Source organism: Lissotriton vulgaris, chromosome 12, assembly GCF_964263255.1.
Source record: "Lissotriton vulgaris chromosome 12, aLisVul1.2, whole genome shotgun sequence".
Classification (NCBI taxonomy): Eukaryota; Metazoa; Chordata; class Amphibia; order Caudata; family Salamandridae; genus Lissotriton; species Lissotriton vulgaris.
Window position 1 is genome coordinate 82,876,663 of NC_141700.1, and position 144,179 is coordinate 83,020,841.

General features: G+C 45.7%; 3 protein-coding genes across 3 annotated transcripts; 1 reads left to right on the forward strand and 2 right to left on the reverse strand.

Annotated features, from left to right (window-relative positions):
- Window positions 1-1,054: 1,054 nt before the first annotated feature.
- On the reverse strand, window positions 1,055-16,235 carry LOC147673393 (la-related protein 6-like). Its single transcript, XM_086947253.1, has 4 exons — window positions 16,106-16,235; window positions 9,106-9,295; window positions 6,704-6,914; window positions 1,055-3,105 (listed from the first exon to the last, which is right to left on the reverse strand). Exons 2-4 carry the CDS (start codon window positions 9,285-9,287, stop codon window positions 2,035-2,037), a joined length of 1,464 nt encoding a protein of 487 aa, XP_086803379.1. The 5' UTR covers window positions 9,288-9,295; window positions 16,106-16,235; the 3' UTR covers window positions 1,055-2,034.
- A 10,279-nt stretch (window positions 16,236-26,514) lies between these two features.
- Window positions 26,515-95,088, forward strand: LONP1 (lon peptidase 1, mitochondrial). The gene is made up of 18 exons (XM_086947254.1): window positions 26,515-26,988; window positions 36,754-36,842; window positions 37,789-37,908; window positions 38,553-38,787; window positions 39,308-39,369; window positions 39,866-39,995; window positions 43,014-43,097; window positions 46,550-46,770; window positions 47,911-48,049; window positions 49,676-49,854; window positions 50,631-50,718; window positions 55,231-55,353; window positions 72,959-73,075; window positions 81,896-82,036; window positions 87,318-87,483; window positions 88,996-89,204; window positions 89,487-89,651; window positions 94,668-95,088. The coding sequence occupies exons 1-18, from the start codon at window positions 26,623-26,625 to the stop codon at window positions 94,830-94,832; spliced, it is 2,799 nt and encodes a 932-aa protein (XP_086803380.1). The 5' UTR covers window positions 26,515-26,622; the 3' UTR covers window positions 94,833-95,088.
- A 32,634-nt stretch (window positions 95,089-127,722) lies between these two features.
- Window positions 127,723-139,591, reverse strand: RPL36 (ribosomal protein L36). The gene is made up of 4 exons (XM_086947255.1): window positions 139,457-139,591; window positions 134,719-134,813; window positions 133,912-134,046; window positions 127,723-127,855 (listed from the first exon to the last, which is right to left on the reverse strand). The coding sequence occupies exons 2-4, from the start codon at window positions 134,809-134,811 to the stop codon at window positions 127,766-127,768; spliced, it is 318 nt and encodes a 105-aa protein (XP_086803381.1). The 5' UTR covers window positions 134,812-134,813; window positions 139,457-139,591; the 3' UTR covers window positions 127,723-127,765.
- Between the last annotated feature and the right edge of the window lie 4,588 nt (window positions 139,592-144,179).

Genomic DNA, 144,179 nt, shown 5'->3' on the forward strand with positions numbered 1-144,179 from the left:
AGGTGTGATAGTGCCTTTGGCTCTAGATTGTTGGATGTTGTATTGTTCATTAAACTGCTAATAAAAATTATACTAAAAAAAAAAACTCCTTGAGGCCACTTTCTCAATGTGTCAGTGTCACTGTGAACCTTTAAGGAGAAGGAGTTCATAATTTAGACACACTGAGAACATGACCACAACAGTCTAGTCCTCATGAGTCACAATCCAGTTCCCATCTCAGTAACATAAGTAATCTAGTGGACTCCTGATTTTAGGAAAAAAACTCCTTTACAGCACAGTCACTTTTTTGTGCTTTTTTTTGGAGGGGGGGGTCTTTTTATTGAATGGTTCTACAAAATAAACACAAGCGACGTTATATTGGTCGCATATCAAGTATGAAGACAACAAAACAGACAATCGCAGCTCCCGTCAGGGACCAACTAGATGACTAGTGTACCTAATGTACTGTGACACAGCATTTTCACGGAACAGTAGTTTTGTGTTAATTACATCAATCCACTCTGGCATCCACCAGAGGATCACACAAGCCTCCCTTGTATTCATTCCAACCGCGCCACATTTTGTTCTATTTATTCGCGCAGCCCCTCCCCACATGTACCACTTTCTCTGCCAGCATGCACCAGTCCATGTCTTTCTTCCAATCCTCCAAACTTGGACTCACATCCGCCCTCCACATGCGGGCTATATTTTGCATAGCAACCATTAGTCCCGAGGTGTCCCAAAGCGGTTTCATACGGGTAAGATCGGATTACTCCCACACATTGAGTAGGGATAATTCAGCAGACAATGTCAGAACACCTCCTACCACCTCGCAAAGACAATCACTTGTGTAGTCACTTTCAAGCACTCATCGCCTCTACAAGAGAGGATGTGGTAACAGAGCCTCTTCTGTGCACGAGGAACATCTGGATCTTTTCAGCGTCATGCACAGATGAAAGAAAATAAAACTAGCCTCTTGGAATTCATGCTTTTGGGAGAAATGAAAGAAATCCACATTAAAATGTATCTGAACGATTATACCTTCAACAAATAAATAAGTCACCATCAACATAAATAATTCTCAAACATTTATTTCAAACAGTAAATTTGTCTCCAACCTACATTTTATAATAAATCTCACACTAACTGCATTGAGTACCTTCTGAAACCAATACTCGGATGTCAGTAGGGGTATTAGAAAGGGTCTTGGAAAAGGATCCATTCATGTTATCTGCTGAACTAACTCCAAGATGGCAACATGGAGTATCATATTTGGTCTTAAAAGATCCACTAAGGGATTAGCAGGATTGTTATCTTATCGAGCGTATAAAGGCAAATATACAAACAATTGCATCACAGGACATAGAACCTGATAGACACAGATTAATGTTACATTTGATACCCGACATATGTATTGGATTAGTGAAAGTCAAATCCCTACTCGTCTACTACTAAACCAGATGCACATGATTTCCTTTATAAGTGCTTCAGTGAAATTAGTACCACAATTTGACTGTCACAATTTCCATCAATTGCAAACTTCAAACAATTCCAGTGTGAGTGGAAGAACACAGCCGAAAAAAAGTACTGTGTCAGAGTGTCCATTTATATACAGATTGATTTCTTACTTAAAATGACCCTACGAAGAAGTGCGTATTGCTAGTCCAAACAAGAGTCTTTTGGTCATGGGATCTGTGCTTTAATAAGGTCTGAACATCCTCTTTGATGAATGGCACCCTACAGAAGAGATCTGGCTGCCATCTGTATGGATCCTCAAACAAATAGAAAGCATGCCTGAGCCTTTGGAAATGTACATCCCCATGCCTGCAATCACCTGGTTTAAGGCGGCAAGTTAACCAGGAACCCCCATACACTCTTCTCAATCTTAGAATCCATTACAAGCAAGACCCAATGTGAGCCTCGATCGGACTAGAGGAAAAGTTGCTACAATCTTGCATGGCTCTCCATTGGTCATACACGGACACCTCCCAAACTGTTCCTTGGATGATCTTGATCAGTATTTAAGTGCTATCGGGTGATTACAGAATATAAATTTCAGTGTCGTAGCACTAATTTGCCCCTTCCAATACTGTTGTGGAAACCCTTGGAACCATCTGGTCCAAGTGGTAGACGAATTACTCCAGAGGGGAGAAAGGATGAAGATGTACTTCCTGAAGGCTTGAAGGGCATTTGCTTACTTTCCATGAGCTTGCTATACGCAGCGGCTTTTCGTTGTTTAACCCATGGGCTTCCAGAACTTATCCCACTATCGGAGGAGTAGTCTGTGAACTTCTGCATTTCAGGGCTTGTGCCATGGGTGGAAAATCCTCGATTTACTTGCTCCACAGCCAAGGGAGAAGGGTAGTGGGAATGGGCAAAGAGCTTGCGGGTCAAGAGGGGACTTGAACGGGGGCTGCTGAATGAAACTGGTTTAAATATGGCTGGACTGCAAACAATACCATTAGTGAAGGCTGAAGTGGATAAGCATCTACTAGTGAAAACAGGAGAAGCTGGTGCACTGTCTGACTCCGAAGAACTGTAGAGCGAAAGGTCTTCGACAGCATGCTGCAGTTGGTCAGCAACTCTAGTCTGCTTCTTTGTAGGTTTCTTATCCACAAACCCAGCGTCTTCAAGTTCTTCCTTTTCCTCTCCATTTTTCTTTCGGACACCTCTTTCATTGAGAAGCACAACTTTGATACTGGCACCATTGGTTGAACATTGATTTCCACTTAGTTCTTCATGAGCTTTTATGGCACTTGCAAGGCTTTCATATTCAATTAAAGCACAGCTCTTGATGTTCAGCTCTGGGAATTTTGATAAATATTTTTTCACATAAGAAGGAACCTCTTTCCCAGGTTTCAAGACACGTATAGAAACAATGACACCATAAGGAGAGAATATCTTAGTGACTATTTCTAAAGTATTGTTCTGAACAAGAATGTTAGGAGCATGATCTTGCAGAACAAAATCCCACGCTAGGAGAAGCTTGGTTGGAGCTAACCCGAGAAGAGACTCCGGAACTGGAGACTTTCTTCTGACTTTTGTCCCCTCTTCATTAACCTCCAAATTGTCTGAAAAGTTGAGGGCATAGAGAGTTGTCCTCCAGTCGCGAGTCAGGTATTTGACCTAAAAAAGGAAAACAAATCTGTTTCAGCATTCAATTCATCATCAGATAGAAGGCAAATGCGGAGTCAAGAAATTATTCTAAAAGCGCTTAAACACGGAAATGGTGCGAACCCTGTAAACATAATACTGTATTGTAGATAAAAACCTGAGGAAAGCAATAAGAAGTAAGGCCGGAACGGCTGTACAGGACATTGTGCATTTCCCCAGGAGGCTGGAAGTGTGTGGAGCCAGTTTTGTTACTGGGTGCTGGTTTTGCAGCAGTGCTACATTATTAGCCTCCAATCAAAAAAAAAAAAAAACACAAAAAACACCCCACAAAAAAAAAAGGCAGCAGTCTCCACTCACCATTCACTTTCGTTTCCATCATCCCGGTGTTTTAAAATGTTAATGTTTTAAAAGCTCCCACTACAGAGCCCCTTGTATATTCAGCAATTTTCAGCAACATTAAATGTGTTACGATATTTCTAGTGATTAATGTCCCTGCTGGAGAGAGATCAGAGTTTTGTCTAGTGGCAGCTTTGCCTCATCTAAGGTAGGGCAGAAGGTTAATATGCCTGCCGCAAAGAAGGTGTACTATGCAGAACCCAAAACAGTATTTTATGTACATAGCTCAGTGAGTTCCTGCTTTTGTCACAGATTCTTTTGTTGCTTGCAGTTCATAAATTACAACCCTAATGTAGCACAATAAGCTTGAACGGCCAAAGAGCTGCATGCAAACTGCATGATAAAGGATAGAATGTTAGGTTTTCTCCAGTCTCTCATTATCCCAATGTTGTCAAAAAGGGTTTGTTTGGGTAGAAATCAATTCTTATTAGTTAAGCCAACCCTAAGCACAGAGTTACATTTTGAATCCTGAATTTGTGCTTCTCCAGACCAAGCACTCTTAAAGGCCAACACCCCCTAGTACCTTTTGTCTTATGAAACATTTTCATACACTGATTTACACACATTATTCATTGTCTCTAGGAGTGTGATGTAAAGTTCTGATACCCTACACTGGTATGAGAGGTGCTAAATTAAATAGATGTGAGAGGGGTGGCTATGGAGAGAGGAGGGGCACTGTTGGAAGGTGATAGTGAGGGAATCATTGAAAGCCTCAAAGATTGTCGTATCCTGGTGCACTGTAAGGTCACCATTTACTATGCCTTAAAAGCTAATACTATTGACTATATAATGCCAAATATGTTGTAGAATGCACCATTTTCCCCCCAGATTTTCTTGGTTGGGGAGAACCCCTGTAAACCCCTCTTGTGATTAGGCTCGCTGTGCAACATACAGGGGTTAGTCGGACACTGCCAGGGCTGCTTTGGGTCACCAGTGCGGCTCGATAAGGAGAGTGCATTCCAAAGAATCACAGGGACAACACAAAATATTTAATAGCTTTTCCCTATTGGAAGATACAGAACCAGCCTCCAGTTTACAGACCAACAGAGTTCGACGAGAAACATCGACCTACATGCCAATACCTCTGATTGAACTCGAATAAGACTGACGTGAATTCAAACTGAAACTTATCAAGTAACTAGTTTCATGCTAATCCCTACCAGGTTAACTAGATCAACACCCGGTACAAACCCAAAACCCAGTCATAGGCAGCAACAAAGACTTCTTAACAAGTATAAACTTCAAAACCACAAACACCTCTTGGGTCACTTGACAACGATCACTCACTTCTCCTTTTATACAGTGACATACTCAGAAACATACTACAGTAACTTCTGAGCACCTTCGATTGAGTCTAGATGATATAATAATTATAAGCCCTCTCTCTACGCCATTCCCAGACAGATATGTGCCATAATCGTTGGTTGCCTCAGAGATTACAAATGAACCAATTGTTAGTGGAACTTTAGTCAAACTAGTTTGATTGCTGAAAAGCTCCAACATATGTGCCAATTCAGTATCTCAAGGATAACCACTATGAACTTCTTCTCAGACTGGCCTTCCTCAAGGAGAATTAAGTCCATCCAGCCCTTAGTCACCTCTGCTACTTTTATGCTCGTATACATTTCCAACAGGCAATAAATATCTTTAATGATATCATTATGTGACCCTTTGTAACCACAAAGGCCCAGCTATCCCTAGAGAAAGAAACATTCGGACCAATCCTGCACGTGCAGCAGAAAACAGCATCACTCGTCCACCGTCATTTGTATATAGGCTCAGAAAAAGATACTTTAAGTTTACCTTGCTGATGCCCTGGCTCCCAATATTTATCTAAGGGAATTAACATCATGCACTTTTCACTTTTAGCTGCCCAACCTCCAATCACTGGGAAAATAGTGTAAGAATTCAATGTCAAAATAGACTTAACTTGTGCCCTACTTATCGGAATGGATCGATACATCGAGTGCCCTCAATATGCCTTCAAATCCTTGCACCGGTCTTCCAACCAATAGGTAAATACGATTTTTTCAAAACAAGAAGCATAAAAAACAATCACAAGCGTGTAGCAATATCCCACACCAATAAGAACAGCAATTAACCCTGTTGATTGGGAGTTTGTGATGGATAATATATTCATTATTCGTTGTCCTGGAACCTAGTATCTTTACCTCCAAACAACTTAATCAAGTTTTTGATACCTTTATTTTCATTTAACAAAACAATTACCGTGATTTTAGGTCAAGCGTGGGCAGCGCATGCGCTGCTCTACGAGGCATGCTGTTTTCAGGTTCGGACATGAAGCTCTGCCCACATTTTTCATTTGCTTGTGTCATTGTCCACTGCAAACTGTGGCTGTTCATTCGTCAATAGGCTTGGCAGTCCCTCCTTAATACCGCCTGGTCTCATTTGGTAACCTATCATGTCGACAACCCCTTTTACGCGTGTTGTAACTCAGTAGGCTTTAATTACAGCCTCCGAGCACCATTTTCTAAAATATCTTTATCCTGCCTGCTGCAGCAAGCAGGACATGCTCTCCAATGCATTTTTTTATTTTATTTAAAATTTGTATAGAATGCGCGCTGAACACATTTGCAATTCAATAAGTCTCACATCTGCGAGAGTTTAAGCTATTGGCATTGTAAATGACCATGACTTATGTATCTGTTTAATAAACACATAAATTAAAGGCATGGTCATTTACATAGCCAATAGATCAAACTCTCGTAAATGCGAGACCTATTGCATTGCAAATGCTTGTTTTTGTTTAACTTCAGTTACAACTTCACTGTGAATAAATAGATCAGCATATATTGCTATACTTTGACAGCAGCCATGAAAAGTACATTAAAATAAATTGAAATATCGAGGAGACAGACACCAAACCCAATGAGATCTTTAAGAATAGGAATGCTACAATTCAACAAAAAACTAGAAATAAATCAAAGATTAGAAGCAAAGGAATAGAGTTATTTTCCTGCTGATATACAGCAATAATGTCCACTGCCGGTAGAACTGCTTCCCTCAACCCTACACAGGCACCAACCTTTGAAACACTGTCTTGAATGACAGGCTACTAAAAAAATCAATAATGCTTGACAGATTGATACATAACCTTAACTCTCCTTTCATGTTCTTCGAATTTTTTGGTAGCCGCCTTACATGTTCACTAACCCACACTTATACTTTTTAAGATATCCATTTCATCACTTACCTTCTTAAAGGAAGTTAAAAGCTTGATGCTGACAAATCCCATTTTGTTTTTCTGTACGTGCTTCAGAAGGAAGGCATCTCTCGTTAAATTTTCATCAGAAAGGTAGAACTCCACTTGGGAAACCAACTTTTTAATCAGATTTGAGTCAGGTAACCCACAGTCAATCTCCAAGGAGTCCTCATCAAAGGTTTCGCTGAGGTCACAAAAACTCCTAAAGAATGATAAACAAGAATTAACTGACTGCAGACTCAATGAGGCCTTATAATGACTGTTTAGATAGGGAATTATCGCCAAATATATTCCCAGTGGGAATTAAACATTGATCCAAAAATGTCAATAAAGCGGGTGCATTCTCCGTGTGTTGTCCAAGGTAAGAGGGATCTATTTACAAATTGCTAAAACTTGCAGTAACTAAGGAATCAGTCTGCCTCGGTCAATGAGGCCAAATACCACTGGAACACATCTCATTGTGGTTCCCTTTTGTAATTCCAGGGTGAGAACAGATTAAACTGAATCCTTAGATAACTTTACATGGTTAAGGATTAGTTCAAGTATTTCCAACCCCCCTTTTATTGCCACAATGATTGAACATTGGTATGTAAACAATAAAATATGTCAAGTACTGTGTGTTTTTTAAAAAAAACATTTAAAGGTTCTAAAATTATACCTAGCGATAGATTTTACTTCATGAACTTCCCCCTATAATCTAAATTATGTATCAAAATAAATATTTAAATGTACCTTTTAAGCATGGGTGAATTTTGCGAATCTGGCGTTCGCGAATTTGAGAACTCGCAATCCGCAAAATCCGCGAATTTGCAGATTTTTGTGTTTGCAAGGGTTTCTGCCAGTTTGCGAGGGTTTTGTACCAGTTCGCAATTGCGAACTTACTTGCCGGCTCGCAACGGTCGCGACCATGTTGTTTCTACGTCTGGTTCATTCATCACAGGTTCACAGTACCCTCTGTTTCACCACTGCCACCCTGTTTTACCCATGCCTCCCTCTGGTACATCAATGCCACCCTCTGGTACATCACTGTAGATTATGGGGGGGAAAGCAAGCACACCTGCCCTACTTCAACTGACATGAATTAATTTGGGGTTGATTTATTAATGTGTCACCGTTTTAAAATTCCAGTCTGGCACCTGCTTCCTTATCTGTAATTTGCTTTCTGTTGCAGTGCAATTTTTTTTCCAGGACCTTTGTGGCCTACTTGTAGCTATTCTATGAGCCTGCTGTGAGGGTCAGAGCAGGGTCATAGAATTGTTGCAACTAGCAACTGAACTCTGGAGGGGCCCCAGTCAGGAAGCACTACAGGGAATGGTTACTAATGAGGAGTTTGAACTTTTGCACCTGCTGAGTGCTTTCAGTTTTGCAAAACTCGTTTTTCTGCAGAACAGCAACTGTAATGCCCCAAACAAACTTACTTGTGAAAGTTGATTTCTAATCCAAAAGTGATCCAAAGAAAGTCAAAAGGCCTCAAATCCAAAAAAGGCAAATGTCAACCTGAGGAGTTATTCTGATAAAAATCATCATTTTCAGAAGGTCTATGCTGCTTGCTAGTGGATTTCTTGTGCAGAATTGCAAATTTTGTAATTTTGCGAGTGCGAGATTGTTGCTGCCCCGCACCTACATGTTCGCAATTGCGAACTCTCGCAATGCGTCGCCAAACTCCCGCGGGATCCCGCGCAAGATCCAAATTGGCGCAGCACTTGCAAAATATCGAGAAAAACAACTCGGCAAACGCTGAATGACGGTAAGTGAACGCCGCAATATTGTATCACCAAGAAAAAAAATCCGCAGCGTGCGGATTTTCTGTAAATTCGCGAGAGTTCGCGGATTGCGAATTTACCGAAAATCCGCGAGCGGTTACTAAGAAGCACCAGACAGAGGAAGAAGAAAGGTAGAAAGGATTCAGGTGAGAGAGGCAAGTGTATGACCGATGAATGAGTGCATTGAGTAAGGAGTGGGGGTGAGACTGGTATAGAAGAGCCAACCTCACATTATGGTAGAAAAAAGTAATAAAAGGAAGATCCTTCTGATGAAAGGAAGAGCAAGGTGAGAAAGAGGAGGTATCCGGTTATTAATGGACAGATAGATTGAGAAGAGACGTAAAAAGATGAACCTTTGGACATGTTCAGGATGGTGGCCTGGCCGCACTTTGAAGAACGGTGAGCCAGGGTGATATAGGAGAGAGTATATTGTAATATACGGGAAAGTAGAAAAGCAGATAAGATAATATGGGGATGTAGAATGGGCAGTGTAAAAAGGAGCAAAGGAGTCTGACAATTGTTAGTTCTGGACTGAACCACAGTAGAAAATTACAGGTTGGCATCTTCTGAAAATTATGGACACATGTTGGGTTAATTTTACAGTGATAGATACAGTGAAACATGACCTACCCCTCATAACTGCTGCTGTGACTGTCCTGTGCCAGGTGAAATGAAGGCGGGTTCCTTTCTCCAAAATGGTGGCCCTGATGTGTGTCCGTTCCATAGTAGAGTCTTGCTTGAACTTGAACTGGGGTGCTGCGCACACTCTTGTGGGAGCTCAGCCTTAGAGGCAAGGACGCCACTGAGGACATGATGGCCCCTGAAAACAAGAAGGGAAGGTTACATTGAAGAAAGAGCCTTGTGCAAGTGAAAGCGGTAGGAATACCACGTCGATGAAGCATTGTATGGCCGGTATTAGAAAAAACTGCAATAAAAAGACTAAAATGTATGTGAACACAAAAAACATAAGGAACTTTGGCACGATGTGAAGAGTTTCAGAAGATGGGGTAGGTCGTAGAAGCCCCACAGCCAGAGGAGCCTGGGCGGGTTGGGGTGGGCCCCACAGCCAGAGGAGCCTGAGCGGGTTGGGGTGAGTCGGCCCCACAGCCAGAGGAGCCCGAGCGGGTTGGGGTGAGTCGGCCCCACAGCCAGAGGAGCCCGAGCGGGTTGGGGTGAGTCGGCCCCACAGCCAGAGGAGCCCGAGCGGGTTGGGGTGAGTCGGCCCCACAGCCAGAGGAGCCCGAGCGGGTTGGGGTGGGCCCCACAGCCAGAGGAGCCTGGGCGGGTTGGGGTGAGTCGGCCCCACAGCCAGAGGAGCCTGAGCGGGTTGGGGTGAGTCGGCCCCACAGCCAGAGGAGCCCGAGCGGGTTGGGGTGAGTCGGCCCCACAGCCGGAGCAGCCTGGGTGAAGCAAGGAGTCTGGGTATGGCGCATCAGTGGGCCACAGCACCGGAAGACTAGGTGGAAAGGGTCTTCGTGGGACCCACAGCGCAAAAAGGCTGGGCGGAGTGTATGGCGGGGTCAACAGGACAAGGAGCCCACAGATAAGGCGCCTTGGCAGGAGTGGCTCAGGGCCGCCTCAGCCAGAGGAGCATGGGCGCGGTGGGATCCTAACGAGAGGACTCTGGGCGGGATTGGTCATGTGGTGGATACATATCCAGAGGAGTTTTGGTGGAGTAGTAGTAGTAGTAGTAGTAGTAGTAGTAGTAGTAGTAGATCTTTATTGCTAGATTATCAAAAAACATTGCAAGTAAAACTTTTAAAAAACGATTGCAAAAGAAAACACTATTTATGAAACAATGGATACCGATTACAAATCGAGTGAATAATATATCTATGAGTCTTAAATTTAAAACCTGCAACCAGTCGGATTCATAAAGTTTCTACAAAAAAAGAAAAAAAAAAAAAAAAGAAGTACACGGACAGGGCTGTAAAATCCATAAGGTCTAGAAAAACTGAAAAAGAGCAACTGACTTTAATACACAGTTGGGGCTTATTGCCATAACAGCAAAACACTTATTATTAATAACTGACCCAATTCATTGATTTTATACCAAATAAATTCCATTGTGCAAATAGGCACAAAAAAAGTGCAGTTTCAAGATATCGCTTAAAGCGGAATACCATAAACGCTAAATCATCCACAATATCCTCATTGTGCAAGTAAGCTATAGACATGCATCATTGTTTTCAAAATAACTTCAGCTATAAAATACATTTGAGCGCCACTTGTGTAAAAAAAAATGCAAGATACAGGTTAAGCAGGGTGGTCTATTTTCTAAAGGAAGATTGTCTAAAACAATCATTTCAAAAGATTTACACATATTAAAATGTATACATAATAAAATCCATTGTATAAACAGACTATGATATCCATATTGTGCAGATAATATAAGAAAAGAAAAAAACACATCAGGGATTTCACATTTGATTCTTACTTCTTTAAGGCACCCCCTAGACTGCCGACCCCAACTGTTTTTCAGCAATGGCCAAAAGCTTTATAGATTGGCATAGCAGGGGGAATCAATTGGCTCAAGAAGCATAAGCTCAAAGCCTGACGAGCGAGCTTACCCCGGCTTTAAGAAATAAGGGTTATTAAAAAAATGCTAAATATGTTGAGCAGTATAGGGCAATGACACGCTATGTGCAATAAAGTTTCATGTGACCGCCCACACAAACTAAAATTAGTGCTTGGCCATTGCTCCAATGGGTCAGGTGGGGGCTCAGAGCAGTCTGGGTTAGGGGGGCCCACAGCTAGAGGAGTCTCCATGAGTGGAAAAGGGTGGAGTCAAGAGGGGGTGTCTACAAAATAAGGAGCTTGTGCAGGAGGGATCTGTAGGGTGATGAGCTGAAGCAGGGGGTCCCACAACGCGAGTAATCTGGGTAGAGTCGCAGGGCCGCTATAACACGAGGATCTTGGGCAGTATATGCGAGACAGAGAGTGCATAAAAAAAAAAAAGCATGGGAACTGTGATCCTGAACACAATGGGGGCAGATCCAGTGTCATCTTAAGGATTTTGGGGGCCCTGGGCAAGACAAATTTGGGTTCCCTATACAGAATAAATTTTAATTTTATTATCCATTTCTTGCTAATTCAAGCCTGCATAACGCCAAACAGTACTAGATTATATGTAATCCTTTAACAAGGCAATACAAAAAGCTGAAATACGTCTAGTCCATGAACCTAAAAATCTTTTAAATGATTCAGGGTGGAGAAACAGAGTCCGAGGTAGAGGTAGGAAGATAGGGAGAGTGATGCAAACAGAATAATAGGATAGGCAGAGGTTAGATGGAGAAAAAAATAAAGAGAAAAATCACTTTCCCAGGGGGCACCTAGGAAAGTGAGGGCCCTGGGCAATTGCCCATGCCTTAAAACGTCTTTGGGCAGATCAGCGAGTGCAAAGTCAGGATCAAATACATAACTAATAAGAACAAAATATGTGTTAACTATATTGTAAGACTTTCACTAAAGGGAACAGTATAATTATATATACATATATATATATACATATATACATATACACACACACACACAAAATTAAAAACTTTATTTAAAAGTACATGCACCTTCAATGTAAAACAAAAGCAAGTTAAACTAATCTTCACAGTAGTGGAACCCCCCCTTTCTTTATTTTGAAAATGAGGCAACTCAAGACTGTCATTGACCAAACAGGAATGGTTGTTCTTTGACAAGAAGTATGGGAACTGTTTTGATAAAATTACAAAAGCTTGGGAACATTGTTCCCAATAGTTCCCGCTCACTTCAGCCTCTGGGCACAGCGCAAGGAACCTGGTCTGGGTGGAAGAAGGGCCCACAGGGGTCTTCAACCTTTTCTGTACTGGGAGCTTAATATGTTCAATGAAACGCATTGAGAGCTACTAATATTATTATGGTCAGTGTCTGGGAACGGGAGCCACCGTTGCTGAAATCTGTACACACGGGTGCCTTTTCTGGGTTTGCAAGCGAGGTGATTGCAAAAGCGATTTCTCAATGGTGGTGTTGGGTACTGGGATATGCTTAAATGCCACTGCTCAAAAGTCGCTCGTAAAAGGGTGTAAGCAAGCACTTGTGTTGCTTTCGGGGGCGGGGGGAGGAAAGTGTATGGCACTTCATAAAAGTTAAAGTGTTGTCTCTAAAAAGACTGTTTTATCAGGACACAAAGCCACATTCATGTACAGTACAATTTAAAAGGTGTCTTTGTCTACAGGTTTATATCCACAGACTGCATGCTGTGCAAAAGTCTCCCTGCTATATTCCTAAAACCCTGCATGGAAAAAAAAAAATAGCCTGGATTTAAACTTATTTTTTTCTCCCATATTTATTTTGAATGCCCCATCTCCAGTCCTTCTACACGATTAATTATATATACATACAATTGTTTCCCCTCAACCAAATAAACGAATATCCCAGCTGAAGTGGATCCTCTCTGTACTTTTCTGCATGTGCATGGTTATTCATCGGAATATAAAAAATATATCCCGGCAACCTAACAATAGCTATTCATTTCATCAAGTTTCTCACATCCTCCCCTCTAATGATCACGGCTACGTCCTTAATGTACAACAAAGAAGCTGGAGTAAATGCATGGTGTTTTCTTTGAAAGTAAAAGAATTCCAATAACCAATGGATTGACTGCTAACATCCTCCCAAGTAGTGTGTTATTTGCCGTAAAGCGCTGCAATGCCTTGTCACGGGTAGGAAGTGATATGTATAAATGCTATTTCAATACAGTACAACACAGAAATCTGGGTCGGGAGCAGGCGGACATGGCCAGAGAGTCCAAGTAGCCTGGAGGTGCAGACATGGCCCCCTCAGTGCAAGTAGGGGAGCCTGGACTGGGTGGGTAGGGAGCAGAGCTTAACTTGAGCTGGTGGTTTCCAGTGCTCAGCACTGGCAATTAATTGTCAACACTGCCAGTTATCATAGCTGCCACATGGTGGTGCTGTTTGTGCGATTTAGAGAGAAGTAGAACAACCGTTGTTTTATTAATTTAATATACATAAAAAAAGAACTAATAGCTGCCGCCCAAGCCATTCTTCCAGCTTTGGGGGCCTCGACCAGTCTGAATTGTCACACTTGTAGCAGTGTGAGGATTAGTAGTTGTGCTGGTACTGTCATTGGCAGCGCTGGCAGGAGCAATGGACAGTGCAAGCTGCAGTGGCCTCCTGACGAGAGCCCTGGCACTTATTTATTTACAAATTAAGCACTGGTAGGGAGGGGCCCAAAAGGTGAGGAACCAGAGCAGAGAGGGGCCACAGCTTGAGAAGCCTTGGCAGGAGGGGGCTGGCACCGTCAGACGGCACAGGCAACCTGAGCAGAAGAGTGCCAAAGTGGGCAGACAATGCAGTGCCCAGTCAAAGCCTCATAGGCCAACAGCCCAAGGAGCCTAGCGGGTGAGGCCCCACAAGCCTGCGGAGCCTTCTGAGGGAGGGGCTAGTTTGGCAACAGCACGATGAGTCTGGGGGCTGGGCCTGCATGGACAGAGCACAACGACCACAGGAAAGGTTGAAGAGCACATGGGTTGACAGCTTGAGGGATGCTTTTGCATTGAAACCGATGGCGTGACGCATTTTGGGCACAGAAACATACAGGGAGAGAAACGTATTGAATTTGGAAATACTGAGTGGAGTGTGGCACAGGTCTAGGACCTCTTAGCTTTTGGACACTGAGGGGCAGATTTATGAGGCCGTTGCACCTCTTTGCGCCGCAATTGCGTCACTTTATTTTACGCAACTGCAGTGCAACAATGCGCCCTATTTACAACGTGACGCATCCAGGAGATGCGTCACGTTGTAGAGCACTGCGCCATAAGGAGGCGTTCCTGCGCAGGGGGGGGGGGGGGGCGTTCCTGCGCAGGAACGCCTCCTGAAAGTGGCTGAGTGAAATCTATGAGATTTCACTCCGTCACTTTCAGGCCAATGCTGCGTCAAAACCCTGCGCCTGCTTGAAGCAGGCGTAGGTCTTGACGCAGCATTGTGCACATGGTGCACCCCCGAGCCTTGCTGGAGCTTGCGACGCAACTCCAGCAATGCGCCACATTTCCGGCACAGATGCGTGACGCATCTGTGCCGTTTTTGCACCATGGGTGGCGCACTGTGGCGCACGTTAACTGGCGCATCCCTGGGGATGCGCCAGTTAACATAAATCTGCCCCTAAGTCCCTGATGACAGTTGTCTCAAAAAAAGGGAAAGATATTTATTGCACCCAATATATTCAGACAATGCAGGGATTGCAATTGGTCATGTGTGATAAAGTGCACCCAGCTGCAGACATTATATTCCATATGGTTATAACAGGTAGGTTTTTGTGCTTACCACAACCCGCATGGTCTATTATTTACCAGACTTTCTTCCCTCCAGCAAGTCCCTGTACACTTCACATGCACCCCCTTGGTCTAGGGCTCAAGTTTACTTCGCATTGACATTCAGAAACCGGTTATTTACATTAACTGACGGAAAAGAAGCAAAGGTGCCCCGACCCACTCACCTTTACAAACACCTCGATTTTAAAGACATTGCGCAACAAAGCTAAAAATATGGTAAAAGCTCCTCAAAATACTAAAAAGTGTATTTCATTAATTTACTGGAGTGTTCGCACCTTAGTACCTCAGATTATACAACTGTAGTGAAAGGCAAAGTAATAGTTCTGAAACATGAATTTGGAAACATTCATCCCCCCACCCTACAAGAATGCCATTATGAACTTAGTTGTCACGTGAAGCCAGTCTGTGGATTTGGTTAATAATATACATGCAAATACTGTATAGTTTAGTAAATCACACAGCAGGTTTTGTACAGCGTGTATTCTAATCTCAGATTTAAGGGTGCTCCATATATCATAACATAATACAGAAAGGTGAAGCGAAATACAATTGACGAGGATCACACAGTTTGGTCAAGTAGGGAAACCGGGACTGGCATGAGTGCGGCCGTCATTTACACCCAGGCCTTGCTTTTTGACCTATTGCAAGAGGTTTGCGTGCACTCGTGCAGTAGTTACTTTGAAGAACAGCTGGCAAATTGCTGGCTCGGATTTTGCGCTTTAAATTTACCATACCTTTTCATGAGGTGGGCGAAAACAACGCAAAACACCGAAAATGTAGGAACGGAGCTTGAAAAACAACTGCAAATACAGTCTGCACTGCCCTAACATATCACTTTTTTCCAACAACAAATTCCGAAAGAAATAAAACGCCTTAAGTAACACGTGGGAATAAAGTTTCATACAAAAAAAGTTTTCGAGCCCCGTTTTTGCTTCAATGTTTGAACGAGGCCCGGCGAGGCAGTTTGAACTGAAATGGAGGCCTTGGGTGTTTTGCAGTGTCAAGAAGTCACTTCACTGCTGCTAAATCAACAAGCATTGCCCTTGGGGGCCAGCTCCGTGCACACAATTAAAATAAGTTCCGTTATTACAAATTAAAAGTGTACTCTTGCTTACAGTAGAGCACGGGAACAATGGTGAAAAAACTACTTCATTAATAAATAAAGGAGACTTTTATATGCAATATTTAAAGAACACTTTCCTATTGGATGCCTTCCAATGTCAGGTGATGTTGGGGAGAATTGTTTACCGATTTAAAAACATGAACTTTTTAAGTAGACGGTAAAAGTTGCAACAGACGGCCACTTACTCAGTAAAGTTACATCCCCTGCTGCCCTTCAAACCTTGAAAAACTGACCGGAAGTACACGTTTGAAGCACCAACATTCCCTTTCTATTAAGCGATCACCTCATTTGCATAATTAATTGAGAACAGCTGCAGCAAGCGCGCGCCCAAGCTCTGATCATGGAGAGGTTCACTGAGAAGCCTGTTCCTGCAGACCTCAAACTTTGCAAAAACCTTTAAGTTGACAGCTGGCTACCAACCTCCCTCTTGCGTCAAGGGGGACTTGGAGCCAGGACTGGGGTTTCAGCCGAAATATTTAGCACCATCGGGCGCATATGTACACCGAGGAAGGTTAAACTACAATTCCCGGCATGCGTAACATTGTTTATGGGAAAAAAAACTTTTCACAGCTATGCTGACAACTATGTTGACCCGACCTATAGGCAGAGGTTAAAGGTGCTTCCTGATTAGACAACATCAAAAGAGCCGTTGTAACTGCCTCGGGTCAAGAGAGCTTCTATTTTGCCGGGTTGCATGTGTGTGAAGTTGGGCCAGTCCATTTGTTTCCTATGCATTCTGGGACTTGTGGTCCGTGTTTCACATAGTATAAACAGGTCTACAACGCCCAGAAGGTAATGGACTGGGAGAACTTCACATAACTGGTCCTGTAAATCGAGACAGCTCTCAGTATATTTTCAGTTTAAACCAAAATAAAACTAAAAAGTGTTTTAGCGCCTGCACTCTTGAATATAAAACTCTTACACTTCCCACGGGCACACATGCTGCCTCCAACCATGTACGCTGGGACTTGTGGGCCCATACTTAAAATGAGGAGAGTGAAACTACAAGTCCCAGAAAGCTTCTGGCTGGTCAATGAAAAACCAGGACTGGCTGAAAAACCATGTCTAACATGGATTCATAAGTTGAAAGCCACGTTGGACTGCTTTCTGTGAATACTGGGGAAGCCCGCGTCCCTTGTTCCAGCTCTGACAGGACAGAGCAGTGTTGTTTTATTCAGTTGGCCGCGCGATTTGAGAGAGAGGGTTTTTTCAACCTCCTCCCCAGTTGTGATCAGGATTTCTGAAACGTGATATTTCAAGCATAGAAGTAATAATCGATAGAAGAAGGCAGTCCCCAGCCCCAAATTGGACACGGGGCATTCTTATTTTAAGGAAGTGTAAAACAGACGTGTCACAGTTCTTGTCATGTACTGGAATGAATACCAGCATTTTGAAAAGCATGTTTGCGAAAGTGAAAGGACAGCAGAGACGTATGTAACAAAAATATGTTGCAGCTGAACAGATACAGTTGCCCTGTTGACTTCAACCTACTAGCAATCATTTCTCATTAAACATACCAATGCATTATGGGAAGTGTAGTCTTAGATCACCTCGCTTAGATCTATTAGATTACCAGATGTAAAAGGAAACCAGAGGATTGTAAACTATCGCGGCCTGTCACATGGAGCAATACTTCTAAAATATTTACTTGCCCCCTAGAAAGGCATTGCTTGAGAGGACACATTAATGCTTTACTTGGCTTAGAGGGAGGGAGGCAAGTCACACAAATAACATGTCTGAAATGTCTGGAGAGTCATGCCACACTTTATCCCACTGACGCCACCCAGTGGTAGCGCTGAGAAGCTGCATAGATGAATGTGTCCAAGGGTGTAAGTGTAGTATCTGTGTGGAGTAACCGAACTGGCACAAATTCTTCAGAATCGTGTGGTCACATCACTCCATTTCATCACAGCTCTGGGCTTCTAAGTGACAAATCACTGGAAGAAAGAGTTGCCAGTTTAGTTATTTTGATGCCAACAACTGAAGGCACACAACAGCCAGAATGTTGTAGGTTGTTGTGTGGAAGCTCTAGAAGGTCAGCCTACTTGATGCCTAACAAGTGGCCTCGTGAATCCCCACTTTAGCCACTACAGCGTGACAGAAAGAAAAGGGAGTGAGGAGAGAGCAGAAAGAAAGGTAGGTGTATAGAAAGGGAAGCAAGGGGGGTTGAAAGTAAGGAGGTGTAGAAGAAAGTTAGGAAGGCTCAGAGAAAGTGTAAGATGAGGGAAAGGTGGGAAGAAGGAAAAGATAGTGAAAGGTTGGGTGGAAGAGTGAATGGATGGGTAAATGTTTCAGTGAAATACGATGAATGGAGCAATTAAAATATTGATGAATGGGTGAGTGAAATGATGTATGGAAGGGTGAAAGGATGGATGGGTGGACAGATGGATGGTTGGATGGATGAATAGATGGATGGATGGACTGACAGATGGATAGACAAACAGATGGACGGATGGACGGACAGATGGACAGACAGACGGGCGGATGGATGGGTGGAGGGATGGACGGATAGACAGACAGACGGACGGACGGATGTTTGGATGGATTGATGGATGGATGGATGGATGGATGGACTGAAAGGGTATACAACGTTTACCACGCATTTTTTACCACGCACTACACTTACAGCGCAGGCATTACCACGCATACCATTACAACGCATTGCGCTGGGGGGCGCTCTAGGATAGGGAATAAGTTTAATTTTATATCCAACACCTTCCCTAGTATCCACGGGGACTGGAGTTGGAATATAAAATTATACTTACCACTATCCAGCACCTCAAAGCGCTATGCGTTGTAACGGTATGCGTTGTAAATACCGCGTTGTAATGGTATGTGTGGTAATGGTATGCGTGGTAACGTCATACATCCACTGAAAGACGGACGAAGGGATGCATGGTGGATTAATACATGTGCATATGAAGAAAGTGTGGGTGACTGATGGAACCATAGATTCCATACCATTAAGCCTTATGTACAGTAGTCCATGAAATACTTAGTATTAAATTCTTGACAGGCGTAACATAGATACCCTCTATAGCAGCTGCGAGGCGGACCAGGAGTCTCCACTGGAGATCATGGCCACCTCTGAGTTTGATTAATGTAGGTCATTTCAATCTCTTTATTTTAAATCGAGACCTTTTTTAATTTATAGGTTTGGATGATCTTTGTTACGTCTGATCACAGTTTAATGCTGTATCCAAGTTCCAAATTTACTACCACCTGCTGGAGTACCCTTTAACTGCTGTTAGAGAGGGCAGAGGAGCAAAGGGAGTACTTTAACAATCCACTGGTGTGGTGGCACCCAAGACACTGCCACAACAGTGGTACAATACTACACGCACCATAGCTGACCCCGAACTGTGAGAAAAGGTCTCACACCTAATGTACTGTAGGATCCTGTCCTATAGATAACCATGTAAAGAAATAGGGCTCTCTCCGGCGTATATGAGGAAGTGGTTTGAAATCTGGTTACAGCCATATCCTGCAAGGAAGACTCATTGACGATCCATTCTATAAGGTCTGCATACCTGTCGCCAGCCTTTCCTATGCATGTGTCCCTAGACATGCCATATATTGAGGATGGGGCTTGGACCAGATGACTTGCACTGAAAGCCAGGAGCCTAGCTACCAATGGAACAGTGGCACCAAAGGCCAGAGGACTAAGGAGCGTACTGAAGCATAAGTATTGCTGTAATTTAATACCCAAAGTAGGGCTGCATTACCACCAGGTGTGGGTGTTAAAAGCGTAATTCACTGTTGCATAATTATACAAAAATATAGCAAGATTATGAGGAATTATGCAAGGAGCGTAGCCCAGCCTTTAGCGCTATTTTCTTGGTGCAAAATGTACCCTTCATCCAAAATAGTTCCAAGGACGCATTTAGCGCTAAGAAAATAGCACAAAATACAACAGAACACAAACAGCAGCAGATGCTCACACGTGGTAACTTTGTTGTTCCCGTGCTCCTGCAGTAGGAATTTTTTGTGCCAAATTACCCATAATTACACAAATGGGCATAATTGCATAATTTTCAGTAATTTTGCATCAAAAGAGTAACACAGAATTACTATGTTTACTCTTGCGTAATTCGAATTTCTTCCAGGCAAAATTATAATGTCTTGCACGAGGGCTAGTGACGCCTAAGCTAACCAACTGAGAAGTGGAGGCGCACTGTGCGAGGCTTCTACCCTGCATTTCAATCAGGCTTTTTCAGCCTAATTACAAATGAATAACATTGTATTGATCATACATACAATGATCATTGTATTAAAAAATTATGTTTGCTGACTATCCAATGATAGTGTCTATTGAGATGATTTTGAGTTATGTTTTTGTGCTCAATTTTGTGTGTGGTGGCAACACAAATGTGGAGATAAATGTAAAAGCAGGTTTTGCTCCTACATTTAATATGTTAATTTACTGTTTATGTGTTTTTGGCAATAGCGAAAAAAAGGATGCAGCAATTCCTGGCCAGGCGCAGGGAAAAAAAGACCAGCAGAGTCATGGAGACTGGCTCAGACCTCCAGTAGCCCCTAGCAGCCATTTGGTCGCAATAAGAGGCCATTAAGATGGGGCCTCTGTATCTGGCACTGCCTCAAGTACATGTTCTTCACCACCAGTGGTCTAAGCTGAAACATTCGGCTAGGAATCAAGTCAATGAAGGAGCCATTTGGAGGCCACCCTTGTACTGCACTAGTGGATGATAGCCAGCAAGGCAGGGACCCAGTTAGAGGTGATGGAGGACATGAAAGGCCCCTTGTCACAGGACAGTCCCCAAGACGGCAGGAGACCCAGGTCAAACAGAATTACTTTAGAAGCCATCCCAGAGTCTTTGGATGATCATCCAACTCCTGTAGAAGTCATTTTCACATCATCAAGCTCTTGAAGTCATCAGCAGAGTTTAGAAACTTGAGCCTAATGATCCGCAAATGACTTGAAAATGAGTATCTGATGACTTCACAAGGTGTGACTATTCTTGATGACTTCAGAAGGATTTCAAAATGAGTATCCGATGAATACACAAGGTGTGACTATTCCTGATGACTTCAGGAGGATTTAAGAATGAGTACCTGATTACTTCATATGGTCCTGTTGTTCTTGATGATGTAAGGATGATTTAAAAATAAACATCCATGACTCAACATGTATAAGTTCAAAACATGTTAATGTTGATTCCACTTGATCAATTGGGTGTCCTATGCCAGTGGTGAGGGTACAAGTGCATGAGCCCTGTACCCCTACAGTGTCTAATCCTTTCTTAGACATTGTAAGTGCAGTGCTGCCTTTAAGAGTATATTGTGCTGGGAGCTTGTTATTACGAACTCCACAGCAACATAATGGCTACACGGAAAACGAAGAAGTTTGGTATCTCAGCACATTAAACCCAGACTGATGCCAGTGTGGGATTTAATGAAAAATGCACACAGAGGGCATCTCAGAGATGCCCCCTGAAAACAAATCCACCACTAGTGTCCGGCCTGAGTGACTGCTTTCAGCTGCCACCACCAGACATGTTTCTGGACTCCTGGGTTGAGAGTCTGCTGCTCTCTGGGGCCTGAAACGATACACATCCTGAGAAGAGGTGCCACGTCTCCTCCCCCAGGATGGGCAGGGTTAAAGGGGAAGCGCCAAAGGCATGCCGCCTTTGTGAGCCTCCCCAGACCATTTGCTGCTTTCAGCAACTGGTCCCCACTAGTTCTGCCCCCCACTTTGGGTAGGATAGCTGGCGGGAAAAACAAGTGAGGAAAAGAGGTGTGCCCACCTCTGCCAACTCCACCCCTCAGGTGGGGGAGGTGAGATGTAGCACCCCAGGGAAGAGACCTATTGGTCCCTGCCCTTTACCTACCTGTGAAGCCCCTAAATCTAGTATTTAGGGGGCATCCTGAACCTTGATTCCTCAAATCCAGACAAGAAACAAGAAGAAAAGAAGAAGGACTGAACAGCCATGCAGCCAGCTAACAAGAAGAAGACGCCCACTGACTTGGCCACAGCCCTACCGGACTGTCTCCCCTCGAATCTGCTCCTGCGAAATCCCGTTGTGTCCTGCAGCCAGCATCCTCAAAAACCCCGGAGGACCTGCCTGCTTTCACTTTCAAAGACTGCTTCTCCATGAACACTGGATTTGTTCAACTGCAACCTCTGACAGCAGTCAGAGACCGCAAATCCAGCCCACTCTGCACCCGCTGAACCTGTTCCGAGCTCGAGTGGAAAAACACCACGAGGAGTTCACCCCGGCGATCCTGACCCGAGATCTGGCGGCCCTGACTTGCCTCAAGCCTCCAGCCGACGCCTGCAGCCCAAATCCAGAAGAACCCCCCCTAACCGAGATCAGGAGCTGGTAAGAAGATCCGACCCCAAAAGGCACCCCTGCACCTGATGCCCCGTGTCCTTGTGTGCTAAAACCGACAGTGCCTAACCAACCCTTAACTTCCCGAAAGTCCTTCACCTCCCTGGTTGCAGTGCTTTTGCAAACTGGAGGTTCTTCATGGAAAACAACAGGGCACGCAACGTTGAAACAGCACTCTGCACCAGGCCGCCCTAGTGCCGCAGAGGGTGCACCTCTTGTGCTTTGTTTCCCCATTTGCCCTGACCTAAAACCTAGGAGCTTGGCTCCCATAACCCAGTGGGGTGTTTGCCAGCAGCCACCAACCAGAGACGCCTTACTCCCCATTGGATAACATTGGGCTTCAACACTCTGCACCAGGCCGCCCTAGTTCCGCAGAGGGTGAAACAAAAGTGCATCACTGACCCCGGGGGACCCCTGAGTCTAACCCCAGGAACTTAAATCGCACAGACGATAACTTACCTTGAGGTGAGGTAGTGTGGCTCACTGGTTAGAGGCGGCAGACCCGAGAGCAGAGGACGGCCCGGGACCAGGGTTCGATTCCCGGCGCGGCAGGTTTCTGGACCAGGGTCAGCGGACTCGATAATTCTCTCGCCTCGGTGCCCACTCTGATCAGCGATCACACTCGGCAACTCTGGGCATTAGCTTGCCTCATCCTCACTAACGGCCCCACCTGACCGCCGGGGATGCCTGGTCTCACCCTGGAGATACCCATTAAGGGACCATCTCTCAGGGAAGCCAGGAAGGGTTTCGCAGCGGTCGAAGCGCCTTGGGACCCTACGGGTAAGTAGTGCGCTATATAAATGCCTATACATTTACCTTCGAACCGATAACTTAAAGTTCCTCCATAGGATAACATTGACTGTTTTCCTGAAAAAGGTTCTAAGTATGGGATTTTGAAATCTAAAGATATTCTTTAAAAACTGTGTGAATAGCTAAAACTTATTTACTTACCTGTTTGCAGGAAATGTCCCAGTGCTGAATCTAGGTATCCAGCACTGAGTTCGAGAATTAACGTAAAAAGTAACTTACCTGTAATTTACTGGAAAAGCCTCTTTATTTAAATGTACTGTATTTGCTAAGTGTTTCAACCTACTGCATCCCTTGTAAATCAAACAAAGTACAATTTCTATTGCATTTTCAAACTGTTCTATATTAAGCAACTTATTACTGAAAAGTATTTAATGCTTACCTGTGCCAGGCTTGCTTGGTTCTAAAAATAAAACAACAGTATATATTTTTATACAAAAACAATTGGCCTGGAGTGCAGTCCTTCAGTGTGTGAATTCATTTGCTGACTGGGTGTGTACATCAAATGCTTGACACTGTCCTCTGATACTGCCTCGCTGCTTTACCACTCTATCACAAATAGAGAGTAAGGTTCTATCTAACTTTAACCTCTGCCTACCTGTGGGGTCACCTGGACTCCATACACACTATACCTCATTTTGGTGTAGTATATATAGAGCCAGTTTCTTACACCATGAAGCTACATGGAAGGACAGGGCCCTCAAAACTCTTGTAAAAGCCCCCTGCAATTGACATGAAGTCGTCCTACAGTGATCCACACCCCTACATGTTTCATGAAATCATCCTGGAGTAATCCAAACTCGCTCTAAAGTTGTCATGGAGCCATCCTGGAGTAATTCACAGTCATCCAAAAGTTGTCCTGGAAGCATCCTAGACCTAGAGTAATCCTCAGTCCTTGTGAAGTTGGCATGGAATCATCCTGTAGTAATTAACACTCATCCTGAAGTTGTCAGGTGGTATTCACCGAGTAGTAAAAGATCATCACGCATATTCAATTGAAGTAATCAGGACATCATCCCCGAGTACTTTTAGTGATGACTGGTCATCTCATTTAAATATTTTGCCCTATGGGCATACTTCAGGATGGCCTGGGATGACTTCCCCAGATATTTACAGGAATAACCCTGCTGAAGTCATCAGATGACACCAGAATCACTCCAGGATGATCTTCCTTTTTGACATGGGGAGCTACAGATAGAAATTAAGATGAAATGAAAGACTGCATTGAGAGCGCCTTTGAAAACTGATTGCCAACTGCCAGCTGCGAGTTTAGAGTTTGCAAGTGTTTTGATCTGCATAGAAATAATGTACCACTGGTTACTTTGATAGGGACACAGTGGATATATGCGACATTACTGTGCTGATTTAGCACATCGATTTGGTAAGCTTCATTTTGTTACCGGACAGGCAAAATAACACGAGCACATCCGCCATTTTATGCTTTTCGACCAAGTATTTGTCTTAAGTGTTCATACTTTCAAGGACTACGGATCACTTGGAGAGAGGAATGCGTTTCCTGTCTGTAAAGCTGTAACACATTTCTGTGCAGTGCTGCAGTGTAGTTAAAAGTAATACAAGTAAACCAACTCCTAAGCAATAAGTGTGTGTGTGGGGAGGCGAGGGGGGAGAGCAGGGGTGGTTCTAGGCTCATGGTGGCCATGGACAGGGAGCGTAGGTAAGGGGCCCCGGGAGAGGGAGTCCGTGCGGGGCAGAGCGCGGAGGCCAGTGAAGAGGGGAGGGTGAGGTGTTTGGAAGTGGAACAGAGCCGGAGGCCACCAAATTCCTGCCAGGGGCGCAAATATGTATCCATCCTCAGAGGATTATTATACTAAGGATATATACTGGCGTGGTGGCCCCTGGGGTTTGGTGGCCCTGTGCAGGTGCACAGCTTGCACATGTCTAAGGCCGCCCCTGGGGAGAGGGCCACTCACACTCTTGGGCACCATTGTTACTGCACATACTGCACTAGTGAGACCTCTGCCACGGACGTGTTGGTTAAGTTATACCATGCTTAATTGAACACTAGGATTGGAGTTTGCCGTGGACCAAGACTTTTTTTAAAGCTGGTGAGATGTTGTGCCCTTTAAAGCAATTACTAACTACACAATGTGTATGAAATCAGTTCAATAACTACCTGTGCACAGCGGTCGAAGATTTGGTTTGGGGACTGAAACGGAGTGTTGTAAGGTAACACCAGTGGCGTAACATTAGCCCCCGCAGCCCCTGCAATCTGGGGGCACCCAAGATCCAAGGGGCCCCCTCTGTGACTGCACAAGCGGCAGGCCCCTTGCCTGAGAGTTTTTGAACTAGGTCCCCAACGTGGCAGGCCCTCTCAATGTACTTTGCAAGGTGGCACCCTCAAGTTTTGTTAAGCCACTGGGTAATGCTGCATCAATGCCACATTGATTAAAGTTCAGGCTTCTTATTTATCAAGGTACTGCATGCTTGCACTTGTAGTATTGGTTCATATCAAATGATTATAATTGAGTTGGGCACACTTTTACGCACTTGGACCATTAACTATCTGAGGTTGGCTGTATTTTCTGATAGTTTTCTGCGATTTGATTTGTCTCATGTCTCACGTGATGCCATTTCATACAATGCTTCAGTTATAATAAATGTTATACAATGTCATTTCTTGTGATACCATTACTTTGTTAGATCTCAAAAAAAGCCTACCTCTTTTTAGTTATAGGAAATTGGCCAATTAGTAAGCATTTTTTGAAGTATTAAAATGAGAGGCAGGCAGGTATAAACTAGATTTTAAAAACTTTAACTGTTTCCTTTTTAGGTTGACTCAAACCTAATTCGTAGAACATTGGTCAATTGAAAACTGAGACATGCCAACTCAAAAGGGTGCCATTACTTACTCATGAGTTGGTAAAGATTTAAACTGCAAATTAGAGAAACTGTAACAACAAGCGTCCTGTTGGACGTGTTCTGTTGATGCTCTCACTTCTGTTTACCAGAATTTTCCTTGCCGGTAACACTTGTTCCAAGAAAACGTATTTTTGGGGGATGGTCCTTTAAACTTTAAGTAGCATGACAGTTCCAAGATGGCGGCTATATTTGAGTACAGCTTGTGCGGATCGATACAGTATGTGACAGTAAGTAAACGGCGAGTGCTTATGACGACCCCTGAATTCCAAGCAGCCGTGCAGCCATCTTGAAATGTCACTTTCGTGTTAACTGCAATAGGACCGCAAATAAAGAAGTCAAGATAACGCTGATTCTTCGAGCTTACAATAAGAACTACTACAGTGCCCTTTAATTATGTTCCTAACGTGCGATTTAAACTGTGCATTTTATAACTTCATAAATAACTCAATTCGTTTTCTCAAACACGTGTGTGTGTTCACAATATTAAACGATACATTTTCTTGTTCAGAAGCATGATAACGCACTCTGGTGTTGTGTGCACATTCCTGAAGCGCATCCCTTGACCTCGGCGATGGGTGAAGCTGCTGGAGGTGTCCCCTGCGCGCGCAGGGCGGTTGGCTCAGCAGTGTGCGCCGCCTCCCCGCCGGTGACAGCAGACGCACAGCATGGCCGGGTACCTGCGGCTCTGGAGCTCCTGCAGGGCGAGGGCCAGAGTGGGGCTCCGTGCCCTCGCCGCCTGCCCTGTCCCACCGCCCCTGGCCTCCCCGCGCAGGGCATGGGGGCTGCCCGGAGGCCGGGGGCCCTTCCTGTCCCAGCGGAGGCACCTGCAGACCTCCTGGGCTCACCTCAGCTCCATGGCCGGAGGGGACGGAGGGGCCGAGAGCAGCGGAGGGGAGGAAGGGGGTGAAGCCTACACCGCGCCGGTCATGACTGCCCTCGCCCCGCTCACGATTCCCGAGGTCTTCCCCAATGTGCCGCTCATCGCCGTCAGCAGGAACCCGGTGTTCCCCCGGTTCATCAAGATCATTGAGGTGAGGTGGGGTACGCCAGGCTGGACCACAAGAGGTTTAAAAGATGTGCCAAGAGCTGAGGTGGGGGAGAGCACGTTAGGCTGGATACCAAGGGGCTCTAGATGTGCTGAGGTGGGTGACTTTCAGGGAAGAACTCTTAACTTTTGAGTAGGGATTTGCTAAGGTCAGTGCATTAAATGCACTCACTCAGCTGCACTTCTTTACTTTGAAAAGGAGAATGCCAGCACTTCTCAGAATTGTGAAATAGTTTTGAGTACCGTGCTCCTCACAGCAAACAGGCACTCTAACATTGTGAGTACTTGCACTTTTATAATTCCATCAATGGATTTCAGTCACTGGAAGTTGTGAAACTATATGCATGCGGATATATGGAGGGCTTATGGGGTTAGAAGCTTAGTGCATAGTTCTCAACTTCTTACCTTCCAGGGTGGTCCGAGATTAACATTTAAGATCCTATCAACATTAATTGATGGCATAAAAATATGTTGCAAAGAAATTCCTTTAGCTCAAGCCATCGTGTCACGAACCAGGACTTAAAAAGATAACACAATCATTTTGACTGCATCATTCTTTTGAGGTATAAAGCTTTTAGTTTATCAATCAAAGTATATGGAGTATGCCACAAAGAGAAGGACGATGCTTTGTTATGCCCAATCAATATTGCAATTAACCAATTCGGTTTTGAAAAAATACAAAACAGAATTGGCTTCTTGCAGTATTAATTGGACATGACATAAATCCACAAGTAGGTGAAATCACATTCCATTACTATCTAGATATCTTTTCATGATACGACTCTGCCACTTTTGAGGCATACGTGAAAAAATAACCATCTACTTCGTGTGTAGTTTTGTAGATGTGCAGACATTATCTTAATGCAGACTTGCTATCGTGGGGTGTGAGAAATGTGTCTTTTATTCCTCCCTGTTAAGCTGATTGCATCCTCATTGCGCAGAGACAGGCGTCTACTATTGTTAGTCAAGTGCAGTGAGTGATAACACCTTCATGAATATTTTATGAACCCAACCCAGCTATCCATGAGGCATAGTGTTGATACTGAAAATATGTTGTTATCCTCAGAGCCAGCAAGGCGACTTGTTTGGCATTCTCCATAACAGGTGATATATTGAATACAATTATATTCCTGCACTTAGTCATTGGACATGTTTTGGATTCTTGAACTCAAGAAAGAACCAGATGGAGGTGCTGATGTGTATAAGAAAAAAAGGGCTGGGCTGAGCCTTAAAAGGCCTTACTGTATGTCATTCTAAGATGGCGATCTTGGTATGTGGGCATGATGGACCGCACCTGTACACGTTTCCGTCTAATAATTTTTAGTCCTCAGTTGCATCGCTCCAGAGTGGGCTATGATGTTTAGAAGCTGAAATGTGAGCCTACACCGGAAACTAAAGTATTGACTGATTGTACAAGGAGACATTAAAAAAGTGGCATACAGACAAGGGTAGGGGATGCATTCAGGAAGTGTCAAAGCTTTCGTCTCTGTTCCTCATTTCCCCCAATCTCTGTTCCCCAGCACTGAACGCAATTACACTGTAGTGCCTAACACTCAGGAGGCAAGCGAGTTGTTCCTCAGACACACAATCCAGGATTCCTGCAAGCGAGGAAAGTGGTCACACATGACATTGTAACAAAAGTAAGTCAGGCTCTGATGTAAGGACAGTGAAACGAGCAGGTGCCCAGTAGAGGAGATTCTGGAAAAGCTTTTAATAAACTGTATTGATTCTCTGCTTATGTATGTGGGAACCAACGCCACAAGAAGGATCTTGCACAATTAAAGCTATAGAAACAAGTAATATGAAATAATATACATTCAAACAATAAGATCGATATATATAGTCAGTAACCTTATTTAAACAATACTTTTAACATAGATTAATGTGGTGTCGCGCAAGCTAATCCAAAATGTATACCTTGGCCTGTAGGCCACTATTGAAAGAATGCGAGATTGCTTCATGCAGTTTGTTTTACAAAAAGAAAACATCTTTTTTTCAGTGCAGCATTTACATTGGCGCTGCAGGGATGGCCTGACAGATCTGTGTGCAGCATCTTGCACAATCTCTGCCCACGTAACTCTGGGCTGTGATGCAGAGGCTGGCCGGTTTTAACTGGGTGTTTCTGACTCTTTTCAAGGGCACTGCTCTGGTGTCACCCTGCTTAATCAATTCAAAGTAGGACATTTTATAGCTAGCAGACGTCTTACATTAGTGGTGAGGAAATCAAGGTCATTGTGTGGGCTGGCATGACATATGAGAAAAATATATTACGGGAAACATATTTTGTGACACTGCATGAACAAAACTGACCTTGTTTATTAATAGAACTAGCAGCCCGCCCCGGCGTTGCCCGGGACAGAAGGGGGCTGGGGGCAGCATTGCAGCAGGAGAGGCGCAGCAGAGCGGCCGGGAGCAGCAGAGCGTACTTACAGTGTTTCCTTGCTCCAGTTTTGTTGGTCCTGGCCATTCTGCCCACGCTCGTGTCCGCTGGTTCTCCGTGCTCGTTTTCTTGGTCCTGGCCGCTTCTGCCGACTCTCCTGTCCGCTCCTACTCTGCGCTCCCCTGGGCATGTCAACTCTCCTCTACTCGCTCCGGACCTTGGAGGGTGTCGCTTCCGTTGTTCCTCCGCGCTCGTTTTCTTGGTCCTGGCTGCTTCTGCCGACTCTCCTGTCCGCTCTTACTCTAAGCTCCCCTGGACATGTCGATGCTCCTCTACGCGCTCCGGACCTTGGAGGGTGTTGCTTCCTTTCTCCTGTCCGCTCCTCGCAGGGTGTTGCTTCCGGCTTCCCCGCTCCCCCGTGATGTCAGCAAGCATCAGCACGCACGTCGTTAGCTGGCGCTACTTCTAAGGGACTACTTTCCCTTAAAAAATACGTTTCCCTTCTAACATATATATTTTGTTTTTATATAGCCTATGTCCTTCTGCTTGCCCTGACGTTTTCAAAGATGTATTGGGTGTTTGGATTGGTGGTGTACTTTTCGAGTTTACCTGGCTCAAAGGACACAGTTCTCTCTTTATAATAGTAGTATAGATGAACAAGCAGTTTGAAAACGTTAAAAAACACAAGCTGGCATCGTCAAAATCTTCTTTTTTCAGGGCCTTTTTAGGTCTCGACTATTATATCCCGCAGGGATAAATAGACGCGAGTAATGAAGTTGAAACAAACTCTCTGACCAAGCAGATTCCATGCAGATTTCTCACAATACATGTTAACTCTTGAAGCGTGACGCTTCTCCAGCGCGCGCTTGGCCTCTCACACCACCATCAAAGACTTCTGCTCCCCCTCACTCACACCCCATCCCCATATGCTCCTTTCCTCCCACTCACTGGCTCCCCTCCCCCCCCACCAGGGTCTTGAAGCGCGACGCTTCATCAGCACTTCCCTCCCACTCGCTCACTCCCCTTCTCCCCCGCCCCCCACCCCCATCCGACTTGTTTTTGGGACTCGAACACAGTTTCCTACGCCCAAAGTCGGCAGCTCGCTTCGGCCCTTCTCTGCTCTTCAGGTCCAGTTTGTTTTGGTCGACTCTTCACTTTTGGAGCTCGCACACAGCATTTGCATTTCTAGGTTTTCTGCTAATCCGACTCAGTCAGAGGGCATTTCTAATCTAACGTGGTTCCAGAGCTTTTTTCCATGCATCCCTGCACTTCCCCTTCCCGCTTTGGCTTTCGAGCAGCCTTTGAATGTCTTTGATCAGGGCGGTTTGAGGGCGCCTGCTCCATGCATTGCCCCCAACCCTTGTTTTATTTTGCTCCAGAATGTTTGTTTACCGGATCCTGGATGCCTTTAAATTTAATTATTACGTATGCATTTTTAAAATAGAGCCGGCGGGACTCGAACACTGTTCCCTACGCCCAAAGTCGGCAGCTCGAGCCACATCCCTATACATGTATACTTGCAGCCAATCACAATACGGCCACTATTGACGGCCGATCCTTTCAACTCCTCTTTCCATGTCAATCATGTTGGTATTTATATGACGTCTGAGGTTTAAACAATCGGCCTCGGAGTTATCTACATTGCGTGTTTACTCTCGTACCTGCCTTCAGTTTCTTACACTTCTGACGGGCCTCAGACTGGCGTTTTTCAAAGGTTGACAGAACTAGATCAGTGATGTGCTATTCACTTGGGTTAACTCTTGGGTTCACATGTTAACTCTTGAAGCGTGACGCTTCTCCAGCGCGCGCTTGGCCTCGCACACCACATCAAAGGCTTCTGCTCCCCCTCACTCACACCCCATATGCTCCTTCCCTCCCACACTGCTGGGTCCCCTGCCCCCCCACCAGGCTCTTGAAGCGCGACGCCTCACTAACTAGATTATGTTGTATCCTGAAGAAATGATTGACACTGGCTGACCCTCCCACCCATCTAACTTGGAAAACCAGATATATACGCACTTTCTGTGACTGCTGCCCAAAAGCCAAATCATTTCTCATTGCCGTGTGTCTCTTTAACTCTCTCCTATATTCCGCACCCAGTGCTTTCCCCTCCGGTGCTGGCATCTGAGCTCCCCTTTAAATAAGAGAATCTAATTTCCCTTCCTGTCAGACAGTATCTAGATCTCAATTACATGCAGCCTACCGACTCTCATTAGCTTCTCATCGAACTGCCTCTCTAGAGGGACGTGATGTAAACAATGTTATTTCCGCCTCAAGCTCCCGCGGCCCATTTCCAAAGACTAAAAGCATATTTACAGCCAACATGATAACTTTCCACAATTTCCCACTACTGATCTTAAGCACTCCCAATAGCAGAGGCACAGGCATGCTTTCAAGACTCGTTTTTTATTTGTTTTGGAGCCACTTGTTTTATATTGTCACATGACTATTGCAATTCAGGAAAGTTGACATTTTCCAGCAAAATAACATTTGTGGCATGCTTTGAAGAGGAGCAGGCAGTGACTACTTTCAACGCATTCTAAGACATACAAAACATTATTCTTTACATTTATATGTATGACGATCTAATTAATCTATAGGTGTCCGCAGTCCGCTCCTGCGCAATTAAACCACTGGATATTTTCTCCAATAGAATACCTCCAGATCTGTTTCCCACATAAACATATCTTGTTTTTTTAAGTGTTCAGGCGCCACCCAAAATCCCTGCTCTGCACTGCTGCATCGGTAAATTCAAACCCCCTATACCTGCCAGGTTCTTCTCCTCTTTCACTTCTGCCCACTTTTAATTATTTATTTAGTTGCACCCATTGCTTGTTTAGTAGAGCCAGCTTTAAAAAAAAATGTTTGTGTATGAGCGGCATCCAAGGGCACCTCGCCGCACTGCTGCATCTGCAAATTTAAACCACCCTTCCCTACCAGGTTCTCCTCCCCTCGTGCTTCCCGTGACTACCAATTGTCCCCACAGCTATTAGCACTCCTGCAATACGGCCACACAAGGCAAAACCTTCTTCAAACAAGCATTTACAATGCAATAGGTCTCACATTTACGCAAGTTTAAGCTATTGCCAATGTAAATGACCATGCCTTTTATTTATGTTTTACAAACAAAAACATAAATAAAAGGCATTGTCATTTACAATGCAATAGCTCAAACCCGCATAATTGCGAGACCTACTTCATTGCACCCCTCAAGGCCACAGCACCCCTCAAGGCCACAGCACCCCTCAAGGCCACAGCACCCCTCAACGCCACAGCACCCCTCAACGCCACAGCACCACTCAGCGCCACAGCACCACTCAGCGCAACAGCGTTACTGAAAGCCACAGCATCATTCAGCACTACTCAACGCCACAGCACCACTCAACGCCACAGCACCACTCAACGCCACAGCACCACTCAACGCCACAGCACCACTCAACGCCACAGCACCACTCAACGCCACAGCACCACTCAACGCCACAGCACCACTCAACGCCACAGCACCACTCAGCGCCACAGCACCACTCAGCGCCACTCAGCGCCACAGCACCACTCAGCGCCACAGCACCACTCAGCGCCACAGCACCACTCAGCGCCACAGCACCACTCAGCGCCACTCAGCGCCACAGCACCACTCAGCGCCACGGCACCACTCAGCGCCACGGCACCACTCAGCGCCACGGCACCACTCAGCGCCACGGCACCACTCAGCGCCACGGCACCACTCAGCGCCACGGCACCACTCAGCGCCACGGCACCACTCAACGGCACAGCATCACTCAGCACCAATAAACGCCACAGCCCCACTCGACGCCACAGCCCCACTCGACGCCACAGCCCCACTCGACGCCACAGCCCCACTCGACGCCACAGCCCCACTCGACGCCACAGCCCCACTCGACGCCACAGCCCCACTCGACGCCACAGCCCCACTCGACGCCACAGAATTCCACAGCACCCCTCGACGCCACAGCACCCCTCAACGCCACAGCACCCCTCGACGCCACAGCACCCCTCGACGCCACAGCATCACTCGACGCCACAGCATCACTCGACGCCACAGCATCACTCGACGCCACAGCATCACTCTACGCCACTCAACGCCACAGCAATACTCGGCACCACTGAAGGCCACAGCATCACTCGGCACCACTGAAGGCCACAGCATCACTCGGCACCACTGAAGGCCACAGCATCACTCGGTGCAACCATTCAACAACAACTGGTTCTAATATGTTCTCTCAATGTTTCAAGCTTTATTACAAATGTCACAAAAAGATGTTAATATTTCACTTCTGTTCTTGGATTTTCATCACAATAAAATACACTGAACATAATCTTCCCAAAAATTATTTACAAAAGTTTAAGCTATTGCCATTATAAATTACAATAACTTTTATTTAAGTGTTAGTTATTAAAAAAAAATAAAAGCCATTGTTATTTGTAATATTACTACACCTAAGTCATGTAAATACAAAACATATTGCATTACAAATGCTATATGTCACGTTTGCGAAAGTTAAAACTATTGGCATTGTAAATGACAAAGCTAATAATTTCGCTATTTTCAAAACCAACACATAAATAAAAAATTTGTCATTTACAATACCAATAGCTCAAACTTTCCTAATGCGAGACCTATTGCATTGCAAATGCTTGTTTATTCATTTATTTGTTAATGTGTTTTTAGATTAGACAGTTCTGTGTATAGTTTTATGCTGGTGCTATTGTTGTCACTGGAGTCCTTAGTGTACACATGACCTCTATACCAATGATGAGGTGGTAGTCCGTTTGCATGTAATATATGGATTTAGTTAATTTAGTGCAAAATGATCCTGACTTTGTCAAGCTTGTATGGTGGGAGTTCCTGTGATTTCACGGCTGACAAATGGCCAGTGGACTACTGAATATGTCAGCCAGTCTACTGTAAGCATCAGTTGCCTTTTGTATCTGACTATACTTGGTGCTAGTCCACTGTTTTGGTGTTGGTGTGTGCGTTGGTGTTGGTGTTGTGTATTTATAACTAGGATATTTGAAAGGAGCACTTTCACCTAAAGCCTTCTCAGCCTTTGATGGGTTGGGTGCTTAAGTGCGTAGAATAATAAACTTACTTTAATAAAAGCATTTTCTAAAGATCTGATAAAGGCCATATAGTTGTTGGCCATATAGTTGTTGATATGGGTGCTAAACTCTTTCACAAAGCAAGAACTTGCTTTTTTTGGGAACACTACTAATTTTCAAACCTCTTAAGATCTAAACCAATCTTTTTCTGGTTCTGCAGCTTCCACCTGGAACCCTCTTCCTCCAGATTTAGGATCACTATCAAACATTCTCTCTGTAAAAGTGTAAAGACTCCCCTTTTCAAGACCATCCTTGGTGACTTGGACTTAAATACAAATCTGTGCCATTAGGTACTGGTTGTTTCCAAGGACTACTGTCTGTTAATGTTACAGTCGCAACTATTCTCCTTTCTCACCAAATTCATTGTTGAATCTAAAGTTGTCTACTCTTTTTGTTCCTTTTGTTCCTCCTCACAATATCCATCCTTGCCTCATACCCAGCATTTGTATAGTAGTTTCACCCTTGAACGGGTCAGTGTTTCATTTATACTTCATTGAAGTGGTGTTAATTTAGAACGGTTGTGCTGTACCTTGTTTGTCTTAAAAAAAAATTCTATTACCGGTTGGTGCACAGCACTACATAAAACAATCCTAATAAATAATGCCAGAAGCATGCAGTGTTGAGTATGCCTGGAGTGAAGTGTTGCTTAAAGAAGTTGCTGACTTCTTTGTTTTGAGGCTTTTGGAGAAGTCTTTCCTCTAGAGAAGAACCTATGTGCAGGTGAATTTGGGTCTTGGTATGTGCTGTCCTTGATCAGCAGCAGTTTTTTGTGATACAGGAGATTATTATATTGCAAATAATATTCGGCCTTTTCATTCGGGTAGAGTTAACTTTCAGCCACACAGTAAGTTGATTTCTTGTCCAGAAAATGGGTGCCTGATGCTTCGCCTCCCATGTGTAGCTTTTAAAGAAAGAGAGAGATCATGTGATATTGCTTTTAAAGAAAACACAAAACTACATCTTTCACTCCCTTTGAAATGGGATAAATGTGGATGTTGCTCTGAAAGATCTGACGAATCACAGTGTCACTCTCTTATTTTGGTCAAGCAAATGCTATATTTTTTGTGGTTTAAGACCACAACCTGAATGGTTGCCTCTTTAGACAGCTCTTGGAGTTTTGACACTTTGAATGGGCAGCATGGTACATTCAGGATTAGAAAGAGCAGGGTATTGCTGGCGATTGCATCATGTTTGCTAGCAGTGAATCACTGCTCAAGGATGCGATCTGCTGGCCAATGCCCTTGCTTTCCCCAAGCTTGTGTACGAAGAGTTTTGTCTCCTTCAGTGCTGGACCCAATGAAGATTCACAGACGTGGTTTTAAATGTAATTTCAAACAAACTCCAAATGCTTTCGTCTTAGTTTACAGTTCAGTGCATTCATTAATTTAAAGGGATAGCCAGCTCCCTTGGTGAATGTGTGAATTGATGCTATGGTTGTACATTTTACATCTTGAAAGTTAGGGGTGGAACACACTCATTTTGTGCATTGAATTATATTGTTTACCTTAAATAGTAGGGCCATTATGTTCTTTGGTTGATCCCAGAGCAGAACTATTTAATTATATAATGAGATTGGGGACATGTGGCCTAGTGACTGCAATGTTACTAATATTGCTATCCGGAGAGCTCAGTTCTATTCCGAACTATAACACTTGACGTAGAAAATCAGCTGATGTTGGACATATCGTTTATTTTAAGATAACCATTCTGTACTTATGTTTAAAAAATCTACTATACACTGTATGGTTCAATATAGCCAATTTTGCATGTCACCAGTTCACCGTTCACATCCTGCCTCAACTTCTTTTATCTGGTCGCGGCTGACTGGACACCCCGCCGTGATCCAAAGTTCAGATCCTCTTGTTCGAAATTTTGCCCCTGCAGAATCAAATTTAGATCTTTGTGGCATTTAAAATTAATAATGTAAGATATTAAAAATCCATTGAATGAGATTGGCCCTAAAATAGAGACGCTTAAATGACATTATGCCATCATTGCAATAAAATACAGTGCAAATTATCGACTCAGCTAATTTCCTCCAGATTTGCCCGCTGCAATAACTGTTCAATTTGAAACATGCAACTACTCTTCGAAGCTGTATTGGCGCTATTTAAGTCCCTGAAATGGAAAGACTCACTCAGATGTGTTATGGTCCAAAGTTGCATTATTATTTACTCATGATTTTGGTTTTTTCTGGTTTTGCCTCATTAAAAAAGAGCTTAGTGTTATAAATATTTTGAATTTTTTTAGGTAAAAAATAAGAAGCTGGTTGAGCTGCTGCGACGAAAGGTTCGTCTTGCACAGCCGTATGCTGGCGTTTTCCTCAAGAAGGATGACAAGTAAGTGGTCTTGAAGCTGCACTTTCTTTGAAGGCTTTCAGATGAGCTCCTATTCTTGAAGAGCTTGAGTAGATTCTAAGAGTTATTATGCTCATCCACATCAATGCTTTGCACGGATTATATGTCTGGTTTTCGGTTACACATTACTACTCTTTCCAGGCTTCCAGAGATGTGCAAAAATGTAGTATTCTTTTCATCTAGTTCCATAAAAATTATGTTAAATTACACAAAATGTGATTTACTGCTATCTCAAGTGGAAATTTCAGTCAAATGGAATAAAAAAAACCTATGCAAGTTTCCAGCAGGCCACTGGCTCAAGCATGTAATCTCTCAAGAAAGAGGTTTTATGTGTAAACCAATCTCCCACTGTATGAAATTACACAAAGCACATCAGATTTATGGGTATTCTGCAAAATTCACGTTCCACCAAATTAAAAAAAATTCACCCGTGTGATTAATGTTTTGCCAAATTCACCCATGTGATTAATGTTTTGCCAAGGTCTTCTCCACCTCCCTGTTTTTTTGCTCTACCGTTTCCCCATCAATAAGTTGATTACCGCTTTAGCCCGACCCGTTAACATTCACTGCAAGGTGTAGGGTTGCCGCCTCACTAACTAACTGTTCTTCATTGTTTTGGTACCCGTGAATCTCATCTTGCATACTTTCAAGTATATTGTTCCTCTTTAATGAGCCGATCAATATAATTTGGACATGATGAGGACGTGTGAGGACATTTCATTATTAAAAAATACCTTGTAGGAGGCCCTCATCTTAAGCTTTGGCTCCTTTTGCTGTTTTTTACAGATACACACTACAGAGTTTTGAGGGTTAATCCATAAACATGTTTCCACCAGTGGAGCTTGACCATAAAGATGGTTTAGGCTTTAGGTGTAGCCATAGTCTTGGTGACCCAAGCATTTCAGGTTTTTTTAAATGTATTTTACAGCAATGAATCGGATGTGGTGGAAAACCTGAATGACATCTACCGAACGGGGACATTTGTTCAGATTCACGAGATGCAGGATCTTGGAGACAAGCTTCGCATGATTGTCATGGGACACCGGAGGTAACTTTTGGGTTTGTACTGAAGTTAGAGGGGGTGGTGACCTGAAGAGGAGGAGCTCTAATGGAGCTATGCCACAAGAAATATAAGTTTGTTTTCTGTAGCTGCACTCATGAGCACCTTTTTGGAGCACTGTAAATAGTGTAAAATGTCAAGTTGCAAGTTACTAGCCTGGCATAAAAGTCAACATTTGTCATGCATGAAAGCCAAGTAGCACCCTTACTCGAACTTGAAGAATTACATTTCTGAGCAGCATCTTGACTTCCGCCTCTGATTAAAATGTATGTTTTATTTAATCATACCCCCAGCAAAGAGAGAAGGTACACAAGTGTGTCGAAGCCTTAATTTGGAGCGTGCACGAGGGCCCTCAGTGTGAATATCTTCATTCATCCATAACCCGCTCGCAAGTACTCATTCGGTACAGCTTCTAAGGCTGCATTGTGAGAGGCACGTTGATCATGACAGTTTTCACGAAAGTCCTCATTTGCTAGTTTCCCTTGAATGGATTTGTGTGTGCACACTTCAAGCCCCACGGGCAGCTATATTTAAATTGATTTTGAGATGAGATGAAAGATCCTTTCCTCTAGACCTACTCAGCTGATTCATTAGTCCTCATTAATTAAGAAGGGTTTTTTCTTCTTGGACAGGATAAGTTTCAATAAGGAGCTAGAGGTTGAACCAGAAGAGTCTGAAGATGAGAACAAAAACAAGGTGCGAAGGAAGACCAAGCGATCCAGGAAAGAGCCAGAAAATAACCAAGGAGCCACGGAGCAAGAGGTGGAGTTAGTAGTTGAACCCGCGTCTGACTCCCCTCGGGAAATTCTTATGGTCGAAGTTGAAAATGTGGTACATGAGGATTTTCAGGTCAACGAAGAAGTTAAGGTCAGTTGCAAGAACCAAAACTATCTTTTGAGTTCTTTTCTATGTTTATTTAGAAGTTACACAGTTGAAAAAGTAATACTAGGTACACAAATGTCGTTATCTCTTACTATAAGAATGTGCTGGGGATAGGAGGCATATAAGCGACGATCCAAAAATAGGCAGCCTGTGATTTTCTTGTTCAGAGGTTTTATCGGCACAGGGAAGACGGGCTTAGATATTGGGCCAATGTCTGGCAGGAACAAACATTAACCAGACAAGCTTTTATTTGAATTAGAGGAATCATGCAAAAGGTATGTCTTTGAAATATGTCCAGCTTAGATGAACCGTTCTATCTGCAGTGCACCAAAAACATAATTGTGTCCATAGTTGAGAATCCATAAATTCTTAATGTAGATGAAGCTAAGATGAAGGCACCTAATAGGAAAAAGTGTGGTGTCTGATTAAAGGAAAGCAATAAAATAATCATTGCTAACCAAGCCTTATGAAAATTCCTTACTTTGCTGCTATTGATGCTTCACAGGCACTTACGGCTGAGATTGTCAAGACAATCCGAGACATTATTGCCTTAAACCCTCTGTACAGGTAAGTGTTGTAAACAATTACAGATTTATTTATCAATTTCAGTTTATTGGTCATTATAAGCTTTGTAATGGAGGCTGGTGCCACCCACCCTGAAGCAGGAATTGATCTGTAGATGATAGACAGCTGTGATGTTGTCCGCCCTTTCATATCTTTGAAAGCAAATGTGTGATTGTAAGGCTGGAGAAACCTCCCTCAGCAGAGGGTTGTCTGGTAAGTGTGGGAGCAAGGAGACGAGCATTAGCAGGTTTAGTCATATAGTCATCTTCTTAACTAAAACTAAGCTACAGAATACGGCTGTCATTGTGCCGCAGAATAGTCCTTGTGGCAGAAAATAAGTCTAGCATACCTTGCTTAGCATATTTGGAGTTGGGTTTGAGAAGAGACTGTAAAACCTGGTCCACACAAGTGGGAACTGCCAGCCCTTATCTGCACCTTATTCCTGGGCTTGAGTTTGATTTTCCACTGTGGTCATGCTGCTCATTTTGTTACCTTCCAGGGAGTCTGTGCTGCAAATGATGCAAGCAGGCCAGAGGGTGGTAGATAACCCCATCTATCTGAGTGATATGGGAGCAGCTTTAACTGGTGCAGAGTCCCAAGAGTTACAGGAGGTGCTGGAAGAGACAAATGTAAGTAAGCCAAGCTTGATTTAAATCTGTAGTGTATTTTAAGGTATCAGTGGCTATTACTGGGGAGCTCCCAGCATGTCTCAGCTTGTATTGGTATCTGGTTAGTGTAATTTTATATTGAAAGATGGTGGTAGTGTGTGTTGTTGGTATTTCACAAATCGTATGAGCTATTATATTTGGACCGTGTATGTTATACGGGTGTGTATGCAGTTATCACCCATATACATATAGTACAAAGGAAGGTAGCATACAGATAGTAGTATACAGGTAAAGTTTAGAAATTAATTTACAAACAAAGACTCACAGAAACCTAAATATTAGTTCACAACTCGTATTGATCTGTTGATGTTGATCAAATGTACAGACCAGAAACCATACTATGAAAATTAATTGATCTCCAATATTTACTTGTCCATGTAGAAGCCAAACAGCCACCACTTTTTTCGTCCAGATGGATAGAATCTTCTCAAGACACACTTATTTTGAAGCAGGAGGCCTTTAATAATCAATTAAATTTAGAAATGAACAATATATATCCAATTATTCGTTAGGTCTGTTTTATAGGCAGTAGTGAAGGCGTGCCCATAATAGAGGGATGTCTAGATCCTATTTGGATAGTTGAAAACAATGTTTGTATGAGGCCCATGAAGCAGTCTAGTTGATATCTGGGAGATGTAGTATTTGAGCATTGTAAAAGCTAATATCTCAAAGTAAGTTACAAAAGTCAGGAAGTTACTTTATCTTTTATCATGTATGTAGGTCAGCGATCACATGTCTGTTGTTTGGCTCTGAAATGAAAAAATATGAGACAAATGTATTTACCTAAGATTTTTACATAGTAACATTGGTGTGCTAACCAACTTTGTATAGCTTTTGATTTGTACATTTTAGAAATGTTATTCATATTTTTCCAATAAGATCATGACTCAAGGCTGTAAATCTGAAGAACAGAATGTTGAGGGCACCCAAAGTGCAACTCTTTACCTTCATTTAGCATCTTATTAATGTTGTTGGTTTTGCTTGATGCTCACATATGCGTGCCGATGAAAGATGACTGAATCCGCTGTAGGTAACGCCTGTACAGGGATTTCTGAAGCTGGAGGACGGTGGGAGCGCTTAGGAGAGGCTGCAGGGTTGATTGTGACTGGATTATGGGCATTGCAAATTTTGCTTGTTGTTGACCATGTGATTTTTCACGATTGTCTGGAATGTTTTCTTGGTAGGAACTTTGAAAGGAACTTTTGTGAAAGTTCCATAGTTAAGGCATCACTACAATACTCTTGACAGTTATTAGCCAATATCAAGTGAATATCCGGTTTCTTGCTTGTGGAGTTGACATTATTTTCAACGTTTAATATGTTTTTTACTGTTTACGAGCCAGTCTTTAGTAGTTTTTTTTGGGGGGGGGGGGTAGGAAGCAGAGTTATATTTGTAGGACATTAACTTGCAATACTTGCTGTAAGAGAAAGTATGCCACAGTAAGTCACAATGTGGTTGTCAATGGAAAAATATTTGATTATATAAGACTTTCAAGTGTGTATTTTCATTTCATTAGAAGTGAAGAGGATGACATGGTGAATAGGACACAGGTTAAGATTATCGAAATCTATAATCCAGGAAAATATATATTTTGCCTGAATTTAGGGTTGTCTCTAAAAATCAAATTTGAGGTAGAACTGGTCTAATGTCGTCTATAGTCCACAAGAATTGGTTGACTGCTAAGAAACCCCCATTAACCAGCAGTAATAGTTCTCTGGCCTGTAAGAGCTATATTGTTTATGAGGGAGTCTAATTGTATTTCTAGTGTGAATAGTTTCCCTGGGCATGCGTCCCTATTAGTAAATGGCAATGAAAAAGGTAAAGTGAGACAGAATGGAAAGCATAATTTTTTGGAATGAGGATGTCGAGAGGTAGCAAGGGTGATGTCTGTAGTGCTACAATGTCGATATTCCATACGTTCATGTGCAAAAGACCTTTCCCAAAAGTTTATAAACCACACTGTGGATCTTAGTCTGCTTCATGTTGACAGTCGTGTACATGCTGTAATGCTCTGTGTTTTTGGTGAACGTTTGTTTCCAACATAATCTCACAGACGTGTATGGTCAGGCATATTGGTGAGTGTGTGCATTACACGTACACATGTTTCTGAGGTACACCGCGTGAACGTCTCAAAATAATTTGCAATTGGGGATCTATTGCATGTTTAGGAGGCCTGGATCCTGGCCTCATATTTAGGAGAACCACACATTGTGCAAATTACATTTATTATTGTAAAATGTCTAATAAAATAATATCCTAAACCTCTTTTAATGGATTCTGTTACAAGAGATCCAATGGATCCAGGCTGTTAAGTGTTTAAAGTGTTGGGACAAAAGAGAAATCTTGAACACTGAGTAAACTTTTGGAGAGCAATCTCTTGCATTACCAGAAAGGAAAGCACCGTTGATTTGGGAGAGATGTTTGTGAAAGAGCTGGCCAGAAGAACACTATAGATGGAAATATGGAAATAATTGCCACAAGGCCGCGAGTAACTCCTGGTTTTTCGTAGCCTGGAGGTTAATAGAGATTGAATTATTGAACATGTGGCTTCTGACTTATTTACAGTGTTATGTATTATTATGGTTATAGGTGTATGATTGGTAACATTTAACTGTGGGACTGGATAAGGCCTGATGTTTCAGTTGGAATAAACGTATTGTCCTTCATTTGTGAGAGTCGCTTTCTCCCACGGATGTCTGTTATGTCTCCACAGTATCTGAGGTTTTCCCAGATTGGGCACTTGATTCCTCTTTGACAACTTAAGCCCTCATTGAACCTTTTGTATATTTTTGCCTATTTGTCTGCTCGGCCTTTTTGCTGATGTCACACCATTTAACAGAAGTGTCAGTATTTGTGATTTGCGTTTGGGAAGAAGACTGTTGGGTACTTTCCCACTCTTGATACTTATGTTTCTAGTTGTTTAGTCCAACTTATAACAGTTATGAAAAATTGTAAAAAACAAATTCTTCCATTTGCTAGATTCCAAAACGTCTCTACAAAGCACTCTCCTTGCTGAAGAAGGAATACGAATTGAGTAAACTCCAGCAACGGCTTGGACGTGAGGTGAGGCGTTTGAGAAATTCTTTTGCATCAATAACTGTTCAAGTCTTTGTGAGGAGGATTATGTAGGGAAGGGTTATTTTTTTTTGCAGAATGTAAACAGGAAAAATCATATCAATTAGAGACTTGTCGTTATCACTTCCTTTAGTTACCAGGCGAATTCCTTAATGCAAAAATAATTTTTCTTGTGGGGTAGTTTTCTGATTGGAATCCAGCTTACCCAAAAACGTCTGAAATTTGCAAAAACCTAGAGGTCTTTTCACAGGAGACCACATTCGGAAGTCATGATAAATTCACTTTTCACTCAAATTTCTCCAATCATATGGTTCAGGTTTCCCCTGAATGTTTTGCCAACTTCCATTTAAGGGCCCTGTGGGGTAAAGTATCCGCAGATATTTTCTATTTCATCATCGGGAATTTTAAAAAAATGTGAAATTAATTATGCATAATATTTATTTTTGTAAAATTTGAATAATGTTTTATAACACATTATTAACAATTAAGAACAGTGTTACTCTAGTAACTGTTCTTTTTGTGGAGCCTATGAATTATACAGTCCTGCCAAGTATCACTCATTGGGTGTGACACTAACGCAGTTCAGTGTGGTGGTCCGCATCACCGCACTGAAATGCGTTGTTACGCATATGATGCATTCCACATTGTCTGCTGAAGTGCTGCCTTAAACTGAAGTGTGTGGCAGCTATCAGCACGCCGCCCCTGGCCTGCACACACAGCTCGTGCAGGCTTGGTGCGGCCGCTGTTAAACTACGGGCCGTTGGAAGGCAGCTCACTACTCTGCTACAATGTATCTTAATCCCCGGCGCCACTCTGCCAGTCAGGTTGTAATAAATCTGGCCGTCCGTGGCGCTGCGGGGTGACTTCATGTCCTGCTGTCAACGAGATTTTGAGCTGCTTGAGTTTGCAGGCACACAGGCCAGGCCACAATCATAATCATGGCTCTCTTTAAGCAGCGCTGCTGCTGCTTGCATCAACCCGGCCGGCCGCCTGCACTGTCATGGCCCAGTCATATGGCCGCCGCCTGCTGCAAATCCAACCCCAGCCCACCCGACCGTGGCGCCTGAATTATCAGAAAGTGTTCTGCTTTTGAAGTGAGCTGCAGTATTTGTTTTCTAAAGTTAACACCTGCCATGCTGTTATTTCATTGCTATTAAGTCTGCCTGGCAATTTGGCGGTGGTAGTAGTTAACAAGAGTCGCAGAAGGTGCTTGAGCCGGTCTCCCTTCCTTTGCAGCATCTGCATCCCTCTGTGCTGCTGCTCCTTGACCGCCTTAGTTCTTTCCTGTGGTGACGTCCTGCTCTTCAGAAAGTCGCTTGAAATTAAAGTTACCAGTTTCTCTGGCGGATCCGGTGGCTTCCCGCCTGATTTGTGCTTTTAGAACTTCTCCAATGATATTCGGACTTGGAGGGCTCTCTTGGAAGGTCTCTCTCTTCCGGCCTTGATGCGAAAAGTGTTGGTCCACACAGACGGTAACTCTGGCTCCTGAGAAAATAAAGGTTGTGTGAAGGGATAGTTCTCGGCCTAGAGCTTCTTTCAGGTAACACAGTGGGTGGTCGAGAGACTTATCTGTGGCAGCACTAAAGTGCGATTTCTCCATTTAAACAGGAGTGGGTGTTCCCCCTTGTCGTCTTGCGTATCTTCTAAACAGTAAATATACATCTCACTGGGGTCTTAAACATTTGAATCGAAAGAAAAGAAGCCTCATTGTGCTTTGGGACACATTAATAGTTTAATTTCAACTAAAACAGACACTTTAATAAAAGAGAGAATGTTTTTTCCCATATTTGCTCTGCATCTAGTGCGGTATGTAGGTGCTGCGTGTGTAGAGGTCCATGCAAATCTTTAAAAAGAGCGGGCGGCTGCACACTAGACCACAGCTGCAGAGCGCATCTATTGATTTAAATAACTGCTTAGCGACCCCGGTCGTAAAAATGTGAAGCTACAACAGGGGCAGGATGTTCGAAGAAATACTTTCTTTCAGCAGATATTTGATGTGTTTGGTAACCCGGTGATGGATTTAAGAGTGTAATGGTGGACAGCGATAGAGCAGCTGAAATATTGACTACCGACATATTTATTGCTAATGTGTAGGCAGTGATTTTCCAGGTTCGAGCTTGTTAATGTGCTGCGCAACTGGCTCAACTGAGGGAGCAGCTTATATTATTAGCTTTTGTGTCTGGTGCGAAAATATTTATTGATTTTCCAGTCACGCTTGCAACTTCATAATTTTGTGTTTAAAGTTGAATTGAAAAGTACAGTTCTTGCATTTAGCTGGTCACATCCAACAGTCAATTAAAGGTAGAAGCTGTTGCTTATAATGTTGAGTTCGGAAAACGTTACCATTACCAATACCTTTAAAGTTAACCACAGGCTACATCTGTGTGTGGGGGGAGCCGTTTGGCATGTCTGTTATTTCTGATATTTGTTTCCCTGGTCTTCATTACTTGATGTCACTCATAGTCGTTGAAATGTCACTCATAATTACACTGAAATTTTGAATATGTCACACATAGCAATCTGAAACCTTGGCAGCTATGATTATATGTAATTGATTTTGAAAACACTACGGGCTATTGGTGTTTTAAAGTGCGCTAAAGCTTGCACATTCACCTCTAGCAGTTCTTTATAATCCTTGGCGTATGTGATTTGGATATTATAAGGCACCAATGAGTTCCTCAAGCATGGATAGCCTTCATAAGGTCATGAAGACATATCATGTGATGTGCAATACTCTTGTTGAGGTCACCAGAAGGTAAGATCTTTATAGGGAACGAATAGCGATGGCATATTCGCTTCCCTATCCACCTGGTCAGTGGACAGCATACCACAAGGTGGAAGTGGATTGTATTAACCTCTCTGTAAAAAAAAAAAAAGCATAGGTCTTGCTTCTAATCATGTTGCAGCAGGTAAGTTGCTTAAATCAGGGGTCTAACATTAAAGTCCATTCCTGAGACATGCCTCCTGGGTCCAGATGTGGTTGGAGGATTGCACAGGTGGATGGTGACATGGGTCAAGCCCTGCCACAATTTACGTTGTTGTGGTCGTACTCTTGGTGTACTGTGTATTTGCCTCTCCATAAAATAGTTTGTGCGCAAACAAGAGGCTAATAAATATGGCTAAGAGTGTGAGACACAAAATCCCTCGAAGTTGTAGTGCCCTCCGAAGGGGTTGTGTGAGGGATGGAATAGTGCAGACAAGCAGTAGTGGGAAAACTCACACAAATTGGATCAAGATCCAACGTAGCAAACAGGTGGACTGGATATCATCATGGGTAGTGTCTCTGTAGTTGTTCTTGTGGTATATAGTCTGTGGTATATTTCCTTGCATAAAATTGTGTATGGGTTTGAAAGGTGAAACAAAGTATTTAATTGGAAGGCCTGCAGCAGATGGGAGTTGCATTTAAGAAGGGAAAATGTAATTGGTGAACTCTTTTTTAGGTGGAGGAGAAAATTAAGCAGACCCATCGCAAGTACCTTCTTCAAGAGCAATTGAAGATCATAAAGAAAGAACTTGGTTTGGAGAAGGAGGACAAGGACGCCATTGAGGAGAAGTTCAGGGAGCGTTTAAACTGCTTGGTGGTTCCGAAGCATGTCATGGAGGTCATCGACGAGGAGCTGAATAAACTCGGACTCTTGGACAATCACTCTTCGGAGTTCAGGTATTTGCATGAGAGCCTTGAAAAAGAGAGCGTGTATTTCATTGTGAATTTTTTCTTCATGTCACATTTTCTAACTCCCCTTGTAACATGCATTACTACTACCTCCTACCACGTAGATAATAAGTGCACAATGTTGTCGTCTCAGTAAAAGAGGAAATTAAAAGAATTTTCAAGAGATTGTACCCTGGATGATAAGAAATTAGCGCATGTGCATAGTTACCCTTTTCCACATAAGTATTTTGCTAAACAATTTGGAGTCAAACGTATGCAAATAGATTGAGTAGCAATACATGCTTCTGAAACAACAGTCTACTATATTCAAGCTGTGAAAACTAATGATTTATATATATATTTAAGTATTTAGATATTTTTAATTGGTTACTTTCCCACTTGTCACTTAATCCGTGCCCTAAATCTTCAATAACTTTTTGGAAAGTAAGTGCGGGCACCCTTAAATTGAGAATAAAGCAAGCTTTTAAGTCGTCTATATTGGAAAGGACAGAGGATAACTGCAGTAGCTAAGTTTTTCACTATTCACTGTGCGTGCTATCACAAATTTTATAATGCACATAAGTCGACTAATTTAATTTTTCATATGGCGGCCAACAAATACGTTTGTTTATTCTTTTCACCACTGAGGAATCCAAAAATCGGATAACATATGGACACTACCATTTAATGGTTTCCTATAGAAAGGTCTGTTGGTAACAGAACAGGTAGGCTTGGATACTATATATGGCAGTAGGTGAAAACTCAGGCTTTGATCTGCTGCCATGGAGCTTATGTAGTGCAAACATCTGCTGGTTATCAGATATTCCACCTATTCTCAGTCAGGCAGCGATTTTTCGGGCCTTGCAAAGTATCCAGGCATTGGTGGTTACTGTGCTAATTGTACATTAGGGACTCTGGAAATTTGCAATTAGGTTGTCTCTTCCCCAATCAATGCAAGATCCTCCTAAAGAAAGGTTTTATTTAAATATTGTGAATCAGTGGAAAGAGCTGTTGTCAGGAAGGTAACACCACAGTTGAGACAGCAACAGATATTGCAGATTGTTACCATATTAAGAGGGGGTGGGGTGTTTCAAGATAACTCAACAGTACAAACCAATCATGGTCTTTATGTTTTTTTCTTTTCTTCAGTGTAACTCGGAATTATCTAGATTGGTTAACATCCATTCCATGGGGTAAATACAGCCAGGAGAATCTGGACCTTGCAAGAGCGCAGGAAGTCTTGGAGGAGGACCATTATGGAATGGATGACGTCAAAAAGCGAATTCTGGTAAAAGACCAATCACATTTTTAATTTAATTAAGGTTCCTTTGCAGCTACCTGTTGCCCTTCTCTCCTTTAATATGGACTTCAAGACATCGCTATATGAAAAATGGCTGTCAGTACTATAAAGAAGCTATTGTTCTACATTCACCAGTCCAGTCATACCCAAATACTCCAATATTTTAACCAAGTGACCATGCTGTTCCATGAGAAATCTGGATGTGGCATACGGGTATCAGAGGACTGACCTCTGCGGGGTGAGATTGTCCCTTTGCTGATGAAAATTAAACTCCCTCTTCCACAGCACAGATCTTACACTTAATAAAGACACAGCCTTGTTCATTGTTTTCCTTTGAAATTCTAAGCTGTATTAAAAGACCTCTCTCTTGGGCGAGATAGTACATGAGGAGAAGTCTGGCTGGGCACCTCAGGCTGCGCTAAAATAAAATCACTCTGTTTCAGTTGTCTTTCTCTGTCCATGACCAGAAATCTATTTAATTGTTGGCAACACAGCTTGAAGATCGCTCCTGGATACGGCTAATTCACCATTTTTTTCCCCTTAATGTTGGGGTTCTTTTGCCAATATAAATCCATTTTGGTTTGGAGAGACAGTAAGACCAATATTAAAATGGGAGATGTGCTTTTATCAACTTTAACAAGTCCTGATGCTCAAATACTGAGAAGTGTTAGGCTCTCAGCACCTACTTCAGGAATAGTATAATGCTGCATGTTGTATTTATATCCTTTTAAATTTTACTGTGCAGTGATGTAACTGATTGTGCTAAGTAAAAATGGATCGAATTATCTGCACCCACCCCTAACCAATCTGTCCACTATCCACAAGTGCCGTTACCAACATCCCAAATCACTGTCACATCCTATGCAGACCCCTTATGGCTCTTGCTTAGCAAAACAAGGATGACGTCTCGCTCCTGTGCCCTAAAATTTACAGCTCATTTGAGCTCAATCGCAACATGGAACTCATCTAGAGGTGTAACCACAATACACAGAAGCTTTTATGTAACTATAGTTTAGCTTTGGATCTGTGAACTCTTTTGTGTAACTCTTGATGTCTGTACGATATACTATCATTTTTCCTATGCTTCGGTTTCCAGGACACACGTTTATCCATTTTGCACTGTAATCCTTTTTGCACTGTATCCATTTTGCACTGTTAACAACTGGGCACCACCAAGACTCCTAGCATTTGACCACGATAGGTCATGACAGGTCTCTGTGTTTATGCATCTAATGCAGAGATTTATGTTTAACCAGTAGGTGGACTGATTCAACAACTTATGTACCTGAAGTTGATACAGTGAGTATTATTGAATTGGGTAATAGTAACACTTATTATTTAATATGCTGTGAAGCGCTATTACGAGAGAGAAATCGCTATATCTAAAGTGAATTGTACACATCCTGCTGGTTATTTTCTTAGTAGCTCTATTCTCTGAACCACTATGGGCCTTCTTCCAAAGTTACCTCTTAGCCCAAACACGGACAGTACATTGTGGGCATTCCATTTACTGTGTATAAAAACACATGTGATCTATCATGTTTGGATTTGTTTAGATTTCCTAAAGCTGAACTTTTGTCCATCCCACCATCAAGTTGTTATTCTTTATTTCAGGAATTCATAGCTGTAAGCCAGCTACGGGGGACGACTCAAGGAAAGATCCTTTGTTTTTACGGCCCTCCTGGGGTTGGCAAGACAAGCATTGCCCGCTCAATTGCCAGGGCCTTAAATCGTCAATACTTTCGATTCAGTGTTGGAGGAATGACGGATGTCGCGGAAATCAAAGGGCACAGGTAAGCACCATACCCGCAAGGATGAAGATCGAAAAGGATTATCACCAGCCCATGCATGGTCACAAATATTAATGTTTTAGATCAATCCAATGAAATTGTTTTGGGGATCTATTAAAGCAGTGGATCCTTTTAGTACAAGAGGATGCTCTATGTACGAGAAGATGATCTAGGTTAATATTCTCAGCAGATCACCCTAGGATTGTGAGGGCATATTAGAGTACTAATTTACAGCCACTTCCATTCAAATTTCAAAAGCTAACATTGTGGAGAGGACCATGGTCGGATCTCCAATCTGCCAACCCACCAGCAAATGGCATAAATGACTATCTTCAGTTAGCTTCAATTACTTCTGTAGGAAGAAATTATCATTCTAAATCTATATGCAGGCGAGATATTTGGAATAGATATTTGACACATCTGAATGTCATGACCCCTCTGTCAACTCGTAGGTGTTTTCTTCAAATTTTGATTTAGACTGAACTTTCTGAAATGTTCTTCATTGTTTGTTATGGAATGTTAGTCAACACATTTTATACATATTAAATAAATGTGGCCAAATAAGTGTTACTTGGAGCATATGTACTGAGAAACACAGTTTCTGACTATTATTAGAAACAAACGTGAAGTCCCAACTTTTGTTTTACTTACGCAGAGAGTGAGAGAATGAATGTATGAAAATATGAATGTGTTTAATATAAATAAATTAGAGATGAGTTTTAAGAATATTTGTATAGCTTGAGTAGGTAACTTGTTTTGTAATTTCTTTCCTAAACTAGGAGAACTTATGTTGGTGCAATGCCTGGAAAAATTATTCAGTGTCTAAAGAAAACCAAAACTGAAAACCCTCTAGTTCTTATTGATGAGGTACAAGCTTTATTTAATTTTTTGTTTGTCCCTTTGTTCCTGAGTTAGCGTTAGCAATGTTAGTACTTTTTGCATGCCAGCTTGAAAATTCAAGAAAGAGAGAAAGAATGAAGTGGCTGTCTACAGCAAGGCATCTTGGGTCATCCACTGCACTTTCGAAGTGAAGATGATCATTGCAAGCAAGCTGTTCACCAGAATAGCTTGGGGTGGCTACTCTGAATTTGATCGCAGGAAGTCCCAAGTGCATAGTATTGACACTTCGTACCACTGGCCGGAACAAAGTGGCTTGTAGAGGAAACAAGTAGTCCTGCAGAGGCTTACTAACAACCAACTCTATACACCCATAAAGAGTCTTGTAAGAGCAGAGTGTGGAGTCTGAAGGAAAGGGAAGGACAAGACCCTGTCTCAGAACTCCAGAGTCTGGCAGTAAATTCAGGTGCAAATTTATTCTCCAAGAAAAACCTTGAGAAAGTCCAGTTGCATCCTTTACTTGAATTCCATGTCACTGAGGAGGGGTGTAAAAGAAGGGTAATGTGTTGAAGCTATTGTAACAAGTATAGAAGGGGTAAAGGAACTTGTCTCCTGTTGAAGCATTGCTTGCTCGTTTTCCTTGTGCATTGGTCTTTGTGGCCTATTGGCGTTCATTTTGTAAGCATTACTCATTTGGTGGTTTTGCTTCACTCCCACTCCTTGTCTGTTTTGAAAACTTGACAAGGGAAAGGTTGGAGTTTGTGATGTTCCATCATGGGGCAGCTCAGGGAGGCAGTCTGTACTTTTGGATATAACCGTGCATCAGGATGTCAAAAGGCAGCTGCTTATAACGCAGTGGCATCCGTAAAGGTGTAAAGACTTGCTAAGGCAAAGAGAGGGCAGACCCTGATACTGAGAAGGGGCCAATGGATGATCTAAGCCTGCTTTCTTCTTCCTTCCTTATAATTCCCTTACCATATTCTGCTTCCAATGAAAGCAGCTCCTGCCGCGCACACATATAACACCATTTTCTGACCTAGAAAGGGAAAGGAATAATTGTGTTACTCACCTGCACATTGTTGCAAGACATCTTTGAAGAGTTCCAGCAAGAGATCATTCAGGCAACAACGCTCCTTTATATTCTGACCACATCCCATCTGATAGTACTAGAAACTTAAGAGAAGTTATTTACATTGCAATTGAGCCCATTGGTGCCCACTGAACCACAAAGGAACTTGCCAAGACCCTTTGCTTTAAAGTAGCATCAGTGTTATTGTTTCTAGTATTTGTTATGGGCAAAAAAGATCCCTGGATCTCCAGCAGAAAGGCAAATTAGTGTATTTGTAGGCAACCCATGATAGAAGAGGTTGGAAGAATGGTAGGTCTCCTATTCAAGACCGAAAGATCAATGTGGAAAGAAGTTCTTCTGACCTACTCGGAGTCCTTATTGGGTATTTTTGGTTGGTCTTAATCTGTCTGAGCATTTACATGTATAGTCGGGAGGCACAGTTTGATTAAAATGTTTACTTATCAGGGGCCACATATAGATGCAGGATACATTGATTTGAAGCTTGTAGAAATGGCAGAGTTAAATGGCCTACTTTAACACATGACAGACTCCTTGTAATGGTCTTTTCAACCAAGTTGGTTGTATTTGACTACAAGTGAAATATCAGAAAACCATTGTAGGAACTTTGTGAAGGTCCCAGGGCAGACTGGGGTCACTGGGCTCAAGTTGTGACAAAAGTACCCCTTCACTACCTACTGGTCATCTGTGGCTTAACCTTACCCTTGCACTGAAAACTGAGCACCAAGTGCACCCCTTTAGTACTTTCAGGATAATGGAGTCGAGAAGGCCTAAACTTATTCAGGGAGGTGGTGATGGGTCAAAGACTTAATGAACCATCTAACGTGAATAAATACATCAAGGTCCAGCCAGTGCTTTTACTTAGAATAAAAAGTACTTTACTTCCTCACACACAACACATTACTGTACATAAGATTCAGAAAGACCCTGTGTGCTTGGGAACAGAACCTCTGCAGTTCCTTCTAAGATACAATTCCTGCGAGCATTATACAATCTTCTTCTACAGTCCTCCTCTTTAAAGTTTCTCTTGGGGAACGATGCAGTCCTTCATTGTCTCTCCCACTCCTTGTCCTGAAAATAGGTCAACACCCACTGCTTTCAAGAGTTTAATTCATGTTCAGAGTTGGCAGGTCAAATCATGAAAGTTTCTCCCCTTTTGGTTGTATGCCCCAAAAAGTACAGTAAATTCAGAATCTCTTGAATGCAATGTAGGGCTGGCCTACACGCCCATCAGTGATTGGTGAGCTTATTACTCCAGGTGGCATATTCCGTGCATGGCCCACCGAGCCAGTTTGTCATCTGGTCATACTTACCCGGCCAACATCTTGTGCTGCGCAGTTCTGACGCATGCCAGTCAAGTGAGTGTATGCACTGTATTCACCAGTGATAGACTAGCCATGTTCAAGCTACGCTTTTCACAGTCTGGTGTTCCTGGCTTGCAGTTTCTCCCTCCGGCCCTTAAACAAGCCTTTTATCTAAAACAAAGCTAGGATCCTACCATTGCTACAGGTTGTAGTCTTCACATTACTCTGGATCTTGAACACTGGTCTGTTTGTGACGACTGTTTTTGGTCACCCAGCAGACTTTCCACACAGCACTGAGAAAGGCTCCCAAACGCATGCATTTCAAAAAAGAAACGTAAAGCAAGGATACTTAGGAGTCTCAGAACTTTCTTGTTGTGTACGAGAACCGATACTTCACTGAGAAACGTGGCAGACTGCTTGACCCAATACGTCGCAGAGAAACACGGCACACTGCTTGACCCGATACGTCACAGAGAAACGTGGCACACTGCTTGACCCGATGCGTCTCAGAGAAACTTGGCACACTGCTTGAAAGCTGCAGCCACATTTATATACTAATGTGGCAGACAGTACTTGTGTATTCCAATAGTTAAACAATGTATTGCCTTTTGCTCATTCTACTTTTGTCACAAGGGTGGTGAGTGAACTTGACAGTCTTTAAACTGGAGAAAACCAAAACAAGGGTGCAGAGACCAGGGTTGCTACTCTACAAAACTACCTGTTAACCTGCGTTTAGCCCTTCCAGAGACCTCTGGCCGCTAAAGGGCATGGGAAAACTCCCTAACTTCAAAGGGGGCCTTCTGTCTCTTTTCCAAAATACTACTCCGTCTGACAGCTACAAAGAATTCTTTGGAATGTTTTGTGGATTGCCCTGCTGTTCACATCTGCATCTCCTGGACTCCTCACTCTCTATGAACAGACAAGTCAACGCCGTTTCATCATCTTGCTTCAACATTCTTCGCATGCTCAAAAAAACATTTCGCTGGATCCCCACCGAAACTAGAAAAACGGTCACCCACGCACTGGTCACGAGTCGCCTGGACTACGGAAACACCCTATACGCCGGTACCACCGCAAAACTCCAGAAAAAACTCCAACGCATCCAGAACGCTTCAGCCAGACTCATACTAGACATCCCGCGTAAAGACCACATCTCTGGTCACCTGAAAAACCTCCTCTGGCTCCCCGTCAATAAGAGGATTACTTTCCGCCTCCTAACCCACGCGCACAAAGCACTTTACGAACTTGGACCCGAATGCCTCAACACACGACTTTCCTTCTACACCCCCTCCCGCCAGCTACGATCCTCCAACCAAGCCCTTGCTACTGTACCTCGCATCAACAAAACCACCATGGGAGGTAGATCCTTCTCCTACCTGGCAGCTAAAACCTGGAACTCACTTCCCACTCACCTTCGCCTCACTCAGAACCACCTAGCAGTCAGAAAACAACTTAAAACTTGGATATTCGACAAGTAATTCCCCACCCTTCTTCGAGCGCCTTGAGACCCTCTGGGTATGTAGCGCGCTATATAAATCATTTGACTTGACCTCTACCTTAGGTACCACTTGAACATAGCAAGACAAAATAAATCCCAGTGCTGCTTTGACCTGCTTCTTCTTACACCCATCGTCTGCACACTAAACAGTGCATGTATGGGACTTCAATGTCCCACATGGAGGGTGAAGGACCCAGTTACAGGAGAATATAGGCGCATTTAAAAAAGAACAGGAGAGGCTGGTGGGCCAGAGACAGGTAAAACATTCTTGTCCTACAAAAATCAAATTGCTGCCACCCCTGTCAGTGCACAGGGATGATGAGGACTTACTAAAGTTAGGTGTGCTCCTCTGACCACGGAGACAGCTATAGGTGTAAATGTTTGTCAAAGAGATGCCTCTACTTCACACATTTTAGTCCTGTGTGCTGAGGGACCAAAAAGCAGCACCTAGCTGTTGTGAATTTGGGGCAGGAGTGCATGCCACAAAGAGCCAGGACGTGGACCTTTCTCCACCGCAGTACATCTTTATGAAAAATATATTATTGGTATTACAGTGGTCTCCTGAATTGCTGCCTATGACCTCTCGCACAACAATGTCCTATTTTGCATGTGCTGTAATGTGAATGTTTTATTAAATCTGTTTTGCGTTGTAGGTGGATAAAATAGGGCGCGGCTTTCAAGGCGACCCATCTTCAGCACTTCTTGAACTTTTGGATCCAGAACAGAATGCAAATTTCTTGGATCATTACCTCGATGTTGCTGTTGATTTGTCTAAGGTACTTCTTTTGTAAATCTCTTTAGGCCAAAAAATGACAAGTCTAGGAAGTCTATTCTCAAATTATGATACTTATTAAGGCACTTAATTAAAGGACTCGTGGCTATTCATTGGGGATTTAGAAGTCTGTTGTGCATATGTTGTTTGCTTGGTGGGACCACTGATTTCAATAACTTTTCTACATCACCTTTGTACCATGGGCATAGCGTAAGTAGACTACAGTCTGCTTCAAATCTTTATTTGTGTGTGAAATGCTAAAATATCCGGGTCCTGGCTAATTTCGGTACCCTACTTTCATTCAAGTATGCTCACTAGATAGACAAAAGACAACTATTAGGAAATCATAACCTTGTGTATGACCAAAGGAATTCTTATTGCTTCATAAATCATTGTCTTAACGCTAAGGTATTGTCAGCAGTACATCATTGCTTAATGTTTTAGACCCTGCTAAAGCTAGTAATACTCAAATACTGTTCTCCTTACCCCATCAGTCCCTTTTATGCTATGGGTGGGAGTTTGTATTGTTTGTTCGTTGTGTCGTCTATAATGGAGCCATTTCTTATGATGGCGCCTCTGCTGCAGGCAGCAGAGGCGTCCTTTGTGCTCCATTCTTTTGAATCTGCTTATGATTATCCGACCATGATCTTCACCCTGTTGCCAATGGAACTACCTTCTCTTTGCAGCATGTTGTCTTCCTGACAGTTGCTATCCAGGAGCAAATGCAAATCTGTCTCTTTTTTTGGATGTCAATGGGGATGGCGAACATGGATGCCAATTGTCTGACCAAGGGTACTAATGGCAGTGAGTGACAGGATGTGGATTGTCTGAAAGTGTGATTGGTGCCTCCGGTTCCCTGGATGAATGTTGGTTTGAATTGCGTCTGAGGTGACACTAACTGAAATTCGTGAGTGCTGGTAAGTTGTCTCTATTTGACACGGGTGTGTGTGAGATTGTCAGGTGGAGGACAACTTTCTGTAAGAAGGGTGAAATGGGTTTGTGTCTGTGTGTGCTATCAGCACCAACCTAGTAGATTGCGTTTAACAGCTGCCACCTATCATCTGATCCCACCCATTATGAGGTTTATGTGCTGAATTTTTTTTCTGGTTTTCTACCATTTGTCTAAAAACCCCAAATGGCTTTGAATGTGCCTCCTCTGCGAGGATCAAAGCCTGTCCGCCGTCCCCTTAAATTAGGTTAAGCCAAGCACAATTAACTGTATCAGCGTAGCACAAAACGCAGCACAAAATCTTTGCTACTGTAGACCAACCTGATCGCTTCATTCTTCTAAGAAACCAGATCTACTCCTGTACTTGCCCCAGTATTGGAACTTTCATAGATTCCCATGCTTTGTATCATTCCCCCGTCGTCGGAATGGGAGCCTCGGTAAATAAAAAATACCATAGCAGTAAGTACAAAAGAGAAAACTAGGCCTAGGCCTGATCTCATTTTGTAGCTTGTCCACCTCTTTTTGTACAAGAGACCAAGAATTCTGTAACAACCAATCAACACAGCCTCACCCCTTAGAACCCTCCTGAGAGCCTCAGATTTTTCTACCGCACGTTGCGCTAGGGAGTCTCCACTGAGCTCTTCTCAGATTTTTCTCTTCAACTTGGATTCTTTTTCATTTTCTTCAAATTTACAATGTCTGTCAAGGAGAAGAAGGCATTATTTAGAGCTTGTGCTACTTGTTCTAAAAAGAAACTGTTTGTGGAGGACAAGCATGATGATGTATCTACTGCTTGTACCCGGACCACAAGGCCACAGATTGTAAGATCTGTAGGACTTTCTCGACAAAGACCTTGAGAGACAGGGAGGGCTGCCTATTAACTTGGCTGCAGAAGATGAAATCACGTAAGGAAGTTATTTCATCTGATGAGGACTCTTCATCAGCTGCGTCCTCCAGAAGATCCAGAAAGAAGGGTCATCCCCTTCTACTTCTACTGAGCCACCTGTCAAAGCCTCACAAAAGACCTCTGATAGGTCTGAAAGGGCTAGTCCCATTAAATCTCCTCACCGAGGTGAAAAGGAGAGGCTGGGACAGGCTGCGGAGACAGACACAGCCAAGAAAGTGAAAAAAAGATGTTTCTGTTACTTCTCCACCATCTCAGAAGGAGAAGGAAGGCAAGAAACCTTCTACTGTCCCTCAGGAAGGAAAGCCTAACAAGAAACAATGTCCGTCGACGACGAAATCAGCAAGTACTTCGACGACCGCTTCAAAGAAAGACCCAAGTTCTCGAATAGCTCCGTCGACGGTGGCTTCGTCGACGTTTCAAGTGCCTGTTTCCAGCTCGTCGACGATGGTGTCTGCATTCTCGACGTCGACGATTATGACCGCGAAGGTAGTGTCGACGACGACGTCGACGACGGCAGTTTTAATGGTGATGACGACTAGCTCGCCGACGACACCGTCGACGATCAATCCACCGTCGACGACAAAAACTCTGTCGACGAGATCCATTCCTCCGTCGACTGTCCCGTCGACGATCCAAAAACTCAGCATTTCCATACGAAGGCAACAAATAACCCCTAAGATGATCTCTCCTAGACGGGTAACACCTTTGCCTCCCACTCTGTTATTCGATGAGGAGTCTGACGACAAGGGTGATGATGGTCCTTATGGGGATGCCGACAGCCCATCGGACTTACAAGTAAAGTGTCAGGATACAGATTCTGAGGAATATTACGATACAGGGCGCCAATATGTCCAACAAGGCAGGCCTCCACAGAACTTACGTCAGGATATGGTGGCAATGCCGCATCCTTAATTTCGGATTTGCAGTTAATGTTGCAGGATTATAGGAAGAGGTTTCCATCGCAAACTGCAGTACAACAGGAGCGTCCTCCTTCTCCATCTATTCCTACTACTCCTGCGGTGGCAGTGACACCTGTGGTTTCACGAGTTGCGGAACTAGAACCCAGAGAGAGTTACCAAGCGATTGTGACCGTTCAAGATGACAATGTCTCTTGTGATGAAAATCTTCAGGAAGATCCTCCTCATGATCCAGATAGAGGTTATGATGAGGATGACTTCATGATCCGGATGCACCAGTGCCGGATACTGCTACTTCCCCTCCAGCTGACATTGGAGGTTTCTATTACCTTATGGAGAGGGCGTCTAGGAGATTTGGCCTGCCGATTACTACTGTTCAGACATACTGTTTCCTTTATGACTTTAAGGAACCTTACAGAAAGTCTATTCGGTCAATCCCAATAATAGAGCATGTATGGTCAGAAGGTATTAAGGTCATGCAGAATCCTGCAACAGTCATCCCTGTTCTTCCACGGCTGGAGAAGAAGTATAAAGCGCCAGAGGGCAGTCCAGCTTGCCTAATTGGACAACCAAAACCGGATTCCGTCATTTCCCAAGCGGCGCAAAGCAAGTCTAAAAATCCATCGAGACCACTTACAACAACGCCAGACAAAGAAGGTAGACATCTGGACAATGCACCTTAACACAGCTGAACCCGCCAGGGCACGAAAAGCAGTAGTCGCTATGTCCATAGCACAATCTATCACCTCCGAAGAAGAACGCTCTCCTTCCATCAGAACTTTCCTGGCCTCATCTTTCGATGCCTCTGGAAGTTGATCCTCAAACTGGGATAAATCGCACCACATTTGGCGATCATACCTGCCCAAGATGGCAAGAGCATTAGAAGCTCGAACTAGGAGGCTGGCCATAGTAGAGAATCTTTTGCCCACATTGTCCAGATGCTGGCTGCGGGCAACCTGGTTTCGCCAGGAGGTCCAGAACAAGATCTTAGATTTGCCATACGATGGGGACATGCTTTTCGGAAAGCATGTGGATGAAGCCCTTCAAGGCATCAAAAAGTACACGGACACGGCGAAGTCCTTGGGGTCTTTGAATTACCGTAAAGTTCCATTCAAAGGTGCGAGAGGGAGAGGTTTCTCCTCATGCGGAGGTGGCAACCAACAGCGGTACTCATCATATTCGCAATCCTCCCAATCTTACAAACCCCAATAATCCAATCAACGCCAAGGCCAGTCGGCGTCTTTCTCTCGCCAATCACAGATCGTCAAGGACGGAATAACTCCAAACGACAATAGCGGCCTCACGGCTCTTTCTACTGTTCCTACCCCTCTGACGACATAAGTGGGGGGCAAGATTTCTCATTGTCTAAGCAGTTGGAAGGTTATTACATCAGACCAGTGGGTCCTGAATATCGTTCAGAGTGGCCACACGTTGGAATTTCAACATCTTCCTCCAAGCAGAGCTCCAGGCGCCAACGACTCGAAACATCTAGGACTGCTACGTCTCGAGGCCCACCAGCTTTTCATCAAGGGGGCAATAGAATCTGTACCTCTCTCACAAAGGGGGGAAGGATTTTATTTCAGGTTCTTCCTGGTTCGCAAAACAGAAAAATGGCGCCCCATATTAGATCTACGGGAGCTCTACACCTATCTCATCAAGCTATCCTTCAGGATGGTCACTCTCCAGGATATTCTTCGTCTGCTAAATCCAGGAGACTACATGGCGACTCTGGATTTAGAGGATGCTTATTTCCATGTGCCGATTTATCCGGCTCACAGACAATACATGTGCTTCACAGTAGGCAAGAGCCATTTTCAGTTCAAAGTTCTTCCTTTTGGTCTCCAGTTTGCACCAAGGATATTTACAAAGGTGTTGGCTCTGGTGGCAGCATTCCTCAGGAAACAATCTCTGGAAGTTTTTCCCTATCTGGACGACTGGCTGGTCAAGGCTCCATCTTTCCAGGGAACTTCCAAGGCCATTACGACCTGCATCCAACTGTTCAGCCGCCTGGGCCTTCGGCTCAACAAGGACAAATCTGTTCTTCAACCATCCAGGACAGCAAGGTTTCTGGGATCCATTCTGGACACGAAACGCTGCAAGGCTTACCCAACGGAGGAACGTCAAAACAAATTGATGCTATGGGCTCGCCTCTTGCTTAAGAGGAAATCCCTGTCAGTACGGCTGTACAAGTCCCTGCTCGGATCGATCTCATCCTGCATACCATTGATTCCACATTGCAGGCTGCGAATGCGTCCACTGCAAGAGCAGCTCGACAAGCAATAGTACCAGGCGGAAGGCTCTTTCGATACGGTAACACCAGCAATGAAAAGAGCATGTGGCTGGTGGTTGGTGAAAGACAACATCGCAAAAGGATTAACATTCACGCTTCCTCCGTCTCCCATGGTTCTCACCACGGATGCTTCATTAAAAGGCTGGGGAGCGGTGCTCCAGGAACTGCACATGAGCGGTCACTGGGATCCAGTTCAACGCAAGTGCCGCATTAACCTGTTAGAACTAAAAGCCATTCGATTAGCCTTGCAGGCTTTTCTGCCACGAATTCAGAATTGTTCAGTGGACGGACAACACAACGGCCATGCACTATATTAACAAGCAGGGCGGGACAAGATCCCAGATCCTCTCCAGAGAAGCTCAACTGATTTGGGATTGGGCGATTCTTCACAATATTGCTCTGACAGCAGAACACCTCACAGGTTCGCTCAATATAACAGCGGATGCGCTGAGTCGTCAGAAATCGATAAGTCACGAATGGGAGTTAGACCAAACCATTCTGGAGGAGGTGTTCTCGGTCTGGGGGACCCCGACCATAGACCTGTTTGCAACCTCGGAGAACACCAAATGCCGATTCTATGCAAGCAGGGATCACCATCTGGGGTCCTTGGGGAACGCGCTTTCGATTGCCTTGTTCGACGCATTCTTTTACCCTTTTCCTCCGATACCCCTAATCCCAAGGTTGATCAGGAAAGCCAAGGCGGAGACGTGCAGAATGATCTTGATTGCACCGGCATGGCCCAGACAGTTCTGGTACACAGAACTCCTCCTGCTTTCTCAGGACCATCCAATTCGCCTACAACTGGTTCCTTCTCTGTTGTCTAGGTCTCAGGGTCCAGTACTCCATCCGGACCCGAGCTCACTTCACTTGACAGCGTGGCTCCTCTGTACAGGGGATTCCAGAATCTGAACCTCACAGAGGAGTGTAGGGACATCTTGTCTCAAGCTCGAGCTCCAAGTATGAACAGAACTTATAGGGCAAAATGGAAAAGGTTCTGCTTCTGGTGTCGGAAACATCTTCACCCTTACACTTAAGCTCCGCATCAGATTTTGCCATATATCCTGTCGCTGGCTAAATCTGGGTTGGCTCACTCTTCTGTTAAAGTTCATCTGGCAGCCATCTCGAGGTTCAGACGGACGTCTTCAGGTCCTTCGCTTTGGCCGCTAGGATTGTCAAGCAGTTCTTGAAAGGCCTGTTCCGGATTTTTCCTCCAGTCCGTCCTCCTCCATCAGTCTGGCAACTTAATTTGGTCTTGGCTCAGCTAATGAGAGCACCGTTTGAACCCATTCACAAACGGACCTTAAATTCCTATCTTAGAAGCTAGCTCTTTTGTTGGCATTGACATCGGCCAGACGGATTAGCGAGCTCCAGGCACTGACAATCGTGGAGCCTTTCCTACAATTGAAGCGGGATGTCCTTCCTTTTTTTTTATTTTTTTTTTTTTCTTCTTAATATACCATAATTGGAATCTTGAAGGGAACTGGCCACCTCCTAGCAGTTGGTCATCCTGATCTGGCCCTGAAGTTTCCGACCAATGACAAGGTGATGAAGCTCAGTCCTCCAAGTTGCCACTGCTATCTCAATCGACTCCATTTCGCACCGTAGTTTGCGCCCTGTGCTACTTTGGAGATAGGGGAACCGACAGGGCCCAGGATAAATCATAGGAAAAAAAGACTGATCACCTGTTTTGCCAGGCCACTAGGCCCGCCCAGATTTTAACCAAACTTGTGGGGTTGCATGCCATGTCAGATGAACTTGTAAAAATAATATGTTTTAAACAATTTGAAAAGGTGGGGGGAATTGGATCCTTCCATGCTCTACATATTGAACGTCTTGCTAGGAGGATGACATAATAGATACATTTTGTAGAGGGATCCCTTATGTTATATTCAGAGACCAGTCCGGTAAAAATAGTTCTTGTAGTGATCTCCAACGGCAGTTGAAAAGCATCTTCCAAAAAGTCTTGAATATTGACCCAATAGTTTTTTATCTCCGGGCAGTCTACGAACATGTGAACGTCATCCGCTGCTGGGTATCTACATCTTGGGCAAAAGTGGTCTAAGTTAGAAAATTTTGCTAGTTTTTTAGGTGTTATATATGCCCTGTACATAGTATAGAGGTGGTTTCTTTTTAATGTAGCTGTTTCGACCACTGCCTGCAGGATGGTAAAAGAGTCAGACCACAGAACCTCAATATTTCCATCGTCCAAGTTTAAAACATTGCCCCAGAGTTTTTGTAGTTCTAGTTCTGTGACGTTCTCCGCGTCTAACATAGCTGTGTACCAGTACGAAATTTGTTTTTTCCATTTTACACTCCTAGCTATTAAATCAAATTTAGGATTAGATTAATTGAAGATCCATGATCAGGTGGACCACCATCCGGACAGCTGGTAATATTTGAATCTAGTGAGTGTTCCACCTGTCAAATTGGATAACATCTCCCAGCTTAAAAGCTTAGAGTCTTGCTGAAGGTCATCCCAATGTTCTAACCCAGCCATCCTCAGCGGCCGAGATAGACAATCTTCAAGACAAGCCGGTGTACTGGGTGAGTCCCAGATCGGTGCTTGTGCAGCATGATATGGAATATCAAGCCTTTTTCTAATGTATATCCAATTTCTTAGAGCTGCCCCCAGAGTCTTTAGTCTAACCTTTTTAAAAAACTTTGGGTCCCCGAACTTAAAAAGAAAGAATTCTTGTCCCTGTGGTATGTCTTGCAATAGTGCATTAAACAATATACATAGGGAAGATAAATCGTTTTTTTCAGCCATTAATCTGAAATTTTTAAAATGGAATGCATGGCAATAAACAAAAAGGTCTGGAAAGGCCAACCCTCCTGTTTTTAGGCTTCGCCTGAGTTTTTTCAAAGAAATTCTCGGAGATTTTGAATTCCAAATAAAGGATCCAAATTTCCCTTGTAGTTTTTTAATAGCTGGTGTGTTAGAGGATAAAGGAATGGAATTAAACAGAAACGTTACCTTTGAAAGACTGATCATTTTAATCAAATTTACTCTCCCAAAGATATTTAATGGGAGAGATGATCACCGTTGAAGGAGGGTACAGACATCTTTTGAGACTCTATCAAAGTTTATTTTGGCTATATCTTCAATTTTTTGTGCCAGATGTATCCCCAAGTATCTCATTCTAGTTTTGATCCCTCAGTTGCTAGTTCTTGGTTCCACTCCATAATCTCAGTTTTGTCTTTATTGATGGTATACCATGAGATATCTCCAAACGCCTCGGCTGAATCTATTAATCTAGGAAGTGCTTCCGCTGGATTTGAGGTGAACATAAGCAAGTCATCAGCATATAACTCATATTTTAATTCCAAATTAGAGATGTTAAAAGGCTTAATTACAGGGTCGGATCTGAGCACACAAATAAATGGCTCTATGTACAAATTAAACAACAGAGGCGATAACTGGCAGCCCTGCCTGGTTCCTCGTGCAATGGTTACCCAGTCAGTGAGGGATCCATTGACTAAGATCTTTACGCGTGGGGAACAGTAGAGAGACCTTATAGCTGTTATGAAATTGTTTGGGAGTCCAAAACTTGTCAACGCTTGGCACAGGTATGACCAATCTACTCAGTCGAAAGCCTTGCCGGCATCTACCGCTGCAAGGGTCAGGGGGAGCTTTTATCGATTGCAACATCAATCGCTGCAATTGCTTGGAATGTTAGCTCATTAAGTTGCCTTTCTGGGATGAAGCCCCTCTGATCGTGATGGACAATGGTTTTGATTATTTTGGCCAGTCTCGCTGCTAACACCCCTGCAAATATCTTGTAATCTGAGTTTAATAAAGAAATCGGTCTGTAGGACTCTATTTTTGATGGATCTTTATTTGGCTTTAGTATTAGGGTGACGGTGGCATCTGACCATGAATTTGGGGCCCTCTCTCCACTCGGAAGGATTTTATTAAACAATGCTGTTAAGACCGATACTATTTGCTCCAAAACCAAGCTGTATATCTCCACTGGAAGTCCATCCGGACCCGCTGCCTTTCCTTTAGCCATTTTACTGATCTGAGATCTTACTTCACATTCTCTGATATCAGAGGCAAGATAGATCTTATCACCCTCCGATAGATTAGGGAGCTGTATCTTACCCAACCATTCTTCCACCCTTTGTAAAGAGTGGCTGGTGTTGGCTTTATATAAACTCTGCATAAAAGATTTGGCCTCCTCCTTTATTAAATCCTCATCGTAGGTGATATCTCCTGTGGTTGGGAGAAATAGACTGTTAATCTGGTTTCTGATCTTATCTGCCCGAAATTGCCATGCTAGGAGACGGCCACATTTCTCCCCATATGAAAAATGTTGGAGCTTGCTAGCATCCCATCTTTCTTTTAGGGCTGTATCAAGGCTTGCTTGATATGCTGCCCGCAAGCCATCAAGCTCTTTTTGTAGGCGAGATTTAATGTTTGAGTGGTCGGCTGACACTCTCTGAAGCTCCTGTTCTTTTAATTTTAGCTTCAGGAGACCCTCTTCCTGTTTCCTCCTATTAAGTTTATTTCTTTTGATCATCATGGCACTCAAAGAGCCTCTAATAAAAGCTTTATATGTCTCCCATATCACCTGCTTGCTAGTTGAGCCATTATTGAGCCTAACAAAATCCTCGGTCTGTTTCGCTAAAACTAGCTCAACCTCCTCTTGTGATAACAAGGCCCTATCCAATGTCCATCTCCTCTGTTGTTCCTTCTGCTTAAAATGAACTATAAGCTCAACAGTCGAGTGGTCTGACGATGTGTGCAGTAATATAAGAGATAGACTCCACTGCAGAAAAGAAAAATTAATCTAGAAGAAGTCGTCGATTCTGGAGTGGTGTCCATGTCTTCTACTATAGAAGGAATAATCTCTTTTTGTATCGTTTTTAACTCTCCAAACGTCTAAAAGATTAAAATCCTTCATAATATTCTTAAGCTTCGTCCGTTATTTTTGCGGGGGTGCGAATTTAACCCTGGATGTGCGGTCCATTTTTTCATAAAAAATCTTGTTAAAATCACCCCCTAGTATGACGGGTCCAGCAAAATCCATCATACTGGCTTTTAACTTCATTAGGGCCCTCGGAACATCTTGATTTGGCCCATAGTAGGCTGCACATGTGAAAGGGGTATTACTCCATGATAGTGATGCCACCTGCCACCTCCCGGTCTGATCAGTCTCATACTTTCCCAACCTAATCCCAACATTTGCCCTAATCAATATTGCCACTCCTCTTGTACTTCCACTTTGGTTTGAACAGATGGTATCTTGGACCCACCTACATTTTCCAAACGCTGCCTTACACTCTCTCATCAAGCGGGATGTCCTGATCCTACGGACAAATCCAAAGTTCATCCCGAAGGTTCCGTCTGAATTCCATCTGAATGAACCATTGATTTTGAAGTCTTTTTTTCCCGCGACCTACTACTCCAGCAGAGAGGTCCTTACATTCTTTAGACGTTCAGAGGTGTCTAAAGTTCTATTTGGAGCACACAAAACCTTTTAGGATATCCTCACAACTGTTCGTCTCCTACAGTGCCCCGCGGAAAGGATTTCTGCTATCCAAACACAGCATTTCTCGCTGGATCCCCAGTGCTATTCAGTTCTGCCATCAAGAACCGGGCAAACCGCTCGAAAGAGGAGTCCGTGCACATTCCATAAGTTCAGTGGCATCGTCAGTGGCTCTATTTTCAGGAGTCCCTATCAAGGACATCTGCAGGGCAGCGACGTGGAGCAGTACGCATACCTTCACGAAACACTACTGCCTGGATTCTTCTACGAAGAATGATGCAGCTGTTGGACAGGCAGTCCTGAGGAATCTTTTTCAATGAGAGGTGAGCTTTCCCTACAATCCCTCCTTCCTGTGTTGCACATTTTGTATCACTTTTGATAGTCCTTGCTAATGTAACAAGTATATATAGATTTGGTTTTCCAATGTGAGTATCTATGTGGCAAGGTGGTGATATTCTTATAACAAAATGTGCTATCTGAAAGAAACAGGTTAGTATTAGATTCCTTACCTTAGAATATCCCCAGGCGTCAGTCTGGATCCGGAAACTTTTGCGTAGCAGTACCCCTGCGCGTCGTTAGGCGTCGTCTGCAGGCGTCCCCTGCGGCTCCGCGTCCGTCGGCATCGTGCGCCGTGATGACGTCGCTGGAGTATATAGACGCCGCCTCCGCGCGCTGACGTCAGTTCTTCTTTTTTTCCGCGCCAGTTAGCGCATATCCGAGAAGTGCAGTACTCCGGTCTTTTGACCCAGTTTTTTGATCTTTGATCTTTTTGACTCTTCTTACGGTGCCGGTAGGATGCCCGGTTTTAAGAACTGTGATGACTGTGACCGTACGATGTCGGTCACGGACCATCACCGACTCTGCCTCCGGTGCCTGGGCCCCGACCACGACGTGGACGCCTGCGTCGATTGCCGGGCCTTGACGAATAAAGCTAGACGGGAGCGGTCCCGCAAGCTGCTCGATTTCCGGGTGTCGCCCCGTGTCGAGAGCGGTCCCGGTCCGGCCGGAGGTCGAGGGAGCGGTCGCGGAGCCGTCACGAGCGCTCCGGAAGTCGTCACCATTCCTCTGGTTCCTCAGGTAGGAAGCACAAGAAGTCGGGGCGTCGTCATCGTACCCCCGACTCTCGCACGATGTGGCCGGGGGTTCGGGTGGCCCGGCTCCGCGTGAGTCGCCGACGCGGCCTGCTCCATACCCTGCGGTCCCTGGGCAAGGCGCGTCGCCCGAGGAGATAGAGGCATTCCTCATGGCCATGAGGGCTCTGTCTCCTCCGACGGGTTCTGCGGCGCCTTCGGGCCCTGTGGTCCCGTCCGGGGGCCCTAGCGGTTCGGGTGCTCCGGCCCCGGCGCCGCCGACGGCTCCGGCCCCGGCGCCGCAGGGGCCCTCAGGGTCGACGCCGGCTGGTCAACCGGCCTCTCTGGCGCCGATTCCATCGGGGCAACCCCTGGCGCTGCCCCCACGCGGCGCCGGCTCCGGACGGTGCTCCGGGCGGCGCAGCCCCCATTCCCTCTCCGACTCCGGACGCGGAGTCGAACCGGCGTCGTCCGACGCCGAGTCCGTCGCCGATGGGGCCTGTGAACCCCGAGGAACCGGTCTACATTGTTTATTCCGAATATGGGGAAGATGTAGATTACGGAGAGGAGTGTGAGGGGTCTGAGGACCCTCTGACCCGCGAGTGTCAGTATGACGTGGACTGGACGGGTGACTTGGGTGACGCCAGTGGTCTGGATACCTCCCCCAACCCTGGCTTTGTCTCGCCTCCTACCGTGGCTTCGGAGGAGGGGGCAGCTTACTCAGTGGTGTTGATGAGGGCTGCCAAGGCCCTAAACCTTGTGCTCCCCGTCGCGGCCGTGAGGACTAACATCCTCACTGAGGTCCTCAAACCGCAGTCATGCCCACAGGAGCCACTGCTGCTGTTCAATGAGGCCTTAACTGACGTTCTTTTGGGCACGTGGTCCAGGCCCGCTTCAGGTTCGCCTGTTGATAGGAACGTGGCCAGACGCCACCGTCCGTGTTCGGACGACCCCAAGTTTCTGTCCACCCATCCCACCCCTGAGAGTCTGGTGATCCAGGCCTCCACTTCCCAAACCGCATTCCCGTCGGCCCCGCCCGACAGGGAATCAAAGAGGTACGACCAGTATGGCAAAAAGGTCTTCTCGTCCCTGAGTCTGGGACTGCGGTCTTGCAACACCGCGTGCCTCTTGGGGCCGCTACTCCCACTCTCTGTGGGATAGGGTCGCGGACCTGCTGCCTGAATGCCCGCCGGAGGTACGGGCTAAGCTCGGCAAGGCTATGATTGAAGGCCGGGACGCAGCAAGATACTCCATCAGGTGTGGTCTTGATACGACCGACTCGCTGGGCAGAGCGATGTCCACGACGGTGGCGATTCGTCGCCACGCCTGGCTGAGATCCGCCAACTTCTCGGCAGATGTCCAGAGTGCATTAATGGACATGCCGTTTGATGGCAGTCGCCTGTTTGGCGACAAAGCGGACCACGCGCTGGAGCGCTTTAAGGACTCCAGGGTCACGGCCAAGTCCTTGGGTCTCTCGACCCAGCGCCAGCAAACGGGTTCGTTTCGCTCCTTTCGTGGCCAAGGAAGGGGCGGTCCCACACGTGCTGCCAGCCACGCGCCGCAACAGACTTATCAACGCGGTGGCGGCCGTGGAAACCGCCGTGGTGGCGGTCGGGGACAACAGCGAGATCAGGCCACACCTCCCCCTGCAGCATCTACCTCTAAATCCTCCTAATCCGTGCTTTCAGGCCCATGTGACGCCGGTGGGGGGCAGGGTTCGCCATCACCTCTCCCACTGGCGCACAATAACATCGGACAGGTGGGTGCTGCAGCTCGTCCGAAGGGGCTACTCCCTCCCCTTCGAGACCACTCCTCCAGCCATGCCACCGCAGAACCACCGTGTGTCGGGGGACCACTTGGCACTTCTGAGGGAGGAAGTTACGGTCCTCTTGGCCAAGGGGGCCATCGAGCGCGTTCCTGGGCCAGAAGTAAGACGTGGTTGCTATTCCCACTACTTTCTGATACCCAAGAAGGACAAAGGGGGCCTACGTCCTATCTTGGACCTAAGGAACGTCAACGGCTTCCTCCGGAAGGAGAAGTTCAAGATGTTGACATTAGCTCAGGTCTTGGCTGCTCTAGACCCGCAAGACTGGATGGTAGCGTTGGACTTGCAGGATGCCTATTTTCACATCCCCGTCCCGCCGGCCCACCGGCGTTACCTGCGGTTCACGGTAGGCCAAGAGCACTTTCAGTTTATCGTGCTCCCCTTCGGCCTTACCAGCGCCCCACGGGTGTTCACCAAGGTGATGGCGGTGGTCGCAGCCCATCTGCGCAGATTGGGGGTCTCAGTCTTCCCCTATCTAGACGACTGGTTGTTGAAGGCGGGCTCGCCTCAGACAGTCGTCCACCACCTTCAGATGACGGCAGACCTCCTGCACGAGCTGGGGTTCTCCATCAATGTGCCGAAATCACACCTGTATCCCTCTCAAAAGCTCCTTTTCATCGGAGCGGTTCTCGACTCGGCGCAGTTTCGGGTCTATCCTCCGGAACAGGCTTTGATTCCCATCTTTCAGCCGTTATCCCGGGTTTCGGTCAGGTTGACGCTGCGGCTGATGGCTTCCTGCATCCTTCTGGTGCATCACGCCCGGTGGCGGATGCGGGCTCTGCAGTGGGACCTGAAGTTTCAGTGGGCCCAGCATCAGGGCAACCTGTCCGACCATGTCTTGATCTCAGAGGGCACTGCAAGACAGCTGCAGTGGTGGCTTACAGACCACGATTGGGTCAGAGGCAGATCCCTCTCCATTCCCCAACCGGAGCACGTTGTTGTGACGGATGCGTCCCTCCAGGGCTGGGGAGGCCACGTGGGAGAGGCAGAGATCAGAGGCATCTGGTCTCCGGCGCAGTCCCAGCTCCATATAAACCTGTTGGAGCTCCGGGCGATTCGTTTGGCACTGAAAGCATTCCTCCCCTTTGTCAACGGGAGTGTGGTGCAGGTGTTCACGGACAACACCACCGCCATGTGGTACTGCAACAAGCAGGGCGGGGTGGGGTCGTGGACCCTTTGCCAGGAGGCTCTGCGCCTCTGGCAATGGCTGGAACGTCAGGGCGTGACTCTGACGGTTCAACACCAGGGCGGACGAACTCAGCCGTCGGTGCTCGATGGATCACGAATGGCGTCTGAACTCGGACGTGGCGCAAGGCCTCTTTCGGCAATGGGGAGAGCCTTGGTTAGATCTATTCGCCACAGAAGAGAACGCGCAATGTCATCAGTTCTGCGCGTTGGAGTTTCCAAGACAGCACTCGCACGGCGACGCCTTTCGGCGCGAGTGGAGTTGCGGCCTGTTATATGCCTTTCCGCCTATACCACTTCTGCCCAGAGTGCTGAAGAAGATCAGGCGCGACCGGGCCTAAGTCATCCTTGTGGCTCCGGACTGGGCTCGAAGGTACTGGTATCCCGAGCTACTCAGCATGTCAGTCGGTCCCCCGATCCGCCTGCCCCTTCAGGAGGACCTTCTGTCGCAGCAGCAGGGGACGGTCCTCCGCCCGAACCTGTCCAGCCTCCACCCCCATGCGTGGAGATTGAGCGGCGACAGTTGAGGCCATTTGACTTGCCTCCTGAAGTCTGTGATGTGATTCTGGCTGCCAGGCGTTCCTCCACGAAATCGGTATACGCCTGTCGGTGGAACAAGTTTGTGGCATGGTGCACAGCAAAGGCTGTGGATCCTCTCTCTGCCCCTCTTTCTGAGGTTCTTCTCTTCCTTCTTTCTCTTGCCCAGCAGGGCTCTGCTCTGGGCACTATCAAGGGCTACCTTTCTGCCCTCTCGGCCTTTCTGAGGCTGCCTGATCAACCTTCTTTGTTCAAGTCCCCCATTGTAACAAGATTCTTGAAGGGCATCACACACATGCATCCACCTGTTCCGTTTGTGATGCCTCAGTGGGACTTGAACCTGGTTCTAACCTTCTTGATGTGTGCTCCCTTTGAGCCACTTCATTCCTGTCCTCTCCGTCTCCTGACTTTAAAGACGGCTTTCCTGGTTGCCATCATCTCTGCCAGGAGAGTGAGTGAGCTCCAGGCTCTTTCTGTCAAACCTCCTTTCATGTCCATTCATCCAGACAAGGTGGTTCTGAGAACTAGACCTTCTTTCCTGCCCAAAGTCGTCTCTGCTTTTCACATCGGGCAGTCCATCACCCTCCCTTTCTTCTTCCCGCCTCCGCATCCTTCAAAGGATGAAGAGCGGCTCCATCGTCTGGACCCAAAACGTGCGCTTTCATTTTATATGGATCGCACACGCCAGTTCCGGGTGGATGACCAACTGTTTGTTGGCTACGTGGGTGCGAAGAAGGGACGGGCGGTACATAAACGGACCATCTCTCGGTGGGTCGTTCTGTGCATCAAAGCGTGCTACTCTTTGTCTCGGAAGGAGCCTCCTGTTGGGCTGAGGGCCCATTCCACTCGGGCCACGGCGGCTACTACTGCCCTGGGCCGGGGAGTGCCCTTGCAGGACATTTGCCAGGCGGCTACGTGGGCCTCGCTGTACACCTTTGCGAGGCACTACTGCCTGGACAGTCAAGTCCGGAGGGATGGCTTCTTTGGCCTTTCGGTCCTCCAGGACTTTCTGGTGTAGGATTGTATTGGTTCGCAGACCCACCACCGGGGTTGGTATTGTTGGGGTATCTATTCTAAGGTAAGGAATCTAATACTAACCTGTTTCTTTCAGATGAACAAGTTACTTACCTTCGGTAACGATATATCTGTAAGAAACAGTAGTTAGTATTAGATTCCTTACCGCCCCACCCATCCTCCCCGTTCTGCGAACTGATACCTAGGGTTAAGGACATCCCTTTCAGGGCCCTAGTTTCAAATGGCACCAGTGTTGGTTCTCACATGGCTCTGCGTGTTCTGGCGCGGAAAAGCTGTGTGCAAAGAACTGACGTCAGCGCGCCGAGGCGACGTCTATATACTCCAGCGACGTCATCACGGCGCACGACGCCGACGACTGACGCGGAGCCGCAGGGGACGCCTGCAGGCGACGCCTACCGACGCGCAGGGGTACTGCTACGCAAAAGTTTCCGGATTCAGACTGACGCCTGGGGATATTCTAAGGTAAGGAATCTAATACTAACTACTGTTTCTTACAGATATATCGTTACCGAAGGTAAGTAACTTGTTCTTTAGGGCTTACTGCTAGCTCCTCTGATACAAAGCATGGGAATCTATGAAAGTTCCAACACTGGGGCAAGAAAAAAAAGTTACTTACTTGTAACTTTGGTTCCCCATTATTGGTAACTTTCATAGATTCCCATGTGCCCACCCTCCTCCCCTGGGAAAGCTCGGCCTTTTTACTGAGATAGTGGCTGTTGCACAACGGCTACGAAAATCTGAGGCTCTGAGGCTCTCTCAGGAGGGTTCTAAGGGGTGATGCTGTTCTGTTACAGAGTTTTTGGTCTCTTTTACAAAAAGAGGTGGACAAGCTACAACAAAATGAGATGAGGCCTAGGCCTAGTTTTCTCTTTTGTACTTACTGCTATGGTATTTTCTATTTACCGAGGCTCCCATTCCGACGACGGGGGAATGATACAAAGCATGGGGCTCTATGAAAGTTACCAATACTGGGGAACCAAAATTACAGGTAAGTAACTTGTTTTCTTCTAGCAAGCACAAGCTCAGAGATTTATTTCCAACAGCCTCCGTCTCCTGCGTTTAGACCCAATCTCCTCTTTCCTGCCCAAGCTGGGCATGATTGAAAACAGAAGAACTGATAGCCTGTGCCTAGGAGCTGAAATGCTGGATGTTCCTCTCCTTTGTACAGCCCTATCAATCTTCCCTTCGCTGCTCTTATGTGAACCTGTCTCTTTGTGTCTGTGCTAGCCAATTCTCCCTCCTGGTATCAACCTACACATGTTGATTCACACCGTGCCAGTGACTGCTAAAAGATCCTACATGACTTACATTAATGCAGTCTTTTCTCCACTGAGACTGATGTGCGTTCATGTTAGTCATCTCTGTTTTGAAGGTCTTTCCAACGCCATTGATTTGTTTTCTTCAGGTGCTTTTCATTTGTACTGCGAACATGACGGATACCATCCCGGAGCCTCTGAGGGATAGGATGGAGATGATCAACATATCTGGATACGTAGCGCAAGAGAAGCTGGCCATTGCTGAGGTACCAACAGTTTATTCCTTTTATTTATACTATCCACGCTGGCAGAGATAGGGTACCTGCAACAGAGAACCAAACCATAGCACAAGTTTACTACAACTACCAACACGGCGTAGAACAGAATGTATGTAAACTGCTGCATGCATCTGCTTCATATGCTAAGTTCTGTCAGATTAATCTGAGACAGGTTGCTTGTTCAAAGGTGTCAGGCTAAATTTCTGTGCTCTTCAAGACCACCAAAAATTGGGACAGTCTTTGTGACCTATTCCTTGGACACACAGGACCTGTATACTACTGTGAGCTCCCTTAATTGCTCGTAGCCTTTAAGTTTCCGGGGGTACCACAGGCTAACTCTTGGTTGCTGGTGTGAGGTACACTGACTCAATCTTTTTTTTAAAGATATAAGGCTTTTTAGTGTTGTTTTTAAAAGATACTACTCCATATATAATAAGGTGTATGGCTTTAAGATGACTTCTTCATAACACTGGGAACTCATAATGCGAAGCAAGTCTGGTATGAAAACAGTTAAATGTGGGGAACCTGGTGCCGAGCAGATTGTCTGACCATGGAAGTATAGTCTTCTGAGTGCACAAGCATGTTACTGTCACAGGTGCCCATTTCAAAAGCAGCAGAGGTAGTCACAAGGTCCTTGGCGAGAAGAAAAGGAGACCCTGTGTCTGCACTGCACAGTTCTGCAGCAGTCTGCATAGGCTTCAGGGTATTGGGCAACCTTATTATTCATGAATGCAGTCTCTGTAACTTGTGCTGTTGATGTCTAATTCCAGTGGGAATGTGGATCCAGAGTTCTGTTTTCCAATGTTGCTCTGGCCACCAAGACAACTGCTTGCACTCTGGTGGGACATGTCACATTTGTTTGGCAGGGTGAAGGAGATCATGGCTAGTGGCAGTTTGCTAGTTTGGGCTAACTCATGTTGGCCTCATTCATACTCTGGTTGTAGGATCTTACAACAGTGACTCACTACCAACAAGGGCCTGCCTTAGAGTCATAAATGCACGCCATTCAAGACACCGCTTCTTTGTGTCAGACTTGACAGTGATATGGCGCCTCCTGTCTTGATCCAACTTAGCAGAGCTTTGATACAGCGCCTCCTGTCTTGGTCCAGTTTGGCGGAGCTCTGCATGCTGCTGAGGCATAACTAAATCTGTTCCTCTGGCATGCATGGCAAGTTCTCAGCACTTTAAGCAGTCTACAGCAGCACAGATCTTCTGCTCAGTCTTGCGGGAATTGTCTTTTAGCTTCAGAGGCAAACTGCCAAGGATTTCTGTCTTTGGCCCTCACCTTCCTCTCCAAGCATATTTAGCAATGTGAGCTGCATATGCTTGAGAGTTCGCTTTAAATCTAGGACTGGGGCATTTTACCAAAATTCTACTGTCTGATGACATTCCAAGTTAGTCTCAACTTTTGGGGAAACCAACCGGGTGAAAGTACATTTTCCTTTCAATACCATATATTACTTTTAGTGCCATATATTAGTCACAATTAGTTTCAGGTGAGTGGTCTCTCCCCATTTTTGTCTTGCTTCCTGACAACTCTTCTTCCGCAGCTTAAATCATCGGTTTGATGGATGGGCAGGATGCCCAGGGCATGAATGGCTATGAAGGAAGGTTGGTCTGGCATTTCAAACACAGTTCAGTCCCAGCCGACAAGTCATTTCAAACAGCAGTGACTGGTGTCAGCCATGTTTCTTTTTTTTTGTTGCTGACATTTACTCTATTTTTGTTTAACGCTTGGATTTTTTTAAAGATACAAGACAAGCATCACACAAAAAACATCTCTTTGCAGAGTTAAACAATGGCAGTCTGGTGCCCTCAGAATCATGAAAAATGTTACTGCCCAATAATCAGTACCCAGCAAACTATGTTCCCTACAATTGTTGTCTGTGGTGGTGATAAGTGTGAGAGTTGCTTCTATTGTGATGGCCCTGGAGGAGGAGGAGAAGCTATGTATCACACCAATTAAAATCTGATACCACAGGACTTAAGCACTAATTCCAGTCTGCCACTGGCTCATTCAAGGATCTCATATGTTTTAACTATGGAGAAGCTTACTATAGTTGGGGGCGTGGCTTGGACGCCGATCGGGATGGCGGCGTGAGCTCGCAGCTCCGCGCGGAATCCCGCTAATTCTCCTGTTTTTCGGGACCCTAGGCGACCCGGAGACGACGCTCCTGCCCTCTGAAGTGTAAGGGGACAGCCGGGCGTACTCGGGGAGTCGCTGGGGGACTGCTGGCCCCGAAGAGATCGAGAGAAGAGGCGGCCGAGGTGTAACCCAGGGTGTGAAGAAAATGGCGGCGAGGAGGTCGGACGGTCCCGAACTTCAGCCCTGAGTCCGGTTGTCGCTAAGTAGCAAGGGACCCTGCACCCGGCTGCCCGGCACACTAGGATTGGCGGCGCGATGTCCTGAGACCAGGGGACGCTGACCCGACTCACCCAGAAGATCGGGGGCCCTTGCTGGCCGCCGCCCTAAGACCCATCCTTCCCCCCGCAGGCCAAAGAGGGGGGACGGAACGGAGCTCGTCCGCCTGGCCATTGTTCCTGAGAACGTCGGCGGGTACATAGCACTGCCCGGTGCCCGGTGGCAGGCACGGACCCACGGGTGTACCCGCAGTACGGGTGGCCGGACTTGTGACGCAGCGCCCTGACATGGCGGCGATCGGAGGGCCGATGCCCGGGAGCCGCGAGGGGGATTCGGCGACATCGACTCGGCTGAGTGAGAGTCCCTCCCCGGAGCTTGATCAGGAACAGCGGCTGAACCGGCGTTTGGATGCCATCCTTGAGGCGATTACCTCCACTAAGGAGGCATTGCACAATGACATTGCCCAAGTGGCCACGGGCCTGGGGCTGCTACGCGCGGATCACGCGAAGCTGGCGGATAGGGTCAAGGATCATGACCAACTGTTGCTGGACCTGAAGCCATCGGTGGTGACCGCGGAGCACAGGATCACGGACATTTTGGCCCGACTGGACACACTGGAGCGGAGGATGCCGAAGGCCGCAATAGGCGGAACAACGTGCGGGTCGTAGGCCTGCCGGAACGGATTGAGGGGGAGGATGCGGTGGCCTACATGGAGACCTGGTTCCGCACTGTGGTGGCGCCGGAGGGGCTTACTCCATTTTTCACTCTGGAGCGAGCTCACCGGGTGCCCGCTCGCCCGCCGGGACTTGGCCGCCCCCCCCGACCGATGGTGGTGCGGCTCCTCCACTACAAGGACCGTGATCTCCTCATCCAGCGGGCCAGGATGTCGGGCCCTTATGAGGTGGAGAACAGCAAGGTAACGATCTTTCCGGATTATACGCAGGCGGTCCAGAAGGACAGGGCATCGTTCCTTGCTGTGAAGAAGGAGCTCAGGGAGGAAGGCATCCAGTACTCCTTGCTCTACCCGGCCAAACTGCGGATTATCATGGATGGCACCACGCACTTTTTCCAGTCTCCGAACGAAGTCTGGCAATGGCTTGAGTCGTATAGAGCGGGGACGGACAGATCACACCAAAGCCGGCGAGACCAACCCAAGCAGCCCCAGGTACGGCAGTCACAACGCATCAGATCCCGCAACAGGCGCCAGCGGGAGAAACGGGAGGCTCAAATGGCGGCGGAGAAGAGGGATGCACTTGCAGCGACGGCGGCCATTACAGGGTCGCAACAGAACAGTGAACGGGCCGAAACGGACTCGGGAGGGGAAGGCAGCAGAACAGGAGAGGAACTTTCGGAGGCGGAGAGCCAGAAGGGGCCGATAGTAACCCCACAGACTTCGGATGTTATTTTCTGCGGCTGAGATAGAACTGGGACTAGATCGGGACTTCATGGTAGGGTGATATCCTGTTGACGGGGGGCGGGTTGCCGGGAGGGGGAGCTGTGTGTTTGGAGGGGATGAAGTGCGGGACGCGGGCTCCGCAAGCTGGGGTCGGCGGCGACTCACCCCCCCCTAGGCCCTTAAGGTCGACTGTGGTGGAGACCACAGGGTAAGTGTGTGAGAAGTTGGTTCAAGGTTTGGATGGGGGCGGCCATTGGGTTCGTGTGCTCTGTCCTGGGGAGTGGGGTTTGGGTAATGTTTCAGTTTTGGGACTGTTTGGGGGGGGGCAACTGCATTGGGAGGGCCGTGGATCGTGGTTATTTGATTCGGATTGTACGGAGTTGGAATGGGGACATTACCTAACTTGAAATGCCTAACGTGGAATGTCCGGGGGCTGCGGACTATGGTGAAACGTCACAAAGTACATGCATACCTGGTACGCAGGGGGGTTCAGATTGCTATGCTCCAGGAGACTCATCTCACCAAAAAAGAGTGCGCTGCCTTGCAGAAAAGATGGCGGGGCCAGGTCTTTGGCACCACTTACTCGGCGTATGCCAGGGGGGTATTGATCTGGGTGAGGGCGGGGATACCCTTTCAAGTGCTGAATCAAGTAGTAGATCCGGATGGCAGGTTTGTAGCGGTGGAGGGGAGATTATATGGACGGGATGTGGTTCTCTGTTGTGTTTATGCACCGAACACTGACCAAGGCCGATACTTCGATAGCCTCTCGGGGTCCTTGGCCTCTTTCCTGGCGGGTCCGATAGTGCTAGGGGGGGACTTCAACTCGATTACAGATGTTGCTCTGGATAGGTCCCATCCCCCCCTGGTAGACTCTCCTGTGCGCAGGCTGGCCGCGCACAGGAAGGACTGGCAAGAAAGATGGGGGTTGCTGGATGTCTGGAGGGAGGGGCACAGGGGAACCAGGGATTATTCCTTTTATTCCGCTCTCCATGATCTACATGTCAGGATCGACTCGGTGCTTTGCGGGGGATCCCTAGCCCCATTGATTACCCATGCGGAGTACCTGGCTAGGACTATATCCGATCATAACCCCCTATTGGTGCATATCCAGTGGCAGAGGGAGCGCTCAGTGATACCAACATGGCGGCTTCGCCCGGAGACGCTAGAGGATTCTGTGTTTGCCGATGCGGTCCGGCAGGGCATTGATAGTTATTTCGGTGTGAATGAAGGCACGGCTGCGAGTAGATCTACTGAATGGGATGCAATGAAAGTGGTGGTGAGAGGGGTGTGTTTGGGCAGGTTCTCGAATGCTCGTACGACTGTGCTGAATGACCTAATGAAAGCGGAGGAAACTTTGAGGGACTTGGAGCGCCGCAGGCCAGCTAGGCCAGGCCTACAGGCCCAGTTGTTGGAGGCGAAGGAAGTGGTAGCCGCAGAGACGGAACGGTTGAGATGTTATGACTATAGGCAGTACATTATCAGGGCACACGCGGAGAGGGACAAGGTGGGTACCCTCTTGGCCAGATTAGCTAACCCGGAACTTAGGGGCTGCCCGATTCTCAGCGTTAATAATGCGCAGGGAGAGATGGTGTACTCCCAGGCGGCTGTATTGGACCGCTTCAGGGGATACTATGAGGAACTGTACCGGAGCCAGCTGGGAGTGGGGGTTCAGGACATCGCGGAGTACTTGGGGGAGAGGCCGCTCCCGGTCCTGGACGAGGAGGACGCGAGGGAACTGGGTAGCCCGATCACGCTTACGGAAATTCGGGTGGCCATCAAACATATGGCCCGTAACAAGACGCCCGGGGTGGACGGACTGCCCATCGAGTTCTATCAACACTATGTGGACAACCTGGCGCCCAGGCTGCTGGTGGTGTATACGGAAGCCTTCGAGAAGGGGGCATTGCCTGGGTCCATGCGGGAGGCCTTGATAGTACCGCTCCTCAAGCCTGGCCGGGATGCCGAGGACGTGAGGTCTTATCGCCCGCTGTCCATGCTGACGGTGGACTATAAAATCCTGAGTCGCATCCTAGCCACCAGATTGGCCCCGCATATGACGGGCCTGGTGCACAGGGACCAGGCCGGGTTTATACCCACGAGGAGCACGGCGATGAATATCCGCCGCCTGGTGGGAATAATGGACGCCATCTTGGATGGGGAGGGAGTGCCGGCGGTTCTGTCTGTGGACATCGAGAAGGCCTTCGATAGCTTGGAATGGCCTTTCCTGGATGGGGTGCTGGAGAGATTTGGCATGGGTGACGGGTTTCGAAGGTGGACGAGGGTCTTATATACCTCGGCGACGGCGAGAGTACGATTGGGCGGCCTGGTGTCTGAGGCGTACCCGGTGGGCAGGGGAACACGACAGGGGTGCTCCCTCTCCCCTCTGTTGTTTGCCCTGGCGATGGAACCCTTGGCGGTCCATGCGAGGTCAGGCGACCGATACGCGGGGATAGTGAGTGATGGGCAATGGCATTATATATCGCTCTATGCGGATGACTTGCTCCTGTACCTAGCTGACACCTCGGGGGCATTGGTTGGAGCGATGGATCTGCTGTCTGAGTTCGGCCGGCTGTCGGGCCTTAAGGTCAATCGGGCGAAGACTTGCGTGTTTCCGCTGAGAGCGGGATCGCCAGCCCCTAGCAGTGATTTGGGTTTGGTATGGGAACCCTCTTGCATCACCTACTTGGGCGTCCGCATTTACCACTCGGCCGCGGACCTTTTGGAGGGTAACATTGGCCGCTGTATCCGGGCGCTGCAGGGCAGCTTGACTTTCTGGTCGACCCTCCCGCTGACAGTCCTGGGCAGGATAGCACTGTTGAAAATGGTGGCGCTCCCCCGCTTCCTATATTATTTCCGGACGCTGCCTGTCTGGATACCCCAGGGGGTATTCAAGGAACTGCGGTCAATGATAACTGGCTTTCTATGGGGGCATGGCCGCCGCAGAATAGCCCTGAGCACGCTACTTCGCCCCAAGCTGGAAGGGGGCATGGCCGTGCCCGACCTGGAGCTGTATTATCTAGCGGCGCAGTTGCAGGTCCTCACGCAGAATGTAGCCAGGGTGTTCCGGGGACCGGAGGAGGACCGGGATCGGGGTATACAGCGCCACGTGCTGTCCTACATCATCATGCAGCAGCGGCTCGAGCTACGGGCCCTCACCATGGAAGAGCGGACGCTCCGGCTGTGCTGGCAGAGGAGCCTTCGGAGAGCGAGGGCATCGCGGCCTTATGCCCCGGAGATCTCGATCGGGATGTTGACGGCATTGCCGCACGGAGGAGATTGGTCCCCGTTGTTGGATTGGGAGGAGGCGGGGTTGCAGGTGGTGGGCGACTTGTACGTAGATGGGGCTTTGGCGCCGTTCGAAGTGCTCCGGGACCAGTTCGGACTGCCTGAGGGGGGTTTCCTCCTACATGCGGCAGTTGTGGCTGCCGTACAAAAGCACTGGAAAGAGGGGCTCTTGGAGCCCGCGACGACTATGGCGTGCCAATATGTAGTAATGGCGGCTGGTACATTCAAAGCTGTGACGTGCCTCCATAATAGGATGCTGAACGAAGGGCTGGAACCACTCCACGGGCTCAAAGCTAAATGGGAGGTGAGCGTTGGCCGGCCCATACCGGATACGGCATGGGGCCATATCCTGCGACGCACGTGGAAGGGCACTAGGAACGCGCGCTTTCAGCAGGTCCATTTCTATGTGCTCCATAGGGCCTATTTAACTCCTGAGAAACTACAGCGGTACTTTCGGGTGCCGGATGCCTGTTGCCCCCGGTGTTCGTCCCTAGGGGCGGACATGGACCACTTGTTTTGGGGGTGTCCACAACTGGGGACCTATTGGGCGGAGGTAGGGGAGCTCCTGAATGAAGTGACTGACAGGGAGGTAGAATTCGACATGGCGGCGTGCCTACTGCTCTGGTTCCCGCATACTAAGCACACCAAGGTGACAAGTAAATTCATAGACCTGGGTCTGATATTGGCACAGAGGGAAATATCGTGGCACTGGAAGTCCAGGGGAGGTCCCTCACTGCGTAGATGGAAGAATGAGCTGCTGCGGTGGTCTGACTGTGAGAGTGTGCTCCGGATGAAGCAAGCAGTGAAGTTGGGGAATGAGAAGGCACTGGATGCGGCGCGTGCATGGGAGTTAGTGGTACAGGCTTTGCGTGATTCTTTGGTTGAGGATGAGGAAGGCGAGAACTAAGCCGCTGGACACCGCGGGGCGAACACAGAAGTATGGTCCTACGCACTGTAGTGGACCCATCCAATTCGATAGGGCGAAACACACACCTTAGCAGTTGCCAGGGGAGGGGGGGCTTTGGGGGGGTTGGTTGTAGGGGGTTTGGGGAGGGCCGGAAGCCATTGGGAGGGTTGCTTGTTAGGGCCTTGGATCTACTGGGACGGTGGGCACTGAGTGGAGGGTAGACCGACTGGGTGGAACGGCCAGGTGCGAAGGTCCATATAGCCTAGGGCAGGCCCCCATTGATTCTCACGGAGATGGCTGACGGGAATGTTGTTGTGGGAGGGGGGGTAAAAGCAGATACACAAAACGTCCTTCCAGCCAGGGTCCCAATGGGACGTACACTGTGATGTGTTCCTTTTTGAGCGATGTGATATGCCGCCCGGCCTCCGGGATGCGGGCTGAATGGCTGTGTACGACGGTGAACTATCATTGGATGGGGGTTGCCCACAAGTGTGCTGGCTGTTTAATTGTATCCTGTGGTTTATAACTCTGCAATAAAAATATATTTAAAAAAAAAAAAAAAGCTTACTATAGTTGGATAAGATTGCTTATTCATATAAAATTTAGAATATTGATCTTATTTATTTTTGGGAGAAATTAATTTGATTGTCATATGGTGTACCCGACAATGTCAATCTTGTTGCATCAAACTTTGAAGAGTCACTGGCTAACTATTTGTAGTAGCCATGGACGAATAATATTCATTTTGCAAATTTTTTTAAAATCCCTTTAGATGTTCTTTGATGCCTTTGTTAATAAGTTCCTGTTTGACTTAATGCTTCTCTTTCTTGGTAAAAAGTAATTGCCAATTTCTTGCAGAGGTACTTGGTCCCACAAGCTCGAGTGTTATGTGGTTTGGACGAGGTGAAGACCAAGATTACGTCAGAGGCACTTACTGTTCTTATAAAGCAATACTGTCGTGAGAGTGGAGTCCGCAATCTTCAGAAGCAGGTGGAAAAGGTAATGTAAAGTTTCCGATGTGGCTTAGTTCCTTCCATACGCCAGTTGGCTGCTGAAGGTCTTTTGTGAATTCTACCGCCACATCTACAGTAGCTAAAAAGTACGGTTGAAGATCTTGAGTTTTTTTCAGAATTGAGTTTAAAGGATCGTATGGTCGGCTAGTGCTGTAAATTATTTAGGCACCAGAAATCCAGGCTGAAGGAGACTGAGAAAAAAGGAAATAAGAAGAATATATCAGTATCATGCATGTAAAATTATTAGGAGAAACCAAAAGAAAAGATGATCATGCATAAAGAGTTGTGGAGCGAGAATAAGAGAGGGTTAATTACAGAGCCTTCAGGGAACCAGACAAGTTAAAAACTAATTGTGATATATCAGAGAACCACAAGGTGCAGGAGTGTTGGGGAAGACTGGAAAAATTGTAAGGTGAAGCTTACAACCGTTTCTGCATGGAAGAACAAATTGCGATACTCCTAAACAAGAAGACTCTCACAGCAGTTGAGAACACCCCCAGAGAGAACATTTCCCCTCCACTACCCCTGTCCGGCCCTCACCCTCACCTGACACCACATCTCCGGCACTCCCTACCAACCCCGCATGCCCACCTCCCCACGGCACCCACCGCGCCTCCCCCAGGGAGAACAGGAACCCTCTACCCTCTACCCCCCCCCCCCAACAGCTCTCACCGATACCCGCCACCCACTGCTCAGAGATTACCTAGCACCCCCACACGCCCCTGCCACACACCATCCCTCTCACCACCCCCAGGAATAACAGGACCCGCCTACTTCCCACCCTCCGCTCTCACTCCCACCTGCCGGCACTCACCCCCACCCACCACCTGCCCCCCACACCAACACACTGCGAACAACTTGAGCAACCACCTCCCCACACCCACAGGCAATAAAGCAACGACACCTGAACAAGACCCCCTCACCACATGACATCCCCCCCACCACCCCCAGAGAGAACAGGACCCCCCTTATGCCCTCCGCTGGCTCTCATCCCCAGCGATCCCCTGTCGGCTCTCACCCCCACCCATTACGTGCCCTCCACTCGCTCCAACTAACTCTGAACATCCTGAACACCCATTCCCCCAAACCCACAGAGAATATAGTCCCCACACTCCAACAAGACCCCGCCATCCTGCACTCTCGGCTATGCCCAGACCCCACACGGATAACACAACCAATTCGAGACTACCTATCTCCCTAAGATACTCTCTTCCTAGACCCAAAACGGACAATACAGCCACCACTAAGCTGCCCAACACCCTGAGACTCTCCCCCCCCCCCAGGCCCAACACACCCACACAGATTCAGTCCCGTTACCTCAGTGAATTAGAGACCGGGCAGCGACTCTCCATGCTGGAAACCCAGATAACAATTTTAATCCGAGGCCTTAGTGAAATTCTAGACAACCTTGCAGCGCCCCAGCAACCACATCACACCCACCCCTATACCATCCAGACAAAACTTAGACCGTCCACTGTCCCTCCCCAGAGATGGGTAGCTAACCCCCTCTCCAATCTGACACAGAGACCGAAAAGAACCAGGGACACCATGTCTGAGAGTGATGCGGCGGATCTTGCCTCCTCGTACGACAATCCTATTGGTGTCACCCTCCAATCCAAAATTCAAGTAATCACCGGACTAGGAAGAGACCAAGCTCCTCCAAACTCACCTAGGCCACTGACCACCCGCACTAACATCCCCACGGTCCCCCTGACTAAGAAACCCAAAACAGAGACGACCCCCACTAACTGCATGCTCATAAACTGCAGATCAGCCACCAAACATGCCACTGAACTAGCAGAATCCATCCTCACACACGACATAGACATAGCATTCATCACCGAAACCTGGCTTAATGATTCCTCCCTTCCACTCCTGGACACTCTCATCCCCCCCAGGCTTTACAATCCCCAACAAAGACAGAAAAGACCAAAGAGGAGGAGGCTTAGCAATCATCCATAGAGACAATATTTCTGTGCCGAAAACAGATTCCTCCAACTACAGCACCTTTGAGTGCCTAACTGTCAACATCAACACTTGCAACAAAAAAACACTTACCAGCCACCTTATTTACCACCCTCGAGGCAACTCCACCACTTTCACAGAACACCTGTCTGACCTGATTGCCCACTGCTCACTACGAGACACGAATAACCTTATTCTGGGCGACCTCAACATACACTGGAACGAAGATAACCTGTTAATCCAAACCTGAGTGAATTACTATGCAACAACAACCTCATGCAACACTGCACAGAAACAACTCACAACAAAGGTGCAACCCTAGATACCATCATAGCCAACCGTGACACAGTGACGATAAATCACACCCTTCCCGTTGATTGGTCCGACCGCCACTTAATCCTCTTCTACCTGACACAGCCAACCACTATACAACCCCCCCACCCAAGAACAGCCCAAATGGACCAGAGATCTCTCTCAGATCAACATGACTGACCTGGAGGAAAAAGTCAACTCCCTCCTCACTACCTCCTCGGATGATCTATCCATGACAGAACTCACTGACTACTAAAACACATCCCTGACATCCATTCTAGACCAGATATCCCCCCTGAAACTAAAAAAACCCAGGAACATCCCATCCAGATCTTGGTTCAATCCGGACATCAACATCGAAAGGAGACAACTTAAAGCGATAGAAAGACTCTGGAGAAACAGCCCCTCCGCAAGCCTCCTATAACAACTCAAAGCAGCTTGGAGAAAATACAAAAAACACATCTGTACCGAAAAAAACAACTTCTTCTGGTCCGTCCTGGACAATGCAAAAAATAGGCCAAATGAACAATTCAAAATCATCAAGCAACAAACCACCAAGCCCCCCGTACCCCCCACCCAGGTTTTCAAGGAATTGTGCGAAAACTTCGCCATCGTCTTCGAAGAAAACATCTCCAAGATTGAACACCCGCTAGACACCAGCACCAACCCTGCCTGCGAAAGCCTGTCCCCAGCTCCAATAGAAAGCACATGCCTACACCACACAAATACATGGAAGTCCTTCAATCCCATCACGGAAGCTGAGATTATCAAGCTAATCTCCACCTCCAAACGCGCCTCTCACGTCCTGGACCCTATACCCACTCAATTGACCAAAAAACTCTGCTGCACTCTGGTGCAGAATCATCAACAGCTCCCTGAGATCCGGCATCATACCTGATTGCCTTAAAGTCGTACAAGTAACGCCACTACTAAAAAAAACAGGCCTTGACTTCATGGACCTGAACAACTTCAGACCTGTCTCCAATCTCCCCCTCCTATCCAAAATCCTCAAGAAATGTATCCTTTCACAACTGACTCAACACATGGACAACATCAACCTTCTTGATCCCCACCAAGCGGGATTCAGAAAAGGTTACAGCACGAAGACTGCGATCCTCAATAACACAGATGACATCCACAAGTCACTGGACTCCGATCACGGCTGCCTTCTCATTCTCCTCGACCTATCGGCAGCTTTTGACACAGTAGATCACCAACTTCTCATCAAGGCCCTACAAGAAAGGGTAAGTGCCGATGAGATGGTCCTCCGCTGGTTCACTTCCTTCTTCCAGAACCGCTCGCAAAGGATAAAAATACAAAACTTCACCTCTGACCTCCACCCCGTCAGCAGAGGTGTGCCACAAGGCTCAGTGCTCTAACCACAACTGTTCAACATATACATGGAACCCCTCACCACCATACTCAAAAAGGTGAATATCCCCTTCCACCTATACGCCGATGACACCCAGATCTATCTGGAAACTTCCTCCCCAGACTAAACAACACCCTAAAAGAAATAAAACACTGGCTCACCCTAAATCACCTTAAACTCAACCAAGACAAAACGGAGATCCTCCTCATCTCCAACAAAGAAGAGAACCCACAAATCGCAGAATGGCTTAAGGCTATGGATGCTCTAAACGGCAATCTCACCCTGGCTAACTCCATAAAATACCTAGGAATCACCCTAGACCAGGGGTCTCCTAAGCAGTCCTGGAGGGCCGGATCCATGCCAGATTTTTTGGATATCCCCATTGAGATACATGTAGTAATTTTAAAAATCTGGCATGGATCCGGCCTTCCAGGACCGGTTTGGGGACCCCTGCCCTAGACTCTAAACTAGACATGACCAAACAAATCAAAAACTCTGCAAAGACTGCCTTCCTCAACCTAAAGCTTCTCTACAAAATTAAACCATTCATCCCTACTAAAGACCTCAAACAAGCCACCCAATCACTGGTGCTATCCAGACTCGACTATGGCAACGCAACCTTAACCGGCACCACAAAATCCCACCTGGTCCCCCTCAAAACAACCCTCAACGCAGCAGCTAGAATGGTCACTGGAATTAGAAAATACGACCACATTTCTCCAGCACTTAAAGAACTAAAATGGCTTCCAGTCGAACAGCGAGCTAGCTTCAGAACGGCCTGCCTCACGCACAAAGCCCTTCACACTGGAAAACCGAATTACCTGGCTGCCAAACTCAAGAAGGCCGGGCAGTCAAGAAACCTCAGGAGCTCGAACTCCCTCCTTCTCAGCCCCTTGAAAACACGCAAACACAAAACCGCTGCAAGGTCATTTGCTGGAAATGCACCAAAAATCTGGAACTCCATCCCAACAGATATCAGAACTATCGCTTCCTTCCCAAAATTTAAAAAACACCTAAAAGCCCTCCTCCTCAACCGTTCCCTCCTGAAGGATAGCTGCTGCCGGCACGTTATCCCTGATGCAGATGCTCTCTGTCTCTACATCGCTCAGATCCACCTCAGCCCGCTTCAAGGCAAATGTGCAAACAAGTAAGCTGCCTCAAGGCCTCGGACTACCTCAATAAAGCATTCAACAAGGCTACCTCAGGACTCAACCACTACCTGAAGAAGCCTACTCCTCAAGAAGCCTCTGCACTCTTGGACTGCCAAACTTTATGCTTTTAAGACTGCTCTACTATGTAACTATCATGAAACACTGCTGTAAAGCACTCCGATACCCCCGGGTCAGGTCAGCGCTATATAAAACTCCATAAATAAATATAAATAAAATAACTTTCGCAAGAACAAAAAAGTGAAGAAAACATGACAAATTATTTACTTCATCAAGGTATTATCTTTCAATCCAATTTGGAACAAAATCAAAGTGTTTAGTGAATTTATTGTTTGATTTAATGTTTGACTTTCTAGCCATTGAATTTGTGGCAGCTGCAAAGACATCTTTACCAGTGGGCAAAAACTATCATTCATGCTCGGAGTTAAACTGAGCAACTATTTTCCCAGGTTTTGCGGAAGTCTGCCTACAAGATTGTCAAAGGAGAAGCAGAGAGTGTGGAGGTGACCCCGAATAACCTACAAGACTTTGTTGGGAAGCCCGTGTTTACTGTGGATCGGATGTATGACATCACACCTCCCGGAGTGGTCATGGGACTGGCATGGACTGCGATGGGTAAATTAGCCTTTTTTCACACATTTTGGCAGCCTATGATCCTTTGGCCACAGTGTGTTTTTTTTTTTAAACAAATAGCATCAGGACAGAAGTTAAAAAAATATTCAATGCATTATTATTGATTAATAGACTATTCAGTTTAATAAGAATGTGGGTGTATGCGGGTATTGAAGTCTCCTTATCTATCCATCTTGGCCAGAAGAACCCTTTAATACTATCCAACTATGGAGGATTCATTGTGAAAGAAAGAGGCTAACAGCTTAACTTTCTCTAAAAATTAAATATGTGTTTTGGAGTATTCACAGAGAGGATAATGCTGGCTCTACTGAAATTGAAAAGATGTATTTTTGTGAGCTACTTAATAGTCTACAAGCTTTAGCACAGAAGAAGCTAAGGAAAGTTATCCCTTTGGTAGCACCACTGATAGATCCTCAATTCGTACTCATAATTTAACATATTCATGAGTTCTCTCCAAGGCTGAGTTTGGTATCTTAGTCAGTCCCTTCTATCCCTACTGAATTACATTTCTTTTATTTTTAAAAGTCAGCTTATTTGATTCATTTGTGTTTTATCAGTTACAGAAAGCCTGGGTGTATTGTATTAGTCTGCTCTTGTTGAGCAATTGTGCCTTCAAAAAGAGGACTCTTATTGCAAATGTGGGTGTATGAAGGGAAGCACTGAAGACTTTAAGGACGAAGCAATATTTTAGCTAAACAGGAGTATGGGTGTTTTAGTTACAGTAGTAGATTGTTCTGTCACGTAGGTGCCATTCCCATTAGGTTTTTAAAAAAAAAAGAAATACAGATTGCAAGAGGCTGAGTATCTCCATGTCCTGATGCGAAAACCCTCCACCCAAAAAGGTAATAGTCTGGTGCTTTAAAGTCTATATGATGATGCAGCAAACGAGAGCAGAGTGCGAAGAACTACAGAGCTGTGATCAAATTGCCGCATAAAGGAGTCCTGCTGCAGCATTCTGCAATCTCTGCATTGGTCTAATCTGATACCTTTTAGGGGTGAAGAGAAACTGTTGCAGCAGTCCAAGTGTGCAAGAAACATGGAAACAATGGCCTGGCCTTTGAGTAGAAACAAAGTGGCGGAAAAATCAGTTTGAGATTTATGTTGAAAGAATTCTCATAATGACAGTATATTAAGATTGGGGGAAAAAGGGCTCAAGGAGCAGCATTCATTACATCTATGATAAGTCTTGAGAAAAAAGTGATTGTTTCAAATATGGCTGCTGGTAACTGTATCAGAAGGAATTCTATTTTGATTTAACAAAATAGAAGAAAAGTTATTTCAGTTGGGCACATTTTTGCAAAATAGAATCTTTTTCTACAATGCTATAGAAAGTTTTTATACATTTTGAGGAAATTGATCTTGGAGGGACTTCTGGGACCAATTCACTTTAATTTACGAGCGTAAGCTTTCTGCCCTTTAAAAATCGATCCCAGTATCGGCCGAAGTGTCCCTTTTTGTTCTCCTAAGTCTTGTTTTTTCTCGCACGTCTCCTAGGTGGCTCCACTCTGTTTATTGAGACCTCCCTGCGACGGCTGCGGGATAAGGACAGCAAGGACGGCTCCCTTGAAGTAACTGGTCAGCTCGGAGATGTGATGAAGGAAAGTTGCAAAATTGCTTACACCTTTTCCCGTGCTTTCTTGATGAAGAAAGAGCCTTCCAATGAGTTCCTTTCAAATTCTCACATTCATTTGCACGTGCCAGAGGTAAGTACAATGCCGGCAAACAAATCTCTCTGAAAGACAAATTGCAATAAAAGTCTTTATGACCCATAGAAATTATTACAGCAAGTTCAATTGGGATAGTGACAAAAGAGGAATAACAGAGGAAACATATCTCTGCTATCTGCCCCTATTACAGTCTTGGCTAACTCCAATCCAAACTCAACCTATACTTACAAAACCGGGTAGTCAGTAGATACATGATCTCTTATTGAACATGGTATTTTTCTTGCTTTCTTAGTAATTTCCTGCTTTATTTCCAATCAGGGAGCAACGCCAAAAGATGGGCCCAGCGCTGGTTGTACCATAGTCACTGCCCTTCTGTCACTGGCCATGAATCGACCCGCGAGACAGAACATAGCTATGACTGGAGAGGTATCTCTGACGGGGAAAATTCTTCCAGTTGGTGGAATCAAGGAGAAAACCATTGCTGTAAGACTTTTTTTTTTAAACTTTCCTTAAAATATATTACAAAAACACTTTGAGTCAAGTAAATGTCTTTTTCGTGGGCACGGTGTTCGCAGAAGTCCAAGCTACCCTAAAAGCAATTAGCAGGTTGCTTATCTCTAGTCTAATCGAATAAACCTAATGACCTGGCACAGCGCCGCTTAAAGATAAAGACGCCTGTTGCTTTCTTCAGTGTCTATTTTATTTCTTCATTATTAAACTTTCTGGTTTCAAAGATCACCCATGTGTAATACCGCCGGTAAAAAGCTTTGAAAAAGGTGACAAGCAGTTATATTCACAGCTGCATTGCATTGCCATTTTGTCTCAAAATGTTTTTATTGGTATTTATAAGGAAAAGCAATAGACGTAAATACATCTTGACAGTCCGTGCATAACTGTGCAGACATTTCAAGGCAGCACAAAAAAGGGAATGAGAGCGAGAGTTTGTGGGCCCCTTATTATCACAATCAGTGTTAGCGTGGCGGGCCTAGGCAATCCGGTGACACCGCCTTACACATTCCTTTCGTATCATACTAGTGGTAAACAACTGCAACAGCTGCACAAGCCCCTATGACTGGCATCTTAAGAGTCCCAATTGTTAAGCAGTGGTGGCATGATGCTATGGGGCAAAACACCCTCTAACAGTTTAGCACTCTTTTTCTAATAGACATGCCTAGATTGAGATACAATGCAGTAATGTATCCATGTGCTGGAAAGTATGACCAATAAAAGGTAAAAGAGAAAGGAAACCAAAGACATAACCAAGATGTGTAGACAAAGAAAGGAAAGGGGACAATGGTATAGATGGGACAGGACGTGGCAGGGGAGGGGTATGAGGGTTGCCTTGGTATATCTTCCAAGTCTGTTCACACCACTGGAGATCACTACTCTAGCAACAGCCAACAATGGGCGCCAGCATTGACCAGTGCGCCAAAAAGAGAGATGCCTAAGTCTTGAAGCCTATCTGGGGGTATTGTATTGGGTGACTAATCACCAAAAACCCTCCGGGTCAGTGGGGTGCACTGCGTCGTCAAAGAGCTGCAGGGCTCGAAGTCTTGGTGGTTGAAATCTAACATTTTCCAGTCGTCCCAGGTGTTCCACCAGTGGCTTCCAGAGCTTCGTGAATTTGACTTCCCGAAACTGCAGTTGCGCCGTGAGTAGCTCCATTGCCACCGTGTGCCACAATCAAGTGAACCATACATTGATGGAGGGTGTTTCTGGTTTCTTCCAACATAGTGCGACAGTCAGTTTCGTGGCTCCCAGCATGTGGAGACTGAGGTGCCGATCTCAGCAGGTCATTGCTCGCAGGTTCACTGGCTTGAGGCCCAGAATGAGAACGAGCGGACTCTCGGTTATCTGGTATCCTAACACCCGCTTAATATGGCTAAGGACTTCTTTCCAGTTCGTAGTAAGGAGAGGGCATGACCACCAAATGTGTAAAAAATCCTTAACCGCTTGGGTACAGCGCCAACACAGGGGGATGTGTTGGGAAACATCTTTTGAAGCCGAGATGGAGTGCAGTACCACTGAGTCATCATCTTGTAAGCAGATTCTTGTTGGGGAATGCTATGGAACGTTTTTGGAATGTCGCACCAAAGGCGTGCCCACTGGGAGGGAGTGATGGCAGCATCCGATGTGGATTGCCACTGCCGTTGGAATGGATTAGGGTCCAAACGGTGCGAATGTTGGAGGATCTGGCATATACGAGATATTAACCCCTTGGAGAAGCTAAAGGTGTGCGATAGTCGTTCAAACGGTGCCAAAGATCTCATAGCCGCCTGCGATAGATAAGACCCCTGTAACCAAGGCCGAAGTTGAATATATTGGAACCTATCCTTCTCAGCCGAAATTCTTGCTTACACTGGGCAAATGTTTTAAGGTCCTCCCCGAACAATAAATCTTGTATCGTTCTGCAGTCCTTATCTGTCCAATTCGAAAAATACGGTGGGCGACCCGCAGGGGGCAACTGCGGGTTGCGAGCAAGGGGTAGATAGTGAGGCCTCTACGGACCCCCACTTTAACCCAAATTTCAAGCACCGTTTTAGTAGGAACCGCCATGTATGCCCTTTGGTGACACGCTTCCCGGGGCAACCATGTATGATCCCAGAGAGGGCGACAAGTGACCTCTCTGTCCATGTGGAACCATACCTTCTCGCTTTCCCACACTGTCCATGCATTGCCATTTTGACAGGCACATGTGAGTGATGTTAGGTTGGTTCTGTATTTGCTTCTTGAATACACAACAGCCAAGTCCACTATACAAGACCATGGTATTGGCAATCCCCATTTAAGATGAGACACTGGCTTCAGACAGTAGGACAGAGGCGTTCTTCTGCCAAAAAAGAGCGGAGTAGTTTTTAGAATGAGGTGCAGGAAGGATATTAGATGTCAGCCGATGTCATATCGGTGTTCGGAAATCCCAAATGTGAGGCACTGCTGAATCCATGACCTCATTTTGTCAGAGTGCCTATGAGTTCCTTTATTTTCCCGTGTTCCACTCTGCATAGTTTTCTCGTTGAACAAAACAGCTCAACATCTTTTGTAAAACACATGCATGACTCCTAATTAATAGTCTCTCGGAAGGATGCATGTTTAGGTAGAGATAAATATGGAGCATTGTAAGTCCTTCCTGAAAGAGATCAGAGGGGGACATGGTTACACATACTAAAGGGCCTTTAAAATATTGGCTATTTGTTTAAGTATAACCTTTCAGAATAGTGAGTTTGTTGTGGGTGACTGGACACGATGCACAGGGGGTGACTTTTCATTACGTAAGGTGGTGGCACTACTAGGCAGACTGCGTGTCTGATGTAGTTGAACTATATTGTATTACAAGCATCCATGACATTTGTTAGTCGAGCACCATAAGTTTGCAATCTGAGACACGTTAGTGATAGATTCCTTACCTTAGAATATCCCCAGGTGTCAAACTGGATCCTGAAAGTTTTCGTCAGCAGTACCCTTCGCGTCGGAAGGTGGCGTCATGCGGCTCCGTGTCAGTAGATGGCTTCATAAGCACCGAGATTACGTCACGGAGACTACTTAGGCGCCACCCATGCGCGCTGACATCAGTTCTTTCTATTTCCGCGCCAGCAAGCGCAGATCCTGATAGAGCACGTACCCTAGTCACTTTGTGACTAACTTTTGAGACTTTTTGTCTTCCATTTTTTGAGTCTTTGACTCCTTGTGCCACTTAGGGATGCCTGGGTTTAAATCCTGCGGGGCCTGTTGTCATATGATGTCGGTGGCGACCCCCATGGCGTCTGGCTCTACTGTCTGGAGGGCGACCATGACTCCCGGTCATGTTCTGATTGTCTGGCCATGGCTCCAAAGGCCTTACGGGAGCGGTCCCATGAACTGCTGGAGGCCCGGCAGTCTTCTCCGTGCCGTTCGAGGTCCAGGGGTCGATCAAAAGACTGACCGTTGAGCCATCATCGCTCCTCGGGGTCGAAGTCTTCACACTTGGAATTGGGTAAGAGACGTCAGAAGAAGTCGAAGAAGCATTTATGCTCTCCGACGTCCCCCTGTCGGTCTACGGACGTAAACGAGGGGGCCAGGGGTACCACCCCTGCGGCCTACCCACCTTATCTGGGTCCGTCGGCGACTCCTGCCCAGGTGCAAGATTTTCTTGCTGCCATGGACCGCCTTTTCAGGCCTCGTGCTCCCACCGACGCGCCTTCGGGCCCCACCGTCCCTGCTGAGGGCTCTCCCTTGCCACGGGCTCAGGCCCCGGCGCAGCCCGTGGCTCTGTTCCCGGCACCGCAGTGGGTTCCATTCGTTCCACTGCCACCCTTGCCCGGGTTCCCTGACAATTTTACTCCTGGCCCCTCGTAGCGGTGGATTTTAATACCACCTTGAGCCCCTAGGATATAACGATTTCCAACTATCTGAAGAAGAAGACCTAAGATGGGTTATTCCAGCCATTGAGGCAGCCCCAGTAAAAAGGTGGACAGAGGCAGCAATTCAGATGAAGGGGCTGTGTATGGGTAGCCATCTGAGGGCAGCAAATGGGCGCAGTTTGTCAGATAAGTCCGGTAGGAATACTTTTGATAACGGCCTGAGGTTGAGTCGCATTAATTACTTGCTTGTTCACCTAAGGCTCTGGCCCCATTTAGTAGATATGGAGGTTATTGATCGTATTGAGAGCGGCCACCATCCACTAACCTCCGTCCTTAATCTGTCTATCTCCGGGGGTACACCATCTTCCCAGGGAGTTTCAGCGCCCGACCATGTACTAAATAATGATATGCGTCACCTAAAATGGAGCAGAATCATTCAAGTTAACTTTAGTCCTTACTACCATCTCTGAACTTTCTCCAATCCAGCCCCTTCTTTGAGCTCTTAAGGCGCGCTCTAGTTGCAAGCCATCTATCTTTGCTCATTTCAAGGTCATAGCTAGCTTTGGAAGCATAAGTGTAAATATATTTATTGAGCAGTATTAAAAGCATTACATATCTGCTTAAAACCTATGCATCCAAATTGCGCAGAGCAGAGAAGGGAATATTACATTGCAACACAGGTGCAAATCTTACGAGTAAGCAGCTGCGGTGGGATTAGAATTACATTTGACGATCAGAGACAGAGTGGTATCGTACATATTTTTTTAAAAAGTCAAAAAGAACCTTCCTGTATTTGGAATATACTTACTTGTGCCATATTTAAAACACCCCACTATCCCCACGTAATGAAATAATTATTAATTTTCCTTCCTTTAGGAAATGGCTCCAATGATACATTTCCGTCAAGTCTTATATCTAGGACTGTGCAATGTAGAGTGTAACGAGCTTTACTATGCGGTCACAATTTCATTACTTTATCTCAAGCAGTCTTTTTCTTAACTTTGTCATTTAACACGGTTATTCATCTGCTGCCACTTTTTACTGAACATGTTTTTTTTTAATTTTGAGGTTGGCATATGCATCGAAATTTGTTTTCCTATCTAAGATTTATTTAAAATAATATCTCATAAGTGACTGACTGACCATGTCTTGTTTCCTCTAGGCCAAAAGAGCTGGTGTCACATGTATTATTTTTCCCTCGGAGAACAAGAAGGATTACTTTGACCTAGCAGATTATATTACTGAGGGACTGGAGGTGCACTTTGTCGAACATTACAGTGAAATTTATGGCATCGTTTTTCCTACGGAACCGTCACATTGTGGATGAAAGAGAAGCATAACTTTCAATCTGCACTCGCCTCGTTGGCCACAGAATCTAAACTGCTAGGTGCATCGAAGCTGAAGCAGTTTTTAATGTTACACCAGTTCTCAGATATTGCTGCTAAGCAGACAGTGAGATAAACTGACCACGGCTTAATTTACTATTGCCTATTTGTTCAGTGTATATTTCTTAATTTAGTAATGTATTAAATTAATTGAAAAAATGCTTTTTTTTTTAAAGTAAATAAATATTTTCAAATCTTGTTGTAAACTCAGCCTTGAAGTATAGAGAGGGATGGGGCACTTAATGCATATTGTCTAATTTTCATACATCTAACTAAATGACACAATGTCATGATGAAACAGTAATCCATCCTGGGTTTTCGTTCAAAAACTTGTCGTTCTTGGCCTATCAGTTGGACCAAAGCATTATAAATACCACAGACTGGAGGCATCATAATTCCAGTAACATGAAGACATCTGATAGTTGCACGATCAGTTTAAAGTGCCACGTATGAAAACTACATTAATGAACCTGGTAAGAGTGTGCAGTTTATACCTGTCAGTAGCCAAATCCTTCAGGAGTTTCTCTGGCTTACCGAAGGTAAGGAAGCCTTCTGGAAGCCACAATAATCTAAAATACACATGTTAGAAATAGGTCTCTGCATTGAAGGCTAAAGTCCTGCAACATAAAAAACATCCACAATGACCATGAAATCCAGTATCTGAAGAGAATGCTCAGAGGTAGACCATCAGAGAAGTGAAAGAGGGCTCACAACAAAGACCTGTGGAGCGAGAAGGATCCAGAAGCTAATCCGAAAGAAAACTGAAATGCGACAGTAGGGAACCGGGGGTGAAGAACCTATCAAAAAATGACTTGGGCTGCGTTGCGATGCACAGAAGAGCTGCATTGACCTCCTTGAATAAGGATGTACATGGAATGCAACTGGATATGTGAACACCATCCTAAATTGTTTTCTGTAACCACATACAAATAATAGTAATAGGCATTCAAGATAGAATGGACTCTTGGAAAGGAATATCTGAGATTAATTCAGAATGCGAGTCAGTGTTCCATCATAAGTCTGTACATCCAAGAATGGCCCGAAGAAGCTCACATTTTACCACAGCCATTGGTGCCGAGAAATGAGGGGCTGCAAAGATTGCTGCAGTCCAGCGATGAGTCAAGGGAGACTGAGAACGTATCCAGAGAGGAGAAACCCAACTGGGACACTGTGCACCTGTGGTGGAACTCCCAAAGCACCTGCTTCCAACCACGCAATGAATCTTCAAGCGAGGATGGTCAGCGAGTCGCTAAGGCAGTGACCTAACGGGATCGCAGTACCATTAAGAGATCATCCGTGACTAAGCAGGGCTGGTGTGGTATCCTGCCCTCATTTATGTTAAGTCCTTTCTCTGTGTTCTGCTGCTCAGCCATTGTGTGAGTGTCACGGAGTGTTCTTGTGTGTATGCTTGAATGAAATGTCAGTTGCTGAATGTGTGCTGAGCAGCAGGAATGCTGCTCCCAGTGGGGCTGATACTTCTAAAACTCTTATCCAATGTCCCCATCTTGTTTGAACTTAAGAATAAATCTATCTCCTGGACTGAACATCTCAGCGTATCTTCATTCTTGCATTTCACAGTTGGTGACACAGTTACTACATGGCTGGAGGTGTGAATGAGAAAAACGCCCGTCCTCCACTGTGCCTGTTGGACATAACAGTATGCAAAAGACATGGTAGAGACCATCTGTCCAACTCCACCAGTTGACAGCCCAGCATTGGGGCGGAGTCAGAACAAGACTGTGAGGCGTGCTGCAGATTGCTAAAATAAACTATCATACTGTTTTTATGGGTGTTATACATTTATGAATGGTTACCCTTTTTCAAGATTGGGGATTGATTTAGTTGATCATCCCGCGATTTTTAGATATGTGGCACAAATTCAAGGAAGAAACTAGATATCCTAAAATGAACATATCACTGCGATAATTAAGTATTAAACGGTCTACGATTTTGATGAATAAAGAAAACCATAGAGGTCTATACCAAATTGTGGCATCCATCGCGAAGTTTGAAAGGAGTCTCTACCAAGTTCTAAATATTGTATAACGTAATAAAATGGGATGAAGCCAAGGTATTCTTCAACATTGCCTCTTCCCTCAAGTACGCAGTATTTCTAGAAGGATGTTATTTGACAAAAGATGCTTTAATTGATCCAAGTATGTATATTAATATATATTGTTTTACATACCTTCAGCCTGTAATTCTGCTGTTTCTAGGCTCTGCAGATAACAGGCGTTACTATTACCCAATTTAATGTTCCTTAAATTACTGGTCTTCAGAAGGTTTGTCAATCACCGTATATATACTTCACATGGCCAGTGGCCTGGGTTATCTACCTGCCTCCTTATAGCATTTATTCTGTTTATCAGGTTCTTTGTGCAATGGATAGTCGAACGGTTTTGTTTAAATTGAAAAGTGCTATAGGAACACTGCATTTTCATAATAGGTAAATGTAATATATGGAAACTTAAAAGAAGGAAATTGATGAAAAAACGATTCAAATGTTTATAAAATTCAGTTAAGTACGAAGTAGATATTTATGGATTGGTAGAGAATTCCACTGGCCAGGGAACTAAGCAAACTTACAGGTTGATATGGATTTTTTTAATGTTTGTTAACAACTACACATTTACAGAGCGCTTTACTTTCAAGATCAGAAAGAGGTTTTTTTTTTACGTTTCCAAAAACAGGACAGTTGGTAGCCTCCCCCTACAAGGGTATGTTAATCTACAGCCAGACACTATTTCAGCAAGAGTTTGACCAATTCCTTCCACTACAACTTACACTGGCTACCCAACGAGGAAATAAATGCATTAGAACGGAGTCTAGTTTACAAAGTATTGCAGCAGAACAAACTGTTTAAACCCCTTGCATGTCAAGCATTCAGAGTCTTTTGTATTTGTTACTACTGAGATTCAGGACAGCTATAGCACAAACCCACTATTTCATTTGAAGGGCTTCTCTCCTGCCCTTCAGGTGACATTTAAAAGGTAATCTTTCCCGCCTATTTTTAAGTTATGAGGAATTTCATTGACCTTCGCTTCAAACCTCCATATCCTATGATCACAAAGGGTCCTAATACATAGTTTGGAGAAAGTATTATAGAAAACTTCAGAATAATCAAGAGGTTGGTAGATGCGATAGCCTGGTGGGATTGTGCTACTATATATCCATAACCCTTTCAGCTCAAGCTGGCACCCCATGCAAAGCCTGTAAATGCATGCTTAACACCTTCATAAGTTTCTTACTCCGCGCCCTTCCCATATCCAGTCTTTTTGTTGCCACAATGGAAACTTATTATCAATTCTGACACGATGCTTTAAAGAGCATCCTTATTAGCTATTGTGGCTAGCAAACCTCAAAACTGACGCTTTCTGTGCCGAACTTAGATTCCTGTGGTGTCTGCATGGGTAGCACAACTTAGTGAAGTTAAGATGTGGCATGATCACGACTCAAGGTGGATAAGAAGGGAGCCAGAGAATGCGATGTAGGTTGAACTAACACAAAATGATTGGCACTGTTCCATCAAAGACACATCCCCGAACAAAGTATGGATTATTCTAACTTTCTGAGAACCTTTTTTTCTAGTGCCATTGGTGGTAAGCTGGGCTCTGCTCCCAGGATAGTGCCCAAGTATTCCCAGACATGGTACCCTTACCAACCAACTTCTGTATTTGTTAACTGTGAATGGGTCGCATTATTTGAACAGTTGTATATAGCATGAACATGGCCCCATGGGGAAACAGCACTCTGCAGCATTACAAGAACAATTGAAAGAAAAACAACCTAGACAACTTACGAGTATGGCGTCAATCTATATAGGCTCGATAAAAAGTCTAACCGAGACTATGGCAGTGGTGGAAGATTTGAGAGGAGGACAAAGTGATTTACACAGCAGGGCAGAGCAACAATTATAAGAACGAGCACTGGCAAAGCCAATAGCTATCAGCGTTGACAATGTCTTTTAGCAATGATGAACAGCAGCACAGCCGCAAGTCATGTAAACAAGCATTTGCAATACACTAGGTCTTGCATTCACGCAAGTTTGAGCTATTGGCACTGTAAATGACAATGCCTTTTATTTGGGTTTTAAAACATAAATAGAAGGCATGGTCATTTACAATGCTAATAGCTCAAACTCACATGAATGCGAGACCTATTGCATTGCAATAAAGGGCTTTCTCGACCGCTTGTTAGATTGTAAATATCAAAGGAAGAGACCGGTCTGCAACGTCTTCAAAGTAGTGATAAATAGTGAAGAGAATGTTGTAAACTGCACAGACACAAAAGTGTGAAGTGAGAGTTGCATATGATCCAAACTATAAACACTAAAAGCGCCCCAACACCTTTCACTCTGTGATTACATTGTCGCGGCTCATGAGGAAGAGCGGGGGCTATTTCCTGCCCTCTCCGTGATTTGAGTGTGCAGTTTGGCATTGCGTAATGTCATTGCTATCTTTGGCCTAATAAACACTCCAGCTGTAGTAGTGCACGGCTTCACCTCCTTGTGCAGGGCGGGCTATGCTTTATGGCATCAAAACACAAAGGGTGAGAGAGGGCCTCAGGGGAGTCGTATTTATAGACCTTTTGGTACCTTGTCCCCCAACTTAGCAGTAAACAACACGAGAGATACCGAGAGTCTGTATACAGGAACCTATAAAGTGTTCACATCTGTAAGACAAAACCAACAGGTTAATGTGTGGGACATATCTATCCTAAGAGATATGGGTGTGGATGTGGACCCACAGAAGAAGAGAGAACTAGAAAGACAGCCTAAAGAGTGCTCGAAAAAATCCCCATCAGCCCGCTCAACAGCGGAGCATCGTCATCTGGGTTATGTGGTTGAAAACTGTGGTATCCAGTGTGCCCTTCCTTAGGAACAACCCAAGGCTAGCAGAACTTGGACCACTATGTTGACCCTCAACCAATAAAGATGATTCAAGTGCAGACTGAGAGGGTTAAGTTGCAGTGCTCAAAGTTGTGAGAAAAGAAAGGGAAAAAAACTTGTAATCCACGTGTTCTAAAAATACCTATCTTGATGTCATTTGAAAAACTTTATTGGGTCTGACCATCAAGGTGGTATGGTTAAAAGCAGAGTGAAAAATAGCATGCAAGGAATTGCTATTCACCATGAATGTAAATTGGTCGACATGTTTCAGCCTGGATAGGCTTTCTTCAGGACCTATGATGCACTACTGCAACATTTACTTACTGTGTAAGAAAACTACTGAGTTGCTCCAAATCCTCAAAATGAGAAAATGGTGTGTCTTCTCCTGTGTGTAAAGAATTGACAGATAGAAATCACAATTATTATTGCTATTCAAAAGGGCTATCATATGTGCCTTGTGCACTGATTAATCCTATGGTAATCAACTCACCCAAATTGTAGGGAGGAACAACCTCACCTGGCACTGGCTCAGAGTGAAGGAGGCCACGCACTAGAAAAAAAAAAAGCAAAACATACGTTTCATTTAAAAACCAAATTCAGGCTGTGAATAGTCCAAAAAATGGTTTGCTCAACAATGGCGACAACAAGTTTGGCAGTCAAGGAGGTCAAAGGAAAAAATGACATTATTTCATATGGGGCAACATGCACCAGTCTAAAGGAACAGACCAGTATTCCAAGGTGGGCGCCAGAAAACCCTTCAGCCCCCGGAAAAACTGGACTGGACCCACGTGACCAGCGCCTCCCTTAGAGACACCTACAACTAAACTGAGGGTGGCCTGCACCTCAACAGGCAGTCTCTACAATTTAAGTTGTAATAATGTCTAAAAATCACATTCTCTAGAGAGAGACTACCCTATGTTTAGATTGCTGGCCAAAATGCGGAGTTATGATCTATTTCTCAGCTATACCTCATCCCATCTTTTAGGAAATCAAAAAAATGATGAGAGAAATCCGTGTCCTCACCTCTCCGTCGTTGCCTCGCTCTGTATCGAGAGCCGAGGGGGAGGTGAAGACTATGTGTACATGGCCGCGAGATATACGGTGGCTGCGGACGTGAGAGAGAACCATTCGATGTCTATGAACTGGTTCGTTCTCTCCGCGTCCAATAGAATTGATGTTTTGTGAAGAAAAAGTCCGTCCGTATAATATTAACACAGAAAACCAAAGCCGAGCCCTGATTGGGCAACAGGATGTCAGGAGCAATCCTATTGGTCCGTATTTAACCAATGAGGGCGAGTGAATTGTTTGTTTATGTGCGTTTCCGAAAAATACAGCGCACCCGCGGAATGGATTCACGGTTTTGAATGCATAAAAATATATGAAAAGTGCGATCGGCGATAAGTAATCCGATCAAAGGGGCAAATTCAGAAAAATGTTTCTTAAAACACACGCCGCCTCGGTTCGAACCTGCACAGCCAAGGCTGTATGCCGGAAGGCAGTCAGAACCAAAAGACGGACAAGGACTGGTGCTTAATTGGGTACAAGCTAGTCGGTTGTAACACCACCCGTGTACTAGTACGATATTAGCGGGGACTAGATTGCTCCATAACCCCTGCCCGAGTGTTACAGTGTAGACAAGGTTGCTGCTTTCAACAACCAAACTCCGATAACGCACAACTTAGGGAGGAGAGAGCGTGTTGGTCACTGCTTGACCCATAAGGAGCAACAGAATCGTTTGTCCCTGAATAAATTAAATTCCTATGAGTGAAAAGCACCCGCAGTATAGACTGGTGGTGTTAGATGGAAGAAGGCCTGATTCAATGTAAACCGGTGCCCAATGCGATATATAGTCAGACTCATAGGTGAATCAGAATGTATAATGGTCGATGTGTCTATACATGTGTTTATCGCCTCTTGTATCTGTGTGAAAGCATAATCAGTCAGTCTCAGAAAAACAAAACAAAACCCACCCTGCTATTGTCAGCGGGATCTGAATGGATTCCTTGGGCGCCTTGTTCTGTAATGTAGAGTGTGAATACAACAATATCACTTTCTGTTCATATCAGGGAATGTTCATGCTAGAGTGCTCAATGACCCTAACCCCAGAGGCTGTTGTTATGCATAGCTGATGTATTAATCTGTGGTCTAGACACATAGTTCTTAAAGCTGTAACCAAGGGATTTCATCATTTAATCCCTCTGTGTCACTTCTTAGTTTAAACACCCATCTTTGTTCCTTTCTCAGTAGAAACTGGGAGATGTCTGTGACGTGATTGGGTATGTATGGTTGTTCGAGAATCACCCACTTAAGATCGTCTGCCTGGTGTTTTGCTTCGAGAAAATGGGATGTAAGCCGAGTGGCTTGCTTACTGCGTCGAATCGTGCTCTTATGTTCTTGAATGCGCAGTTTTATTTTTCTCGTTGTCATCCCTATGTATCTCAACCCACATGGGCACGTGATTTGATATACAACTTTCTCGCTGTTGCAATTTGTATGGCGTTTGAGTAACCATGGTCGGGATGTACCTATGTCCACTGATAAGGTTCTCTTTGTTTGAGGGCAAACTGAGCAATTCCCGCAAGGGTGATTACCCTGTACAGGCGGAAGATTCCACAAAGTGGATGTGGAGTCTTCTGTAGTCTGTCGAGGTCTAGTGTGGACCAACTCGTCCTTCAAATTTGTTCCTCTTTTGAATGAAAATAGTGTTAGTGGAATCTTCTCACCAGAACTATTCAAAATCTTCCACTTCTGTCTAACGATCTTCTGAAGTTTGGACGAGGAAGTATTGAATGTTGTGACACACACCAATTGATTCAATGGCGGTTTCTCTACCGGTGCCTCTAGAAGAGATTCGCGATGGTTATTTGATGCCCGTTTGAACGATTTCTTAATGAAACGGCCAGGGTAGCGACGCATCTCTAGTTTGGCTGAAAGGTCCTTAGCTTGAACACGGAAGTCTGACGTGTCCGAACAATTCCTCCTTACTCTCAAAAACTGTCCAAAGGGGAGATTCTCCCTTAGTGAACGAGGGTGGTGGCTGTCAAACCTCAAAAGAGAGTTTCGCGCCATGGGCTTCCTGTAGAGGGAACTAGCTAGATGCCCATCGTATGGAAAGATAACTAAATCCAAAAATGGTAGTTTTACTCTGCTATGCTCTAAGGTGAACCTCAAAAATGGATTTAGGCCATTTAGCCAGTTGTGGAAGGCCAGCAGAGACTGTTCATCACCCCGCCATACCACCAAAATGTCGTCTATGTACCTCTTCCACACCACCAAGTGTTGGTGGTGTGGATTGGTGGTATTCAGTACGTGTTGAGTCTCAAAACTGTGGACATAGAGATTCGCCAAGCTTGGCGCAAATTTACTGCCCATTGAGGTCCCGGATATCTGTAGATATAGGGAATCCTCAAAAGCAAAAAAGTTCTCTGTCATCGCGATCTTAGCAAGTTCTGTTATAAAATGAACAGGCGTCATACTATCCGGAGGAGACTCTTCCAGGAGTTCTTGGATCGTTTGTAATGTCTCCCTTTGAGGTATGCAAGTATACAGTGATTCTACATCAAAGCTAGCTAAGATATCAGAATCTGTGTTGAACTCAACCCCTGGCAGTAAGCGGAGGACATCCTTGGTGTCCTGGAGATATGATGGCATTTTTTTGACCAACGGATGTAAGAAAACATCCACAAATGATGATAAAGGTTCTAAAAGGGAACCGATCCCAGAAATGATGGGCCGACCCGGCGGTGGTCTAGTCGGCTTATGAACCTTGGGTAGTGTGTAGAAGTAAGGGATGGTAGGAAATTTGGCCACCAGATAGGCGGCTTCTTGTGGTGTAATCCATCCTTCCGTGCCTGCTTCTTCTACCAGATGTTTAATCTCATTTGTGAGTCTCGCCGTAGGATCCTCATCAAGCAGAGTATAAAACTGTGTGTTACCTAGTTGCCTCAGGCATTCTGTGCGATAAGCTGTGGTGTCTTGAATTACAATGGCCCCACCCTTATCTGCTGGTTTGATTGTAATTGCAGTGTCTCTAGATAGGGTCTCAAGTGCAGTCCTTTCTTTTCTCGACAGGTTTTGATAACCTTTGTGACTCGAGAAACTCAAAGCTTTCATATCGTGTAGTACTGCAGCTTCAAAAGCACCAACTTTCGAAGGTACCTGCTGGAGCAAGGGCATAAAAGTAGATTTTACCTTTAGTTCAGTGTTAGTGTCAAGGGTAGTATCCTGTTCCTTATCTTTAAAGAAAAAGTGTAGTCTCACAGTCCTGAAAAACCGCTCCATTTCCTCACGGATTTGGAACGGTTCACCAGCGTTGGTAGGAACAAATCCCAGACCTTTGTTTAGTACCACTTTCTCTAAAGGGGCTAGCACCCGTGTACGTAGGTTCACAACCAGGTCGTCAGTGGTGTTAGATGTAACACTCGTTGGCTCAATGTCTTCTGATTCATTCGGAATTATAGATTGTCTGCCCATTGCACTTGACCTTGATTCTGGCCTCTCCGTCTTCCTCGATTCCCTCCCCGGCCTTGTCCTAAAAAAGGGGGCTGATTATAAGGGTATTGTGGTTGCATGGGGTAGTTTGACATTGGCATTGGGAACTGAGGATAACCCTAGGGGGCCGGTGGCCACCATGGTCCTGCCTGGTACATGTTACCGCGTGTGTTGTATCTGCGGTTTGGTCGACCACTTCGACCTCTACCTCTCCCCTGATTAGTCCCGCTGCTGTCTGAATCAGAAGACTCTGCATCTGAGGATGTGGCATACGAGGAACCGTGTGTCTGCTTCTGTTTGTTCACATCAGTGGGAGTATAGTTATCACTGGTATAGGGATATACTTTCTCATGTGAAAACTTTGCCAAATCTTTCTTAAATTTTTCTATTTTAGCAAAGAAAATAGGGTCTTTGTACTCTTTGTTGGCCTTGTTTGAATCTTCTTGCTGTTTTTCAAATTTTTTTGTGGTCAGTGTCGTTTTGATCTGCCCTTCTAGGACTTGAATTTCAACTAGAATGGCGTCTGCAATTTTCTTTACAGTGGCAATAATGAGGATGAGCCAGTCTCTAGTACAGCGCCAGGCTATCAGGGACCAGTCCTTGATGAAAGTCTTGTCCGTCAAAAAAAGCCTAGGCGCATTGGTGACTGAGGCCCGTAGGTGCACATTTTCCATGTAGGTATTCGGCCATTATTTGACCGTGTATTGTGGTTCTAGAGAGACTTTTCTTCAAATTCAGTACTGTGTCCCAGTCACCTACAGTTGGTGGAGTAGGAGTGGGAATTTGATCTAGCATACTTGGATTGTCAGTTAGAATAGATGCCAAAGTGTCGTCATCAAAACCAAGACCTCCAAAATCCGCCATCGCGTCGTAGCGAAAGAGAAAAAGAATACGTATGAAAAAGCACCAATAAATCAGTGCACAAAAAAGTGGCTGCACAATAGAATCAAAACACAAAGGGTGAGAGAGGGCCTCAGGGGAGTCGTATTTATAGACCTTTTGGTACCTTGTCCCCCAACTTAGCAATAAACAACACGAGAGATACCGAGAGTCTGTATACAGGAACCTATAAAGTGTTCACATCTGTAACACAAAACCAACAGGTTAATGTGTGGGACATATCTATCCTAAGAGATATGGGTGTGGATGTGGACCCACAGGAGAAGAGAACTAGAAAGACAGCCTAAAGAGTGCTCGAAAAAATCCCCATCAGCCCGCTCAACAGCGGAGCATCGTCATCTGGGTTATGTGGTTGAAAACTGTGGTATCCAGTGTGCCCTTCCTTAGGAACAACCCAAGGCTAGCAGAACTTGGACCACTATGTTGACCCTCAACCAATAAAGATGATTCAAGTGCAGACTGAGAGGGTTAAGTTGCAGTGCTCGAAAAGTTGTGAGAAAAGAAAGGGAAAAAAACTTGTAATCCACGTGTTCTAAAAATACCTATCTTGATGTCATTTGAAAAACTTTATTGGGTCTGACCATCAAGGTGGTATGGTTAAAAGCAGAGTGAAAAATAGCATGCAAGGAATTGCTATTCACCATGAATGTAAATTGGTCAACATGTTTCAGCCTGGATAGGCTTTCCTCAGGACCTATGATGCACTACTGCAACATTTACTTACTGTGTAAGAAAACTACTGAGTTGCTCCAAATCCTCAAAATGAGAAAATGGTGTGTCTTCTCTTGTGTGTAAAGAATTGACAGATAGCAATCACAATTATTATTGCTATTCAAAAGGGCTATCATATGTGCCTTGTGCACTGATTAATCCTATGGTAATCAACTCACCCAAATTGTAGGGAGGAACAACCTCACCTCACCTGGCACTGGCTCAGAGTGAAGGAGGCCACGCACTACAAAAAAGAAAAAAGCAAAACATACGTTTCATTTAAAAACCAAATTCAGGCTGTGAATAGTCCAAAAAATGGTTTGCTCAACAATGGCGACAACAAGTTTGGCAGTCAAGGAGGTCAAAGGACAAAATGACATTTCATATGGGGCAACATGCACCAGTCTAAAGGAACAGACCAGTATTCCAAGGTGGGCGCCAGAAAACCCTTCAGCCCCCGGAAAAACTGGACTGGACCCACGTGACCAGCGCCTCCCTTAGAGACACCTACAACTAAACTGAGGGTGGCCTGCACCTCAACAGGCAGTCTCTACAATTTAAGTTGTAATAATGTGTAAAAATCACATTCTCTAGAGAGAGACTACCTTATGTTTAGATTGCTGGCCAAAATGCGGAGTTATGATCTATTTCTCAGCTATACCTCATCCCATCTTTTAGGAAATCAAAAAAATGATGAGAGAAATCCGTGTCCTCACCTCTCCGTCATTGCCTCGCTCTGTATCGAGAGCCGAGGGGGAGGTGAAGACGATGTGTACATGGCCGCGAGATATACGGCGGCTGCGGACGTGAGAGAGAACCATTCGATGTCTATGAACTGGTTCGTTCTCTCCGCGTCCAATAGAATTGATGTTTTGTGAAGAAAAAGTCCGTCCGTATAATATTAACACAGAAAACCAAAGCCGAGCCCTGATTGGGCAACAGGAGTTTGGTTGTTGAAAGCAGCAACCTTGTCTACACTGTAACACTCGGGCAGGGGTTATGGAGCAATCTAGTCCCCGCTAATATCGTACTAGTACACGGGTGGTGTTACAACCGACTAGCTTGTACCCAATTAAGCACCAGTCCTTGTCCGTCTTTTGGTTCTGACTGCCTTCCGGCATACAGCCTTGGCTGTGCAGGTTCGAACCGAGGCGGCGTGTGTTTTAAGAAACATTTTTCTGAATTTGCCCCTTTGATCGGATTACTTATCGCCGATCGCACTTTTCATATATTTTTATGCATTCAAAACCGTGAATCCATTCCGCGGGTGCGCTGTATTTTTCAGAAACGCACATAAACAAACAATTCACTCGCCCTCATTGGTGGGGGGATATTGCTTCCAGCCTACCTGTGACCAGAAGGACCTGCGGATTTCCTCGGACTGCCTTTCACTCCACGCCTCGCAGGACCCGCTGCGCGGGTCCCGCTTCGTCCAGGGGCGTTGCTGAACTCGGGAGCAGTGAACTACTTGCTATCTGGGGCCAAGGGCTGCGAGGGCTGCGAGCAGGAGGGGCTGGACTCAGTCTCACAAGAGTCCCAGCCTACCTCACGCCCGTAACACCTGGGCCGCTCTCCCTCATCGCCCCGCCCCCATCAGACCGTCAAAAGCCACCGGATTTCCTCTTGTCAGGGGGATATTGCTTCCAGCCTACCTGTGACCAGAAGGACCTGCGGATTTCCTCGGACTGCCTTTCACTCCACGGCTCGCAGGACCCGCTGCGCGGGTCCCGCTTCGTCCAGGGGCGTTGCTGAACTCTGGAGCAGTGAACTACTTGCTATCTGGGCCCAAGGGCTGCGAGCAGGAGGGGCTGGACTCAGTCTCACAAGAGTCCCAGCCTACCTCACGCCCGTAACACCTGGGCCGCTCTCCCTCATCACCCCGCCCCCATCAGACCGTCAAAAGCCACCGGATTTCCTCTTGTCAGGGGGATATTGCTTCCAGCCTACCTGTGACCAGAAGGACCTGCGGATTTCCTCGGACTGTCTCCTCGGACTGCCTTTCACTCCACGCCTCACAGGACCCGCTGTGCGGGTCCCGCTTCGTCCAGGGGCGTTGCTGAACTCGGGAGCAGTGAACTACTTGCTATCTGGGGCCAAGGGCTGCGAGGGCTGCGAGCAGGAGGGGCTGGACTCAGTCTCACAAGAGTCCCAGCCTACCTCACGCCCGTAACACCTGGGCCGCTCTCCCTCATCGCCCCGCCCCCATCAGACCGTCAAAAGCCACCGGATTTCCTCTTGTCAGGGGAATATTGCTTCCAGCCTACCTGTGACCAGAAGGACCTGCGGATTTCCTCGGACTGTCTCCTCGGACTGCCTTTCACTCCACGCCTCGCAGGACCCGCTGCGCGGGTCCCGCTTCGTCCAGGGGCGTTGCTGAACTCTGGAGCAGTGAACTACTTGCTATCTGGGGCCAAGGGCTGCGAGGGCTGCGAGCAGGAGGGGCTGGACTCAGTCTCACAAGAGTCCCAGCCTACCTCACGCCCGTAACACCTGGGCCGCTCTCCCTCATCGCCCCGCCCCCATCAGACCGTCAAAAGCCACCGGATTTCCTCTTGTCAGGGGGATATTGCTTCCAGCCTACCTGTGACCAGAAGGACCTGCGGATTTCCTCGGACTGTCTCCTCGGACTGCCTTTCACTCCACGCCTCGCAGGACCCGCTGCGCGGGTCCCGCTTCGTCCAGGGGCGTTGCTGAACTCTGGAGCAGTGAACTACTTGCTATCTGGGGCCAAGGGCTGCGGGGGCTGCGAGCAGGAGGGGCTGGACTCAGTCTCACAAGAGTCCCAGCCTACCTCACGCCCGTAACACCTGGGCCGCTCTCCCTCATCGCCCCGCCCCCATCAGACCGTCAAAAGCCACCGGATTTCCTCTTGTCAGGGGGATATTGCTTCCAGCCTACCTGTGACCAGAAGGACCTGCGGATTTCCTCGGACTGTCTCCTCGGACTGCCTTTCACTCCACGCCTCGCAGGACCCGCTGCGTGGGTCCCGCTTCGTCCAGGGGCGTTGCTGAACTCTGGAGCAGTGAACTACTTGCTATCTGGGGCCAAGGGCTGCGAGGGCTGCGAGCAGGAGGGGCTGGACTCAGTCTCACAAGAGTCCCAGCCTACCTCACGCCCGTAACACCTGGGCCGCTCTCCCTCATCGCCCCGCCCCCATCAGACCGTCAAAAGCCACCGGATTTCCTCTTGTCAGGGGGATATTGCTTCCAGCCTACCTGTGACCAGAAGGACCTGCGGATTTCCTCGGACTGTCTCCTCGGACTGCCTTTCACTCCACGCCTCGCAGGACCCGCTGCGCGGGTCCCGCTTCGTCCAGGGGCGTTGCTGAACTCGGGAGCAGTGAACTACTTGCTATCTGGGGCCAAGGGCTGCGAGCAGGAGGGGCTGGACTCAGTCTCACAAGAGTCCCAGCCTACCTCACGCCCGTAACACCTGGGCCGCTCTCCCTCATCGCCCCGCCCCCATCAGACCGTCAAAAGCCACCGGATTTCCTCTTGTCAGGGGGATATTGCTTCCAGCCTACCTGTGACCAGAAGGACCTGCGGATTTCCTCGGACTGTCTCCTCGGACTGCCTTTCACTCCACGCCTCGCAGGACCCGCTGCGCGGGTCCCGCTTCGTCCAGGGGCGTTGCTGAACTCTGGAGCAGTGAACTACTTGCTATCTGGGGCCAAGGGCTGCGAGGGCTGCGAGCAGGAGGGGCTGGACTCAGTCTCACAAGAGTCCCAGCCTACCTCACGCCCGTAACACCTGGGCCGCTCTCCCTCATCGCCCCGCCCCCATCAGACCGTCAAAAGCCACCGGATTTCCTCTTGTCAGGGGGATATTGCTTCCAGCCTACCTGTGACCAGAAGGACCTGCGGATTTCCTCGGACTGTCTCCTCGGACTGCCTTTCACTCCACGCCTCGCAGGACCCGCTGCGCGGGTCCCGCTTCGTCCAGGGGCGTTGCTGAACTCTGGAGCAGTGAACTACTTGCTATCTGGGGCCAAGGGCTGCGAGGGCTGCGAGCAGGAGGGGCTGGACTCAGTCTCACAAGAGTCCCAGCCTACCTCACGCCCGTAACACCTAGGCTGCTCTCCCTCATCGCCCCGCCCCCATCAGACCGTCAAAAGCCACCGGATTTCCTCTTGTCAGGGGGATATTGCTTCCAGCCTACCTGTGACCAGAAGGACCTGCGGATTTCCTCGGACTGTCTCCTCGGACTGCCTTTCACTCCACGCCTCGCAGGACCCGCTGCGCGGGTCCCGCTTCGTCCAGGGGCGTTGCTGAACTCGGGAGCAGTGAACTACTTGCTATCTGGGGCCAAGGGCTGCGAGGGCTGCGAGCAGGAGGGGCTGGACTCAGTCTCACAAGAGTCCCAGCCTACCTCACGCCCGTAACACCTGGGCCGCTCTCCCTCATCGCCCCGCCCCCAACAATCATCCAATTCCTACAGAGGACATAAGTTGGTCCAAGGTGACCGCTGCGCGGGAGAAGCCCGGGACAAGGGCGGGACCGTCTTAGGCCGTCAGAGGCCGAAGGAGGCCGGGCTGGGCACACTCCCCTGATCTTCTGTGTGTCACAACCACGGCAATGCCTTCGCCTCCACTACGGGAAACCCCCTCCAGGGATGGTGCTTCCAGCTCTGGGACATTGGACAATTATTTCAAATCCACCAAAGGAGAGGTGGACAAGGAAGGCTCACTTGAGAAACGTAGGGTGGAGCGCAGGCGCTCCATTGAATCTATGAAATCCAGGCCCCTGACCGATATTATCCCTTACCCCACCACGCAAGAGGTAGGCACGCCACCCAGCAGTTTAAATAATTCGACTCTCGAGGACTTCCCAGTCTTATTAAGGGAAATTCCCCCTACCCCAGGGATAGTGCCTGGAAAAAATACAGAGCCAGCCCTTCTTGAGCTTTCCCATACCCCTGTCAACCTGGTAACCCAAACCCCACCCATCCAATTGGCTAATAAGAGCAAGCCCAAATTAAATGTAGTGGTGGAGTTACATAGGCCCCCACCCAGTAAACGTGCTCGGAAAACAGCGGGGGCGGGGGAAATCCAAAATATCACATCTTGATTTTGGCAAGAAACGTTCTAACACCGTTCTACCGGGGAAGCCTATGGAGATTGTGCCCACCATTCTATCTCCTAAGCCCTTAAACTCCAGTTTAATCGCCACCACTAAAGAACCAGAGGTTACTTTGTCGAACTTAAATCTTCCACTTTCTGCTAAGGGGAGCATTGAATTCTTACTTCGATCCCTTCTGCAGCCCATTTCTGACACTTTAAAAAAAGTCGAGATTAGGCTTACCCTACTAGAAACTTCTCTTACCACTCTGAATACTCTAGTAAGTAAGCAGACTAAGCTAGTGGAAGCCCGTTCCTCTGCTGGGGACCCTCCTAATGTAGAAGCCGCATCTAATGCCAATAAAGTCCCCCGCAGAAATACGTTACCTGCCCCCCCTCTGCAACCCCTTATGGCCATCCAACTCCAGGCACGGCACAACAATCAAAACAATAGACCTACCCATCTAGCGGATTTAGCCCCCCATAGCTCGCAAATAGAGTCCTCCGGTATACATCAAGATCAGGCTAATGCCCCCCCCACCCACGCCCGCTTGTCCAATCCCCAGACCACAGAGGCCAGACCTCCCGCCCGAAGCTAATAGACTAATGGTGGTCTTAGCTGGTGCCCCCCACTTAAGATCAGGGGAAAATGAGGATTACCAATCCCTTAAGAAAAAGGTAATCAAATGGCTTAACTGGAATCGACCCTTGCCATCTCATTTTAATAATGAAATTATCATGGTCAGAAGGGTCCCATGGCTAGGGAAGACCAGGAAAACCATAGTGGGGGATTGTATTATGGTAACCTTTAAGGACCCGGGCACGGTTCGTCACATTTGTGAAGGAAGGAACCGATCCCTTGATTCCACCATACAGACCCTCCCAGTATCTTTTTTCTTTCCCCCGACCCCCAGGCACCAGGTTCCAACACACGATGATTGACAAGGGTGGAATATAGACGCAAACACAAAGGCTTTTTACAACACACGTACTTCCAACCGCCAGACACACCCTTTTGCGATTTTAATCGCTTTAATTGTCTGAACGATCTGGATGGGGTCGACTGACTTACCGTTTGTAAGACAGTGCCAGGGGTCTCGGGCTCCTATGGCCCCCTGGAACCCCTTATTGTGTCCACCAGTTCAATTTCCGGCCCACTGAATGATCCAGCTGCTTCAGATCACGGCAGAGTTGAATTTTTCCATTCAGCCACTGATGGGGTAGTTGATGATGAGAGGACAACTGTGGTCCCCTTTTCTGTGGACGTTGGGGAGCAGAGATCACCAGTGTCGCATGCATCCTTTGCTGCCCCCGTTACAGGCTCCGCAACCCAAGTGGAGCCTGGACTCGCCTCCTCCAACTCCCATGCAATGACATCTGCCACCTCTGTACATTTGAGGATAATCTCCTGGAACATCGCGGGATTAGCAAGTAAATTGGAAGAGCCGGCTTGGGAAAAGTACATAGAAACTGGAGACATATGTATGTTCCAGGAAACCTGGGCCAGAGAGGACTACGGACATCAAGGCTACTCATCATTTTTTATCCCAGCTAGGTGGGAAGGCAAAGGCCGCCCTTCAGGGGGCCTTACGACGTGGGTTGCTGCTCACCTAGGCTGTGTGGCCACACGGCTCCCATTCAACTCTGATGACATCCTCGCGGTCTTATTAACATGGCCAAACAAAGTTAATCTCCTGCTGGTGAACATCTATTCTAGGCCGATGGGAATGGCAAAAGAATCGCCGACCATTGATGAACTCTCGAACTTTTTATCTGAATTGTCGACCGATTCATATTATGTGGTGGGTGGGGATTTTAACTCTCACTTTGAGCCACTCCCCGGACTCCAGGAAGGGTTCCTATCAGAAGAAGAAGCTAGGTGGGCAGTGCCAAGGGTTGAGGTGCCATCTCCGAAAGCTTGGACCCCACTGGCACTGCAAATTAATGCCCTTACGTTAAGGTTTGGACTCAGAGCATGCAATGGGCGAATCAACTCCGACATACCAGGCAAAAACACTTACAACCGTCGGGGAAGAGAGTCACACTTGGACTATGTCCTGGTCCAATTAGCGAGGTGGTCAACAATACAGGATTTCAGGGTAATAGACAGGTTGGACAGTGACCATAATGCCCTTGAGTTAGACCTTGTCCACCCAGTACCCCAGGCCTCAGTGACCCAAGAGGAAGGGAATCACCCCACGCTCCTCCTAGATAACAACAGGAGAAGAATTAGATGGGAGCATATGGTCACAAACAAGAATAAACTCCCACTGCTTTATGCAGAGATTACCCCTATCCTGGAAATTGTGGGGGAGCTTGACAATATGGCAAATAAAACAGATATAAGGAGCAAACTGTTTGATGCCCACGAGGAACTCATAAAAGTTGCGGCACCCCACTTCACTCATAATCCACGAAAACCAAGGGAGAGGTGCCAAGGTAAAACACAATGGTACAATGCAGCCTGTAGACGGGCCAAAACAGAACTCCTTGGAGTAATTAAGGAGGGCATAGGAGGGGAACGTCTTAAGCTTTGCAGACAAGCTTACAAGAAGCTTCTTGTTCAGGCCAAAATAGAATGGGAGGAAAACCAGTGGGAAGAACTCACAAAGGCCCTAGTAATACAAGATCAACGCCTGTTTTGGAGAATTGTGAATGGGGGATCAGGGAGTCTACATTCGGCAGTGGAGCCTAACATAGCTCCTGGAGTGTGGCAGGCCCACTTCCAGTCTTTATATAGCGCTGAGTCCGGAGAACTTCTTGCGCCAATCGAACTAGAGAGGCAGGCCCCTCAGGCGGGTCAAATAACATTGAGTGAGGTCACTGCTGCTATTTCAGGCCTGGCTTCGGGGAAGGCGCCTGGACTGGATGGGCTACCGGGAGACCTGTTTAAGCAGGAGCCCACCGTCTGGGCGCCTTACCTCGCTGCTCTTTTTAACGGTATCCTCGGTGGGATGGACATCCCTAGTACTTGGCTGGGGGCTGAGGTGGTCCCGATTTTTAAAAAAGGATCTCCCCTCCTCCCAGCCAACTACAGACCGATCAGCCTGATAGATGTAGCACAGAAGCTGTTCGGCAGGGTTCTCCTGAATAGGCTTCAGGAATGGATTGAGGAGGTGGGCGCCCTCAGTCCCTATCAGGCAGGATTCAGGAAAGGGGTATCGACTGTGGACCAGGTCTTCAGATTGAATCTGGTCTATTGGAGGACAGTGAAGTTCGAGGGCGGTAGTTTGTACACGATTTTCGTGGACCTACGAGCCGCCTTCGACCTCGTGCCCAGGGGAAAACTTTGGGTTATCTTGGCAGGGATGGGCGTACCACCAGATATTCTATTGACCTTGCAGAGGCTGCATCATAACAATTATGCCCAGGTGAGGTGTGGGAGGTCGGGGGAGCTGACTGATAGATTCCCCGTTGGTAGAGGGGTAAGACAGGGCTGTGTGCTGGCGCCGACCCTGTTTTGCCTCTTTGTCAACGGGGTAATCGCCCATCTTAACGCCACCGACTACACAGATGCCCCTAAATTAAATGGCAACAGTGTGCCCACAATAATGTTTGCGGACGACACACTGTTGGTATCTAAAACACCCATGGGCATCCAAAGGATACTCGATGCCTTTGTAGACTTCTGCCAGGATAGAGGGCTGGAAATCAACGCCACAAAAACCAAATATATGGTTTTGAATCCAAGCCCCAAACAGCGCCCGAATCCCCAACTGGGAGAAGCGCGGCTGGAAAGAGTAGCCACGTTTGAATATCTCGGCGTGACACTCAATGAAAATATGACCTGGGGGACCCATCAGAGCAGGGCTAACCTAAAATTAACACAAATCACCGGGGGTATATCCCGGATGATGATTGGTTCGACCTACCGCCCACTGGGGGCCTTAATTCAGATATACAAGGCCCAGGCCAGGGGGGCGATCTTGTACGGGGCTGAATTGTGGGGCCACATTCCATGTCGGAACCTGTCTTCCACGGAAAATAGGTTTATAAGACAAATAACCGCACTTCCACCTAGCACCCCACTCCTCCCTCTAAGGCTCGATTTAGGGCTACGGCCACTTGCCGACGAGATAAGTCTAAGACCCATTGCCTTCTGGCGCAGGCTATGGAGCAGTGATGATCTTGCCGATTATAGGGCGGAACTGGTTGAATTACTAAAGCATCCCAAGGCGCTCAGTATTCCCTGGGTCCAATACATCCAGTCAATTTGTACTGATCTGGGGATCCCTGAATTGTGGACTGAACCAGCAAATACAGCACCTAGAATCTCTAAGAGATCTCTGGCGAATCTGTACCACGAACATAAAAGGGCAAGGGTCTTAGCCACCCAGACAGAGGGGTCCCTTTCTTCCATATTTCTGCAAACCAAGGATCTCTACACATTCGAGAAGGCTTTTGATCCCATATATCCTATACTCACTAGAAAGTTATTTCTCCAGTGGAGATACTGAACACTGCCTTTTCGGTCCTTTTCTAGCAACTGGTCACAGGTCCCCTCTACCAAGTACTGTCCTCTTTGCGTTGACAAAGAGGAAAATGATTTGCATGTGATCTTCTTCTGCCCAGCTTATAAAGTAGCCAGAAAGTATTGGTTGCTGCCCTTGATTAAGAATTTGGGTGGCAGGGAATATGCACCCATGTATAGGATTTTAAAATCCGATGTTTCCGGCCCAACTGTTCTGGCACTTTCCAAATTCTTTACGAATGTGTGGCATACTCGTAATCGTTTTTAAAAAAATGCTGGGTAGACTTTAGAATCGCTTCAATTTTTAATTATTGTCTTTTATTGTTGGCTCTGATCTTAAAATCATGTACTGATGTTTTACCAAATTTAATAGAATTTATGTGATTTTATTGTATGTGCATCTTTTATGACCTAATGGTCGAAATAAAGATTGGAAAATGAAAATGAAAATGAAGTACACGGGTGGTGTTACAACCGACTAGCTTGTACCCAATTAAGCACCAGTCCTTGTCCGTCTTTTGGTTCTGACTGCCTTTTGGCATACAGCCTTGGCTGTGCAGGTTCGAACCGAGGCGGCGTGTGTTTTAAGAAACATTTTTCTGAATTTGCCCCTATGATCGGATTACTTATCGCCGATCGCACTTTTCATATATCTTTATGCATTCAAAACCGTGAATCCATTCCGCGGGTGCGCTGTATTTTTTGGAAACGCACATAAACAAACAATTCTCTCGCCCTCATTGGTTAAATACGGACCAATAGGATTGCTCCTGACATCCTGTTGCCCAATCAGGGCTCGGCTTTGGTTTTCTGTGTTAATATTATACGGACTGACTTTTTCTTCACAAAACATCAATTCTATTGGACGCGGAGAGAACGATCCAGTTCATAGACATCGAATGGTTCTCTCTCACGTCCGCAGCCGCCATATATCTCGCGGCCATGTACACATCGTCTTCACCTCCCCCTCTCGATACAGAGCGAGGCAATGACGGAGAGGTGAGGACACGGATTTCTCTCATCATTTTTTTGATTTCCTAAAAGATGGGATGAGGTATAGCTGAGAAATAGATCATAACTCCGCATTTTGGCCAGCAATCTAAACATAAGGTAGTCTCTCTCTAGAGAATGTGATTTTTACACATTATTACAACTTAAATTGTAGAGACTGCCTGTTGAGGTGCAGGCCACCCTCAGTTTAGTTGTAGGTGTCTCTAAGGGAGGCGCTGGTCACGTGGGTCCAGTCCAGTTTTTCCGGGGGCTGAAGGGTTTTCTGGCGCCCACCTTGGAATACTGGTCTGTTCCTTTAGACTGGTGCATGTTGCCCCATATGAAATAATGTCATTTTTTTTCCTTTGACCTCCTTGACTGCCAAACTTGTTGTCGCCATTGTTGAGCAAACCATTTTTTGGACTATTCACAGCCTGAATTTGGTTTTTAAATGAAACGTATGTTTTGCTTTTTTCTTTTTTCTAGTGCGTGGCCTCCTTCACTCTGAGCCAGTGCCAGGTGAGGTGAGGTTGTTCCTCCCTACAATTTGGGTGAGTTGATTACCATAGGATTAATCAGTGCACAAGGCACATATGATAGCCCTTTTGAATAGCAATAATAACTGTGATTTCTATCTGTCAATTCTTTACACACAGGAGAAGACACACCATTTTCTCATTTTGAGGATTTGGAGCAACTCAGTAGTTTTCTTACACAGTAAGTAAATGTTGCAGTAGTGCATCATAGGTCCTGAAGAAAGCCTATCCAGGCTGAAACATGTCGACCAATTTACATTCATGGTGAATAGCAATTCCTTGCATGCTATTTTTCACTCTGCTTTTAACCATACCACCTTGATGGTCAGACCCAATAAAGTTTTTCAAATGACATCAAGATAGGTATTTTTAGAACACGTGGATTACAAGTTTTTTTCTCACAACTTTGAGCACTGCAACTTAACCCTCTCAGTCTGCACTTGAATCATCTTTATTGGTTGAGGGTCAACATAGTGGTCCAAGTTCTGCTAGCCTTGGGTTGTTCCTAAGGAAGGGCACACTGGATACCACAGTTTTCAACCACATAACCCAGATGACGATGCTCCGCTGTTGAGCGGGCTGATGGGGATTTTTTCGAGCACTCTTTAGGCTTTCTTTCTAGTTCTCTCTTCTCCTGTGGGTCCACATCCACACCTCTTAGGATAGATATGTCCCACACATTAACCTGTTGGTTTTGTCTTACAGATGTGAACACTTTATAGGTTCCTGTATACAGACTCTCGGTATGCTTTATGGCAGGCAGGGAGGGAGGGATGGTCTCGGCTGCAGCCTCGTACAGTGCCCCTGCTATTACTAGTGAGCGAGAGGTGCTGGTGGTGGTATTGTTAATAAAACAGGCTTTTGAAATAAACCAGTCAGGTGACTTTAGTATAGATGACATGTAGCACAGATGTGCGATTGTCAGCTTCAGCCCATTAGCGGGGTGGGGGGGGGGGTTAAACACGCATGAGATAAAGCCAGGTTAAAGTGATTGAAAGCAAAAACAAGCGGTTTCAGCTGAAGCCACGCACGTCCAGCCAGCAGTAAGAGAAACTTAATAAAGTAAATAGTGCTTACAGACTAAATAACAGGTCCCATGAAACAACAGAAGTAAAGAGGCCAGTCACCATGGGAGGGTACAAATGAAGACAAGGCTGTACTAAGGAGGGACTAACCAGCCTATTAGCAAATCCGAAGGCAGCCTTTACAAAAGACAAGCCAATGAAAAATGTGAGTGGGCGTAGCTTCTCTCCCATACTCTACTACAGCAGTCTTGCAGAGTGAGCAGTGCATGCGTGCTGCCGCTAGGCTTGACCTAAAAAGTACGATGGCCAAGCATCTGCTGTATAATGCAAATAAAAAGGCTAGAGGGACCCACCACACTAAAAGCTCAAATTGAAATCACTGAGCTGCATAATGCCACTTCATGCACGTTTCAAATTATATATTGATATTTCAAGCCTAAAAACTTTGAGAACTTAATTTGCGCAGTCTTTTTGAATTGTTCAACTGCAGTGTTTAATTTTTCCTTTCTTTTTAAATGCAGCCTTTGTGCTCAGATTCCTAATCTCCGTTTTGTTCTAAATGCAGCCCGGGTGGGAGGAGACAGAGCTTCTAAAAACAAGAGCATTAGTGTGGAGTGTTCAAACACAAAGCAAAAGGTAGCTCCTAAAACAGGAGCAGTGGATGGACAGAAGTACTTAGTCCATGCTCTGGGAGGGCTAAACATAAGCAGACATACATGCCATGGCCAAATGGGAACAAAAGATAGATGTGTGATGATTGAGAGTGCCAATGGTAAGCCTATGGAAGGGCTGAAGCCTGCAGATTGAAAACATGCATCTTCGTGACAACGCATGCACAGTCTAGCCAAAACTTCAAGTAGGTTCCACAATACTTGGAATGCCATTCTTCCACAGGGAGCCATTGAACAGGTTTCAGGGCAGTGGGAATGTAGATGTTCCAGGCTCACCACTCAGAATGGATCATGGTGGTTTGGTATGTCATTTTTGAACTTGCTGGTGTAGGCTAGAGTCCAATATGCCAATCTTTAATGTATAAGAGCATGTGCAAGTTTAATGGTAGAATGTTTGAACTTAGCCATATTTGACACTCAGTGTCAACAATAAGCAGCATTTATAAAGCGCACGGCTACCTCTGCTAAATGCAGATTACCAAAGAGTAAAGAAGCTACAGAAGGCTTAAGAGCCAGGTTTTTCGTGCTTTCCTAAATGCCAGTTCAGACTATCAGCCGAAGATGCGTAGGCACAGTTCCAGGGTGACACCGCTCTCACAGAGACCACTCGGCCATCCAAACTGGCTTTACAGAAGCAGGGAATACTAAGCAGTTCCAGGTGATTGGATCTCAGAACCCTGTCATGATAGTTTTAGAGTCTTAGCTTTAGGTAATACAGGCCCGCTCTCTAGGCAAAGGTGAGTGCCATAAATTAAATCCTCATTTTGACTGGCAGCCAGTGGAGACTCCACAGATGAGGAGCTATATGGTGGCAGGACGGCACCTTCCTTATGTGTCGGGCCGCAGCATTTTGAACAGTTTGCATTGGTATTCCGATGTAAAGGCTATTGGAGTAGTCCAGCTGGGACGTGACCAATGCATGGACCACAGTCTTCCTGCAATCCATTGGGAAGAGATAGAGGAATCTCCTCAAAGCTCTCGGTTTCCAGAAGCAGGATGAGGAGACCTGGTAGAGTTGGTCTTTGCAGGCGAGGTCAGAATCAAATGTAAACCCCAGGTTTCTAGCTGAATCTACTGGTATTGGCAGGGGTGTCTAACTCAGAAGACCACCAGAGCTCCGGTAGCATGGGGGAATATTGATTAAAGAGAAAAACCTTGTTGTTTTCTCAGTGTTAAGTTTCAAGCAGCTTTCCGACATCCAGGCCACGATGTTATTCAATATAGACCTATATTTTATCAGAACTATTCCTCCAATTGTACTCTGCACTACTCTACACAATTCTGCAACCTGCACCCATTTCTCACTCTTATCTCCTGTAATTCACCGACGGCTACCCCATATAGTGTAGGTTTATATTTTATCAAAACTACTCCTCCAAGTATACTCTGCACTACTTTGCACAATGCTGCAACTTGCACCCACTTATCACTTTTCTCTCATGTAATTCACGGACTGCTAATCTCATAAGTGCCTGCCTATTTTTGCAGTCTTCTACCTCTACTTGTACTTTGCTACTTACAATCAGTCTGTGTATTTAAACACTCGTGTGACTAAGTGCCTGCATTTAGTGCAACATTATACCTCTATCTGTATTGTGTACATTTTCGTTTTTGTAAACTTGCACATTTCTCACTGTTCTGCACGGTCAAGGGACCGAGCGCTACCTCAAATTGTTCTGGCGAATAACTAGTATTAATATTGCTCGATATGCACCGTTTGACACCATTTATATTTTTATAGTTTTGTATATTTCGTTACATTGTGTAAGCTGTACCGTCTGCTACCTCATTTCTTCATTCATTGTGTACACTGTGTAAGCTACACCCATTCATACTGTGTATTTTTGGTTGGCACAGATTGCTACCTATTTATCTTGACTATTTTGACTATCTTGTTACTCACTAGTGGCATTCATGTACCACGTAATTTACTGTCGGCATAGTGCTTTACTCAGATTGCTACCCCTATATGTTGGCTATTTTTTTTTTGTTACTCACTAAGGTCACTTGTGTACCATGTAACCTACTGTCTGCATTGTTCTTTGCGCACGTGTCACACTATCATCCACCCTCCCACACCCACCTTTACCGCCACACTCACCTACACATATACCATCCCAGCATGGAGCCCATCGGCAAGCACACATATAAAATCAACTACCCATCCGCACTCACCAAAAAAGCCGCTAAACGCTTTAAACACAACTTCCTGAGGTCCCACCCTGAAATACCCTTTGTAGACACCTACTTCTCACCAGTCAATGGATCCCTGAACATCGATATCATCTTCCACACCTCTCGCAGAGCTCAATGGAGAGAAACGTTCCCTACCCTACTCACTGTCTCCACCACCAGGAAATCCGCTCACTGCTTAACTCTCTCCATCACACCTTCCCAACTCTTCCTAGGCAGAACCACTATTACTATCTACAATAACGGGATTGTTCTAATTCAATCCACAGACAGGAACCTGGAACTACTAGACAACCTGTTCCCCACTTTCAAAGAGAACCTCTCCCAACCATCGGACCTCCACTCACATCCCCTCCAGTATTATCACCCCAGACCTCACAGCCTCCACCGACAACTCTTCTTACTTAGCTCAGCACCAGAACGACATGCACCTCACCTCCTCCCCCAACACACCAGTCACTCACCCTCCTGCTGCAACCACCCCACACCCCGCAATCACAGACATAAATAACCTCCCATCACACACCAGCCGACCACACACTCCCACCCCGGTGACCCCCTCTCATAATACTCCCACCCATCCTCTCCCCCCTGACACCATAGACCCCACCCACAACCCCTCAAACCTAGTTCAGCACCAGATCGACACACATAGCGACAAATCCCACACCCTGTCCCCCCCCCTCTCAGCCCCCACTTCCACACGCTAACTAATCATGCAGAGCACAACACATCTACTATCTTAACTCCCCCGCCCCACGACAGGACCATCTCCAACCTTAACTCCCCCCCCACTCTCGGCCCTCACTTCCCTTCAGGCTCCCCTTTCACCACCATCATACACTCTACTTCCACCCCGCTCTCTCCACCTGCCATGAATCCCCACCTCCACGCCTCCAACCTCCTCCATACTTCATCCACTCCCATCGCCCCCTTACCCTCTCTCCCTAACACCAACCCGAACGACGACAACACGGAGCCCTGCATGAACACTAACCCTCCCCCCCACCCGCACGCTAAGTCCCAGGTCATCCACCCAACCATGACTTCCACCCCCAGCACTAATACTCCTCCCACGCTAGACAAGATTATGTCCTTCCTCCTACAACTCAAAGAAGAAATTCACACCATCAAGGAAGACATGCACACCATCAAAGAGTTGCTCACCACACCCCCTAGATTCGCCTCACTCACCACCACCCCCCCTCTCAACCTGCTACCCTCCTGTCCCGACGACGCTCCTAAGCCACGTCCCTCACACCGGACCGCGATCCATGCCCACAATTGCAACAAGCACAAACGCCGCACTCACTGGACAGCAATCCCCGCCCACAATCGCAACAACCGCCCCCTTCGTACATGCAACCCTCTCTCGGACCTCGACACCCTCTCCCTCCTCCACTCCTACGACCAAGCTCCCCTAAACCTCACAACTGCCTCGCACTTCCCCATCCCCACAATACACTCAAATCCCCGTAGATCCTCCACTCTCAACAGAATATCCGTCCCAAATAACCTTAGAAAAGTCCCCCTCTCTCTAGTACCCTCATCCTCTCCAGACACACCCCGTCTCAAATGCACTCTCCTAAACTGCAGATCGGCTTCTAAACACTCCTCCGCCATCGCTGATCTCATCCTAAGATTGGACCTTGACCTTATCATCCTGACTGAAACCTGGTTAACCGAATCCTCTACACCTATAATGGACATTCTGGTTCCCCCCAACTACCACATCGTTAAGCTTGACAGGTCTGGCAAAATAGGTGGCGGAATCGCATGCATATACAGGAACAGCCTTTCTGTTCTGACAGTTTCCGTGCCGCCCCTACCCTCCCCAACTTCCTACGAATACATCTACCTCGATATCATCAGTGATGGCAAACCAATATGCTCTCTTCATGGCATTTACCACCCTCCCAGAGACCACCTCATCTTCGCCCAACAAATGATGGACCTGATTTCAACCAACGCAGGACGACAGCTCACCCAAATATACCTGGGTGACTTCAACCTCCATTGGAACAATCTTAACGATGCGGTGGTAAATAGTCTTAAAAGCTTCCTCAGCGCACTGGACCTCACACAATTATGTAACAGCCCGACCCACGAGAAAGGCTCTATCCTCGACCTGATCATCGCCAAAGAGGGCGCTACTCAACTTGAGACTATTCAACCCTGTGACTGGTCAGATCATCATATTGTTACATTTCACATCAATGAAAAAGTCAAACTCAATTCGGTTCAACCCACCAGAACTAAAGTCTGGAAAAGAGACCTGAAAAAACTCAACCCACTATCCTTACCCCCGAACAGTCGCGACCTCCTACTCCCCCCTACTGGCGCTACAGATGTCCAATCCCTGACTGACCACTATCTTAGCGCCGTGACCTCAATAATTAATGAGGCTGCTCCCATGCAGCTAAAAAGAGTCTCCGCTAAAATCTCCAACCCATGGTACGACGGGAGTCTCAATGAAGATAGACGAGCCATGAGGTTGGCAGAGCGCACCTGGAGGACAGCTCCCTCTGCACTACACCTGAAAACCCTGAAGAAAAAGAGAAACGCCTACTTCAGGAAAATAAAGCGCTCAAAAGCAAACTTCTTCAGCCTCCAGCTCGACCAAGCAAAAAAAAAAAAAAAAAAAAAATATCGCCCTAGAAAACTCTTTGAGTTAATCAGAACACAAGCCAAGGAACAACCCCAACCTCTCAGTACCTTGCACGAAGCACCCTCCTGTGAAGACTTCGCCACTTTCTTTACCCAAAAAACTGACAACATAAAGAATGATCTCCGCGCTGACGCAAGACTCCACAACACACTCAACTGCATAACACCCACCGAACTAAAAACAATGCAACATGGTCAACCTTTGAAACCTACTCCGAAGAAGAAATAGGCAAATTGCTCAACACCATGAAACCTTCCAATCACCTCACGGATCCCCTCCCTGCGAACGCTGTCAAAGACTTCATCCCACTGCTCCTTCCTCTCTGGACTAAAATCATCAACTGCTCGCTCCAGGAAGGAACCATCCCTGACTCCCTCAAAGTTGGACAAGTCACACCTTTGCTAAAGAAACCTACTGCCGACCCATCCGACCTAAACAACTACCGTCCCATTACCAATATTCCCACTCTCGCCAAATTATTGGAAAAATGCGTTCAACTACAACTGACTAAACATATCGACCTGTTTGATCTCCTCAACCCACATCAATCAGGCTTCCGAGCAGGACACAGCACTGAAACTGCTATGACTCACATAATTGACGACGCCCTTCAAATCCTAGATCAAGGTGATACCTGCCTCCTCATCCTGCTTGATCTCTTTTTGGCATTCGACACTGTCAAACATGAGAAGTTACTCGATCTTCTGAGCACAAGAATGGGTCTTTCAGGGACTGTTCTCAAGTGGTTCACCTCCTTTTTACAAAACAGGTCGCAGAAATTCAAGAGTAACAACCTGATGTCCTCTCCAATACCTGTGTCGTTAGGCGTCCCCCAAGGATCTTCCCTATCACCAACCCTGTTCAACCTAGTAATGGAACCTCTCACCACCTTGCTTCAAGCATCCAATGTACTTTTTCACATGTACGCAGATGACACCCAACTATATCTCAAATTACAATCCCCCAACGACATTTTACTACTGAACTCTACGATTAGAAGCACCCAATCCTGGCTTGCTGATAATCATCTCAAACTCAATGCTCTGAAAACAGAATTCCTGCTGATCGCACCACCCGCGAAGATCCCCATCACGCAAACCTGGCTTAAACAGTTAACGGCACTCAATGTCCAACCCATCATAGTGGACTCAGCGAAATCTTTAGGCATAACCCTCGACTCCAACCTTAACATGCAGCATCATATCAGCAAGGCCACTAAGGGAGCGAACTTCCAAATCAATACACTGAGGAAACTTAAACCCTTCCTACCGGCCAAAGACTTCCAAACTGCAGTACAAGCTTTAGTAATCCCGCGAATTGAATACGGCAGCACCGCCCTCTGCGGTCTCCCGTTAACCAGCACTGCACCCCTAAGAGCCTCTCTAAACGCTTCAGCCAGACTCATCACTGGATCAAAAAAACACTCGCACATCACACCTGATCTGAAAACACTGGACTGGCTGCCTTTTGAAAACAGAATACATTTGAAAATAGCCTGCATGACACACAAGGCTCTACATCTGAGCTCTCCCGGATACCTCACTCAGAAGCTGTCAATCTCTGGCGGCTCTAGAAACACTAGAGACACAGACAATCTTCTGCTAAAACCTCGAAGATTCCGGAAGGTAAAAACCTATAAACGCTCTCTCAGGAATGGCACCCAGGATCTGGAACTCACTCCCTCCTGAAACCAGGCTCATCTCCTCCTTCACACTTTTTAAGAAAGAAGTAAAAGCTATTTTTATGGCCAAATACACTTGACCTATTAGCGTGGATTTGGAAAGACCCTACTCCGACCTGTATTACTTTGTTCGAATTCTATGACTATGTATTTCACCGTGAGCCATTTTGAGTTGGAGTAACACCGCGACTATGTATTTCACCTGAATTATTGTCGCTGCTAACTATCTACGCACACATTTAACTCGCTGTTCGAACTCTATGAATATGTATCTCACCTGTATTATTGATGCTACTGACTACCTATGCACACATTTAACTGTTATATTTGTATTATTGGTGTGCTGTACTACTTATGTGTAACCCCACTCTCTTGCTGGCATTCCCAGCTGTGTAAAGCGCTCCGATATCTGCAAAGATCCTGTTCGCGCTATATAAAACTTTCAAAATAAATAAATAAATTGTTTGAAGCTGGCAAAGGAATCCTCAGAGTGCTCTCTGAAAGAGAACACCAACTGAGTATCATCCGCACAGGATACCTCTTTCACTTCCAATTGCTTGGCAATGATTGCACAGGGGGTTAAGATAAGACATTGAATAGTAATGGACTCAAAGCAGAGCCCTGGGAACACCACAAACAAGGGTTTTTTGTGAGGATGCATGGGAGGTGGGAATACCCGCTGAGAGCGGTCATCCAAAAAGGAGTAGAACCAGGCCAGCACTGTTCCCCCACTTCCAAGTGCTTAAGTCTCTCCAAGAGAATTGGGTGCAACACCGTGTCAAATGCCAGGGAGAGATCCAATAGCACATACATTACAGAGTTGCCCATTCAATCTTCTACGCAGGACGGAAGAATTGACAATTCCGATGCCTCTGCATTTTTTTTTTTTAAGTGATCAAAAAATAGTTGGCTCACAAGTGTAAAGAACTTGGAAGAACTGAAGCAAAGTTAGGAGATGGGTCTCAAATAGTCTGTTGGATGTTACCGGTTCTAGATTTTGAAGCAGTATAGGATACATTTATGAAATTCTGGGATTTTATGTAGGTTTTTTTGCATTGTTCAATGGTTTCTCTAAATTTGAGCTCTTTGAATTGATTATGCGCCTTCAACAAGCTAAGAACAAGATTTAAAAGGCCTGTTTACAGAAAGTGAGCACTAGTGGAAGCAGACTGTCGTAAATAGGCTATGCGCCACAGTAGGGACGAACTTAAACTGGATAGTCTAAAACAAATAAAGCAGCAAATAGAAAGAAGACAAACGCGAGGTACAAAACACCAAGTCAATGGTAAGCCATGAACTGCATCATTCACGTGACAAAATATGTTTACTGGTGGTCCATTATAGAGCGGCCCACAAAAAACACCGAACAGTTTTAAGTTTGACCTGTTCCCTAGGAGCCTAACAAACATTTCCCTTTGTCGCAGATGGATGCACCCCAGAGATAACTTAAGGTATGCTGGTGGGCCAGCAGCCCAGTTTGAAAATAACAAGCAACCGGGGCTGAAGATGGATGGAAGCAACGGGCAGGGAAGCAAAAAGGACAGGTGGGTGTAGGCACATGGGAGAGGGAATTCAAGGAAAACAAACAGTAAAGCAGCGAAGAGGGGGTGGGAGCACGGAAAAGGGGCCCTCTAAAAACAGCATCTGACATTTGATCTCGATCTTTGAATGCTCAGCAAACGTGAAGAGAAGATTTACAGAAGAGACAGAGCAAGCGCAGTCCAGCAAAAAACCTGTAGTTTAATTTTTGGCCTCTTTGGACTGCTCAATGGTACTTCCCTATACGGAATTTGAAATTATATTTTTTTACGGGCTGTTTGATTACTTCTCTCGGTTAGACTAATTTGCCTTCTGAGAAGACCAGATCTAGCCAGCATCTTGTTTTTAGATTTGCCGTTTGCCATATGGGCTGTTTCTAAGGCCATGCGGGGGAAAAACTCAAGTGGTGGAGCCAGTTATTCAAAGTATTTAGCAATAACTCATGGTCCCAGCTCGAAGCTGAAAGAGATTGGAGACAAATTCCTGAAAGCGCTGCATTTTTTTCTTGAAGAGTATGGAGGGATCTTTAAAAGGCACGAGATAACCGGTGCAGAGTACAGAAATTACTGAATGGTCAGACCTCAGTTGTAGTTGGACAATTAGAAGTAGGTTTGAATCAGATTGCGAATGAAGGGGAGTTAGGGATGGTTTAGATGTAACCATCAAGCGCTCAGAAGAGGAACGGGTTGTTACTAGTAGGGTTTCACCCTAAAAGTGAAATTAGCCACAGCTATGCGGACCACTTTCCCATTGTATGTCCTTTTGATGGTTTGTGCAAGCTGGGATGCAATCTCAAATACAAGGCAATCTGGTGTGAACTAGGTCACATGGCAGAAGAGCAATTGTGTTTGAACCTTCCCGTCCTCAAATTAGAACTCATTCAATAATAGTGGAAAAATAAAAATGGACTTGGGCAGAGAACGGGCAGATTTGCACCCTGCTGTCCAGTAAATGAGACAGCAATCTCATCACATGCAACACTGTCACAAAAGAAAGACAACATTGACAATTCATTTTCTGTTTTTTAACTTTTTATTGTTCAGAATGTTGTACAGCTTAATCCTTCTTGGCAGCAGCCTTTCTCATTGCAGACAGGACGTTGCTGAGCTCTTCCCTCTTTCGCTTGGCACGAATGTGAGTACCAACCTGCATTAAAACAAGCAGTCAACGCATGTTATTTGCCTATTATTAGCAGATAGAAATCAAATATTGCTAACAAAGCATTTGAACAGTTAAATATCTAAACCTGTTTGTTTTGTAATAATGGGTACAGACATAGGAGTCAAAAACAACGGTTGAGCTGTCACTTTAAACCTACCCAGTTGTGAAAAATACTCACTTCTGAAATAACCTGTCTACATGCACCTGCTGAATTGCCAGATTACTCATCTACGAGTTGTGTGGGCACAATCCCCTTCATGCACTTAACTGAGCACCAGAGATGGCATAATGATGCTGAAGACCAATTACTGGGTAGTGGTTTAATATGTTGAATGGAATCAATCGGACATTGGAAAGTATGGACAAAATGTGCCAAATATATTTTTTTTAAAACTACTTTTACCAAACTGATCTTGACCATATAATGGGAATTTTCCAGGCCTTTAAAAACTTGTCAGATGTTTCAATTGCATTTATGGTTAGGAATTATTTTTACGGTCAACTTTAAGATGTCTTAACCTAGGAAAAGCTCTGGTATAGCAAGTCAATGGTAACACAGTCGAATAAGTTCACTAAAGCACATAAAATGCAAACATAAAACCAATGGAGTCCATTCGCCTACACTGATGGACCTTTCATAACAGGGTATGTTTGTACTATGTTTCCGTTGGCATGCACGTCTTTAGAACCCTACCTAAACTCTTCTTGAATTCAACAATGGGTCACTAGATTTTTATAACCAGGGCCGGCTTTAAGGCAGTGCGGCTGGTGCGGACGCACTAGGCGCGGACCTGTGGAGGGGCGCAGACCTCAGGGGGTGTGCTGTGTTTAGCAATAACTTATGATTGAAGAGATGAGGGGCACTTATGCCGGTGGTAGTGAGAGAATCCAAGGAGGCAGTCATGGGGTCTGGGGGCACTAAAACCAATTGACGCACCGGGAGCCACCAGTGCTAAGGCCGGCCCTGTTTATAACAGTGGTCGGCAACAATAACAAGCATTTACAATGCAACGGTCTCGCCTTTGAAAAAGTTAGAGCTATTGGCATTGTAAATGACACATTTTTATTTATGTGTTGGTTTTGAAAACAGATAATAAATGGCACTGTCATTTACAATGCCAATAGCTTAATTTCTCGGAAATGCCACACACAAACAGACCCACAGAGTCCCACACATACATACCTACAGAGCCACACATACACAGAGCCACAGACACACACACAGCTACACACACACACACACACACACACACACACACTTCATCCACCCACTAAGTCCATCCACCTAGCCACCACTCAACTCCATTCATCCACTGACTCCATCCACCCAACCACACCTTGTCAGGGGTAGTAAGCACTATATACAGTTACAAAACAATACATAAAACGAACTGGTGCAAGTACATGACAGCCTGCGCGACACTGCTTGCGCAGTGAACGCCAGGCTTCGACCTAAAAAGTAAAGTTCATTAAGCGCCCTCAGATCAAACGGCTCGCCCACTCCTCCCACCGTCGCCAGGAATCTAATTAAAAAGTGGACGGCTGGCCGAAAAGGCACAGTCAGCACCTTTTGGGGTGGGTGATCGGGGGCTGCAGGGTTTCCAGCCACAGCGGTGTTCAGAAAGGGGGGGGGGAATGCTTCAAGGAGGGGTGGGTAGTCCGAGATAACCAGTGTTCCCATGTTAATGGTGGAACATTCAGCAATTCCTGTGTTTGTTTTTTAACCAAAACAGCACTTAGTGAGCTGGGATCTATCGCCAATACTGCTTAAATAAAAAAAGAAAACGTGGAAACATATGCTTCATAACGCCAAGTGCTATGGGTTAATAAAAATGACAAAAAGTAATATCCCAACGAGGTCACTTGGTAGCTGTGAATATGTCCACCCCGTAGCTGGGTTTGGGGTGGTACTGCTTTGAATGATTGTTCTGGTGGCCTAGGGTTGCCTTACTGGTTTGAGTGTGGTTAAGGGTTGAGGTGCTTGCAGCGTAAGTTTGACGGTCAGTCCATCACCTGTGGAAAGGAGTAATTTTGTTTTAAGAAGTGTTTCAGTGATCGACGGTGCTTTAGTCATGTTAGGTACTCGAATAATCAGAAGTAATGTTTGGGGAAGGTGTGTTATTCTTTGATCACATTTGGATTTTGGTACAGGTCTGCTTTCAGTGAGTTTAGATTATCGCCACTGTTTCGGGCACAACAGCATTAGGCAAGGTTTGGGGCTAAGTGTTGGGAGTCTGTAGTGCTTTGTCCAGAATCCCCAGTGAAATGATGTTACACTTTGATCACGTTTAGTTGAGGAGACATTGCGGCGTCAGTCAGTGTTAAGTGGCTGAGTATTGCCTCAACAGACAGGTTTTGTCTCTTTGAGGGTGACTTCTGCTGTGCACAGTGAATGGTGCCAAGTGTTGCTTTATGCACTGTTTTGGAGTCCATGCGGCTTTAGTTGGCTTAGTGTGTCCGAGGGTCATTTCTACAATGATTGGTGTTTGCTCAGTGTTGCTTGATTGAGTGTATGAGGGTTTGTACTGCTTTTGGCATGTTGTTTGTCTTTGGGGGATCACTTCTGCTTTTGCTCTGTATTTGGGAGTCACAGTAGTTTTATAAATAATTTGGATTCTCTTTAGATTAGGGGCTATTTTAAGTTCTGAAGCCTCCTATATGGTGGCCAGCCGGCTAGTAATCTGATCCCAAACATGCGTGACTAAGAAACAAACTCTACGTGACGTCCACAGGAGCCGTACACGCCAGGACCCACTTCTGGCGGACCCTGAATAGCCAGGGCGCTGCACTTGGCTTCAGTGAGGCTGCGTTGACCAGACCTTCACACCAATGCCCTGCACAGCACGGGGTACAGAGAGCACAGGCCTCCCCAGAGAGCGCCCAGACCTATGCACATGTTAAATGATTAACGGCACAAGGTGAGCCGGCCAGGCACAAATATTTGCTCGGCACTTCCTCCGTGGGCAGGGTTCGCGCACTGCTCTGCTGGCTGAGCTGCAAGGTTACCGCTGGGGCACCGCAATGAGAGAAACGGGGCTAGAACCTGCAGCTGTGCCGTTCGTCCTGCTCGCTGTAGTAAAGTTGATCACCCGCTACATCCCTGCGGTGCCGTCGGTGATACAACACTCTCTGCTGTGCTGTTTACGGTCCATTGCGATGCCTACCGCAGCTGTGCTGTTGGGCACTCTACCGTGTACCCAGGCCAGCTCAGAGACATGCATACTACTGCAGCATGCCTACTGTGCCGCGCTGCAGCCTGCTGCTGTGCTGTTCGTTAGCTTTGCAAAACGCCCCGCATAAGAGCGGGCGCAAAAACAAATAGAACTACAATCGATTAATCTGGCCACAACTGTAGTGAGCCATCCGGCCACTATATCATTATGTGCAACTTGAACCATAGGGAGGCTGAAACGTTCTTTACTTGTAGTTATTCACGAAGCGTTGAATTTTGTTTTAAAATAAAAAAAAGCAGCTACATTGCGTGTTTCTATGAGCTCTACCTACTGAGATGGAAGGGCGTATGACCAGTGCCCAGCGCCGCCATGCTGCGTCCTGTCCCCTAATTTCAAAGAAAAGCTGCCTGGTGCCACCACAGCCGGGGCCTGTCTGCCACCACCCCCAGAGTCGAGCACCAACGCCAAACATAACGTTTCCCAGACATAATGGACATTTCCAGCTCATCCATCGAGGCCTTGTGTTCACAGCACTCCCACAAAATCCGAGCAATTACCCTCTGTGACGGGCGGGGGCTCGCAGAGGCAACGGGACCCCTGAAGCCTTAGAGAGAATGACTCCCCTATAGCCCGGGCCTTTATTGTTAGTAAATACCATAAATGCCTATCTTTAGAGGCAATCGACCCCGGCGGATCATGTGTCATCTGGGGGAGCCATTAGGCCTTCTTGGGTCGTTCTCAGCACGGAGCGCCAGGGCCCCCGCATCAGTGCCCTTCCCAAGATGGGGGGACACAGTGGCCCGCGTGGGGTATTTTCCCTCACCTGTATACCGCAGGATAAGTCAGCCCCGGTGATAGAGATAACCGGATGCGGGAGGGAGGGGAAGCCCTCCGGAACCCCCTTACCTTTGAAGACTATGCTGGTGACCGGGTCCGGCTTCCCCAGTTTGGTCTTGGGGATGGTGCTGGCACTTTCCACGATGACCTTCAGCATGGTGCCGGAGGAGTGGGGTGAGGACGCCGGGGTGCGGGAAGGATGAAAGATGCTGGCTCGGAGTCTCCTGCGGGCTCCGAGGCTCTGCTCCAGACCTACCCCAGCGGCGAAGACAGGGAAGGAGGAGCCGGGAGTCAGGGGGGAGGAGCGGGGCAAGGACACCGGGGTGTGGGAAGGATGAAAGGAGCTGGCTCGGAGTCCCCTGCGGGCTCTCCAAGGCTCTGCTCCAGACCAACCCCAGAGGCAGAGGCCCGGCTCCTGCCTGCACATCCTGGGACCGAGCGGAGCGGCTACTGGAGCTGCCTATCCGTGTACAGCTCCTCCGACATCGGCCAGCGGCCTCAGTGCGCCGCCCACTCCTGCAAAAGCCACGAACAAATGATCAAAACATGCCATCCTCAAAAAAAAAAAAAAAAAACCCGTCCACCGCCACATGACGTTCGCAATGGGGCGGAGCGAGAAAAAAAATCACCGGAACGCCCACAAATCTGCTCCGAGAATTACTGACAGATCTCTTCCAATGGCTAGCCTCCATTTATGGAGCTAGCCAATGGAAAAGAGGCGGGTGAAAGGCCCTTACTGAAAAACATAAAATTTCGCCTGCGCGACCCTGCTTGCGCAGTGAACGCAGGCGAAACCTAAAAACTTAGGAAGGGCAGATTTCTCTCCTTTAGCAAGAATGAAATGCAAGACTAGAGTTCATCCGATGAAGGCAGGTCCACACTTCCAAACAATCTTTGTTGACCTAGAAGCATCTACGGCTCCATTTACCAGGTGTATTTTAAGTAATTGCCATTTGAAGAGCATGCAGGTTGTTGCTTATTTGTATACTAAGCACTATCAATTGTCTCCATGTTTTAAGAGGCATGCTACATTATTTAACCTCAGTGCTTTCTACGAATTTAAGACCTCTAAGTAGGAACCACATTACTGCATTCTCTATTTGGTGAGCTCACAGTGGAACTTAACTGAATCGGTACTTTTCAAATCCTTCTTTTCAAATAAGTTTTAGAAACACAGCACCTAACAAAGATGGATAAGCACCAAACCCAAGCCTTAACTATTTTCTGCTACCTTCAACTCAACCATACCAGTATCTGTATCTCATGCAGCACCAGGTGCAATATATGTGTAACTTCCTAAGCAAATACTGCTATGTGGATCGTTAATTCTAAATGTTGTTCTTTGGGATATTACCAGGCAAATCTGCTTCACTGCTGATTACAGCAGTGAGTTTTATAATCACCAGGTTATTCTATAGGCTCTATTTTCACCAGGTTGTGCATGGTTACAATGTATCCTCAGAATGTCCTGGTTGAGATAAAACGGTGTGGAATTACCACAATGATAGATTCCGGAGAGATATGCTTTTTTCCCATCCAAATGGTTAATAAACTTGGCAAATGGGACATTTGTAATCCTCAAGAGGTAAAACAGGTCAACTGTTTACCAAGCAAAACGGTAGCTTACTTTTGTCTATGGTGTATAAACTACTTTTAGCAACGGATGGTGTATAAACTACTTTTAGCAACGGTCTAAGAAAATGTATTTTAAAGAAATCAGAAATACATTTCAGCCTTCACTATAACAGATATCCTATCACCAGAATAAAATACACATGTTCACACTTTTCACGTAGCTTAAATAGCCAACATAGTTATCTACATAGGTTTCTTACAAAGAAGCATACCTATACATCAGAATGGTGGGTTTTTTTTAAACACTTGATTTAAGCAGATGGCAATTTATTCCACCCGAGGTCTGAAACTGCAAATACTGTGACTCACTATCCCAAACAAGAAACAGGTCTTTAGTGCAAAGATAAGAGTTATCATTTGAAATAAGCGATACAAACTACACAGAAAAACACCTACCCTTTTCTTGATAAATTTAAGAGCACGCTTGTCCTTGGACACTTTGAGCAACTCCATGGCACGCCTCTCATAGGGAGCGAAGCCGCACACTTCACGAATCATGTCTCTAACAAATTTGGTGTGTTTGGTCAAACGCTAGTTGAGAGGAAAAAAATTTAAACAGTTTAAATCAGCTTGTATACAGTGCACAAAACACCTGGAGCATTATTTTGACCCGAAGCTACATAACCAATGTGAAATTAGGCAATAAGATGTTTCAACAATACAAGCAAAAAGTCACATTGAAAGTAAATGGTATATTCAAAGCGTCCCCTCTGTGAAAGGCCAACTCTTAATGTTAAACTGTCAAGTCAATTCTAGAATCCTTTTCCAAGAAATCGGACTAAATAGCAAGACACAAATTTTCAAATACGTTTGGAGTCAAATTTGTATCTGCCTTCAGTCTGAGATAAATAGTTGGACCTAAAAACACCTCCTCCTCTTTCTTGAAGTTACACACGTACAGTCCTAAATACTAATCTACGGAGCCTCTTTACTAGCAGAATATTCCATTATAAAGGGTCCCTTAATATGTTACACGTTCTTATGCACTGCCACACAACAAAGTTTTGAAATGCAAGGAAACTGTATATTTACCTAGCAGACAAAGCATCACCGAAGAAACAGATTCAGAAATGTGTGAGAGAAGGTGGAAGACTTACCACATTGGAGCATTAGGAGAACTTGCTAAATTTAAATCCTCAAAACTAGACACTAGGCAGTTTTAATTACAATTTTATAAGTGCCAGTACTAAAAGTCGTACTCACCCCTCTCCTGCGGCACTGTCTGGGCTTGGACACATTCTTGGTAACTTTGTGGCCTTTGTTGAGGCCAACGGCCATAGGATAGCGGATCGCCATAGCTACAACAAAACAAATAAACTACATTAACATTTAAAGTTAATACAGTGAAAGTGTCCATTGCTTTTATTTTGTAATGCCATGTTGAAACATTCAAGAAGCTAGAAACTATATTGTCAGCTACAATTTCCTACAACTAGCTCTTCACTAAGATAGACACTCACTTGTTTAGTCTCTGATCTTGCACAAGTCCCTAGAAACCTTTGTGATTAGTGGACAACTCCATACTTACAGAACATATAGACAAGGTTGCCCACTTGGGCTCTATGCTTACTATGGACTTTCAAGCGTTTTTGGCTCACATAACTAAGATGTTTATTCATATGCCCACTAGGGCTGCATGGGTTTAAGCCCACTGGGGCTTCATAATTTTTCGAAGTTATCGCGCGGATGTAAAAAACACTGTATATATTTACAATCAATGTTCAAGCACAGCATTTGATTATGGTTAGTAACCAATTATGTGTACTAGAGCTGGTGGCTCTAGAGGCTTATGAGCACACATGCGCATTATTTTTTGCCAAACGTGACGGTTCGCGCCCCCATTATAACATGAAATGCAAACAAATGTAATTGCAACCTTAATTTCCAGTTTTTTGTCTTGCAACTTATTTGCAAAGAACTTCAATTGTGCTTGCATTTATTTGAGTGACTTTATAATGTTTCTCACGCCCGATAATTTAATATAGCAAAACGTGTATTCTTCAACTAGTTTATACCATATAACGCTTATTACACTCTGTAAGCATTTTTCTTGTTACAAAATGCCATTAATTTGATGTCTATGTTTTGTTTTTATAGAACTTTGAGACGGAACACCAGACAACACCCTGTGAGGAAGTATGTTGTTGAGCATGTGACTATACACTTTAATAGTTGGTATTCCAACAGTCTTTTGCCAGTGAAGAAGTGACTGCAACTCCGAAACACGTAGGACATCGTGTCTAAATAAAATTTGCACTAAATACAAGTGGCAGTGGCTCCATTGTTTTGACTCGCTTTGGATGTAAGGAGTGCGACACTGTGTAATATATATCTATATATATATATATATATCTCCCATGATACACTGCAGCTAACCAAAAGAAATTGTTATGCCTAAATCTATACTACTATAATAAAGAGAGCTGTGTCCTTTGAGCCAGGTAAACTCGAAAAGTACACCACCAATCCAAACACCCAAGACATCTTTGAAAACCTCAGGGCAAGCAGAAGGACATAGGCGATATAAAAATAAAAAGTATACGTCCTTTAAAAAATTTAGGAATAAAAAAAAAGTAGTCCCTTGCAAGTAGCGCTGACCGCGACGTGCGTGATGACATCGGGAGCGCGGGGAGGAGCGGCGTTCAGGAGCAAGAGGAAGAGCGGCGGACATGAGCGCGGGGAGGAGCTGTGGACAGGCGGGGAGGAGCCGCGAGCGGCGGACAAGCGGTGAGAAGCGGAGCGGTAAACTCAGCAGTGCAGGGAGGAGCGGCGGCTGAGGTAAGTGAAGCAGCCGCGGGTGCGCACAGAGTGACGGGCAGAGGCCATGAGTGCTCACAAGCCTTTTACCCAAAGTCGGGACGTTGGGGGAAACAGCGGACAAGAGCCGCGGGTGCGCCCCGAGGGACAGGCGGGGGCCTTGAGTGCTAGGAAGCCTTTTCCTTAAAGTCGGGGGAAACAGCAGACACGAGCGTGGGCACAAGCGGCCAGGACCAACAAAACCGGAGCAAGGCAACACTGTAAGTACGCTCTGCTGCGCCTCTCCAGCTGCGATGCTGCCCCCAGCCCCCTTCTGCCCCGGGCAACACCGGGGCGGGCTGCTAGTGTTACTATAAAAGTCTCACCAGGGGACCTCATATATATTCCTCCAACGACATTTATTCCAGGGACATTGAAAATGTATCCAATCAACAAGAGGTGATGGGGGGGGGGCTTATTTGAACGAGCACCAGTTGGGAAAGTTACTTTGAACAAACACCACCCATCACAGTGCCCCACACAAAATAGAATTAACATTGTCCAGCACACAATTTGAAATAAATGCAATTAGACTTCTGTTCATCGGTGAAACAGAATAAAACTCATATAAATATGGGGAAACAAGAGTCTTAGGAAGAAGTGCAGTACAATTGATTTCGAGCCAGACAGAAGCAGCTTCTACCTTTTTATTTAGAGCTCCAAGTATAATCTTAATGACGCTGTAAAGGGAGTTCTGGGGACAAGAATCCGAGCCTGCGGGCATTAAAACGATTCAAGAACTTAATTAGTAATATGTTTAAAAGGTAGTGCACCACCGTTTTTCACAGTTCAAGATTATCACCACGTGGGTCATGAACTGTAAGTGGCACTGCTTGGAGGATATTTAGTCAGTCTCTTATATTGATCTGAATGCTTTACAGATATTGCGAATGTCAGTAGTGCATAACAATGGGTCGGAGAGTGTAGCCAATATTTGGTGACGCAATGTCCAATGTGGAGAAGTGTGGCTCATTGGTTAGAGCGGCAGACCCTGATGCAGAGGTCTAGCCCGGGACCAGGGTTCAATTCCCCGCCTCGGCGGGTCTTGGGCTCAAAATTCCACGGACCTGAAAATTCTCTCCTCGGTGCCTACTCTAATCATGGAGTCCCACTCTGCAAATCTGGGCAATAGCTTGCTTTATCTCCACAACGGCCCCCACAACGCTAAGGATGCCTGGCCTCCACCTTGGGGGTGCCCAGGAATGAACGCCTCACAGGGAAAGCCAGGATGGGTTCCACAGTGGTATTCGTACAAGCGTCTTGAGACCCTTGCGGGTGAGTAGTGCGCTATACAAGTATCAATTTACAATCAATAGCATGCCCGAAGTGTGCAATCTATTTGGGGATATGTGTTAAGTGGCAGCTATCATAGGGTCAGCTTCTGCTGAACTGATTACTTAAGTAGCATCTGTTCTGCCGAAGAGAAGCTGTTCAACTGAAGAGGCCCCAGGAGCAGGAAGCACACAAATATGGAGGTAGAGGAATGCAAGACATAATAAACAGTATACGTGGCTAAAACATGATGGGCAGCAGGCTGGGATGTAATACGGCGTATAGCAATCTTCTGGATGCCCTTCAGTGGCAAGTAGTCTGAAAACAGTATATAGTATGGATGTTCAAAAAGGCAGGCAAGGTGCAGAATAGGCTGTTGTAGTACTTTAGGCTTGCTGATCAACAGTGCATTGATCACTGACACTTTACAGTAGCAGAGAAAATTGTTGCATGCTCCAGACTAAAAAAGAAATGCAAACCACCCGGCCTATTTCCTCAAATGAATTTTATTTTGGTGTTTGTCCATACCTTTGTTGTGCACGGGATATGACAGATTGAGGGGTTCGTGAAAGTCACTAACAATAGTAAGTGTTATTTTATGTACACATCACTTCCTTAAAGAATCATACGTGGTGAAACTTCAGGGGGGGGGCATGTGCAGGGCAGCTACCAACCAGTCCTGTGACGTATTTGAAAATAGGGATTTACCCCTTTTTGCACGTCTATACTCAATCACAGCACAGAATAACTAACAAAGTCATAGTCGGGAACTTCGTACATATTTAACTACTGAAAAGTTATTAAGCTGCTGTGTTTCTTCCAACATGTCCCACAGCCTACGTTGACCAAACAGTCACAGCATAGGTAGGTTTGCTTTTCCATACATTGAGGTATGGCTCAAACTATTTGTGTATGGAGAGCGCACGAAGCAACAAGTGTCAGTAGTGGCACGATGTTAAACGAAATCTAAGACACGTTAATGTGGGGTCGTAATTTATTTCTTCCAACATTCACCAGGCAGATCTAAGCACGATCTGGAAAAGATGCGTTTGTAGTAATGCAGCCGGAGAAGGACAGCCCCCCTCGAATTAGGAAAATGGGATACTCATGCATTATTGAAGAGGTACTCAAATATCAGTCAACTAGTAACCCGGTTGATGTATCAAAACCCAGGGTTTTCAACACTACACTAAAAACGTTTATTGTACACTTTAATTGTTTGCATTTCTTGCACTGTACTGCCAGCTCCACTTGAAACGCGGCTATATGTACACTGTTTTGTGACAACCTACAAAAGTAAGGGGGCCCCATTAGCTGGAGATCCAGCTATCTCTGGACTGGCCTCCTCGTTACCAGCCACATTTATCAGCTGTGTGCGCACACTACACCGTTTGAAAGCACAAAGTGACTCAATGAAGAGGCTCACATCGGAAATTATTTTCGCACTAAAAACAATAATCAAGGTTTAGGTTCACACAGTGTTACAGGTCTCAATCGGTCCAGTACGGCGACCACCGATTGCTTAAGAGCGACAGCGTAGCCCTTCCCTGTGCCCTAAATAGCCGATTATCCATTCAAATCGAAAGCCAGTTTCAGAGTCAATGGCCCAAATCCTGCTGCTACCGCAGGCTTTAACAAATAAATATCGTTCACGACCGCCTAGTTATAGCCTCGTTGGGAACCGAAAAGTTCCGCAAGGAGCCCTGCCTTTTCTAAAGCCTGGTGTCCGGCTCAGAGCCTCCCCCTGCCCACCTTCGGCTGCCTCGACGGGCATTGATTTCCTCCCGCCGCCCCTGTCGCTTCAGATCGCAGGGCCAGGGGAAGATGACATTGGATTGTATTTGAGGATTTACAGACACCATCGGTTCCTTACCTGCACTCCGTTATGGCGGACACACCGGAAGGAAAGAGTCGAACCGGAAGTGTAGGTTATCAAACCTCTAGGACTTGGAAACAAAGAAAGGACTTCAGCCATAAATATCGCGGCGGCCATCTTGTTGCAATGTTGGTATCTCTGACAGATCCAGTCGCATACCGCATTTCTGAAGAAAAATTCGTGGCGGCGGAGTCTCCCAATGCCGCCGTTTAAAACTGTTAATGTTTCTTTAAAAACGGTCAATGCAATGCCGATTCTGTATGGTACTACAGGATTTAAGGCCAAATCTTTCTTTACTGCGTTTTCTTCGACTCTCTCCAGTTTCAGCTTTTAATATAGGTGTAGTAAATGTTCAAAGGCTTTACCAGTTTAGGCAAAATGAATCCTCTTTCCGTTCTAAGATAAGTATTTTGTACATGCTTTTTCGCAGTCTCTTCGACAGACTGCACGACATTTTTCGAATGGTTTAGAAAACATAGTTAACAAAGTTGTTTTAAGTGGCAGATGGCAGTGCTTAATTTGAGCGGGTGGTGCCCACCGGAACTCATTTTTGAGAACCGCCCCTTACTTTTCCTCAGCAGATTTCGACCAAGAGCAAAGCTGAGAAAAACATAAAAGGGAGAAAGGCGGAGGAAGGAATACGGAAAAAACCGTGACCATGAGGGAAAGTTGGGTCGAAACATGGTGTGCATTAGTGAGACAGAGGGGCTGGTGATGGATTAAAGATGCATTAGGTGGAATCAAGGTACGCAGCCTTGTTATTCGACAGCGACAGTGGATTTCTGAGCAACAGTTTGGGTCCTGGCATTTATTATTTTACAAATTAAGCACTAGACGGTGTATTAAAACTGGAATTGCTCATGTACTACTCTAACTCCAGTACTAGAATGATATGGAGAAAGTTTTAGAGTACCTCCTCATTCAGGGTTGCCACCTTCCCAAAAGCAAAATACCGACCATGACTTGTTTTAAGAATCTGCAAAGGCCTGGCCATGATACTAACTAGGACTGTAAACTAAAGCTTATGCATTAATTTGTAACATGACTGTTATGTCTTTCTTTACATGAATTATTAGTCATGGAACATTAACACAGCTCTAAAATATGGACGGATAAAAACTTAAAAATACTGTCTTTAGGTGATTTTGCTTTTTTCGTAACCCCTGGGACATCAAAATACCAGTGGTGCTGGTAGAAAAATAAGAGGCAGTACTATCCTTATCACAAGCCAAGTCCTCATGGGACAGCTGGGCTGATTGAGAGCACACGGGACGCCAACAAAGACTCTTAGATTTTGGTCTCCAGACCAGTCACAAGCGATCAGTGCCTGTTTATTTAAACCTTCAGTCGCGCTGCCGTATGGCAGACCACAGACCTCCCCAACTTTGATTAAAGCTGAACCCAGTAGAGTCAACTGTTTGGCTCTGAATATCCCTTTAAACACTATACATAATTAAGTCTCTGAATTGGCATAGAATGTGGGAGTAGGGTATATCAAGTTCTAAGGGGTATTTTCTCAATCTGCTACTTTAATGGTGGACTCATTTTTCGCTCTTTGTGGTGGGGGTGACATACATACCAACAATTCAAAATTGCAGATGGTATGAGTGAAAAAGAAATTGGAGAATTTTTTTTCACCATTGGCTATCAGTGACCTTTTAGGCTAGAGACAGCTCAAATAAAGCAATTTCTGGCCTTAAGAATCTGGAGTCTGCTGCCTGAATTGAGTCTGTTAAGCTAAAATATAGTGATGCCTACGGTATTATTTATCCAAACTAATCTAAAGACCGATACCAACAATTATCTGTCCTATGTTTTTCCAAAACATTACTACCTAACTGAATCTCTATTTAACTTCCTTTTTATTCATCTAATAGCAATCCAGACTTTTAAATAAATCAACATAAACACAGAACTGGTTTCCCCAATTTTTTTTTAGGAGTAAACCAAATCTCTATAGGGATATTTACCTTTTTACATTTTATACATGTATATATACATATTTATTTACCATGCATATATTTACAATGTGCCAGAAACAACATAAATGCAACAAAGCAACAATACTTTTTCTTGAACCCTTTTTAAGGTTCAAATGCCCAGCAATTTCAAAAAGGAAATGTATGGTTTTTTATTATTTGACCTTAATTCCTTCTTCTAGATCATCACATTCAGTAATGGAGCCACAAAGCTGAAAATCACTTTGTGCTTCTTTTCTTCAAGGCTCTCATCCAATGTTTCAAAGTCAATTTTGAATGTTTTTGGTGTCAGATTATACAAACAGTTGACGTCTTTCAGCCTCTAAATTATTAAGGCCTCCTCAGGACTTTTGGGCAAAAAAATACACATATTACCTACAAAAAACAGAAGGGATATTTACATATATACAAACTTGCGACTAATACGGTCACGAATTACAACACACCCAGTCAAGAGTGATCAACCTACTTATAGAGGTGACAGGTACCTCAAGGTATATTGGCAACCATACATAAATAAAAAACACCACTTTAAGTGCAAGAGCCATAGATCTCTAGAAACCAAAAAAGTAAAGGTAAAACGCAAAGGAAATATCAACCTAATGAAGGTGATCAAATCCATATCTCAGAAATAAAGGCCCAACATGCCCAGGGGGGATATTAGGTGATCTATCATGCAAGAACTAAAAAAGACCATCTCGAAAACATGGCTACCTGCATAAATTTGCAGTCAAAATTCGTTGCGTACTTGAAACCAAATGATGCTTTCCCTGCCCTAAAAATGGGCGCTTTCAATGCAGGGACGGCGGCCCAAACTTGATATTTCTAAAAAAAGAGAGAATTGAACGTGGGCATTACACTCTATCATATGTATAAACAAAGCGTGTCACTGACACGAACCGTGTACAGCCCTTACCTTGCCGTTATAGCGTGTAACTCAGAATCATCCCGATCACGATAAATCTCAAGTAACCCGGGGTAGTGTTGTATGGATTTCAACACAGACTAGGAGGTACACGAACACGAACAAAAGATGTTCTTTCTCCCTCGGCAATCTCTAAATGGCTCACGTCTCCGTGTTTGTCTTGCGCGCCATACTAAGGCGTAAACATTGAAAGAGGACTACATTAGGAAGACGAGGACAAACACTAAAAAAGGACTAGTGATATAGTTAAGAGAATTAACCCAGCATCATGGCAGCATATTATATGGCAGTGCGAAACTACCCATGCAACAAGGATCGAATCCTACCTCCTTCTTTTTTCAAAATAAAACGTGAAACAATAATTAACAAAAGGATTTAAAAAATAATAATCCTAAATCTGTCCATTAGACAGGGTGTCATATTCACTCGTTTCTAAAATACCATAAAAACTAAGAAAAGATAACACCTTATATCCCAGTGAGATTGCCTCCACCTCGTACATTCTAAAGCAGTTATTCTACCGTTTGTAAAAACAATACATATAGAAATCACAGTTGTATACAGTCTCACTATATACAGGTACAACATTCATCATATTTAACTGAGCAGCGACCAAATCTCCTCTCTATCATTTAAACCTGATCTGGATGTTTGGTATTTCTCAATCAGTCTAGCTTCAAGGTGGCTGAGTTTAATTTCTGTCTCTCTTTTATTCTTGTTTGTGACAACACACAAAAATGACCAATGAATATCTTTTACAGAATGATTATGAGCCAGAAAATGGCTTACCAAAGGTGCTCCTGTGATTTAGTATTTTATTCTTGATTTATGTTGCAAAACACGGGTTTTAACTGCCTGAGTGGTTTGCCCAATATGACACTTCTCACACGGACAGTTTATACAGTAAATGAGATTTCTTAAATTACAATTAGAAAATGATCTCTGTATATGGTTTGTGCCATTGATATTAATCTCCTTTGAGTCTTTTGTAAGATCACATGCCATACAATTATGGCATTTAAAATGACCTACTGCCGGAGGTAAGCCAAGCAGATCTCTTGTGTCTCTGGACACAACCATATCTGTGGTGATTGAAGATCTTACCAACTGACCGGATATTCTGACCTTTCTTAAATGCAAACAATGGTTTAGGTATTTCAAGCTCATCCAACACTTTCCAATTTTTTTGAATTATTTTTTTGACCTTATTAGCTCGAGGGTCGAAGGTTAATACACAAGTGAGAGGGGTGTTAGCACTATCCTTATCTTTTGGTATCAGCAATGTTTCTCTAGGCGTGTACCAAGCTCTTTTAAGAGCTACTTTAATCAATCTTTTAGGATAACCTCGTTTCTCAAGTTTTTCTTTCAATTTATTGGCATGGAAAAAGTACTGATCTTTATTACTACAATTCCTCCTAATTCCGAGGAATTGACCGTACAGTAAATTTTCTTTTAAGGTCCGTGGGTGGTTACTGGTGAAGTGTAATAAGGTATTACGGTCTGTAGGTTTTGTATACAGACTTACCCACAATTTACCTTCTTCATGCTCAATGTATACATCCCAAAAATTAATTTTATTGGGATCGCTTGACACCGTAAAATTGACTTCACACATTCTACAATTCAACTAATTGTGGAATTCTGTAAGTTGTGTCACATCACCATTCCAGATCATAAAAATGTCATCACTATAGCAACACCAAAATTCCACTTGATGTTTATATGGATTGGTGTCGCTATATATTCACTTTTGTTCAAATTGGGCCATCACAAGATTAGCAATTTCTGGTGAAAAACTGCACCCCATGGCTACCCC

Bases quoted from the DNA above. Each gene is read 5' to 3' on its own strand.
- LOC147673393 (XM_086947253.1), bottom strand. From the start codon at position 9,287: ATGTCCTCAGTGGCGTCCTTGCCTCTAAGGCTGAGCTCCCACAAGAGT. The intron at 6,915-9,105 runs GTAGGTCATGTT...ATCATTCTTTAG, and splicing joins CACAGCAGCAGTTATGAGGG to GAGTTTTTGTGACCTCAGCG. The intron at 3,106-6,703 runs GTAAGTGATGAA...TTCCTTTTTTAG, and splicing joins TTTTAACTTCCTTTAAGAAG to GTCAAATACCTGACTCGCGA.
- LONP1 (XM_086947254.1), top strand. From the start codon at position 26,623: ATGGCCGGGTACCTGCGGCTCTGGAGCTCCTGCAGGGCGAGGGCCAGA. The intron at 39,996-43,013 runs GTAAGTAAGCCA...TCCATTTGCTAG, and splicing joins AGGTGCTGGAAGAGACAAAT to ATTCCAAAACGTCTCTACAA. The intron at 73,076-81,895 runs GTACCAACAGTT...AATTTCTTGCAG, and splicing joins AGAAGCTGGCCATTGCTGAG to AGGTACTTGGTCCCACAAGC.
- RPL36 (XM_086947255.1), bottom strand. From the start codon at position 134,811: ATGGCGATCCGCTATCCTATGGCCGTTGGCCTCAACAAAGGCCACAAA. The intron at 134,047-134,718 runs GTGAGTACGACT...CCTCTCAACTAG, and splicing joins GACAGTGCCGCAGGAGAGGG to CGTTTGACCAAACACACCAA. The intron at 127,856-133,911 runs GTAGGTGTTTTT...GTTTTAATGCAG, and splicing joins TTAAATTTATCAAGAAAAGG to GTTGGTACTCACATTCGTGC.